Raw genomic sequence first — 143,325 nt, 5'->3', positions numbered from 1 at the left:
TCAGAGCGTGGTCCAGGAAAGGGCTTCCACAAAGGCCTGGGGTGGAGTGAGGGTAGAGGGACAGGAGTCACGGCCTCCCTTTTACCTGGCCTGGTCCTACCCAGACAGCAGGTCTAGCCAAGCAGCCAGCTTTTGGCCCACAGGATGCTGAAGGGGTGCTGGGGAGGGGTGTGTTGGGGAAGATGGGCCTCCGCCTCCCCACCAACACTTCAAATCTTCCCTCTTAGCTTTGCCCCCACCCAACCGCAGAGACCTCCACAAAATCTACTGCGAAAGGCCTCATGCTCTTTTGTGAGGTGGCAATTCATGCCTTCAGGCTTGTGTTTACATCATCTGGGTATTGACCTGTTCACTCGCCCCGAGGACACTCACTCTTGGAGTCGCACAAGTGCCGGACCTGTGTCTGGGTTCCCCACGACGGTGTGAGCCCGTGGGGCTGGGGACAGTGTGTGTGCTGAATGCATCATTAGTGCCAAGGACACTCAAGGTGCTCAATTCAGCGCCAGTTCGTGGAGCTCGTGTTCTTCAAGCGGTTTGTCGACCGTACCTGGCAGAGCAAACACTGAGCAGCGGGGATAAATCAAGTTCTCACAGCCTTGGGGAGCCCCGACAGGCTGGGTTGGGGAGCCGGCAGCAGAGGGCTGAGGGGGTGCCTCAGGCGAACTGTGTTCCTAGCTCAGCAAGCGAGGAGCGGGGCCCGCTTGTGGGAGCCCTTTCTGCCTCGCCCATTTATTCATATTGATTCTGGCTTCGGGGCTCGGGAGTGCGGACTTGAGAGTGCAGATGGCAGGACAGGCTCCCACAGGCCTTGGTGTCCCCAGGAGATCAGGGACCGGCCAGTAGGGAGGGATCGGGGGCCAGGCTACATCTGTCCTGGGCCCGTAGTCCCAGCACAGGGCCAGCCGGGCACACAGAAGGTGCCCCAAATAAATGCATTTGAACTGGCATCAAGAACCTGAGGAAGGGGAGCACGAACGGCAGACAGGAGGCAGGCGATTAACCTTGTCCACGGGGGACAGGACAGGAGATGGTCTGTGGTTAAAAATATATGAAAAGACACCTTTTCCGTTCAAATTCAGAAGCCCAAGCTAAGCTAAAGACGGGGACTTGCTCATAAAGGGCAGTATATGAACGCGAGAAAACAAGATCCAGGAGAGTCAACGACACCGTGCAGGAATAAATTCCTTTTTCAGCACTTCCGTGTTCAGCACGACGAGAATCACACGGGCCAGATGTCTGTCTGTCTGTGAATCCCAAACCGAAACGGTGTCGGGGGATACGGCTTCCTTCTGTTTGGACTGAAACACCAAGTTATGTAGCCCGGAGGACTCCAGGAACCAATGACTCACGGTCACCGAGGAGAGTCAGTGACGCATCTGAGGAGGTTTCCCAAGAAGTGATGGAGGAAATCTCTTTCGTCCTCCACACCTGGAAAGGCCTCTGAAGACAGGGCTCTTTCTCTCTTTCCCTTTGACTGGGTGGTAGATTCGGATCAACGTTGCAGCCCACACAGGGCTGGGGATCACTTTGTGAAAACAAGTTGCCCACTTCCTACAGGTAGAGACGCGAGACGAGGGGGGCCGGGGTGGGGATGAGGAAGGATGAAAGGGAGGGGGTGGCGTAGGAGCCCCCTCCATCCTTTGAACTCGTGCTGCTGGGTGCCACACCTGCAGGCTGGGCACCCAGAATTCTCTACCCTTGCTTCCCACTGAGAGGAAGGCTGGCCAAGGAACCACCACGGTTCCCAGACCCTGCCATCTGCCAGCCTCACAGCAAGACAGACCGACACTATCGTGGCTCCCATTGCAAAGGAGGGAACTGAGGCTCACAGAAGTTACAGGGCTTGTCCAAGTTGGCACAACTGGTAGGCTCAGGCCCCGCTGTCCTGCAGCCCCCACATGCGTCACATGATTCCCATTGCACGGATTTTTAAACACTCTCATTTATGAACAAATCTCTCATTGATGGATATTTAAGCGGATTCCAATTAAAAATTTTTTTTTAAATATTTATTTACTTTTGAGAGAGAGAGAGAGAGCAGTGGAGGGGTAGAGAGAGAGGAAGACACAAAATCCAAAGCTCTGAGCTGTCAGCAGAGAGCCCGATGTGGGGCTCCAACCCATGAACCGAAAAAGATCATGACCTGAGCCGAAGTCAGGCACTTAACCAACTGAGCCACCCAGGTGTCCCTCCAATTTTTTAATAATACAATGATTGGACGGGGCACCTGGGTGGCTCAGTCGGTTGAGCGACCGACATCGGCTCAGGTTATGATCTCATGGTTTGTGAGTTCAAGCCCCTCGTCGGGCTCTGTGCTGACAGCTCAGAGCCTGGAGCCTGCTTTGGTTCTGTGTCTCCCTCTCTCTCTGCCCCTCCCCCTCCCATGCTCTGTCTCTGTCTCAGAAATAAATAAACATTAACAAAAAATAACACGATGATTGGAGTCTCTTTTTAAAAAGAGGATTTTGTTCCCCAAACCTTTTTACCCCCTATTATAAAATTAATACATGATTGCTATAAAAATTTACACAACACAGAAAAGTACAATGCAGAAGTAGAAATTCTTCAGAGTAACTACCATTAACAGCTTGGAGTACATCATTCCAGACCTTTTTCTATGCATATACAAGTATGTCCAGAGGCACTGATGCATATATTAGATGGAAAAAAATCAAATTTGCAGAATAAGATTCGATTTTTTTATATTCTACATCTTATGTGTTACATATTACATTTTATAAGGTTTCAATTTTTTGTTTAAAAAAGTACACACAGGAAACATCTGGGAGAACAAGAAACTTTCAAATACCAATGTTACACATTTTTGCAGTGCTCTGTGCTTAAGTATTTAAAATATCTATTTAAGTATAATCTATTGTCTATTTCCATATGTATATATGAAGCGTTGGCATATCATACGTGTATAGCTCAGTGACTTTCCACGAACTGACCACACCCGTAAGAGCAGCTCCCAGATGGAAAAGCAGAACATGCCAACCCCCAAACCTCATACTCTCTCCTACTGATCACCCCTGCAACCATGGTAAACATATCCTGACTTTAACATATATCTGCTTTGCCTGTTCTTATCTGTGCTTGAATTTTAACAGTGGCCATATGTGGCACTTAAAACAAGGATAAGGGTGCCTGAGTGGCTCAGTTGGTTAAGCGCTGACTTCAGATCAGGTCATGATCTTGCGGTTCGTAGGTTTGACCCACGCATCGGGCTCCGTGCTGTCAACGCGGAGCCTGCCTCGCATCCTCTGTCTCCCTCTCTCTGCCCCTCTCCACCCTCTCTCGCTCAAAAAATAAAATAATAAAAACATAAAATAAAATAAAATAAAACGAGGATAATCAATACAGATGTTGTTAAAATATATGCTGAAGCCGTGGCTGTTTGATGCTAGCATGTGTGAATCCAGTTCATTCCTTAACAGCTGCAGGGAGTCTCTTGTATCACAATTGATCTAACTGGCTTTTTCTTTTTCTTTTTCTCTTGTTTATTTATTTATTTTTGAGAAACAAAGACAGAGAGCAGGAGAGAGAGAGCACGTGTGTAAGCGGGGGAGGGGCAGAGGGAGAGGGAGACGGAGAGAGAGTCCCGAGCAGGCACCTCACTGCGAGTGTGGACCTAGACGTGGGGCTCCAACTCATGAACCGTGAGATCATGACCTGGGCTGAAGTCAAGAGCCATATGCTTAATCCACTGAGCCACCCAAGCGCCCCCTAATTCATTTTTCCTGATGGACACTTGGATTGTTTCCAATTTGGGACTAACAAGCAGGACTACAAAAAAATTTTTTTGATGTGTATTTCTTTGTACATGTAGCTTTGAGACGTGTTTTTTTAAGATGATGCCTAGAGATGGAATTGTTGCCAGTCAAAAGACAGCCAGGTTAAAAACATTTTTTGGTAAATACTTTTGCCGTAATGGCCTTCCCCAAAGTAGTAAATGCTCGGTGCCTTCTTCAAAACAAAAGTCAGGTGCTGGGTGCAGACCTCTTCACCACAGCCCCTGCCCCTGCGGCTGGCAGCCAAGCCTGCTCCAGCTCTCTGGGCGGACCAAGCTGTAGCAGGTGTCTGCCGCACAGAAAACAGACGGAGGTGCACCCCCCTTCACCCTTGGTCCCCCAACCTCACCCCCTGTGACTTTGCAAACAACTAAGCACGACTGCAAAGGCGGCAATGGGGAGATGCTGTTAGTTAGCAGAGCCTGGAGTGGGACAAGGGGGCCTTGAGGCCTGTTCTGACTTCCGCTGCGGACTGGGTGTGAGCCTGCAGGGACGGTAGACTGCATATCTGGGCTTTGGTCGCATATTAAATGGGATGTCTTAGAGCAAGAAGCCCACCTTCAATGTGAACCCTGGAGGAGTCTGGCCCAGGCTACCCTGGCCCTGCCCCCCTCCCCTGGGCCCTGGGAGGCAGCCTGTCCCGTTGTCCTCAGAGCTGATGGGCAGGGAGTGTTCGTTTCTCTCAAGCGCCTTCTGCATGGACACCCTTCTAACTCCCACCCACACCTAGTTCTGTGACCTTCGCTCCACAGGCGGCATCCCTGATGCTGCGAGAGGGCCACGCGGCCCCCTCCCCTCGAGCCATCTTTCCTTTCCTGCTTTCTGTGGCTGCCAGAGGCCTCTGGGCAGAGCCTGGTTCGCCATCTCCCTTCCACAGTTGCACCTCCCAGCTGGCAGGAAAAGCAGCTGGGGCTCTATTCTCCTGTGGCCTGCGCATGATGCTTCAGTGAACGCAGCCTTAGGCCGCATTCGTTTTTGGCTCAGTAGCTCTCATGCTGCTAAGGCCGAGAGTGGGGAGTCAAGATAAGATCCCTGGGCTTTTACGGAAGGCACAAGACCTTCATCTCAACTCCCTCATCCAGCTCAGCCTCTTCTTGCATTTTCTTTCCCCGTCAAAGCTGAGAAACAGTTTAAAAAAAAAAAAAAAAAAAGGAAGGAAGCAAGGACATGAGGACAGAGACACTTCTAGTTTGTTTTTTTTTTTTTTTTTTTTAGAGAGAGAGAGAAAACATGAGCAGGGGAGGGGCAGAAGGAGAAGGAGAGAGAGAATCCCAAGCAGGTTCCACACTCAGCTCAGAGCCTAATGCAGGGCTTGATCCCACGACCCTGGGATCATGACCTGAGCCGAAATCAAGAGTCTAATGCTCAACCGACTGAGCCACACAGGCTCCCCTCACCTTCTTTTTACTATAAGGTCACCAGCCTGTGGCTAGGAGTCTGGGGTTCCACTCTGTACAACTAGTGAAGATGGCTTGGAGTGGCCAGAAGAGTCGGCCCCTCGGGCCCCTGCCGCCTGGCTCTGGGTGCTTCCCAACCTCTCAGACTCTCTCGATGCCTCTGAGACTCTCTCAATGCCTACAATGCAGACGACAGCATGTTGTGGGGGCAGATGAGGACAGGCACATTTTATCTTTGTTACTTCTGTTTTAGCTGAGCATTAACATCTTTGCTGTACAGATGGGCTTTGTGCTTTTACATCACGGGAGCCGTTCGCATCTTTTATTCAGGGTTTTATTTTTACAACCAAGACATTTTCATAAAAAGAACAGTGAGAGAAGAAATATACAAGCCATGGGAGGGCCGAAGTGAAAGTCGAGGAACTTCCTAATGGGAGATTGAGGAACTTCCTAATGGGAGATTAAGTGAACTCCGGCTCCCACACCACAAGTTCCCGCTCCACAGGAGGTCCCTGGAGACTGAACCGACTGAGTCAGCCCTTCACAGAAAGCACGGTTCCAAGCTGGGTGTGGTCTCTGTGGCTCTCAGTGAGGACGGTGACCCCCGCCCCGGGAAGACCAAGGAGGAGCCATCCCAGCACCATCCCACGAGAGACTCAGGACTCCATGCCACTGCCCTATCAGGGCAAAGCAACTTGCGAGAAGGTGGCCGGATGGCCAACACAAGGGTCCCAGCCCAGGGTGAGTACAGGAGCTGGGGAGTGGTGTCATGGCGGCATTTCTTACTCATTTGCAGGAAGTTGCAGGAAGTGCTCCGGGGCTCTGAAGCCTTCTCTCCGTGATTCGCGATGACCAACTAACAAGTTTCTCCCATGCGTGAGGCCCACAGAAAGAACTTGCAGTAGTTAAAAGCAGGCAACTTCAGCAGGTCAGTGAAATTACCACAATTGAGGGAGTTGAGCGTGTCCCTTCTCTCTCATTTTTCCAGATCTTGCTCATTATTGACCAACGTATTTTTGTAGCAGGACACCAAAAGCATATTCTCTGCTCATTTATAAAACCTGAAAACAATAGCAAGTCAAGAAACCACTTATCATTCAGGGAAATGATACGAATTTCCTGTAACAGAGACAAATGACGTGCGGGGATACAGGGCTCCACTCCCAGTAAGGAGCCCGGGGGCCAGGAGTTTTCCACTAGTATGTTTTTAGGGCCCATCTTAGTCATTAAAAAAAAAAATGAAGAAGCTCAAAACAAAAAGCCCAAGGAACTCTAGCTTTGAATAGTGTTACTTCCTGCAGTACCTTCTTAGATAAGCTATTGACAAATGCACACTGAGGGGCCAGAAGTTGGTTGCTGATGGGCAGATTTTCCAGGGTCAGTTATAGGCTGGGGAACATCTTCCCCAAATCACAACTTGAGTTTGGAACAGCTGATCTGTGAGGCCCATGGACTCTTTTGTCCACACCTGCATCATGGCAGCAAAACTAGAGGTGGTTTCGAACTTTTTTGTAGTCACAAACCCTTTTGTTCAAATGATGTCTCACAGGCGAGCCTAAGTACAGGCAGCCGATGACAGCAGAGGGTTAAGAGGGCTCACGGCCCCCCGTGACCAACCCCCAGCTCCTTCCCCATCACGGTGGGTCCTCAGAACCCCTGGGTTTGTCAAAGCATGAGACACTATATCCAGCTCCCCTAAAACTGTCATCAGATCACTTGGGAACAAGTTAAAATGAAGGAGTTGGTGGGGGCAGTACCCTAATGGGGACCCCCCCCCCCAATGGGGTCACCATGGGGAAGATGTTGAATGGAACATTCTGCAGATCTAGGCTCAGACAAATACACTCAGGTTATTGTCTCTTAGGTAGGGGGTAATTTCTAAATCCAGCACCTAAAATTGTGTAAATTGTGCACAATCAAAATGATTGAAAATTGCCAATAAAATACAGCAGGCATGTTTAAGGGACTGTCTATAGTCAAGCAACTATAGCTACAAATATGATGTATTTAATAAGGTAGAGAATACTATATAGAGTTTATATGGAGATTACATTTTCAAGTATTTAGAGATATACTTTGTTCCTTGGCTGTTTGGCTCGTAGAGTTGACTTTTGTAAGGAACATGAGTTTGTGCTTTGACTCCACAGGACCACGGGCTGAGCACTTTATGGGTTTTAACCCAGTAAGTCCTCACAACAGCCATGAGTTTGGTACTGTTATCCCATTTTACATGAGGAATCAGAGGCTCAGAGTGGTGAAGTGACTTGCCTACAGTCACATGGTTGGTGAGTGGCAGACAGGATTCAAACCCTCGTGCTGGAGGCAGAGCTCTTAAGCCAAAGGCCCTGTTGCCCTCTTTAATCTAGAGGCACGATGGGCTTTCTTTTTTTCCGAACACCTCTATATAGAGGGGCTTGTCATTAATGAGATAGGTAGATGGAAAGCAGTATTTTGAGGAAGAAAAAGTAATCCAAGAACGCTGCCCACAGCCCAGCTGAGGTCCCGAAGTCCCTGAGGTTGGGAGTAGCCTCTGGCCCCTCAGGGCCTCTGGGCTTCTGCCCGTGTTTACACAGCTCAGTAGACCTGAAGAGCGAGTGCCTTTTAGCCCCCCTGTATATGTGACTCAACCTTTTGATTTGCCAACCCCTGGGACCCGGGTGGGGTCTAGGGTAGAAGATGGGACCCAGGCAGCCCAATACCGGCAGGGAAGGAAGCAGGGAATGGTTTTCGAATCCAGCTCTGCCGTTTACCATCCCAAATGCTTTGAGCAAGTCTTTCAACTGGTCTATAAAGGTAACCCTCCCATGTCATGAAGGACCAAGTCAAATGAAAAGAGTTTGGGGTATCCTACCGTATCCGATGCTTTCAAGAGTTGACTGTGAACATGGGGAGAGCTAAGCGAAAGCTTTCAGTGCTTGAAATTTGACTTAAACGGCTACCCAGTAGTTTTGTTAGATGCTCTCTGTTCCTGAACTCTATCGCTCCATCTATTTATACAGTCTGAGATTTTTTTGAAGGCTGCGTCTGGCTTTGGCCCCCTGTGGGTGGAGGCTGCAGCAGCAGGGGCTGAGGAAGCCAGGACCACACCCAGGGCCGCGTCATGGGCACTCTTCTGAGGCCCCAAGCACTTACTGTTTCAGGAGGCGAAGCCGGGCTCTCCTCTTCAGGCCTGGAAGAAGCAAACAAGAACATCGGTTGGCATGGGCTGTGGGTGGCTGACACCGAGCCCCAGAGAGCGAGGAAAGAGACCAGAGGGGCAGCCAGCACCTCAGACCACTTCCCTGGTGCCAGGCTCTGCTCCAGCTTTATGTGGTTTAACTCCCTTAAAGCTCGCAGCAAGCCTGTGAGTTGAGTACCACTCTTACTATTTATGCTTCGTATATGGGGAAACAGAGGCACAGAACACGCGTGTTGTGGAATGACTTGCCCAAAGTCACGCAGCTAGTAAGCAGTAAGACCAGAATTCAAACTCAGTTAATCTACTCCAGTCTATGTGCTCTTAAACATGTCAGTCTGCCCTTTGCAGCAGGTCAGGAATGAGAGGTGTACAGACAGGTGGTCGGTGGACTTAAGCTAAAGCGTGTGTGCGCGGGAAATGCACAAGATCTCCCAACGGGATGTAGGAAGGAAGTCTGAGCATGTCTGTTTACATGTCTGTCTCATCCTTTATTTCTTTTCATTTCTGAAGCACATTTCGTAACATACGTAATATATGACATAAATACACCTAATCGCAGTTCGAGTTTGTAATTTAAAAAGTTTTTACTAATAAGATCTACATGCAGTTAGGGTTCATAATTTAAAAATGTTTTTACTAATGAGATCCTTGAACAAAAAAATTTGCAGACCACTGAACTTTAATGGGGTTCTTCCAATGGGGGCAAATGGATCCCTTTGCGGATGGCGATTTTATGCAAAAATGTGCGCATGACACATTTCTTTGTGGAGAGGGTCTCACCCTCTCCCATTTTATAGAAGCCCAGAGAGGGTCAGTACCTTGCTTGAGGTGGCACAGGTGAGCAGAAGGACCAGAAGGAGAGCCCTGGGCTCTTGGGCAGTTGTGAGGGCCTCCCATATAACTCCCCTCTTTCTTATGAACCCTGGGAGCCCAGAGCAGATGATCTCGTCTCCAGAGGGGCTGAGAGAGGCAGTCATCTCTGAATTTCTCTGCAGCCTCACAGAGAAGGAGTTCAAGTTTCTGGGAACATGACCCAAACCCCACTGCAATGTCTTCTGTGTACTGTTTCTGTCCCGAGTGCTCATGGGAGTTCCCGCTTATCTCATGCCAGGCACTTTGGGCAGGACTTTACAAACAGCAACCCTGGGAGGTAGGTAATATTGTTACTCTTGGGTGGGGCAGTTGAGGCTCAGAGAGGCCAGGGCATGTGCCCAAGGTCACTAGATCCAAGAATAGTGGAGTTGGATTCAAACCCAGGTTTGTCTGACTCCAGAGACAGGGTGGTCTCTGACCTCTGCAGGATGGCCTCAGGCCAAGAAGCACCTCTGGAACTACCAGATGGGAAGGTGGGTATAAACTTCCACCAAACTGCCATCTGTCCTGCTTCCCTAGAAGAGGAAGGACCTCGGGGACACGTCCAATGGCAAAAGGAGTCGCCATCGTGGCCCAAGAGGCCACAACTTACGGTATAGGTGGATGGCCACACCCAAGGACACCAGCAGAACAAGGACTCCAGCCACCAACAGGCCGAGGGTGAGGAGGCCACAGGATGGGCCTGGGAAAGACACACGTATGGAACATTTGAGACATGCAGATACATGCAGATAAATTACAGAGGGAAAAATCAACTGATCAACTGGAAGCCCCACCTCCCAGAGAATACCACTGCTGCACATTTTTCTCTCATCGTGTTTTCTAGGCACTTCGAACACGTTGAGATAATTTTACATAGAACATTTTACGTCCAAGGGTGCCCTGGTGGCTCAGTCAGGTAAGTATCTGATGCGCGATGTCAGCTCAGGTCATGATCCCAGGGTCGTGGGATGGAGCCTGCCCCTCCCACCCCACCCAGCGTCAGGCTCCACGCTGAGAGGGCGGAGCCTGCTTAAGATTCTCTCTCTCCCTCTCCCTCTGCCCCTTTACCCTGCTTGTGTGCTCTCTCTCTGTCAAAAAATAAAAATTAAAAAATAAAATAATAAAATAAAAAAATTTTATGTCCCACATCATCATTTTAAAAATTAATTAAACGCAGGAGCTACTTATGTTCTAAAGGAGATAGGTAATTTTCATGCCTGGTAATGAGATTTTTACTATTTATTTTTAAAAATTTATTTTAATTTCACAAGAAATAGCTGAATGTATTTTCCTTGTAAAAGATTCAAGTATATGGTTAGAGTGTTCCTTGGCATGCTAGCTCCTTCACAGAAATAAATGCCATGGTTAACGTGGTACCTTTCTCTTTGTATTTATGCAGACACATACAGGTTTTTTAAAAATGTTTTGTTTAAATTTATTTTTTGAGAGAGGGAGACAGAGCGCGCATAAGTGGGGGGAGGGGCAGCGAGCAAGGGGGACGGAGGATCCAAAGCGGGGCTTTGCATTGACAGGCTGATAGCAGTGAGCCCGATGTAGGGTTCGAACCCATGAACCGTGAGATCATGACCTGAGCCAAAGTCGGACACTCAACCAACTGAGCCACGCAGGCATCCCTACAGTTTTGTTTTTGTTTTTGTTTTGCAGCATACAGTGGCTTATATTGTACAAACTGTTGTGCAAACCATTCTTTCTTTAAATATATCAGCACACTCCTTTTTCTAGTAGAGTAACATTTGAAGTATGAACATAGCATGGATTATTTAGCCATCAGTGGGCTTTTCATTTATTTCCTATGTTTTCCTTTTATAAATAACTCTGCAAAGAACATCCTGGTACATTTTTCCTAATGTGGGAGCCTGCCCGAGGCAGATATTGAAAACAGGAACTGCCAAACCATAGACTATGTCCATTTAATGTTGTACTGTTACAACATACACTGTGAAATACACAGAAGGCATACACTGTGAAATGCCTTCCAAAAAGGCCGCACTGGTTTTCATTCCTAACCACCAACTGTGCACCTTGCCGACCCTTGATATTATCAGAGTGTTTAGTTTTTGGCCAGTCTAGTGGGTGAAAAATGGCGTTTGTCAACTTCAGTCTATTTTCATATATTGGCCACTTGTATGACCTGGCCTGGCCTTCCTTGCCTTACATGGGTTTCGGAGTCTGCTGAAGTCTGAAAGTCACCACGTCGTTCCTGACACAGCAATTTAGAAATTGTCTCAGAATCATCTCAAGGGACAGCCCTAAGCCTTAGGGAGCACATCCTTCCCCAGGGTGGCCACATGGTTTCATTCATGATGACAAGTTTTGAGATCTATCTGGGTGTCCCCCAAGGTAAGTGCTTTGCATATAGCATCTATTTAATCATGCCTTCCCTTTAGCCAGGTAAACATCCCTAGTTTACACATGAGGAAACAGGTTCAGAGAGGCTGAATCACTTGACCAAGGTCACACAGTATAGGCAGTGGTAGGCAGAGTCAGACCTAAACCTGGCTGACTTACCCCTAAGGTACCCTGTCTCATGGCCCCCACCCCCAATGCAACCTCTACTTCTCCCCCCCCAATCCCCACTTGGCCACTTTCACACACAACCTGGTTATTCTTAATAACCTACTAATGTTGGATTTGCATTCTTGCCCTGGGATCTTACTGGGGGTCGACATAAGGAATGATGCAAGAATCTCAAAGACCTTTGTCCACATCTCTTACAAAAGTGTTGCTCCACTGAGTTCACTATTGTTCAGCAGGCCTTATAGAAGGATGAACAGAGCAGACTTTTTCTAGAATTTAACACTGACATGAAGGCTTTGAAGCCGGGAGCTTGGGGTTGTTTCTTTCTATCGCTGTGGGGGGCAGGGTTTGTGTGCCATGTTATTTGGAGTGTTGCCTTTGGTTCAGCTGGTTTTGCCGTTTCTCTAGAGTCACAGCACAGACCCAGTTTTGGCACCTTCAACGTAATGGACCTGTTGCATTTGCCTTTTGTGTTGTTTTGTTATTGTTGTTGTTGTAACTTGCCTAAAATCCTTTAGGCCAAGTTGTGGGGTATAGATACTTTGTAAAATGAGGTCAATCTATCTCTACCTTTATGTTCACCAAGACTTTGCCCTTCTGCACTTGGGTTCCGATTTTTTTTTTTACCGGGACCTCATGGGGTAGCTTCCCGTTCCCATTCTCCCAATCCCATGAGATGCCTGTCCCTCAGCTCTTTCTGTTACTTTATACATTTAAGACAAAGCAAACCCAGCAGCACGAGGCAGCCCTAGTGGGGCAGCTTGTCATTTGTTCCCCGGGTGGGAGCAGATGACACTTTGTTTGTCACCAGTATCTTTTGGGGAGCAGAGGTCAGTATTTTTCCAGAAACACATTTGCACGTTTGGGCTAATGGTTCAAGGAAAGTGCACGTGCGTGTGTGTGTGTGTGTGTGTTCTCCAGCTGCTGTGTCTGGTGTTCATAGCACAGAGAAGCAAGTTAGGTCACTCATTAGCAAACAGATATTAGCACATACTGGGTGTGTTAGGCCCTCTGTTAGGTATTAAAACCGAAAAACTTTAAAGTTCTGGTCCCGTGGGTTGGTTATTTTTGTTTGTAAACAGTCTTACTGAGATATACTTTACATACCAAGTTCACCTGCTCCAGGTGTATAATTTGATGGTCTTCGGTATATTCACAGAATTCTGCACCCATCAAGCACCACGATCTAATTTTAGAACATTTTCATCTCCCCTCCCCCACCAAAAATCCTGTACCCATTTTAGCAGTCTCCTCCATACCTTCCCAACTCCCCAGTCTTAGGCAACCACTAATCTACTTTCTGTCTCTATGAAATGTCATATTGTGGACGTTTCTTATCAATGGGATCACATAATACATGGTTTTGTGTCTGGCTTCTTTTACTGTGTAATATTTTCAAGGTTCATCATGTTGTAGCCTGTATCAGTATTTCACTGTTTGTTATGGTCAAATATTCCATTGTGTGGATAGTCCATATTTGGTTAATCTATTTACCAGTTGTTTCTACTTTTTTGGCGATTATGAATAATGCTGCTAGGAACACTGGTGTGCAAGTTTTGGGGTGGACATATCCTCCATTAAGTTTTGCTCTAGGACAATTTTCAAGCGTGTTCCTCATTAGACTGTGAGCTGTTGGAGGGCAGCACTGTGGTCACACTCAGCTTCCCTTCTGACCCCAGATAGGGTGGGGCCAGAGAAACAGGCTAGAGTCCACACATGGGAAGGGAAGGGAAGGAAGGAAGGAAGGAAGGAAGGAAGAAAGGAAGGAAGGAAAGAAAGAAGGAAAACTTCCTGCTCTGTTTCTGAGGGTCCAGGAGAATGGGAGAACTCACCCTTCGGGGTCACTGGGCTTGGGGGCCGGCACATTTTCTTCCTGGGGGTGGGCTTCTTGGTGGGCTGGGCAGTGGTGGGAAGGACATCAACTACAGAAAGCAAGCAAGACACATGTCTTAGCCAGATAATCAGCAGGTGGACTTGCAGACAAAAGTTAAAACCTCATGTCTTCCATGTAGATACAAAAGCCCTTACGACTGTTCCCTGGGCTGCTGCAGGGCTTCAAGGTGATAGAGTAATCGAGTTTTCTATGTGCTTCCCCAACTCTCAGACCTATCTGAGAGTCGAGGCAGGGGGTCACTTTGGTGTCTGGGGAAGAGAGGGGCTCTGGACCCACATGGACGTGAAGAGAGCCCCAGATGCCCTGATTAACCACTGAGTGACTTGGGGCAAGTCCTATCACTTTTCGGTGCCTCAGTTTTCCCATCTGCTGAAATAAAGATGACTCCCAGTTCTTTCTTGGGGTTGTCGTGAGAATTAAAGGGGACAGCATGCCCAGCAAATGGGGCAGTAGAGATGGCTCCCCCTGGCCAAAGACCCTGAGCAGAAGCTGGAGTCCCCAAGTGCTTGACAAGACCAGCCCCTCAGCCAACCTGCCAATCCCTAACCGGGTGGAGGAGGCTCACAGAAAGGAGGGTGCCCTTTAACACACATACAATACCATGCAGGTTGCATATATGGGGATTTTCTTTCCTTCTCAAGTGTCTTTACAAGTCATATACTATCAGAGCTGGAAGGACCTCTAGTCTCAACCTTTACTTTCAAAGACGAACACCAGTGATGTAAGGCGCCAGCCCTGAAGCCCCACGATGCCAAGCGCCTGCCTGGACCACCCCAACCCCGTCTCCTGACTCGTGGATGGGTCACTCCTCTCTTTTGTTCTACGCCAGTGTTACATGCTGACGTGACGGGGCAGGGCAGTGGGACAGGCACACAGAGTGAAGGGAGACACCTGAGGTTCTGAGATGCTAGGGACAGGGTGGTGAGCACTGGGTGCTGTTGAACCCAGCCCTGGTCTCTGTGGGTTGAGCAAAGACATTTCACAAAAATGATCCTCTGCAAAACAGTAGGAGAGGGAAGATAACACCATCAGTTTAAACTCTAGAATCGGGAGGACAGGGAGGGGCAGCCAACAAAATGGTCACTTCAGGGCTGGCATCTTCCATATAAAGAGTGGACACTTTGGACCCTGGCCGACCCGAGTCTCCTCTGGGAAGCAGAGATGACACGCTCTGCCTGCTTTGTGAGGTTTCTGGGAAGAACCAACCACCAAGAATGAACCCTTGCTAAGTCCCGCCATGTGCTAGCGGCAGAACTAAGCAGCTCAGCTTAAGCGTATTCAACCCAACCACTTTGGCGATGGGAACGAGTATCTCCATATAATCCCTGAGGAAGCCTAGGCGCGGAGAATGGAACTAGCTTGTCTGAAGTTCAAGAAACCCTAACCAGCACAGCTGGGATCTGAGCCAAGAGACCCTGATTCTAGGCTCTCACTAAGCCACACCACCTCAGGTGCACATGCTTTTCGACAAAAAGGCCCGTCGGGTCAAGGGCCTTGGCCGTGGGAATGCTGAGGGAAACTAGCATTAAAGGAAAAAAGGACGCTAGCCATGGTGCTCCCAGAGCATGCGGGAGCCTGGCTCTCTGCTCAGGGTGACCCAGCATGGCTTTCTCCTTTACTCCTTACGGCCCTGGAGGTGTCCACTCCCTTTACTTTGTACACGAGGAGGCACAGATGTCTCTCGGCTGGTTGGTGGGAAGCCTGCAAGGGAGACAGCTCTATAGGACCTCAGGGTCTTGGCTGGGCTCAGTGGTCGGGGTTCGGTGAGGGGTTTGTGGGAAGGCTTGTTCCATTTTAATTTCTTCTTGCCCAGAGCTGGGTCCCCTTGATTCCTCCTGACTCCCCCAGCTCCCCATTCAAATCTACCCGCTTCTCTCCTCGTTGAGCGGGACAGGCCTTTTGAACCCATAGTGTGATTAGCCCCCAAAAGGCCGTTTACCCCCCTCCCCAATACTTTCCTTACTGCCCGAGCTTCCCCTTTCAGTATGCATTGTCTTCCGCAGGAGGGGTGGGGCCTGGCTCTTGATACCCTGACTCTGGGGAGATGTGGCAGTTGCAAGCACATGCTTTGGGGAGGGTCAGCATGAGGGGTTTGGAAATATCAAAGCCAGGAGTGGGTGAGTGGTGGTGGAGGTGGAGGGGGAAACTTCTAGAAACCAGTTTTACTTATTTCATCATCTATCTTTCTCAGACCCCCAAATCTAACGAGTGGGAAAATGCAGGGCTTGTAGAGACAAAAACAATAAACCACACCCAAACCCCACACCCCCCAAAACCCAGTGTTCAATACAGGAATCAGTCAACTCCCTGCTGAGAATGCCTCAGCTTCTTGTCCCAGAGATCTCATCCCCCAACCCCTACCTTCTGACTGAAGACCCAAAGCTGGAGAGATGGGAGAGCAACCTCACTCTGGTTTTTGTCTTCCTAATTGTGCTGCTGTCCTAGCTGTCCCTGCATCTTCCCATGCTGAGTGACCTAATTCCTGGGGGGGGGGGGGCAGTGTGGGGGGGACTTGGCATTCTCGGTGCCCCCAGCCTGAGAAGAAGCCAGGTGAGCGGGAAGCAGGACAGTAGGAGGACCGCAGTGGGGGGTTGGCCGGCCACGGGCTAACCTGGGGAGGGGGCTAAAGCCAGACCAGGCCTTTTGAGAATTTCTGCCACGACTCCTTCGCACCTCTCACAGCTTAATCCTCACTCTCCAATACTGCAGCCACCTGTCGCCTTGGCTACCGGCCAGTCTGACTCGGGGTGTGCTGTATGCGTGAAATGTTAAAAACACATCGAACGTTTAGCATGGAAAGGGAATGTGACACATTCCAGTGATAATTTTTATATTGATTACAAGTTAAAATGATGATACTGCGGGTACACTGGGTTAAAAATATAGTATGTAAACTGATTCCACTCATTTCTTTTTCCTTTGATAAACGTGGTATTCGAAATTTTTACATTTTATCTGTGGCTTTCTATTTCTATTGGGCATGCTGATTCAACTCACAGAACTACAGCTTCTCAGGGTGGCTGGCGGGGGGTGGGGGGGGTCGTGGAGGCCAGCAGCAGCCCCATGATACAGATGGGAAAACTGAGGCCAGGGAGCAGAGGGACTGGTGCAAAGGCACACAGTGAATATGCAGCAGCATGTGCAGCTAGGCCTGGGTGCCAGTCTCCTTACTCCCTGTAACTCCGGGTGTGGGTTTGAGCCATAGGCCCCCGGTTCAGAATGTGAGGGCATCTGCCCCTCCACTGGCCCTAGAAATGCTTTCACTGGGTATGTCCAGGCAATGAGGACTTTCTTTCCTGGGATGCACACTTGGTGGGAATTTCTGAGACCACGGTCAGGTCTGGGGACTGAGGCCAATCTAGGCATAGCCTCAGGTAGGCCTGATGTGGCGGCCAAAGGACAGCACTGCCTTGTCCCCAGAAGAAGTAGCAATGCTTCTAAGCATCCCATCTGGAACAGGACTCAGTTCCCTACTTCCCCGGGTAGATGGCAGCATGAAGTGAAATGACTACATAAAACACTTGCGTGTGCTTGGCCCTGGCTAGGTCTGTTCCTACTAGCCGTAGCTCTATGGCTCACAGCTGGCACCACCCCCCCCCCCCCCGCCTCCTGCAGAGTGGGGCTCGCTGAGAGCGGGGGCAGCTCTAGTGTCTGCCATGCACCCAGAACACAGTAGGCGCTTCATACTCATTGGCAGCACTGAGGTACTTTCTTACCCACACTCAGCCGAGTTCCCTTCCCGAAGGTCAGCTCTGGTGACCCAACGGTCATGCAGAAGTAGATGCCACTGTCTGCAGGCTTCACACTTGTGAGATTGAGAATGGACCGGGTTGCGTCCGGAAACACAGTTAGCTTCTCTGGCTCCACTTCCTGTCCATACACGATCCCTTTTATGGGATCCCAGTAGGCCAGGCACTCGTAGCGACTGTCCGGGCTTGGAGCCTGGCGATGTCTCAGCCAGTAGATGCGCGTGCTAGTGGGCGAGGTTTTGGCTTCGCAGGACATTATCACCATTCCGTTGGTCTGAACCATTACGGACCCAGGAGCCTGCTGGAGTACGGAGCTGCCACGGAGAGCTACGAGAAGCGGAAGGAGCAGACACCATCAGCACATTTTCCCAGCCACTGTTGTGGGTCCTGGGAGTCACACTGAGTCAAGCACTGAAGGAAAGCTGTGGAAGAACCTGCCCAGTTGCGGGGTCCAGGGGCTATACTCAATGCAGCTAGTGGCTCCTGGACTCAGGAGACCATCTGCAAGGCAGGTGTTTCCTATGTCCAGCTTTACAAAGGGGATGGGGAGAGAGCTGCCATTTCTTGATTGCATGCCTATGAGCCTGGCTCTTTGCATAAATTATCTTAACCCAATCTCAAACTCATTTGGGGATTTTTATCCCCATTACACAGACGAGGAAGCTGAGGCATGACGTTACTTGTTCCAAGTCCCATCAATAGCCAGTAAGTGATCTGGGATTCAAACTCAAAGATTCAAAGTCTGAAGTCAAAGCCTTTCACCTTGCCTTGCCGCCACTCTATGTACAGACCTTCAACAGGCTCCAAGCAGGTGTAGGAGACTCAGGTAGCCCAGGGGAACCCAGAATCAGAGGCAGAGCACAGGGCTAGTCTGGCCAACCACCCTTTCTGGACAGTGATGACAACAGCAAGAGGAACTCACTGTTGCTATTGGTGCAACTATAGCCTATCACTCCTTAGCCCAGCAAGCGATGGGTTCCTGGATCCCCATTCTCGAGGGGAAGGACAGATACCCCAGAAGCAGCACTTGGATTTCATTTTAGTCTCAAGATGGGAAGCACCCACAAGTAGGGGATTGCTCATGGAGAACGAACTAGACTGGAACTCAGAGACCCGGCCTTCAACCCAGCTTCTGCCTCATACCAGTGGTGGGACTGCAGGAAGTCAAGGAGCCTGTCTCTATCCTTTAAAATGAGGGCAGCTTGGGGTCATTGTCCTGCTTGCCTGCAAGGGTTAGAGCATTTAAGAAAACACACTGTAAACTCTAAAGCAGTGCACACGGGTAAATCATTTTCTACGTGTCTCATACATCAGAGGTTATTACTGGCAGCAGATGAAATCTTAGGAAAGATTTGACTGGGTCCTTCGCAGCCAAGTCCAACAAACTGAATCTGACCTGGCAAGCCTTCCATTTTAGCTGTGGGGCAGAGAGAGACCCCACAGACCCAGGCAGAGACCCAGGAACAGCGAGGCACAGAAGGACATAGACTTGGGTGGGCAGAGGAGGCCAGAGAGAGAATGTGTGTGTATATATGTGCCCCAGGGGAGCTGGCTTATGAGGTAGTGGCCTAAAGGCACAATCCTGCTGATGTTTGTGTCTCAGACTTCATGGTTCCAGAATGGGCCGTGAACTTGAACTTTTTGACTCTACTCACAGGCCACTCTGAGCTTCTGCTTGTATCAAGAATGAAATGGTAGGGGTGCCTGGTGGCTCAGCTGGTTAAACATCTGATTCTTGATTTCGGCTCAGGTCATCATCTCACAGTTTGTGAGTTCGAGTCCTGCATCGGGCTTTGTGCTGACAGTGTGGAACCTGCTTGGGATTCTCTGTCTCTCCCTCTCTCTCTCTCTCAAAAATAAATAAACATTAAGAAAAAAAAAAAAAAAAAAAGGAAGAATGAAATGGTACCTGGGGCCCAAGTGCCTACTGGCCCTTCTCTTTTCTCCCCAAACACCATACTGCCTTTTCAGCAGAGTAGAGGGTCTTCATTGTTTGGGGTCACTGACATCTTGGGGGAGATAATAAGAATCGATGATGCCAATATTCACGGAACTGTGCCCAGCACGGTGCATGCATTATCTTGCTTAATCCTCACCAGATCCTGTTTTATACCCATACTCATGAGGAAACAGAGGCTCAGGAAAGTGAAGGACGTGCTCAAGGTCACACAGCCTGTATGTGGTGGATCCAGATTCAAACCCAGGTCTGGGACCCCAGAACCGGAACTTTGAGCCACTCCCTGAATCAAGGAGACCTGTGATCCTCTCCTGGATCACTGTCATGTCGTTGCGTGTACACAGTGGGTCTACAAATACACAGATTCCCGAAGTTCTTCCAAGAAAGCCCAGAAGTGACTCCTAAAGGGGTAAAGGGGCCCAAAAGGACCCTGGGTTTTTTGTGTATGTTACCCCTGCTGTGTCCTGACATGCAGACTTCCTGGCTGCAATATACTCTGGTCTCTCTCTTATGTCCCTGGAGACTGAATGTCAAGCTCTATCTACGTGCCAGACACAGAGCCAGGCCTTGCTACCTATGCGGTCTCATTTGATTCATCTGACTCTCTTCAGTGACCCCTTCTCAGAGGGGCCTGCTGTTTCTAAAACGATCAGCATTAACTACTAGTTTTGAATGGCCCCGACTAACTTCTGCTTGAGATGTGGCTGAGCTCATGGGTCAGAGTAGGGGGCTGGCAGGTCTTGTCACCTCTGGCAGGGTGGCCAGCTTTGGGCTTTTGGGTAAGAGAGCAATCAACCACAGGTCAGTGGGCAGTTTGGTGTGTGGAGGGGCCTCTTCCAAAAGGCAGTCTGGCTGGGCTGATGAGAGGGACAGCGGAGACTGCCTGCTACATTCTAGCTCCAGCAGGGCTCCCATTGGAGCCGAGCTCCACAGCACACACAACCCAGGGACAGTTGAGGCGGGGGGTGGGGTTGGAAACAGGGAACCCCAAGGAAGTACTCTGCCATAGCGGTCTGGGATCTGGCAATAGCCTGGTGTTTGGCAGATTGTCCTCCGAATACTTTCCCGGAAGTACTAAAAATGTGTCTACAGAACCCTGGGTGAAGTGCAGAATACCAAAGCCAGAACTGAGCCTCTGGAACCTTCCTGGGGGCACACCCCTGGGAGGGAACCCTAGACAAGAGCATTTTTCCTTTTACTCTGCACTTCCTTCCCCTCTTTTCTTCCTTCTTGACTCCTGCCCTCCTTCCCCTCCGGGCTTTTGGGCAGAGCTGGCCTCAATCCCGGGGCTCCAGGGGCCCCTGGAGTAATGAGCTCTGGGGATGAATTTCCTCACCACCCTTAGGGACTGTACCTGCCATGCCGCCTCCCGAGTGCGCCCCCAGCCCCGGCTTCTGCATTCTGCCGGGACAGCCTTTGTAAACTCTACAGCTCAGGCTCTTCCCGTCCCGGGGAGACCACCCGCTCCAGTCCCGGGCGCCCCACAAATCTCCCGGTCTTACCTGCCAGCTGCGTGGCCAGGAGGAGCCAGAGCCCCGGCTGCATCTTGGCGAGCCCGGGACACCCGGTCCCGGCGGGGCTCTGCGGAGACAGTCCTGGCTAGGGGTGGGTGGGGAGCGGGACTGGGCGGGGCAGTTTGGATGGGGGATGGGGGAGGGGGGACGGGAAGGACGAGACCGGGCGGGGTAGGGGAGGGAGTCCAGTGTGAGGTTAGCAAGGTCTCCGCCCTCATCCTCCCTGCATTTCAAAGGTCTTGAGTGCGTTTCCTAAGAGCCCACTGGGACCCCTTGCTTTCCAGTGAGGGGGTGACACCACTGTGTTGCGTCAAGCAATTGCACGTGTGTGATGGACGCCTGCCCTGGGAGGTGGCCAGGACAGGGTCATGACTCCCTGTGACATTTGAGGCAACTGAGGCTCAGAGAGGTCAGGATATCCAAGGTTCCCACGGAAGTGCAGGGTGGAGCTGGACCGTAATTCGGGATTTTTTTTTTTTTTTAATTTCTTTTCTTTTTGAGAAACTCGGTGGGGCCTAGAGTGACCAAGACCCAGGCCTTGCCCTCAAGGGCACACACTTGTGAGGAATGAAGGGCTGCTCCCACAGCCCAGCCAGAAGCCAGAATCGCTCAACATTTTCATTGTTCCCATGAGCAGTGTGGGGCTGAGCATACACTGGACAGACAACCCTGGGGACACCCCTGGCTGGCGTGAGCTGTTTTCTTTTTTTTTTCTTAATTGAAGTGATATTTACATAACACAAAATTAAACACTGTAGAGGGTGCAATGCAGTGGTATTTAACCACCTCTATCTAGTTCCAAAACATTTTCATCTCCCCGAGAGAAATCCCTGAACCTGTTATGTAGTCATCTTCTATTGCCCCTCCCCTTCTCACTACCCCCCTCCCCCAATTATCCTTTTGTCCCTATGGATGTACCTATTCTGGACATTTCATATAAATGAAATCGTACAATATGTGGCCTTGTGTGTCTAGCTTCCTTGGCTTAGCGTAGCATTTTTGAGGCTCATGCAACGCGATGGCGTGTATAAGTACTTCAATCCTTTTTATAGATGAGGACTATGTCGTTGTACGTGTATGAGACAATTTGTTTAGAGATTCATCTGTTAATGGACATTTGGGTTGTTTCTCCTTTTGGCTATTGTGAATAAAGCTGCTACAAACATTCTTGTACAAATATGTATTTGAGTCCTCGTTTTCAATTCTTTTGGGTATATTCCTAGGAGTCTAATTGGTGGGTCGCTTGGTAATTCTATGTTTAACTTTTGGGGGAACTGCCCAACTGTTTTCCGTAAGAGCTGCACCATTTTACATTCCTGCCAATAATGTATGAGGGTTCTAATGTCCCACATCCTTACCAACACTGGTCACTTTTTTTTTTTTTTTTTTAATATATCCATCCTAGTCGCTGTGTTGTGATATCTCACTGTGGTTTTTATTTGCATTTTCTTAATGATTAACGTTAGACATTTTTTCATGTGCTTATTGGCCATTTGTGTTTCTTCTTTGTATGTCTATTCAAATTCTTTACTCATTTTAAAATTGGGTTGTCTTTTTGTTACTGAGTTATAAGGGCCCTTTGTACATTTTTGGATACTAGACCCTTCTCCGATACATGATTTGCAAATATTTGTACTGTTGCAAATATTTGTACTGTTGGTTGTCTTTTCAATTTTAATGTCCTTTGATGCATAGAACTTTTCAATTTTCATGAAGTTCAATTTATGTATTTTTCTCTTGTTGCTCATGCTTTTGGTGTCATATCTCAGAATCCATTGCCAAATCCAAGGTCATAAATATTTGCCTTGATGTTTTCTCCTAATATTTGTATAATTTTAACTTTTATATCTCAGTTGTTGATCCATTCTGAGTTTGTTTTTGTATATGGTGTGAGGTAGGAATACAACTTCATTGTTTTGCATGTGGATATCAAGTTGTCTTGGCATCATTTATTCAAGAGGCTCTTCCTTGCCCATTGAAGTCTTTGCACTCTTGTTGAAGGTCAATTGAACATAAATGTACGGGCTTATTTCTAGATTCTCAATTCTATTCCACTGATCTATATGTCCGTCCTAATGCCAGTAGCACACCGTTTTCATTGCTGCAGTGGGATGGTAAATTTTATGCCAGCTTGGCTAGGCCATCAATGCCCAGATATCTGATTAAACTTTATTTCTGGGTGTGTCTGTGAGGTTGCTTCTGGAAGAGATTTGAATTGGTGTACCAAGTAACGTAGATGGTCCTTCCCAATATGGATGAGTATCATCCAATTTATTGAGGGCCTGAATAAAACAAAAAGGCAGAGGAAGGTTGGATTTGCCTTCCCTCTGCATGTCTGCCTGAGCTGGGACATTGATCTTCTCTTGCCCTCCACACTTCTGGTTCCTCAGGCCTTCGAACTTGGATTGGAATCTACATCATTGGCCTCCAGGCTCTTAAGCCTTCAAACAACACCATCAGCTTTCCTGGGTCTCCAACTTGCAGATTTGCTGTTCATGGGACTTCTCAGCCTCCACAATTGCATGAGCCAAGACCTTATAATAAATCTCTATATACATCTCCTTTTAATTCTCTCTGGAGAACCCGGACTACTACATGTAGCTTTGTAGTAAGTCTTAAAATCTGGAAGTATGAGTTGTCCAACTTTGCTATTCTTTTTAAATGTTGTTTTAACTATCTGGAGCCCCTTATATTTCCATATGAATTGGAAGATCATCTTTTCCATTTATGCAAAAAAAGGCTGTTGGAGTTTTGATGGGATTGCATTTAATTTGTAGATTGCTTTATGTAGTACTGCCGTCTTAAAAATATTACATTTTCTAACCCATGAACACAGAATGCCTTTCCATTTATTTAAATCTTTAATTTCCTTCAGCAATATTTTTTACTTTGCAGTGTACAAGTCTTTGACCTTCTTGGTTAAATTTACTCTTTGCTCTACAACTGTGGGATGGTACCAACCAGCAAACAATGAATACTCCCACAACCTGCAAGATTCCCAAAGTCCTTCCAGACCTACCGCCAGGTGAGTTATCTACTCATCATGACCTAAGCCAAGAAATGAGCTCCATTTTCTACATCAATAAAGCTTTCCTTTCTTCTTTCCATCTTTGTATTTCATTTATATTTCATCCTCTGCTTTATCTTAGTACCTAGAATAATGACTGGCATTCAATATCTGTTAACTAAGTGGATAGGTAGATGCTTATTTTCCTATTGGGTTGTTTATATTTTCTTATTAATTGATAGATGCTATTTGTCTGGTAGGGCTATATCAGGGCTCAATCAGAAGACAAACCATTCCAGTAACTTAAACAGAGAAAATTAAATATAAAATATTTTAAGCAGATAAATGTTTTTTAACTACGAAAAGTGGTACAAGGAGAGTCTGAGGCAGGAATTGGCAATTTTTTTTCTGTAAAGAGCCAGGTAGCAAATATTTTAGGCTTTGTGGAATATTTATATATCACAATACAGAATGCAAACCTCCACAACCTTTGTCTTGATAAAATTAAAAATATAATAGTAAGTGAGCAAAAACTTTGGAATAAAGTTCTTTAATGAGAAGAATGGGATTCATTTTGTTGGGATAGCATTTTGCTTAGTTGGGGTTCAAATGTAAGAACCAATCTTAGATGGAGGGCAGCACAAAAACAGGCAGGGGGCTGAATCTGGCCTGTGGGCTGCAGTTTGCCCACCCTTGGCCCTTGAGGGAGGTAAACATGGAAGGAAGTGAGAAACTTTGAAGAGGGACGCTCCGCATGACTGAGATTCGGACTCTGCAGGGAGAATCTGCATAGGTCAAGCAGCTCACCAGGGACAAAGAAATATGTCAGAAGTCATGGACTGCACCTAGATCACACCCTTAAAGACAAGGACTCATTGCCAAGGGAAACTGGCAACCTTGGGAAAAGGGACAAAAGTTCCTCCTATTTCCAGTTTACAATGTCCTTCCAGCGCCCTCTATTGGCCGAGACTATAGCATCGAGCTAACTGGCAAAGGAGAGCAGTCTCCACCATCCAGTTTCACAGAGGGGCAAAGAGGCAATTATTTGATAACTGACACAAAAGATATAGAGTGTTACAAATATTTTTCCCACTGTATTTCTTGCCTGTAAAAAAAAATATTTGTTGGGGCGCCTGGGTGGCGCAGTCGGTTAAGCGTCCGACTTCAGCCAGGTCACGATCTCGCGGTCCGTGGGTTCGAGCCCCGCGTCGGGCTCTGGGCTGATGGCTCAGAGCCTGGCGCCTGTTTCCGATTCTGTGTCTCCCTCTCTCTCTGCCCCTCCCCCGTTCATGCTATGTCTCTCTCTGTCCCAAAAATAAATAAAAAACGTTGAAAAAAAAATTAAAAAAAAATATTTGTTTATTTAAAAGGTAACAATCTTGGGGAATCTGGCTGACTCTGTCAGTGGAGCATTCGACTCTTGATCCTTGGGGTTGGGAGTTCCAGTCCCACGTTGGGGGTAGAGATTACTTAAAAATAAAAAAATCTCGAGGGGCGCCTGGGTGGCTCAGCTGGTTAAGTGGCCCGACTTCGGTTCAGGTCATGATCTCACGGCTTGTGGGTTCGAGCCCTGCGTAGGCCTCTGTGCTGACAGCTTGGAGCCTGGAGCCTGCTTCAGATTCTGTGTCTCCCTTTCTCTCTGCCCTTCCCCCGTTCTCTCTCTCTCCCAAAAATAAATAAACATTTATTTTATTTTATTTTATTTTTTAATGTTTATTTATTTTTGAGAGGGACAGAGACAGAGCGCGAACAGGGGAGGGGCAGAGAGAGGGAGACACAGAATCTGAAATAGGCTCCAGGCTCCGAGATGACAGCACAGAGGCCTACGCAGGGCTCGAACCCACAAGCCGTGAGATCATGACCTGAACCAAAGTCGGACGCTTAACCGAGTGAGCCACCAAGGCACCCCATAAACATTTAAAAAATAAAGTAAAAATAAAAATCTTAAAAAAATAATAAAGGTAATAGTCTCAGATATTACAAAATTCAAAATAGAAAGAAATGAACACTTTGAAAAGTTAGCCTACCTGCCTGCCACCTCTGTCCCCTACTCAGTTGGGTTTTGCCCCCAGAGCCAACAGTTCAGCAAATCTTTTTGGAGGTGTTCTATGCATATATACAATATTTATCTTTTTTTTTTTTAATTTGCAAAAAAAAAAAAAAAAACACCCTTCTGTTATACAGATTTTTTTTCATTTAAAAAAAATTTTTTTAATGTTTATTTGTGAGAGAGAGAGGGAGAGTGAGTGAGCAGGGGAGGGGCAGAGGGAAAGGGAGACATAGAATCCGAAGCAGGTTCCAGGCTCTGAGCTGTCAGCACAGAACCCAACATGGGGCTGGAACCAATGGACCTTGAGATCATGACTTGAACTGAAATAGGGCACTTAACTGACAGAGCCATCCAGGTGCCCCTGTTATACAGATTTTAAATATTTCTGCAAACACATTTATTTTTTCTTTTTTATGGACCCTGACTCTTGCGTCTCATTCAGGAAGACCATTCACACTCCAAGATTAAAAATAATTTTCCTATGCTTTCTTCTAATAGTTTAAATTTTTAAATTTATTTCTATTTTAGAGAGAGAGAAAGAGAGAGAGAGAGCAAGCAGGGGAGAGGGGCAGAGGGAGAGGGAGAAAAAATCCCAAGCAGGGTCTAAGTCTAGAGCAGAGCTTGACCCTGGGGCTCGATCCCATGACCCTGGGATCATGACCTGAGCTGAAATCAAGAATCAGATGCTCCACTGACTGAGCCACCCAGGTGCCCCCTAATCGTTTTATATTTTAGCTTTTACATTTACATCATTAAACCATCTGGGTTTTATATTTTAACAGAGTCTGAGGTGGGGATCAAGTTTCATCTTCTTCGAGGTGGTGGCCACTGAATTGCTTCAATGTCATTGAATCCAGCCTTTCTTACAGCTTCAAGTCATTTAATATCGGGGCCCCAAATCCCCAACATCAGTAACAGCTGCCGAGGATAGCTTCATCCCACAAGTCCCTCTCCTGCGTGCTTTCTTTGCCCGGTTGCTTCTTCTCTCTCTGGGACCTCCTTCCCTCCTTTGTGGTGTCCTGGTTGTTCTTCTTTCTGTGTTTGGGCTTCTCTGTGCTGACTGGCTGCACCTTGGCCTTTTTCTTGTTCTTTTTGTGGGAATCTCCATCCTCGCCGTGCTTCGTCTTCCCCTCTACCTGCTTCTCCTTGCTGCGTCCTCCTCTGCCATCCTCCTCCCTGGACCTTCTCTGGCCTCGATCTTGATCTCCAGCCTGATAGGCTCTGGTGTAACCCTCCTCCCACAGGCGGCTGGTATCTTCTCTGCATTGTGCAGCATGGGGGTCGGGGGGCTTTCCTTGCACAGGTGGGCTCGGAAGCCACAGGTTCTTGAACAAATGGTCGTGTTTTTTCTGGTAGTGGTTTAGAGATTCCAGTCTTTGTCTGGGGTGATGTAGGTCAGACCCCGGGGGTAACTGGTTGCCCACTGTTCTCTGCCTTTTGTGGGAACTGGAGAAGGCGCGGGACCTCCTGAAGGGGAGTCTCCACTCCCCTACTAGAGGTTGGGGTGGAGCGTGTCCCCTTTCTCTGCACGCAGAGTTTTCTGTCATCTTTCTAAAGCAAACCTCTGGCTGTAATCCTCTGGCTTTCTGCTTTCTAACATAATCCTCAAGTTCATGTTGAAAGAGTCATAGATCCTAGAATTTTCCGTTCTGTTGACTATGGACGAATCTCTGCTAAGGAAGATAGAGGAATAGCTTTCTGTTAAATGTTAAATGCATTCTTTTGCTACAAATGTGTTCTTTGTCCTTGAAAAGATCGAGCTTTCAAATTTCTAGCGGAGATTATGTTATGCTCATATACTACAAATACCAGGTAGCCATTGATATTGAAAGTGTGTATTTTTGACATAGGCTGAGAATCCTAAAATATAACAGACTAAGGAAATGAGTCTTAAAACACTGTGTAAATTTGAGGATTGGAAATACATAATGAATGTGTAAAATTTATCAGTGGTTATCCTTAGGTTTGAGGATTATGGATAATTTTAGTCTTTCTTACTTAGTTGTATGTTGTGATTTTTTTGTCATAAATACTACTACTTGTGTAATGAAAAAAAGAAAATGGAGTTATTTATGAGAAAACAAAAACGTACCAAGCAACGAATTTAAACTAGAATCACTCAAAAATTCTACAAAACCAGAACTGGCTTGACCCTGTGCTTATGCCCGAAGAAATAATAAGGGTCATCAAATATTCTCTCCCACACACACTATGTGTATGTATATAAACGTGTGTGCGTGCGTGTGTCTGTATTTTAACCTCATAGTTGGCATGAAAGAACACAGGAAGATGCTATTAATTGTGGTAAATGTGGACCTATCATTATTCCTTTTTTTGCAAATGAGGAAACTGAGTTACAGAGAGTTTAAATAACTTAAGGTCACGTGGCTAGAAAGTGGAAGGGCCAAGATTTGAACCCACGTGGAGAGGGTCCAGAGCCTGCTCACTTGACCACTCCAATAGTGGTACCAATCTTACAGGCGTTGTGAGGTTTAAAGCGTGATTACAAATGAAGGGCTTGGAACTGTGCTGGGTACAGAGTGACTGGTCGGTGGCTGTTAGCGATGACACTCTCAGAGGGAGGCTGGAATGACACGGCAGCATCTAATGGGCTACGGGTGGTCTGTTTGGAGACCTTGTATCCATTCTACCTCATTGTGTCTCGTCTTTCCATTTAATCAAAATAAATACCTGTTTGTGCTAAATGTAAACACCCAAAACAAAAAACCAAAAAACCAAATCACAGCGACAGTTATGCACTGCAAAGTCACATTTCCCCGGCTTCCCCCTCCAGAGATAACTACTGGGTATATTACTGTGTTCCTGAAGGCTTCGTATCTAAATTCTAATCCAACAGATGTGAGGTCAGATGGTGCATTCTGGTTCTCAACTCAGCGTTTCTTCCCAAATAATGTATTTAGATCCATCTCCTATTTCAGTGCACAAAGGGTTTACCTCATTTTAAAGAAGACCGCTTGCTGTGACAGAACAGGTGTGGACTGTGATTTAAAAGCAAAATGCGATCCCTGCAAATGTAGGTGCTCCTAGTTTTTAGCTGACCAACAAAGCAGCAATGTTTCGCACACACCCAGTGCTCTGGGCCCACGCGTGGCTGTGCACACCCAGAGGTTGGGCTGTGGGACCAGGACCCTCACTCATCTTTGGGAAGGTCGGGCCGGTCTGGCCCTAAAACGTTACTGGTCGGGAGGGAAACCTCCTTCCCTAAATAGAACCTAAAGCGAGACTGAATTTGCCAGGAGAGGCGTTCAATGACTTCTGGAGGGTGTTTTTTGTTTTTTTGAGAGACAGAGGGCGCGAGTGAGCCAGGGGTAGAGAGAGAAAAAGACAGAATCCCATGCTGACAAAGCGGAGCCCAACTGGGGCTCCTGTTCAGCTGATGCAGGGCTCAACTCACCTCATAGGAGGCTTGAACTCACGAACCCTGAGATCATGACCTTAGGGTAAGCTGGGAGCTTAACTGACTGAGCCACCCGGATGCCCCTTGCGGGGGGGTTTTAAATCAATTCTGGATCTTGGCAAAATGAAATAATTTCAGAGAGGCCTCAGGTCACTTCCTCAAAACGGAAGAATGAGGAGGAGTGAAAATTGGACCGGTGAAGGATTTACTAGTACAGGCTGGCAGTTAAGATCCCAGGCTGGCAGTTAGGTGGCTAGCCCAGCCTAAGAGAGGAAAGTGCCAGAGTGTGTTATAGGGTCCCCATCCCCCCGGGGAGGACTTATCCCACTGGCTAGGGCTGGGGCTGGGTTTCACTTCTGGTAGGAGTGACCTCAGCCAGGTCACAACTGCAGACAGATGTGGATCTGGAGCCAGGCTGGTCGCTTGCTCATGTGTTGACTTGCACGATTGTCTTATTCTATCAGGGTCCCCGGTTCCTCATATGTAGTGTCCCTGTGGTGCGAGGTGCCAACTGGTGTGATATTGTTGTCTGCCCATCCATGACACACGCCCACTTGGGCGTGCACCCTCAGCCAGGTGCTACGCTTGGTATTGGGCAAGTATGAGAACTAAACGGACATGTTCTCTGCCTTGGGGAGGCTTACGGTCATGTGATGGCCGGACAATACCCCTGCCCCCTCAATATGCAAAACAGCCATGACAAGTGCTGGTAAGGAGAGGAGAGGTCCAGGCCGTGTCCTGGGAGGCGGACGGTGGGGGAAGGGATGTTGAGCAGAGCGAAGCAGGCTCTGCTTAAAGAGGACTCAGGTGCTGGCAGAAAATGTCTGTGTCGTGAGACCCATCAAGTCTGGCCTATTTTACCTACTAAACACCCTGGGGAATATACCCCTGCCTTCCGACCTCGCTGCTCCATCCCTTGTCTGAGCCCCGTCTTCTCTCACTTGCGCTACAAATCAGCCTTCATCCACTTGAACACACCCTTGAATCATGCTCCAGGAAGCAGCCAGAGGAATTATTATTTTTTTTTTTCAGAGTAAATTTTTAAAAGTCAGTCTGGTTATGCTCCTCCAGCCAAACCCTCGTGTTTACTATTGTTCTAAAATAGTCCTTAGTAAGTCCCCTAGGCCACCCACGTCTGATCTGTTACCTATTCCTCAAGTACCAGCCACAACAGCTGTCCCCCATTTTCCCCAGCCTCTCTGTAAAAGCTGTGCTCCCTCAGGCCACAGAGCCTCTGTTCAGGCCATTCTTGAGTCCTTACCTTAACTATTACTTTTCTCCATAGCCTGCTAGGTCGTCACGTCCCTGCCTACTTCTTCTCTGCCTCGTTTCTGCCTCTCTGGCTTTGTTTTCTTAGCTGGGGTGCTGTATATTAAGACAAACATGGCTACACTATACAGTAGAAAGCAGAATTTGCAAAATAATGTGCAGGTGAAATCAAATTCTCTAAGGCATTTCCTTCTGCAATAGGCCTCTCACCCCAGACCCAGGAGACTCCGGTCCATGCTTCTCCGAGGAACTTGTGGGAAGTTAGGGGAGCCTGCTCTTCTGGCAGGCTCTTTCTTTGTGTCCTTTATTCCTGTTCCTCCTTCCACTGCTCAGACCAGAGCCACAGGAGACACCGTTGCTCCCTTGCTTTTCTCATGTGGCACACACAGCACGTCAGTTGGTCCCCCGTGTTCTACATTCAAAATACACCCCGAATTGGAGCACTTCTCTTCACTCTAATGGTTCCTTCTCCGGGCCAGACCCCATCTCTGCTGAACCAGGCCTGTCAGCTGCTAACTGGTCTCCCAGCTCCTGCTTACTGAGTCTATTTCCAAACCGGCTGCCAGAATTAATCCTTTAACTATAATGTAATCCTGGCTAAAAGTCACTCCTCTGCTCAAAATCCATCAGAGGCCCTCCCTCACGCAGAAGGGCCTAGAAGTACAGACACTATTGGTTGTCCCACTGCCCTGCGGTCTCAGCTTCCTCTGTGACAGCAACCCCAGTGCTCCTGCCTTCCAGCTACACCGTTCTCCAGGCTGGAGGGGAACAAGCCAGCACTCCCTGACCTCAGGGCCTTTGTCCGTCTCCACCTGAAGCCAACAAAGCTCTTTATTTATCTCCTTCTGAAGACTCTGCCTTCCTAGGCCTAGATGCGGTGTTACCACCCTATGCCCCTTCCCTACTTTGTTGCTCTGTGTGGCATTTTCCATGACCTAACACGGGGCTTTGAGATATTGTTAAAAAGCTGATTCTGAATCACTGGTCTGGAATGGTCCGGCCTGAGATTCTGCATTTCTACCGACGGCCCAGGTGATGCTGGCATTGGCTTGGACCCAGACTACACGTTGAGTAGCAAGGATCTAAATGCAATTTAACTTTTTGAAATTTGATCCATTTTCTATCCCAAACACTCAAATATAAGTTCCTTACCCTCTCGAAGTGTGTGGGGCATAGAGTAGATGCTTCATAAATACTGCTGAATGAATACACAAGCCAAGGAAGGCCCGGACACTTTATCGTCAATGTGCGGGTCCCACTAGGAAGCCCAGAGGCAAGAAGTCCCACTTGCCTCAGCCGGGCCTCCCCGCCCCCTCCTGCAGTTCACACCTCAGCCGTCCTCCCTCTCAACTAGTGCCACATGCCACCCGCATGTTTGGCTCACCTCTTACCTGGAATGCGCTAGCTTACTGAGAGCAATTTCCACAAACGGATGGAACCCTCATCTAGAGCTTCCAAGTCTTTGAGGTCATGGTAAGTAGAAGTCCTGTGGGCCCACAGAGAGCAGAGGCCCCTGGCTAGACACTCGAGGCGAAGTAAGGAGTCTAGGGCGGGGTGCAAATTTCACTCTGAGCTCCAGGAGAAGTCCAACATTCTCACTGCTCAGCCTTCTCAGCCAGGTCCCTGGGAGCCAGGGAAGCAGCAAGCCACGCCCCTTCCTTAGTCTCCAGCTTTTGAGTTTTAGACCTCATCGTCCTACAGATCCAGGCTCTCCCATCACAGTTTTTAAGGCGATTCAGGAACACTTAAGCCACCTTGGAATGCAATCTGTCTCTAACCTAATCGACATCATCATATCCTGTTTCAAGTCTATTTTGAAAAAATTTTAAATAAAATACGCCACTCTTAAATTGCGAAATAAACACATATGCAGAAAATATGCACAAAACAAAAATATAAAGCACAATGATTTATCACAAAGGAAATGTCCAGCCACCTACATTCAGGTCAGTGAACAGAATGCCGCCCACACCTCAGAAGTTTGGCTCCTTTTCCTCCTCATCCCAACTGTGGGGCACTAGCTTGACTTCTGTGGTAATCTCGTCCTTCCGTATAGCTTATCACTTAAGTAGACATCTCAAAAAAATGATAGTTCAGTTTTTGTGTTTGAACTTTACCTAAGCGGAATCGTAGGGCATACTTTAGTTCAACACACTTCTGAATTTCACTATAATGTGTTCCTTTTCATGGTTGTGTGGTATTCCATTCTATTCAAAAATATATATAATCACAGATCATTTATCCATTCATGGGCTTATGCATGTTTCTAGCCTAGGGCCATTTTAAACACCACTGTCATGAATATTCATATTTACATCTTCTGAAGCCCACAAGTCTGCATTTCTAGAGGCTGTTTGCCTCACAGTGGAATTTCTGTGTTAACATGGCATTGTATACTCAGCTTTATCAAACACAACAACACCAAATATTTTTTGAAAGAGGTTTTACCAATTGAACTCTTCCCCCAGAAGTGTTTGGGTGCTTCTGATTCTTTCTAATGCTTGGAATTAAATTCTGTATCTAATTATAATAATTAAAGTGAAATTCAGAATAAACGAAAACAAACCACAAAACAAAAACAGGCATTTCCCTGTTTCCAATGATACTGAGTACCTTTCCTAATATCTCCTGGCCTTGGGGGGTTGCTCTCTTGTTTGTTTGCTTATTTATTCATTTAACTTTAGAGTTGGGGAGAGGGGCAGAGGGAGAGAGAATCTTTTTTAAAAAAATGTTTATTTATTTGAGAGAGAGAGAGAGTGTGTGCACACAAGTTGGGGAGGGGCAGAGAGAGGGAGACAGAATCTCAAGCAGGCCCCATGCTGTCAGCGCAGAGCCCCATGTGGGGTTTAAACTCATGAACTGTGAGATCATGACATAGCCAAAATCAAGAGTCAGTTGGACGCTTAACTGACTGAGCCATCAAGACACCCCAAGAGAGAGAGGATCTGAAGCCGTCTCCACCACACCCAGCATCGAGTCCAACAGGGGGTGCTCAATCCCACAACCCTGGGATCATGACGTAAGCTGAAATCAAGAGTCAGCTACTTAACTGACTGAGCCACTTAGATGGCCGACCCACTCTCTTGCGAAGTTCTGGTTGAGGTCTCTTGAACATTTTTCTGGTGCATAGTTTGCATTTTTTCTATATTCTGCAGATGAGTCCTTTGCTGGTTCTTCTCTCTCTCTCTTTTTTTAATGTTTACTTATTTTTGAGAGAGAGAGAAACAGAACTCAAGCAGGGAAGGAGGAGAGAGAGAGGGAGACACAGAATCCGAAGCAGGCTCTAGGCTCCAGCTGTTAGCACAGAGCCCTATGCAGGGCTCAAACCCATGAACTGTAAGATCATGACCTGAACTGAAGTCAGATGCTTAACTGACTGAACCACCCAGGCGCCCCTCCTTTGCTGGTTCTCTGGGTGTGAGATCTCCACTCTTTGCCTTACATTTTCATCCTCTTGGTGGCATCTCTTGACAGACAGCTCATGATAAAGTGTGAAATTTCATGGTGCGTGGCTCCATTCTCCCCATTTGGAGGGAAATCTTCCAGACCATCTGGTCCAATGTCCCCTTTTTATGCCTAGAAACGGCCCGTTACCCCTTTCCTATAAGACCAAGACTATCATCTTACTTTTCAAGGACTCCAGCACCTTCTGTGCCCTCATATTCTCAGCATATTCCCTCATACATGCTGAGGTGACTTCCTCCTTTCCTTCAAAGTCTATAGTAAAACTGTTTCCTCACTCTTGGCCCCTCCAGGAAGACCCTAGATTCTCTGAAGTCCAGCCAGTACCCATCTGCCAGCTACCCTCGCCCACCACACCTTCTCCTGGATTCTACTGCAGCTCCCTAAAGGGCTGGCGTTCAAACCTCAAATCTGGGAGGAGACAGGCCTGGGCTCCAGGGCAACCCTGGACAAATTACTTTGAGTGGTTCTCAAGAGTCTCGCTTTCTTCCATGTAAAATGGTGGGAGCAATGGAAGTTCCCTTTATGGTAGCTGTGGGGGTGAGATGTACAAGAATGTCAAATGTCTGTTGTGAGTCAGAGCCCAGTCAGCATCAGACTGTTATTAGGGTCTCTGGTCTCCAGGCAATCCACGATACATTTGGATATCCACACTGCCTATGAGAATCGTCCTTTTCTTTGGTTTGATTCTTGTCCATGGAAGTCCATACTTTCTGCTCCTGGAAGAGCCAGCTGAGTCCCCGAGTGCCCTTGCATCCATCATTTCCAGGGCAGATAGCCTGGGGGCAGGTGGCAGGGAAATCCTAGAGTGCACCCTCTTTCCTCCATGATTAATACTGTGACCCAGGGTTGCACCTTCATACCTTGGTCTCAGCTGCCAGCTCTCTCACATGCTTTCCTCTGGCATTCTGGGTATAAGGACTGCCTACAAAGTACTAAAGCAGTGTGCCCAGCCTGAGGACTGCCCCTTTCCAGCCTGCGGAGGTTGTTTGTTTTTATTATGCTGAGTATTTTATGGCGTGTCAGGCACTTCACATATATCTTCTCATTTAATCTTCGGAAGAGCCCTGCAAGGGTACTTGTCTCATCGCCATATTACCGATGAGAGAACTGAGACCCAGAGAGATTAAGAAACTCACCTAAAATCACACAGTATATAAGTTAGTTTTTGCTGCATCACAAACCGCCCAACAGCTCATGATTTCAAACAGCAAGAAGTTTTCTCACAATTTTGTGAGCTGGCTGGCCTGGCTCAGTGGGGGTTGGATGACCAAGGTGTTCTTGTATGTGGGGAAGAGGAGGAGTCAGTTCAATGTCAGCTGAGTGATGGAGACATGGCCATGAGGCTCTCATTATTCAGCAGGGCTTGAGTGGCTGAGTTCCAAAAGTAGCGCGAGTAGCAAGCACAGGCACGTTTCCAAATCCAGCTTGCATCATATTTGTTATTCTCCCGTTGGCCAAGCCAAGTCCCATGGCCAAGCTCAGCAGTACGGGAACGGACTACCTAAGGGGTGGTACAGGGAGGAAGAATTATCGCTGCCATTTGCCCCAACAAAGAATGTGCCATACATAGCTTGTAAGTGTACAACTGGAGTTCAAAACCAAGTATGTCAGATCTGAAAGTTCAAAACTGTCTTGGGAGTTATTGCCCAGGGTCAGAACGCTGCATGCATTGCCTAAATAAGTCAACCACCTTTTGCATGCACACCTGCAACTGTTTTGCAAATGCATATACATATTGCCATTAATAAACACAAATTACACATCAATAAACACAGCTTTAAGTGTCTGTTCTGCTTCACTGATTGTTTTCTTCCTTAGAGACTCCAAGTGTATTTGGGTCTTCTTTGCTTATCTTTTATCCTTAATCACCTTTTTGCAGGTCTTTTGTATTTTTTTCCTTACTTTTGTTGCCTTATCCTCATTATTCTCCTTTCTATGCTTTATTTCCTTTTTCTATGTTGTCTATGCTCACTTCAGCCCTGTTTGAAGTGTTAGGTCAGAGTTTTCATCTGCTTAGTGTCTGAATTCTTCTGGTGTCTTCTTGTCAAAATATGTACAGTTCATTTTTTCTCTTGTAATACCTTATGTGTGGCTAGGTCGCTTTCTCCTCCTCTTTTCCAAGATTGAAATGAAATGTGTTAACCTTGACTACTGGAAGGTTCCTTTCTGAAAAAGGAATGATCTAGGGTACCTTTCACAGCTTCACAGCTCAGGGCTCCCTCTTTTGTTATTGTGAGGGGTGCAAAATACTATTTCTCTGCCTTTCAGGGCTAAGGCTCGTTTCAGAAAAATCTGCTCTATTTCCTATTGGCCTACAGGTCTTACCTGCCAAGGTGAGAACCTTAGATGCTGTATTTTGCTTTTACAGCAGTTTCTGGGTTTTGTTTCATCTGGGACCTTTTCCTGCTCCCTGTTTGAACATTCTCTTCTCCTTACTCCTAGTGTTACTTCCCAGCTCAGTTTGGTTTCTCAACCCAGCAGATTTTTTTGTTTTGTTTCATTTTGAGGCAGGGTTTTGTCCTTCTGAAGGAAATGTTTGCTGGGTATTTCTGAAATCCTCAGGGCTTAGATGGCCATAACAGTCATAGGTTGCTGGGTGCCTCTGGTGCCTGTTTTGCACTCACCAATTCAGAACCCATGATGATTTCTTCCAGTTCTGCAGCTCTTTGCAGACTTACTTGTCCTGTTTAGTGCAAGGATAAACGATGGTTTGGGATAGGATGGCCGTCAACGAAGATGCAGAGAAGTGGACAATAGGAGAGATTATGTGATGGTATAACCAGGGGGAATTACTGATGGGCCTGATGTAGGAGAGGAAAGGTTGAACAATGGAGTTGGTGTTGTTATTCACAGAGATGGGGAAGAGTGGACGGTGAAGAGGCGGGAAGGAATGCCTGGTGATGAGGGAAGCAAGTACTCTTTTGGGTTTCCAAGTGGAAATATCAACAAATGCAGTTGGCTATGAATCTAGAACTCAGGGAGAAGATGTAGCCTAGAAATAGAAATTTAGAGGTATCTTAGATAATTTGTGTTGCTATAACAAATTACCATAGACTAGGTGGCTGATGTAGCTCTGGCCTCTTCTTATAAAGGCACTAATCCCATTCCTAAGGGCTCTACCCTCATGATCTAATACCCTCCCAAAGACCTCACTCACCTCCACACACCATTACACTGGGGATTAGATTTCAACATATGAATTTGGTGGGTGGGGAACATGTAGTCTACAGTATCGATATACAGGTACATTTAAAGCCATGGGCCTGGATCAGATCACTTAGGATGTGTGATTACAGAGTGATGGTCTAGAGCTGGTCTCTGATGCACTATACATGATGATGCATTTCGAGGTAGGTGGAGAAAGAACCAGTAAAGAAGCCCATGAGGAGGAGGAGCTATGGAGGTAAGGAAAATCAGGCAAATGCAGTGCTATGAAGGCTGAGGGAGGGGCATTTCAAGGAAGAGGGGCTGACCAGGTGGAAGTTGCTGAGAGGCTGAACTGAATACAAATAAAAAAATATCCATTGGATTTGACAACATGGAGGTCATTGGAGATTTTGACAAGAACAGCTTCAGCGAAGTGGTAGGGACAGAAACTAGATGGAAGACATGGAGGAGAGAATGAGAGGTGAGAAAGTGTAGACAGCTGGCATAGACAAGTTCTTTTGTGAAAGAGAAAGGAGGTAGCTGAAAGACGATATGGGGGTCAAGGGAGTTGTTTGTTATTGTTTTTTGTAGAGGGGAAACAGAAGCATGTTTGCATTCTAATGGAATAATCCAGTAAAGGTGGAGAGACTCATGGTGCAGGAGAGATGAAGACATTGAGGAGGTGAAAGGGTGTAGGATCCAGTGCATGAGGGGAGACATTGGTCTTTACTAAGAGCAGGGACACCTTAACTGTAACAGGAGGGAAGACAGAGAACAGACTACCTGAGGGAAGTTTATCAGTCTGGTGGTACAATGAGTTATAATCCCCTCTGAAGACTTCTTTTCTCACTGGAGTGTGAGGTGAGGTCATCAGCTGAGAAAGGAGGCCTTATGGGAGGCACTAGGAAGGGAAAGTTTTGAGGGAAGAGAATATAAAAGTGGTGTCTTTGAGAGTGGGAAACTTACTATGGAAACTCAATGGATTGGAGGTTTGTGGTCATTAGTTTAAAATAAAATGGGTCATATACCCTCTCTTCCTTCCTCTTCCCCTTCCAAGTAGCTTCTTTGCTACTTGGGGCCTAGGCAGGTAGGAGGCTAGGTAGGGTGGTGATCCAGAGAAAGGCCAGGGCTGAGTAAGGCAGCAGCCCAGCAAGGGTAGGGAGACTGGTTACATGCAAGAAGATGGCTGTGTGTGTGGGGAATATATGGAGTGATATATATGATACATATATATCTCTCATATAACATATATATATGTATATATATATATATATATATATATATATATATATATACACACACACACACACCTATAAATATTTATATGTATTTTAGCATATAAGCTAAAATCACTTTTAGCAAAATAATTCTAAAGTTAATATTAAAATAGACATGTAAGCCCAGCATTGTGGAAAGCAAAAAGAGTTTTCATATCACGGAATCTTGCTACCCAAGGCATTTTAGGGGCCAATCTTTCTAGTCATATTTGATAATGAGGAAAATGAAGTTAAGTGACTCCCCCAAAGTCACATAACAACTTGATGGCATAGCTGAGACCTGGATTCTGGGACTCAGTTTCCCAGGCCATAATTTTTTTCTACATAAAAAAGGGAATTATCAATTTCAACACTTTGGAAAAATTATGGTCATTAATAGATTTCTATCCTAAAAAGTGGGTTGAAATATGAATAAGCCAGGTAAAGAATTTTTACAACTGTAAAGTGTGACCCACCCAAAAGATCTTCCTCGCAAGTGTAACTACTCCATTATTTCTCTTCCAAAAGAAAATCATCACTGAATGGGAACATATAATTGACACAGAACAACAAAATGCAGAAATTAGAACACTTTATTATAAATATTTCCAGAATATAAACTGATTTTATATCAAGACTCTTTGAAACTTTTAAAACTATATGTAACCTTAGCTTATTATTATTATAATGTATTTCATTTTCCACTTTGCAATCTAGAAAATACACTGCAAGTTAGGTCTAACAAAGGAAAAAAAATCAGTCTAAATTGTGTCAAAGAGAAAACTAGTGAATATAAAAATATCCCACCCAAAACTAAAACAAACCTAATCAAGAAATAGATTCTGCAAAGCCCGTTAATACTTCAATTTAAAATAAGTGACCTCCCAAGGGAAAAATACTTCTACTATCATAGCATTTTGATGAGTAAAAGCAGTGCCACTCTCATTAAGGAAAATTACATTATATAGAAGAAAAATGTAGGGATGCTTTCAGGAAGCGAGGAAAAGTAATTTCCGTGCTGGAGAGTAACCACATTAAATACTTTTGGTTCACTCAGCCTGCTGTTAGAAATTAAAGTAACTGTTCACATGAAAAAATCGATATGAACATGGACATCATAAAACCAAGCTCCTCAACTATTTTTTCAATTTAACCTCAGGAGAACCAACTCAGGATCTTCAAAATCCAAGGATAGACTGGTCCCAAAGCATTTCCTCCTCTGTCCTCTCTTTACCTTGTTCCTTTTTCTCTTTTCTACGCTTACGTTCCTCTTTCTTAGAGGCCACATCTCGGCCTTTTTTCTCCTTTCGATTCTTAAGCTTTTCTGTACTGACCCTGACTGTTTCCATTTGTGTTAGATTTCTTTGGAAGTTCTTGTGTTTGTCTAAATCTATTTCCTCACAACCTTTTTTCCTCCTATGCTTGGGCCGCTCCTCCTCTGCTTTTTCTCTGGCTTCCTCTGGGTGCCTTTTCCCCTGCTGATGTATCTGTTTATGACTGGCTTGATGGGCGCTGGCACTGTTTTCTGAGGAGAGACGCTTGTAAACTCCAGATTCCACACTGTATGGGCGACAGTTATACGCTTGCTGACTAAGGTTCAGGGGTCCTGGTTTTTCTGAGAAACAGTCCCTGGTGAACTGGCAGTAGCTCAGAGAGTCTAGTCTTAGCCTACTGTCATGAGCTGGTAGCCACTGAGGTAACCGGTTTTCCACCTTTGGTGAAATAGGGCATGATCTCGGGTAGGTCTGGACAGTCTCAGATGAGAGTCTGTGATCAAACATTCTATGCCTCGGTCTGTAATCAACCTCTTCTTTGTACCCACAAGTTTCCAAACAATCCTCTCTCATCTTTCTGAAACAAGTCTTTGGCTCTAAGCCTCTGGCTTTCTGCACTTTGATATAATCTTCAAGTTCATCTTGAAAAGAGTCATATGTCTTCTTTGAATGCTTCATTAGGTTGACAACAAGGGGTTCTCTGTAGAGAAGATGGGAAGAAAATTCTTCTTACTAGATTATTGTATTCTGAATATTTCCTTTGCTCTTGAAGAGAGCTTCAAAAAACAAAACAAAGAAGCCCAGACAAATTAAAACCTAATTCAGCAAAGAAGTTAAATATCATGACATTATACGCCAAAATGGTACATTAGGATAGTCAAATATCTCCCAGGCCACTCACAAGTAGGTTTACCATTCTCAGAAGTGGGATGAAGAGGGCAGAGAGCAGATGACACATAGGGTTCTGTTGTATGGCTAAACATGTAAGGCATATAGGGATGTGTGGTTAAGGGCCACACATCCCTGATAGGTGGCTGATAGTTTTCATAGTTTTCCTGAAGTTCTGACTAATCAGTTTCTTGTATATTGTTTTTTAAGAGAAGTAATAGAACCATAGAGAAGTAATTTTTAAAATCTTCAGTTTACTCAAACAAAATAAAATAAATACGCCTACTTACCTGACTGGAGTACCATAAGACTTAATAATAAAAGGATGTTTATAAAATGGTTTGGGAATGCTGGAAATTGGAAATTCTGCTACAAGATGAAACTACTCTTTTGTATAGGGCATGAGGGAAGATGAGGGAACAGAGTTCCGTATCTTCTGTCCAGGGCTTGGATTTCATTCCATTACTTCTGATTGGTAAAAAAAAAAAAGCATTCTAGAATGTCTTCTGGTTTGTTCTCTATTACAGTACTGGTGGGAGGGTTAAGGGAGGAATGGAGATGAAAGCGGAGAGGGGGTCAGACTGATGCAGAGAAAAGTTTCAGAAGAAATTTAAAGTAGAGACACGAATTTTTTGTTGGCTTGTTTGATTCTTTTGGTGGGGGCAGCACTATTTCTGATTTCTTTCTTTCCCCTACCTCAAATCCTGCATTAAGTACAAATGTAGCAGAAAACATCCTTACTACAAGATCATGTCCTATGTAGTTTTGGTGATATACTTTGTCTCTAAAAATTAGGAGGTGGCATACCCACGGAGAACAGAATGTTCTTCCCTTTAACAGAAAGAAAGAAGCACGACATAGCACTCCAGAGTCACTAATGATCAGCTATGTTTTCTGGAAATTTCAGATCAAAAAATAAAGTCTGCATGAAGTCTAATTTGGTGAATCAGAAAATTTAGCTCCTATTCAACTTAAATAGTACAAAAATTCTAACGAGAATAACGCAACAAATATTTGATTATAGGCAAAAGATTTGAACAGACAATTCAGAAAGGAGTATATACAAAGGGCCAATGAACACATGAAAAAATATCAATAGTCATCAGGTCAATGTCAATTAAAACCACAATGCAATTCCACCACGCACTCACTAAATGACTGGGATAAAAAGAATGACACCAGCAGTATAGTTTGTGAGGATACAGAACAACTAGAATTCTCACACACTGCCGGTCAGGGATAGAAAATGGTACAACCACTAGCAAACAGTTTGCTGGTTTCTGAGGAAGTTAAACATACACCTACTGTACGATCTAGTTATTCCATTCCTCAGTATGTCCCCCCAAAGAAAAGGAAATATATGTCCTTACAAAGAATGATACATGAATATTTGTGGTAATTTTATTTGTAATAGCTCCAGAAAGGAAAAAACAGAAATGATGATCAACAGGTGAATGGAACTATCAATAGTGGTACATCCATACAGTGAAATACTATCAGTGGTAACAAGGGAAGAATTATTGGTTATTGATAAAGTCAACAACATCGACGCATCTCAAAATAATTATGCTGAGAGACGCCTGACAAAAGAGTACATAACATATGATTCCGTCTACAGAAAACTCTAGAAAATGCAAACTAATGTACAGTAACAGTGTTTGCTTGGGGATGAGACAGGAAGGGATGGGAGGGATGATTATAAAAGGCACATTATGGAGTCTGGATATTTTCACTGTATTGATCATTTGATGGTATACACATATATCTGTCAAAACTCAAATTTTGTATTTTAAATATGTACAGTTTATTGTATGTTAACTATATCTCAAAAAGCTGCTTTTACAAAGTCACTAGCAAGATGAAAAAGATGGTGATAACTGTTGAAGCTGGATGCTGGTACATGAGGGTTCGTTATACCATTTTGTCTAGTTTTATGTTTAGAAATTGATACTTCATGCCCACAAGGATGGCTATAATAAAAAAGACAGGTGAGATTCAGTATTGGCAAGGATGTGGAAAAATGGGTCATTTCATTCATTGCTTGTGGGGATGTAAAATGTGCAGCTATTTTGAAAAATAGTTTGGACTTCTGGCCCCACGCACACAGGTCTGAGCCTGCCTGGAGCCAGGTAGACCATCACCATGAAGTTCAACCCTTTTGTGACCTCGGACCACAGCAAAAACCCCAAATGCCACTTCAGTGCTCCCTTGCACATGCGCAGGAAGATCATGTCTTCCCCACTCTCCAAGGATTGGTGGCAGAAGTACAAGGTCTGCTCCATGCCCATCCACACAGATGATGAGGTTCAGGAGGTTCAAGGACACTATAAAGGTCAGCAATCAGCAAGGTAGTCCAGGTGTTTAGAAAGAAATAGGTCATCTACATTGAGCAGGTTCAATGTGAGAAAGTAATGCCACAACTGTCCATGCATGCATTTACCCAAACAAGGTGGTTATCAGCAGGATAAAACAGGAAAAGATCAGGAATAAATTCCTTTTTATTTTTTTAAGACTTTGTTTCTTTTTTTGTTTTAAAGTTTATTTACTTAGAGACAGAGACAGAGAGAGGGAGCAGGGGAGGGGCAGAAAGAGAGAGAGGGAGAGAGAGAATCCCAAGCCCTGACACAGGGCTCGAACCCATGAACCGTAAGATCATGACCTGAGCTGAAGTCAAGAGTCGGAGTCAGATGCTTAACCGACTGAGCCACCCAAGCACTCTTGATCAGAAAAAAAATCTTGAATGCAAAGCCAGATCTCAACAAGTTGGAAAAGAGAAAGGCAAATATAAGGAAGAACTTATTGAGAAAATGTAGGAATGAGTATAAACTGTTATGCAACCATAGTTTAACTGCAGATTTTTAGCCTGGTATATACTTCTTTGAAACTTTTCAAGATGTCTCTTGAACGTTTCATTTCTTTCCTGTTTTGTTATTGACATGTGGCTCTGTAAATCAACTTTTGCTGTTTTAATAATTTTATGAATAACCATTGGAAATGTTTCCTAATTAAAAAGAAAAAAAAGAAAAACAGAATGGCAATGCCTCAAAATGTTAACAGTGTTACTGTATGACCCATCAGTTTCACTCCTAAGTATATGCCCAAGAGAACTGAAAACCTATGGTTACACAAAAACTCGCACACAAATGTTCACAGTAGCAATATTCATAACTGCTAAAAAGCAGAAACAAGTCAATGTCCATTAACTGATGAATGGATAAATAAAATGTGGTATATTCACACAATGGAATATTATTCAGCAGTAAAAAGGAATGAAGTACTAATATGTGGTACAACATGGATAAATCCTGAAGGCATGCTAAATGAAAGAAGCCAGTCCCCAAAGCCCACATATCATGCAGAAATCAATGAAGAGGTGAATGGAAACTTACCCTTATCAGGCTGGGAACTTGGTGAAGAAATCTGATCATATTCCCCCATTAATTGCTTCAGTTTTCTAGCATGGACTTTCCCCAAATGGTGAGACCGTGCAACAACCAGGAAGCTAAAAAACATGATGCAGAGATCCCAAAATCTATTTTTGTCTAATATTCCACTCCCAGTCATCTGAAACCAAGTACAATCTTGTTACAAAGATTAAATAGTTCAAAGTTTAGACTCATACCACCAACATAGATCCAGTATCTGAAAATTCACAAATCCATATCCTTTTTTATCATTTTACTTCCTATAAACCTGAAGGTTAGGCTAACTTTTTGAGCATATATTTTACTCCGGAAAAATAAATAATATTTTGTTTTACAACACAGTGACCCCAAACGTCTACCTCTAAATTTGAAAATAGCTTTCATGATTTTTAACACATTTACTCTGAACTAAAAGTTTAAGGACAGAGTTTTGTTTGCATTCAAATCAAAGTATCAGCTTCAAGAGAAATTATCCTATGATTCAGAAGATGTTTATTTTCAACCTCCCTCATAATATGAAATCCTTTGCAATTCAAACTATATCACTACTTCCCATATACCTTTTACAAAGAGTATGTGTAAAAGCTCAATATTTATTCATTCAATGTGGTATCTATGAATAAAATAAAGGGAGGGATGATTGAAGATCATATTAAACATTTAAGGTAATATTTTCAATCTGTAACTAGATATCACTTCACATACCATCTCAAATCTTAATTTCCTGAGTGCTTGCAAGACTATCTACTAACTTTTTGCTAATTAGAATGAAATTTCAGTATGAAAACATTTAGTAAGGCTCTACTATTTAATATGGTAGTATATTCTTATTTAGTCCAGAATATATTCTGAAAGGGAAGTTACTGGGTCACCAGTAGGCGTCTGGACTTTATGGAAATGATCTGTATTGAAAGGCTGGGAGAAGATATCTGGCCTTGGCATTTTTGTGTTTTATAGCAGACAATTTCAAGAAATAGTCTATTTTAAGATAGTTACTGATTCTAGCTGTATCTCTCAGGTCATCTGGGAATCACAGAGAGGAACCACAAACCATCTCTACCTGTGGTGGGCAACAGTCCTCTATAGTTGTACAAAAATGATCACAAGCAAGGCTCCCTAAACAAGGCTCAGATAAGCCGCTCAAAGCTATAGTCATATTCACATATTAACTTCCAGAACTTTTGCTCAAAGTGTTCCTCACCTCAATAAATAATCTACACCAAACTTACCACATGTATATTTGAGGTCTGTACTACTATCTAAAGTTCCTAACAGTTGAAATGTATTTTTATTGAAATTTACTAGTTTATAGCCAAATTATGGGAAGAGCCTAAATGTCCATCAACTGATGAATGGATAAAGAAGTTGTGGTTTATATACACAGTGGAATACTACTTGGCAATGAGAAAGAATGAAATATGGCCTTTTGTAGCAACGTGCATGGAACCGGGAAGTGTTATGCTAAGTGAAATAAGCCATACAGAGAAAGACAGATACCATGTTTTCACTCTTATGTGGATCCTGAGAAACTTAACAGAAGACCATGGGGGAGGGGAAGGGGGAAAAAAAGTTAGAGAGGGAGGGAGGCAAACCACAAGAGACTCTTAAAAACTGAGAACTGAGAATTGATGGGGGGTGGGAGGCAGGGGAAAGTGGGTGATGGGCATTGAGGAGGGCACCTGTTGGGATGAGCACTGGGTGTTGTATGGAAACAAATTTGACAATAAATTTCATATATATATATAAATAAATTTACTAGTTTATAAATATGATACCAATCATGGAATGTCAAAATTGTACTTCCTATGCAGCCACTTAAGTGAATATGAATTGGAACCACATGTACTGTCATGGAGAAAAGTCCATGATATATTAAGGGGAAAAAACAAGATGTAGAACTCTATCTATCTACCTACCTGAGTACCTATCTGTTGATCAATCTCAAATCCAATTTTAGTATAAAAACACAACACAGAACCAAAAAATAAATATATTCACATGTATTTATTGTAAGGAAGGCATTAAAGGAGCTGGGCTGCAATCCATTCACTTCCTTTCTGAGGGTGGGGGGAGAGGGAAGAGGGTAGGTGACTTCTGGACCTCTGAGAAAAGAGACCAATGATACTGGCTAAAAGAATAGGAACTTATCTTTGAAATGCCCTTAGCAAGATGTTCCTGGCTAAGGATGATCTACAGTAAATAAATCAGGACCAATGTGGCATAGCTCTATGAAGAATGTCACATAAGCAAGGGTATATAAAATGATTCATAATTTAAATACCCACACTGTGTGAGGTGATCCTTACTTAGAAACCTCATCTATCTATTATTTTGGGTTAGAGATGCAGGTCTGAGGAGCCATCTTTCATGTCCTAGAGATCTTTGCTTCTTTAGAGTTGCTTGATTGCTTGTATCCTTGAAATACTTAGAAAGACTTGATACTAGGTAATATTACTGATTTGTGTTAGTGTGATTTGACAGTCTGATCTTGTATATCTCAATACCCATAGAAAAAAAAATCTGAAAAGATATACACTTAATGGGGCTTGGGATATGAGTTTAGGAAAGGAGTAAGAGACAATATTTAACATTCTGCTCTCTGCATATGTCTGTACTGTTTTAATTTGTGCAAAAAAAAATACTTTGTAATTAAAAACTCCATAAAAATTGAATTTAAAGGTTCTACAGGTTAATTTTCAGAACAAGTGTATAGATTAAAAAGGTTTGGCTAAAAATATTGAGTTCAAGAACTGTAAATGATAAACTTTTTAGAAAGGATGATGAATATTTAAAAATGTTTCTCTAATATATATAGTATCTCTCTGAATTATTTCTGAGTTGTTTTAATGTATATAATTTACTTATGACTCTAAAATTAAAATGAAAAGCAAGCCATAAGTGGGAGAAAATATTCCCATCTCATATATCAGACAAAGGACTTGTATCTAGAATATATACAGAACTCTTATGACTCAGTAAGATAAACACAAATTAAAATGGATGGGCTAAAGGTTTTAACAGACACCTCAAAGAGTGTGTGTGTGTGTGTGTGTGTGTGTGTGTGTGTGTGTGTATGGCTAAGTAAATGCAAATTAAAACCACAATGAGATACTACTACACTATCACTGGAAATGATTAAAATTAAAAGGACTAAAAATACCAAATGTTGGTAAGGATGTTCAACAACTGTAATTCTCATACGTTACTAGTTAGAATTTAAAATGGTACAACTTTACAAAGCTGTTTGATAATTTCTTTAAACATTCAACATCTATCATATGACCCAGCCATTTCACTTGTATTTGTTCAAGAGAAACAAAAACATATATCCATGCAAAGCCCTGTACATGAATGTTCATAGCAGCTTTATTTGTAATAGCCCCCAACTAAAACAACCCCAATGTCTGTCAATAGGTTAATGGATAAACAAAACCAGGTATATCAATATGGTAGAATTATTCAGCAACAAAAAAGAAACAAAATAGCAATATATACACAACACGGATGAATCTCAGAATCATCATGCTTAGTGCAAGATAGGAGTACCTACTTGTATGATTCCCTATTTGCAAAAAGTTCTGGAAATATAAACTAATCTATAGTGATAGAAAGCAGATTAGTGGTTGCTGGGGACAGGAGTAGAGGGAGGGATGGATTGTAAAGAGGCATGAGCAAACTCTGGGTGTTGATGGAAATATCTGGCATTTTATTTATGATGGTTGCTGAGTATATACCTGACAAAAACACATTGCCTTGTGTACTTTAAATATGTGTGTATTTTAAGTAAAGTATATCTCAATAAAGTGTACTAGAAGAGCTTAAACATCTATTAACAGGTGTTTTTGGAAAATGAAATAATTTTACCTTAATTTGTTAAACTGGACTTTTAAATGTTGGGTTTTTTTTTCCCCCAGAAAGATTATCCACCTAACATAAGGCCAATTCACCTATGCAGAACTACTGCCCATCATATTGTGTCACTTATCTCGTTGCTCTTACGAGCCAGACATAGGGATCCTGGAGCCAGTTATTAGCTGTGTAAGCTTGGTTAAATTTCTCAACCTCTCTGTGCCTTAAGTCCCTCATCTCTAAAATAGCGATGTAACATATACTTCAAAGAGCTGTTGTGAGCCTTAAGGAAATGAATATACATAAAATGCTTAGAACAGTATATGGTACATAGCAAGTACTGAATGAATGAGCTTTTATCGTTACTCAGGATTTCATCCATTTTACTGACCTAGTGAAATGTTCTCCCAGCCAACTTTTCTCGTAACTACAGAAAGCCAAATAAAGGAAAGGTTATGTGTAAACAGAGCAAGAGTGCCTGACAGGAGTACCTAATTCTTTGTATTTCAAGATAACTCATGTTTTAGAGGATCTTTTTAGTACTTACTTTTTGAAATGTTTATTTTTGAGAGAGAGAGCAAGCGGGGAAGGGCAGAGAAAGAGGGAGGGAGAGAAGCCTAAGCAGGCTCCATGCTGTCAGTGCAGAGCCCAATGCGGGGGTCAAACTCACTAAATGTGAGATCATGACCTGAGCTGAAATCACAAGTTGGACACTTAATCGACTGACTTCAGCTCAGGTCATGATCTCACAGTTGGTGGGTTCCAGCCCCACACTGGGTTTTTCGCTGACAGTATAGAACCAGCTTGGGATTCTCTCTCTCTCTCTCTGCCCCTCCCCTGATCACACTCTCTCAAAAATAAACATAGAGGGGCGCCTGGGTGGCGCAGTCGGTTACGCGTCCGACTTCAGCCAGGTCACGATCTCGCGGTCCGTGAGTTCGAGCCCCGCGTCAGGCTCTGGGCTGATGGCTCGGAGCCTGGAGCCTGTTTCCGATTCTGTGTCTCCCTCTCTCTCTGCCCCTCCCCCGTTCATGCTCTGTCTCTCTCTGTCCCAAAAAAAAAAAAAAACGTTGAAAAAAAAAATAAACATAGAAAGAAAGAAAGAAAGAAAAGAAAGAGAAAGAAAGAAAGAAAGAAAGAAAGAAAGAAAGAAAGAAAGAAAGAAAGAAAGAAAGAAAGAAAAATGAAATGAAATGAAATGGAAATGAAATGAAATGAAATGGAATGAAAACTGGGGGCTCCTGGGTGGCTCAGTTGGTTAAACGTCTGACTTTGGCTTAGGCCTTGATCTTGTAAGTTCAAGCCCCGCATCCATCTCTCTACTGTCAGTGTGAAGCCCACTTGCGATCCTCTGTCCCCCTTTCTCTGCCCCTCTCTTGCTCTCACTCTTTCAAAAATAAACATTAAAAAAAGAAAGAAAGAAAGAAAGCTGAAAGTCAGACTTGATCATTATTGTGTCTTCTGGCTGCTCTATTTTGAACCAATTCTTTGAAGATTTCAGTTTATATCCTGTGTTAATTGGTGCCATGTCTACTTTAATACCCAAAAGAGTATGGAATATCAAGCAGAAACCTCTAAGGATACTAGCTAATTTTACTACTTACAGGCTGGTGTTAGGTCCCAAGCAAGAAATAGCTTGTCTTGACTGAAACTCATCTGGAGTATTATTTTAGATTTACCTTCTAATATTTTTTGGAAAAAATCTAGCAAAATTCTGAAAACTTTTCTATTTCTAGAAATAGATCTCATGTCCTGATCTGGTCATAAGATCCAGCCCTGTGTTGGGCTCCAAGCTGAGCAGGGAGTCAGCTTGGGATTCTTTCTCTTGCCCTCTCTCTCTCTGCCTCTCCACTGCTCTTGCAAGCCCGTGTACTCTCTCTCAAAAATAAATATTAAAAAAAAAATTAAAAAATGGAAATTGCAAAGCCTGAGCTTTTGCATTGTATAAAATGTTTTTAGTAAGTCTCAGTTCTGATGAATAAATCAACTGAATTTAAGTGAAAAATCTATTTAAAAAATGTCATGCCCCACCGCACATCATTTCTGTTGTGACACGGCACTTAAACATTATACAGCATCTTTAAAAAAATGTGTATTAAATATCTCTGAAGAAAAAATGAGCAAAATTAGGATGTTAATTTGGTTAGTTTTAGCTCAGTTCTTTCCCTTTAATAAATACACCCCCAAAATGGTATGGTCTTATACTTTGTTTTTGAAGTTTATTTATTTTGAGAGAGGGAGAGAGAGAGAGAGAGAGAGAGAAATGTGAGTGGGGAAGAGAGAGAGAATCCCAAGGAGGCTCCACATTGTTAGCTCAGGGCCCAATGCAGGGCCCAAACTCACCAACTGTGAGATCATGACCTGAACTGAAATCAAGAGTCAGATGCTTAACCGACAACTGAGCCATCCAGGCGCCTTATGGTCTAATACTTTTAAATCTAACTCAGTCAGAAGTATCAGGAGACGTTTTATATTTTCCCATTATTTGCATTTTTCTCTCAGCCATGTTATGTAGCATTCTCTGTATTCCATTAAAGCTATCTAAAAGTATTTTGTTTTTTGATGCAGTAGTAAACAGTATTTTTAAAAATCTGAACTTACTGTTTGTTGCTAATATTGAGCAATACAATTGATTTTGTATATGGAGCTAATATTTTGCCCCCTTGCTAAATTTATTCTAGTAGCTTTTTCTGAGGTTCCTTGGCATTTCCTACATAGATGATCATATCATCTGCAAATAGAGAGTGTTATTTCTCTCCAATCTGAACATCTTTTGTTTTTCTTGTCTGACTGTACTGGCTAGGACCGCCAGTACAATACTGAACAGAAGTGGTGAGAATGTATAGCCTCCCCTCATTCCTGCTCTTGAGTTTTGCAATCTTTTAGCATCATTATAATCTCAGGAAAGGCTAAGCAGAGCATAGCATTACATTTTAGGAGACTAGGTAATTGACTGTTATCTTTGCTATCTTTTGTAACTATTTGTTATCTTTTCAGGTTTTTATTTTTTTATTTTTTACATATTTAAGTATTTTTTAGCGATCTTAATTGTGCTAGACATGCAACCCTGTAGCTGTCAGCCTCGTAAATACTCCTAGCTATGTTGGTTATTAACCCTGTCTTTTCAGGAAAGTAGATTAGTATCTGATTTAGGAGTTTGCCAAGCTCTAGCTATTTCACACTAACACAACAATCACAAAAATAACTAAGGGTTTACTACTATGGCAAATTTCCAATGATAAAATGCAAAAGAATTAACAAAATCATTAATTGGGAGTACTACACATTTAATATAGTTACACATTTAATATAAAATTTATGTCTTTATTTAAACTAAGTCTTTGAACATCAATAATTGTAAGTACTCTGTGGCTAGCTAGCTCAAGGATCATGCTTGTGAAGTTAGTTTTACTTGGACCCAAGGCAGACATCCAACATCAGAATGCCAGCAGATGCATTCCATTCCTTTCAAAGGATTAGTAAATGTGAATGTGAATGGGTCCGTAAGAAGTGGGGGAAAGCCCCAATGCTTTCACATAGATGCCCTAACATATATGTGGTGAATATAGTAGGGGAAATCTTTTTAGCCATTTTAACATGCTTAGTCACTATTTTCACACACTGACATCTAATAAAGTCAGCAGATCTGCAACTAACAAATAATCATCAATGTCTCTCCAGAGATCTTTCTCCCCAACCATTCTACCCATCTGTCAACACTAGATTTACAACATAACGTGCCCTGGTGTGCACGTAGCAAATATGTCTTGGACAGAGCACAGCTTTATACAAAACAATGAACTACTCCTGATTATCCCAGGAGTCCTGGCTAATCCACATTTAAGACTACATTTTCTCTAATGTGTTCATCCTGCTATTTCTTACCAATTTTAGAAGTTGTCAATTAACCTGTTTCCTCCCCACTCCATGGAGAATTTGACTGCCTCACACTACTATCCCACATTTCCTCTGCAGCCATTTCAGGCTAAGAGATAGAAGTTGTGTGTCAGGAAGAAGAAAGCAATCATGCCAGCTCTGGAGCACTCACCATTAACGTAATTTGAGAGATAAATAAACTTTTATTGTGTTTAAAAGAACAAAAAACCCCCAAACTGCATTTTGTTTTGTTTTTTCTTTTTCTAATTTCACAAAAAAACATTAACTACTAAGCTCTTTAAAAGGGCTGTGCCTAATTCATCAGTATATCCTTGGGACTGAGCACAGTACCTGATACATACCAGGAGCTCAAAAAGTGTTTTCTGAATAATACAACAATGGCTATTAGCTAGATTTTTCTGTCATTTGATCCAAATCTCTGCTTACTATCATGAAAACAAAGGAAAACATTTTTAGGTAATGCTATGTAAATGGGTTACTGATTCAATAAGGAGTCAAAAATGTCCTTCATTCTAAAACCAAGTTCATTTAATTTCTTGAAAAGAAGCAAATAAGCTGGAATTGTTTTTTGTGGTTTTGTTTTTACTAATCCTTCAGGAATATGATTACTTAAAAAAAAATTTTAACTGTCAAAAATACTTGAGAAACCAAAAAACTTTTTTTGAGAAACCTCACTGAATGAATTAGAGTGTCCTGGAAAACGTTATGACAACTTCACCATAAATTCTCTATATATGTCTTTTCATAGAAGTCTGGTTATGCGGTATTTCTTTGGGTTTTTGTCAGTGAGTTTAATTTCTCAATTTCCTATTTGTAATCTGACACTTTCTACATATTCTCTGCTTGCCAATATTTAATCCTTACCGACATCTGTTCATTATCGAGCCCATACAAAGGAGCTCCTCTCAGTGTTACAGCTATAGGTGAAAATGGTTTAGCAGATGTTCTTCAAATCAGTTTGAATGGTCCTATCAGGATCTTGACAGTGACTGGGATTTTAGTAACTGGAAGCACAATAATTCATACATTTAAGGTAAATCTCCTAACCAAGTCTTTTAAGGAAAAAAAAAATACTGGGTCAGTAACAAGCAACATTTTCCTCTTGTTTATGTACTGTCTTACCTGGCAATTATTTAAGGCTTTTACAAATATCTCAAGTAAAAATATATGACTTCTACTAGTGTTTTAAATAGTATAATATGCCACATATTTACCATTTGTTAGGTAGCAGTTAACTGAACAGTTAATGAAGGATATTTACCCAAAATAATGTGACAAGAGGTAATTTTTAGGTAGCGAATTATATTTTGTTTTTCATATCCTCATGAATAGTCTCAATCTTAACTCAGAGATTTCATCACTCTTTGAATGCCACCTGACGGCCATTATAGGTCAAGGTTTCGTGTTTTATGAACTGCTATTCCAGTACACAGCCAGCTCATGGAAAGAATATCAATACCGAACTGTAAAGCCAGTTAACAATTTTAAGGACCTCAGAGTTTGGTTGGTGCAGAGGTCCTCAACCTCGACACTACTGACATTTTGGGTAGGAGAATCCTTTGTTAGGGTGGGTGTGGGACTGCCCTGTGCATTTTATTTCTATCAAATAGATGCCACGTAGCACCTGTGCTCACCCTGTCCTTCCTTGCCCAGTGGTGGAAACCAAAAATGTCTGCCAAATGTCCTCTGGGGTAGGAATGCAAAATAACCCCTGGCTGAGAACCACTCAATTGGGCTAATCCCATTCCCCCTCCCCACAGATGACAAAACTCAAAACGGAAGTTTGGGACTTTGAAAGTTTGAAAAGAAAAGTTTGGGACTTACTCAAGTCATACAACTAGTGGACAAACTAGCACTAGAACCTAGTACTAGTCAAGATCCCTATTCCAGTATTCTCAGTATACCACCTTGAAGTCGTATAGAAAGGTTACTGATAGCACTGTGTGAACTGACATTGTACAAAGTCTTAAGAAATTGCACATATTTAAAGTCATCACACACACACGAAAAACAAAAAATGCCATCTGGCAAAAAACTTGTTTTTCCATGAGAAACTGTTTCCAAATCTTCCTGTGATCTGGCTGAGAGCCAAACTGAATTGTATAAACTATAAACCGTATAAAAATGATAAACTGTATTACAAATTGCATAATCTATAAACTGCTCAGGCTTACTTGTTGGTGAGAGGCAGTAAGTCTGGTATGAAAACTAAATCCAGAGTTTATTTTTGACCTCAGAACAATGATAACTAACCTAGGCTGACTCAAGACGTTAAATCTAGTCTTCCGAAGGCTGCCTTCATTCAGAGATTTACTAGAACATCACTTGGTTGCAATGACTTCCTCATTCCATTTTTACTGCATGGAATTTATATAAAGTGCTTATAAAAATGTTTTAAGAAACGTATACTTTTTTTTTTTTTACTTTGCCGTTCCACCAAAGTGAAATACGTAAAAGATTATGGAATAGCACAGAAAAATAGAATATATCACGAAAAAGGGTAAAAACAAAATTATTTTCATGAGGTTAGTATATTGATGCCTCTCCAGAAAAAAGGAATCTAAATTATTCTACAATATTTTGGCTTCCACTGTCTTTTCCCTCTGGGGACAAAAAGCAACATAAGTCAACACGGTAAGTACTAAAAATGATGAGACTGAAGATGGTGAAATGTTTTACTGACACCTGCAACGCGATCAAGCTCCACCATCTAAAATCCTTTCCTATGGGGCACCTGGGTGGCTCAGTCGGTTAAGTGGCTGACTTTGGCTCAGGTCATGATCTCACGGTCCGTGAGTTCGAGCCTCACGTCGGGCTCTGTGCTGACCGCTCAGAGCCTGGAACCTGTTTCAGATTCTGTGTCTCCCTGTCTCTCTGCCCCTCCCCTGTTCATGCTCTGTCTCTCTCTGTCTCAAAAATAAATAAATGTTAAAAAAAAAAATTAAAAAAAAAAATAAAATCCTTTCCTAAACTGCCTTACAGTCTTACCTCATAGTTTGGGACAAATAGGGTGTTCACAGGCATATAGTACTTGTAGGAACTTAAACATCTGTTAGATCGAGATGATGAGGAAATAGCTTTTTGTGTTAGGGGAAATGTGTTGGTGAGAACTGTGAAAACTTGGGCAGAAACACTCCTTCCAAACTCCTGCAGGGAGACTTGACCAAATTTTAACATGGCCTCTAGCAGCTTAAGGCTGAATCCCAGCGATGACCCAGCCCCCTTTGGAGCTCCTGCAAGAAAAACCTCAGGGCTGTCAAAAAGAAATCTGCTGTTTTTAGAGCCAACACCTGATAACAGGTCCCCATCTCTCTTTTTAAGAGTACTTACTGAATTTGGATTGTGAATCCTTCCTGTCTCTGAGAAGGATGTGTCCCTCCTACAACTCAGGAGTGTCCTTCTCAAAGACCTGAAAGCCATTCCATTGAAGTGTAATCATCGGGAAGGAGACGCCTAGGTCTCCCAGTGGCTGTGGGAGGATAGAATCCTAAGGTCCCTCCCTACTTGCCAGCAGCGAGACACAGCTGGCCTAACAACATCCCCTTTGTAATTCCTCACTTCCCTGACTCTTCTGGAACCCCCACCTCTCCTCCAGTCCCTCATTTTCCCTTTGAAACTCCCAGTCACCTCTGCGCAAATGCAAATGGAGCTCAGCTCTTTCCCCTACAGTCGGGAGTGTCTGGATGAATTGTTTTTCACCGCTCTCACTACTGTCCACTTTGCTACCTTTGACACTGATCTGTAGATCCCTATTGAACTCAGACCACTATCAAAACAGGCCTATAAATCTCAGAAGCTTGCTTTATAGGGTGTTATCCTCAAAAAGCCCCGGAAAACTCTCCAAAGGGACCTCTCAGCGCCCTCGACCCTCCGCTCTTCCCCCAGGGCCCCGACAGTTTTAAGCTCCGGAGCTACTTCCTGCGGTGGGCAGAGTCTTAACTCCACTTCGGCCCAAGTGTCTACTTCCCCGGATGTTCAAGTTCACCCCGCCGAGGTTTCCTCGCTTCCACGTCTCAGGCCGTTTCTCTCCTTATCCTCGGAGCTGCCTCATCCATCCTCCTTCGCTTTCCCTGCCACTCCAGTCAAGACTTCTCCCTGGACATCTCTCTGCCCCCTCAATCCTCAGCTTCCTGAGTTTGCTGGGGTGTCCCTCTCCCCTCCACGCTCCACCGGGGGGCCGTGGCGCCCCTTTCCCCGGGCGGCGGATGGTGAGGAGGGCGGACGGACTCCGGCCCCGACCCGGTCGGCCATGGCGCACGCTAGGGGCGCGCCCAGCCTTCACTGGGCCGCGGAGGGAGCTGAGGGGCTGAAGACCGGGACGCCCCCGCCGCCGGGGCGGGAACTCACCTTCTCTGAGGCAGGGGCGGGCGTCTACAACTACTGTCCCCCTCCCCGCCAACGCCGCCGGCCGGGGGATAGGCCGGGGTGGAGGTGGCGGAGAGGCAGGGACAGGCGCTGCCGCCACCGCCGCCTCCGCCGCCGAGCAGGCGGGGTGAGAGGAGGAGGCGGAGACCAGGCTTCCTGAGGGGAAGTCTCCGCCACCACCGGCGGCTTACTGGACGGCGCCAACGCCATGGCGGCAAGGCGCGCTACTGCGCTTGCGCGGGTGCCTCCCTTCCAGGGAGGCCCTTTAGCCCCGCCCCCTTTAGCCCGGCCCCTTTCGCTGGGGTTTTTTTTTTGCGGGGGGTGGGGGGGTGTCTCGGCTCTAACTGTGGCTGTGTCCCCTCCGTCTCGTGTACTTTCCCCGGGGACTTTCCCCTCGTTGTCGGAGGGAAGGGAGAGCGCGTGGGGCCGCTCGCCTGGGGTGAGTGAATCTAAAACCGACTAAGAAAGAAAAAGTCTGGGAACCTCCGGATTCTTCTTCCAAAGTATCTGAGAAATACGTCATCTCCTTTATCTGTTTGTCTTTCCTTTGTTAGGCCTTTATTGCACAGAGTTAGAGTAAGCAGAAGACTTGGTCCTGATACGTTGTCGTCACTGGTCCGTAAATGACTTTTGTCGCCCTCCGTCAATATATGCCTATATGCGCGCACTCACACGCACAGCCAAACTCACCTCATCTCATTCCCCATCCCCCAGAGAAATCACTACCCTCCTTTGTAGTTTCTTTTCATATCTATATCTTTATTCCATACGTATGCGGCCAAAAACAGTTTGGATGATTCTTGAATTTCCTAAGATTTGTATCTTTCTCTGTGCAGTATTCTGGAACTTGTTTTCACTCAACATTTTGAGGTTCATCCAAGCTGTTGCCTGTAGGTGTTTGTTTCACCGCTGCACAGTATTCCACCCATTTTCCTGTTGAGGGGCATGACTCCTGGTGCAGGGTGCCAAAGTTTCTCTTGAATGGCTTCTCCCTCCCTGTCACACTGCCATTGCCTAATTTCAGGTGCCCATCATCTCCTGTTAGAACCATGGCAAGAGATGCCTAACTTATCCTTCCAACTTGACCAGCCCAGTGTCCTCTCCATACTACTGCCAAAGCCTTCTATGTAGAAGTCATTTTGGCTCTCCGTTGTCTGTTGGAGAAAGTCAAACAGGAGTACTACTGGGCTTCTGTGCACCCTGATCTCTGTCTTTCTACTGCTCACTTCCCCACCCTGCTTTTTCACTTTATGATTTAGCAACGTTAAACCTTTACTGATTCCTATAAATACCAAATTACTGCGTAACTCAGTTTATTGTATATGCTGCTCCCTCTTCTGGAATGCCTTCTCCCTACTTCCTAATGAACTCCTCCTCCCTTCAGAAGTAAATTCTGTCCTGAATGCAGCCTTTCTCATTCCTATTCATTTCTTAATACTTTTGCTACATATGTATGTGTCCCCAAGGAACATGAAATATTGCTTTGCATGATTTAAAACTTTACATAAATGTTATTATACATACTGTTTATTCCCTTGCAACTTTTTTCACTTACTATATTTTGATATTGAGGTATGCTGAGATGTGAGGTTCTAATTCATTTACCTTCACAGCTTTAGAGCATTCTGTTGCATGAAAACACCATGAACTAGCCATTTGACAGACATTGAGCCTGTTGTTCATTTTTGCTTTTATAGACAGTGCTGTTCTAATGTACTTGTGCAGTCTCCCTGTGCATACATGTGAGAGTTTCTCTGGGGTTTATACTTAGGAGATGCTGCTGCTTTTTAAATAGAGGCTTTGATAATACCCACTTCGAAGGGTATTATGAAAAACATACGAGGTAATGTTAATAAAACACAATTTCAGACATTCATACATTTATGTTACAAAACTTGCAAACGTATATGAAACAGTGGGTCACAAGGGCAATAGTCTGGTGCTAGAATGGTGAACAGAAGTATAATATGCGTGCTTCTGTAGCTCCAAGGTACCCAACCTATTGTAGGTGTCTGTATGTCTGCCATTTCTTTACCTCCACACCTCTGCTTGTGCTGATGTGTCCTTGGGGCTGAAATGGTCTCCTCCAGTTCTGGTTGTCTCACTCCCTTCTTATCTTTGTTGGCTACTTTTCTGAAGCCTTTCCTGACTCCTCAGGCTGCCCTGGATATCCTTTCCCCTCCCTTCCTGTATCTCTCTCACCATCTTTACGTGCTCTTCCATAATCCTTTCTAAATGGTCAGTATCTTAAAGACAGGGGCTGCGTGTTACTCGTCTTTTATCCAGGCACTGAGCACAGTGCTGATAAATGTGCTGATAACTACACAGGAGTGGACTTAGGAATTCTTGGGAAGAAAGCAATTTGCAGCCAAAGATTTCTTGGAGCCAAAAGAAGAGAGATGGAAGCAAGCATGCTCTTTTGTTAGGAACACAGAGACCGGAGAATTTGAAGGGGTTTTTTGGAGGCTTTTTTTTTTTTTTAATTTTAGAGAGAGAGGGAGGGAGACAGTGGGGGAGGGGGCAAAGGGCGAGGGGTAGAGGGAGAGAGAGAATCTTAAGCAGGCTGCACACTCAGCATAGAGCCCAATGTGAGGCTCGATCCCATGACCCTGGAATCGTGACCTGAGTCAAAATCAAGAGTCAGATGCTCCACCAACCAAACCACCCAAGTGCCGCGAGGGTTTGAAGTTTTGCCAATGATGTAGTTATATAGGATATAATGGACTGTTAAGGAGGAGACCTGCGCCTGTCATTCTGGAATGTGAGAGCTAGATGTACGCAAGAGCTTTTTCTTTGAATCTGTCACTCCTAGGGATTATAAAATGAATGAATGAATCAGCCAGTGAATTCACTTGAAGGCAGTGAGCAGCCCCTTGCTTATTTAACATTGCCAGGCTTTAAACTGTTATTAGTTTAAAGCAGGCGTTGGCAAACATTGTCTGTAAAAGGCCAGATCGTAAGTATTTTCAGCTTTGTGGGCCATATGGTCTTTGTTGCAAGTATTCAACTCTGCTGTTACAGTGTGAAAGCAACCGTAGAAAATATGTAAACAGAATAGTATAGCTGTTTTTTTTTTTTTTTAAAGTAGGCTCTGTGCTCAATGTGGAGCTCAAACTCACTACCCCGAGATCAAGAGTCCCATGGTCCACCAACTGAGCCAACCAGGCGCCCCTAGAATAGCTGTTTTTTAATAAATTTTATTTATGGTCACTGAAACTTAACTTTCATATAATTTTCATGTATCACAACATATTCTTTTGACTTTCCCCCCCAACTATTAAGGAAGGTACAAACCATGCTTATTTCACGGTTTCAAAAAAAACTTGTTGACCCCAGGTGGAAATGAACCTTATTTCCAGGTACAAAGGGGGTGAAATCCAGTGATAAAGGACTGTTCTTTTACTAAACAAATCTTGCAGTTCTCTTGATTTACCACTAGATGGTGGTCCCTTGTAGGTGTGTGGCCCAGCCAGTGAGTCTTTCCAATAGAAGGGATGAAGTTTTTCCAAGTATAATAGATCAGCCACTGCTTTGTTAACGCAGGCATACAAACTGTCCCAGGCTTTCAAAAACCATTCTTCTGGGTTTCATTTATGTCTCCACCTTCACACTTATTTGTACAAATTCCTTCCATTGCAGCATATCAAATTGAAGGGAATGCAATCGCTCTCAAATCCTCTGAGATTATTTGCTCGAAGGCTCAGGAGGACAATAATTGAATACAGGCTATGGCTGAAGATTTGGGAGCTGCAACTTGGATCTGGGAACAGATGTTACCTGAGATACAGATTAATAAGTGGAGCTTATATTGAGACGATACTTGAAGCCCAAGTGTTGATACTTAAAACTCCAAAAACAGCCCCCATTCTTGGCCTCTTCATGTCACCTTTTTCTACCCTTAAGGTGCCCAACTGGGGACCGAACATAGCCCTGGCTTAGCATCTTCTGCAACAATTTTCTCACACCTTTCTTAGGGTATGGAAGTATTTGGTAGCCATAGTGACGTTCTTGGCATGTATGTGTGGCCTGAGGTGCAAGGGAAGTTCAGCCGAAATAGAGGTGCATAGAACCATTGTGGTTATTCCTGTCATCCTCTTGTCTGAAATCTCCCAGCTTAGATCTCTCTTCCAGACTAGGAGTCCCCTGGCTTGAGCTGTCCCATTTGTCTCCCTTTCTCACCACCCTTCTTTATCCAGACACATGAAAGAAAGAGACTGGATGGCTATTAAAATTGTTAACAACGGGAAAAGTTTCCATCTTCCTGGAGCAGAAAAGGGCTTGACGGAAATTTGACTCTGAAGGTCCTTGAAGCTCAAGTCTGTGACCCTAGCCACCACACCACACTGTCACATGGTTATGTCCACTCTGCCCCCTAGTTGGATCTTTCAGCAAACATGGAATAAATCCGTTTCTTTCACACCTCGATATATGTTGAAGAGAGCTCTCAGGTTCTTCCTGAGTCTTTTCAGCTGAGCATCTCCAGTAGAGCAGTAAGATATCCTTCCAAAACTCTAGGTGGATTTTTCCTGGTCATGAAGACCAGCAGTTCTCATGAAGGCCGTTCCACTACTTAGGGGCCATTTTAGAAATGTCACGGGGCAACTCTTGGTTGTGCAGTGGTGCATGTTGTGCGCAGGACCAGGGTCACAAAGAAGGTTTTGGGTCCCAGTGGAAAACAAAACGGGAGGGGGGCAGATGGGAAAAAACTATTATAGAGGATTTATGTTGATAAGCAGTATAGCAGGGACATGTACCAGGACATGTCCTTGTCACCAGCCTAATAACTGGAGCCAACATCCCCTGTCTCATTGATCCTGGCCACAGATGCAGGATATCTTGGGAAGAAAGGAACAGTCACACATTGAAGATTCTTTGCCTGTCCTACACAGCCTCAAACATACAGATGTACATTTTAGGTATATGAAACTTTGTTTATAATTATCAGAGTCTGGAATTCTGTTTTATATATAATCACAGAATCATTTTTAATATATCCTAAATTTTCCAAGGCAACCTCTTGTTAACTGAAGGATTATGCTTTCTTTCATTCAGAACTTGACTAAGTAAGAGTCATTCACCATTTCAGAAAATCATGTCACAGACAACCGTGCCCTGTGTGATATTTGTGTCCCCAGAATCAATCTACATTTTCGGCTCTCACTCTCACAGCCATTCTACTTGAAGGTGCAAACATATGACCACTGTATCATGTTTTCTACTGTAGTTGTGCCCAAGCATATGCATAGTGAGTTCATTGACATATTTAATTTAGCATGATTATATATTATTTTATCATAGGCTAACTTTCACTTTATCTCTCCCTTATTAGGTTAGGTAAATGTTTTAGTCTGTACGGGCTACAATAACAAAATACCACAGACTGGGTAGCTTATAAACAATAGAAATTTATGCCTTACAGTTTTGGAAGCTGGAAGTTAGAGATCAGGGCATCAGCATGGTTGGGTGAGGATTCTCTTCTAGATCGTTCACAGCCTTCATATAACAGAAAGACCTAGGGACCTCTCTGGAGCCTCTTCTTCACGAAGGCTCCACATTCATAATTTTTAAGCACCTCCTAAAGGCCATACCTACTAATACCATTCATTACCTTAGACGGTGAGGACTTCCATATTTTGAAATTTGGGCTGGGGGCTGAGGAGAGTGAGATACACAAACATTCAGACTACAAGATATAGTAATTTATATTTTTTAGGTATAAGAGCTGGTAAATTATGTATGCCATTTCATTTCAGAGTAGCAAAAGGGATGTTATAAAATATATACTAGAATGAAAAACTATAATATTTTATATATTTGTTTCCTGGTTTTGCCATAACAAATTACTTAGTGATTTAACATAAATTTACTATCTTACCGTTTGGTGGTCAAAAGCCAGAAATTGGGTTCACTGGGCTTAAATCAAGATGTCACCATGGCTGTTTTCCCTCTGGGGGTCCAAGGGGGTGAAGCTGCTCCCTTGCCTTTTCTAGTTTCTAGAGACCACCTGCATTTCTTGTCTCATGACCCATCCCTCCATCTTCAAAGCCATCAATATAGTATCTTCAAATGTCTCTCTGACTCTGACCCTCTGCCATCGTCTTATAAGGATTCTTGTGATTCCATTGGGCCCTACTGGACAATCCAGGATAATCTCTCTCTCTCAAGATCCTTAACTTAATCACACTTACAAAGTTTCTTTTGTCGTGTAAGGTAACATATTCCCAGGTCTGGGGAGCAGGGCCTGGACATCTTTGTGGGGGGTGGGCCTTTATTCTATTGACCACACTTTATTTTTTTTCATTTTTCAAGGTTTTTAAAAAATGCTTATTTATTTATTTTGAGAGAGAGAGAGAGAGAGAGAGAGAGAGAGAGAGAGAGAATCCCAAGCAGGCTCCATGCTCAGCATGGAGCCCCACGCAGGGCTTGAACTCATGACCTGAGTTGAAGTCAAGAGTCAGATGCTTAACTGACTGAGCTACCCAGGTGCCCCCTATTGACCACACTTTAATATAATACTTGTTCTGATAAGGTCAAGACCCACAGATACATAACTAAAGCATTGGGCTTGATGTTCCCTCTCTTTCTGTCTTGGAGCAGCAAGATTTCTTTCTTGACCTTGGCTTGGGCTGAACCTGTTCCAGGGGTATAGTGTTTAGAGAACAGTCTACTCCCTTCCTGAGGGGAGCTCTGAGTTGCCAGGCAATGGGGGTCCAGGTATTCATTTGAAGTCAACCTGGATTGAAGAGCTCTTTTTCAATCTTTTTTTTTTTTTTTTTTTAACCATTGGGAGCATGTGATGTTTACTCTTTGGGGCATCCAGTCTTGTTTTATTTATTTATGATTTAAAAAAAATTATTTTTATTTTATTTCTTTTTATTGAAGTATCATTGACATACAATGTTAGTATTAGCTTCAGGCGTACAACATAGTGATTTGACAACTCTGTACGTTACGCTGTGCTCACAAGTGTCACTACCGTCTGTCACCATACAAGGCTATTACAGACTATTACTATATTCCCTATGCTGTGCCTTTCATCCCTGTGACTCATTCATTCCATACTGGAAGACTGTATCTCCCTCTCCCCTTTTGCCCATGCCCCCACCCCTCTTTCCTCTGGCAGCCACTAGTTTGTATTTGTGAGTTTTTTTCCGCTTTGTTGGTTTTGTTTTTTAGATTCCACATATAAGTGAAATCACGTGGTATTTGTCTTTTCAACCTTGGGAAGAGCTGTCTGGCAATCAAGAAGAGTGGCATTTAGAGGCACCTGGCTGGCTCAGTCTGTAGAGTTTGTGACTCTTGATCTAGGGGTTGTGAGTTCGAGCCCTACATTGGGTGTAGAGTTTACTTTAAAAAAAAAAAAAAAAAAGAAGAGTGGCATTTAGGTCAATGGACACTTAGAATTTTCCCTCCAATGTCCTTATTCCTGGGAAAGAAGAAAGACAGAGCATGTTGGTGTTCTCCTGGCAACAGACACGGTTTAAGGGAGATTTGATAAAAAGACAGAAATGAGGGTTTTCATTTTCAAGGCCTATCTCCTCTCCTAGCCTGCATCCAGCACCCCTGTATCATCAGGGGGCTCCCAGACCTCTGAGCCCTGCGTGGGGGTGCTGTGGGAGTCCCAGGTAATACTGGAGAAGAGGGATGTCACTTGGAGCCTAAATAGTACTGTTCCGTATGTGCGAAGGGGGTCAGTTGGGCATCTGCTGTATTCTGCAAGCAATCCACCTATGGGGGAGGGGAGAGGGGAACAAGGGGCCCATCTCACTTGAGAAAGTATGAGCCTGACAGCTGAAGGTTCCCAGAGCAGCAAGCATCACCTCTTCTCTTGGACCATTTCAGCTGTCTGCTTGGGATTGACAGAGGCATCTGGCTGCTAAAAATACCCCACTGACCAAGTGTTCCCTATTCCAACTGAAGCTGAGCACAACCGCCATCCAGGACTGAGCTGCTTCTTGCAAAGGAATTTTGCAAAAATTTCAGGTCCAGTTCGAGAGGTGCACCAGCCCGTGGTCATTTCTGCTTTGCCAGCTTTGCTGGTGATGAACGTGACCCTTCTCGGATCACCATTCTCTTGCCTGCCCCATTCCCACCTCCAGGAAGCGTGGCAGAGGGGGAGGTGAGGGCCCCATTGCTGAGAGGGGGTAGGGAAGGGGAGGTGCTTGTCCATTTATAGGCTTGCTCTTTGGGATGCTGAAGGTGCTGAAATAGCAATGACAGGGGACTTGGCTCCGTGTTAAATATCTGCCGAGCTGCCTGAAAGACTCTGAAATGACAATAGGGAGAATGGAGAACGTGGAGGTCTTCACTTCTGAGGGTAAAGGCAGGGGTCTGAAGGCCACTAAGGAGTTCTGGGCTGCGGATGTCATCTTCGCCGAGCGGGCTTATTCCGCAGTGGTTTTTGACAGGTATGAAATGTGGGGTGTTGCCTTCTTTTCTCTGTTGGTTTGGCCGGTGCCAAACTCTAAAACACTTTGCTCTCAAAATCTTCAGGGAAAGGGATAGAAGCCATTTGATCATTTTTAACAAAATGGCACTTCTGACAGCTGTTTTCTGGAATAACTTTTTCTGAAAAGAGTCATCACTAATGTGATTTGTTCTGGTCCCTAGGAGGGTTGTAAAGGTGAGCCAAGGCGCTGGGGTACTTTCTCACAATACCGTTGAACTTGGCTGAGTGGGTGTGCTGGAGCCCACTGGAGAGGTGGGTGTGGTACTATAGGAAACATTCTTTCTTTCTTTCTTTCTTTCTTTCTTTCTTTCTTTCTTTCTTTCTTTCTTTCTTTCTTTCTTTCTTTCTTTCTTCTTTCTTTCTTTTCTTTCTTTTGTTCGTTCGTTCTTTTTTTTTTTTTAAGTTTATTTATTTACTTAGAAGGGGAGAGGCAGAGAGAGAGGGAGAGAAAGGATCCCAAGCAGTCTCCATACTACCAGCACAGAGCCTGACACAGGGCTCGAACACATGACCTGTGAGATAGACCAGAGCTGAAACCAAGAGTCAGATGCTCAACCGACTGAGCCACCCAGGCGCCCCATAGGAAACATTTTCTTACAAAAGGCTCCATGTTTTTAGCTTCTTGAGTATAATAAATATATTACAGCGTAAAGTAATTGCTGAGACTTTTAAAAAGTAATTGTAAACATTACAATCCATTTACATTTGGAACATTAGAATATCACCATGAAGCCGAAATCCCTTTTTACCATTACTACTCCCAATCCCAATCTCCTGTCTTTCCTCAGAGGTAATACTTGTTATGATTTTAATGTGCTTCCTTCTAGAATGTTCTTGTACTAGTACATACATATATCTTCATTTATCAAGAATGTAGCACTGTAGTTTGTCTTTTTCTTTTTTTTAATAGAAGCAGTATCATACTTCAGATGTCATTCTAGAACTTGCTGTCTTCACTGAACATGTTTTTGATATCGACCCTCATGGGAACTATAGGTCTATAGATAATTCTTTTAAATCCTCAAAGATCTGTTTCTTTTACCCCCATGTAGATCTATCCGTGTTGATCCATATGCTATGTGGATCGCCAATTACAACTGCTGTGGATATTCTACCCAATAAATATATGAAAACTTATTTATCCACTTCCCTAATGAGAGACCTTCAGTGGTTTCTAGCTTTTCACAAAAACAAACATTTCTGCAAATAAAATCCTAGACCATGTCCACTTGCACACATGTGTGATTATTCTCAAGGATATATGGCTAGAAGGGGAATTGTTCCAGAGTGTGCTGTTTCTATTTTAATAGGCCCTCCAAAGTGGCTCTATTAAATTTACATTCCCATTTCCCCACAACCATGTCTATACTTGACCAAACTTTTAAATTAGTATTAAATCTTTATTTCAAAACAAAACAAAACCAAATCTGCCTAGTGATTAAACTATGACAATGTTCCCTCCACCTAAAGCTGGGTGACCTGCCTGACATTGATGTGATCTGAATCAAGATGGCCTCTGATATCTAGGCTTTGTGGTTGGCTCGCTGTATAGACCATCCTGGGAACGGGCACTGCTTTTCAGAGATAATTTGATTAGCATTCAGATCTTCGTTTCTTCCTGCCTACCAGGACCCGCAGGGAGAGGGCAGTGAATGGAGTATGTGGCTGACTGCCACCTGCGGAAGGAGACAGTTATACCTCTTCAACAGGAGTCTGTCTGGCTTTATTAATTTACTTGTATGTGTGTCGTGCATGGAGGTGAGTGTGGTAAAGGAGTCAGTTGGGTTCAGAATAAAGACAAAAAAGTTAGAAAACAGAAACTCGGAACACTAATCTTGATGCCGCCACTGAGTCGCCACACTGCCTTGTATTGAATACCTCCATTGGTGCCTCTAGTTCCCTAAAACCTAATATAGCCAATTAGTGTCCCTTTTAAGAGTGGAGTTGAGTGGGTTTTCCTTCCATTATAAAAAGAAAACTAAGGAAGAAAAAAATCTTTAGTATCTTCACACAAAGATACTAACTCTAAACACTGTTGTCTGTTTCCTTACCATTTATTTTAAAAGGTAGGTTTCATTTGTACTGCACAGCTGGGATCTTATTACAGAAACTATGATGTTTTACGTTTCATAGTTTAAGTACTTCTGGGTGACTGTATTCTCTTCATAAACATAGTATTTAATGGCTGCGTGTTCTCCTACCACTTTTTTCCTGATTGATGTTTACATGGTTTTCTTGGTATAAATAAGTCATCATTCATTAGAAGTAATAATTACAAAACAACTTTAGTGAACATTGCAGATAGAATGCTAGCAAAATGTTATGTTATTATTACAATAATAAAAATTGGGGTGATTGGAGTAAATGATCTTTATGATGATTGAAAAAAAATCTAAAAGAGATACTTTTAAAAAGTTATTTTTCCCAAGTGTGTCACTGCAAACATGAAGGGGCTGCACTTTGGGTATACCAAAGATAGCCTGGAAAGGCATGGGAGGAAAGCTTTGCCCATTCTGCCCTCCCATTGTGGCCTCCTGGGGAGACTCAGCCACTGTAGATGAGAAACCTGAGGGGGGAGGTAGGACTGAGAGTGACCCACAAAAGAGGCACATTTTAATCATTCTATAGAAGAGACACATCCTAATCCATGTTATTGCAAGCCAGGCTTCCTGCCCTACCCTCCAAACACAAATATGAGGAAAGATTTTATTTTTAGTTGAGCACAACGTTTAAATGAAAATTCTTTCAAACAACATATGACTTGTATGTACCTGTGTATGTTATGAAGCATAACAAGAAATGAACACCCATAAAACCATCATCCTGTTTAGCTAGAGTATGTGATTCTATTGTGTCTTCTCTATCTTCCCCTATCCTGTCCCCAACTTGTCCCAAAGGTAACTAGTAGCCTGAATTTTATGTTATTTATTCCTTTGCCTTTTGAGGAATAGTCTTACCACATGTGTACATATTCTTAAACAATATATAATTTACTTTTTTAAAGTTTATTTATTTTGAGAGAGTGCAAGTACATGAGCAGGGGAGGGACAGAGAGAGCGGGGAGAGAGAGAATCCCAAGCAGGCTCCATGCTGTTAGTGCAGAGCCCAACATGGGGCTCAAACCCACAGACTGTGAGGTCATGACCTGAGCAGAAATCAAGAATCAGATGCTTAACTGACCGAGCCAAATATTTTAGCATTTAAAAATTCTAAGGAATTTTTAATGACTGCGTAGTATTTCTTTTGACTGTTATATATCAGATTAGCAAGTGCCATATTTTGAATGTCAAAGTTGTTTCAGTTTTCCTAATAGATCTCTCTGTACATCTCTGATTATTTATTAAAGATAAACTCCTAGAAGTGTATATTTTGGATTGAAAAGACAGTTTTGAGTCTTTTACTATAGATTTCCAAATCACCCCCCCCCCCCAAAGAGGAGTATACTAGTTTATTCCATGAGGGTTATAGCATTTGCCTCCTTATCCAAGCACTAGCTAACAGAAAACTAACTTTTACTTTCGTATTTTCCAACTTCACCTATAAAAACTTAGTACTATTTTGTTTTGAATTTTTTGATTAAGGAAGTGAGATATTTTTTAAAAAAATCTGTTTTTTGATCATTACATCCTTCTTTTGTGATTTGTCTATTTTCTTTTTTTTTTTTTTTTTTCAACGTTTTTTATTTATTTTTGGGACAGAGAGAGACAGAGCATGAACGGGGGAGGGGCAGAGAGAGAGGGAGACACACAGAATTGGAAACAGGCTCCAGGCTCCGAGCCATCAGCCCAGAGCCTGACGCGGGGCTCGAACTCACAGACCGCAAGATCGTGACCTGGCTGAAGTCGGACGCTTAACCGACTGCGCCACCCAGGCGCCCCTGATTTGTCTATTTTCTATTGATGCCCTCATTTTAAAACTTTGTTTTATTTGTTTTATTACTCCTCATTTGTTTTATTACTCTTTAATAAAACAAAGCTTATTTGTTTTATTATTCCTTAATGTTCAGAACTTCTAAATTGTTTGAATTCTTATGAATCATTTTGGTTTATTAGCCCTTTTGATTTTAACTCTTTTCTAGTCCTCAGTTACTTTTGACTTTCTTTATTTTTCATGTCTTTTATTTTAAAACCTATTCATTTTTCTATCATATGTGCATATATATTATATATATATAATATATATATTAAAATTATGCCTAAGCTTTAAGTTTCTTTTTTTTAGTTTATTTTTATGCGGTTACTTATTGTCCTTGAATTTATTCACTTTCATTTTTTAGCTTATTTAGTTCATTTTCTGTCAAGGGGAATGAGAAGATAAATGGTTTTAGCCGTAAGACTGACTCAGGCCTTCAGCAAGATTCAATCCTTATCTTTTCGCTGTTTGGTCTTGAAAGGACCCTTCCAGTTCTCTGAAGTAGAACCTTCATCTTTTCCAAACTATAAAATCAGTTCGTTAGCCCAGTGGACCTACAGACTGAGGTCCATGGGGCGCCATTTATCACACTGAGTACAATCCCATTGCCACCATCACCATCACCGTCTTCAAACAAAACCCACAAACAAATAGATTCATGGCCAATGTGGAATAGAATCAGATTTGACCAGGATAGGAATTTGAAGCATATTTTACAATAACATTGGAGAACTTCTTCTCCTAAAAGCCATCTACAAATAACAAACTGTCATTTGCAAGACAGAGGGTTCTTTATTTTTGTACTTGACAGAAGGGTGAGAACCAAGCACCTTGAGCAAAAGTTATTTCTGGTCAAAATGGGATGTGTGGTGGGGAAAGTGCTAGTTAGAGCTCAAGACATTTAAGAATGAAGTAGGCCCTGGACACCTTTACCTTTAGAGGTTCTATCTCACAATATGTCAAAAGGTAGTTTTTGCTTACCACTTCTGAATGGGTTTTTATAACTTTGCTATTACAATTGTTATTAATTTCCATTTTGCATTTTTTTTTTGTTTTAAGAAAATTTGGGGACTATTCAAAGGTGTGATGAATTCCAAACCTTTTCCTGGGTCACCTGTAAACTTTTAGGCCCTTGACACTGAACCTCTATTGCCTAATGGGAGACCAGGGCTACCAGTGCTGTCTGGAGATGGGAAGCTATTTCCAAGGTTTTGTAGTTTCTGGTGGCAACCTGGCAGAGATGATGTCCTTGGGGAGTTGGGCAGTAGAGGGGAATTGGGTCATTTGACCCTGAAGATCTCTTCTAGCGTGAGATTCTATGGGTTTCATGATTTCATCAGTACATGTGAAGGACTCCGGTGCAGCAACAGATTGTTCTGGTTATTTTTTATTTTAGCATTAAACACAAGACATGGCATGGGAATGGTGCTCATGAGCAGTTCCGGAAGCCCAAAATGCTATTTGATGGTTCCTTTTTAACAGTCCCAGACGTTATGAATTTAGAGTGCATCTAGGCTTTGGGTCCATGGATCCTTAGCTAAGGAGAGAACTATATTTGAAAGATCAAAGCTTATGTGGATGTGAATCTGTGCTTTTTATTTCTGGGGAGAAAGTCTATAGCTTTCATCACTTTCAAAATCACTTTGAACCCAAAAGAAGGTTGAGACCCATTGGATATATTCAGTCCTCTCTTATAGATCAGGAAGCTGAGGCTTATTGAGGAGACAGGCAGGCCATCCCAGGTCATACATGGATGGACAAGCCATAGGGAAGGACTAAGATTCCTGAGATCTTGTCCATTTATCACTGCCCCCCACCCCAAGTGGGTCCGGCATCGCTGACTTAATTTCTTCTTTCCTTGTCAGTCCAGTTAATAATATTTAGTCTTAATAAAGAAAACGATACTCATCCATCAATTTCAGAACAATCAAAATCTGATTCTGGGACCTGAGAATGGTTAGATTCAGAGACTCCTAGGTAAAAAACAGGAATATACATGTGATTACACAGGAGACTTCCTGCCTCCTTCCTATAAGGACCCTTGCAATTGCATTAGACCCACCGGGATGTTTCAGGATTATCTCCCCTTCTCAAGGTCTTTAACCTTAATTACATCTGTAAAGTCCCTTTTGCCATGTAGTGTAACATATTCACAGGTTCCAGGGATTAGGACCTTGACATTTTGAGGGCACTATTATTCAACCTACCACAACCAGTAAGATGAATTTCCTATTAATCCAATTCATCACAAAAAAAAATGTTAAGAAGGAACAAGGATAGTGGATTTTTACAAAAATTTCTTTAAGTAAAGACTGGTTCCTAAGTGATTCTGTATAAGCAGTTGAAAGTGTCTAGGAGATTATGCACACATATGTAGGAATAAACAATGATAAGAACATAAGAAAAAGTAGAGTACTTTAAGAGAAATTAATGCCAGCCAGGCTTTTTTGAAAATTGGACCAGTTATGAGCTTCAGGTCCACTGGAGACAGCTGGGCTTTTAGCCAGTGTAATTCTATATGGGCTTGTGGGAACAGGAGGATTAGTGTGGCATACACAACCAACACACTGTGGCCTTTAATCTGATAACAGCTGGTGGGGGGCGTGGGGGGAGCAAATGATGCTATAAATGGAAATCATTTAATAGAAGGATTAGGGAAATTCCTGAACAGTTAGTTCAGAAATGAATGAATCACTGTTTATTGTTCAATTTACAGTGTTAAACATTTACACTCGATGTTGCGGATAACCATAGCAGATTTAAAACTATGTCTTTATTTTATTTTAAGTAAGCTCTATACCCAACGTGGGGCTTGAACTCACAACCCTGAGCTCAAAAGTCACATGCTATACCAACTGAGCCAACCAGGTTCGCAATGTCTTTAGTTTGACACTTTTGCAGGTGCAAGATGTGGTGACGTGTCACGTGCCCCATTACAGGTTGTATTGCTACATTTTATGAAACGCATTTAATCCTTAAATGCAGAAGTTTGCAAATAATTGCTTTTTAAATATAAATGAGATCAAATGCCAGGTTGTCCCCACAGTGATTTCATCTTCAGTCATGTGCATCTGAAGATGTGTTTTAAGCATGGGAAATGAGGTGTGGTCACAGCTACAGTGTTGGAAATGCAGACAGGTCTGAGTTGGGAGTGTGAACTTCTTCGTGTGAGTTGTGGCAGAGGAAAGCTGGAGAATTGCTACGTGAATATAGAAGAGATGTTAAAAAATAGGCAATACCTAGATCTGACCTAAGGAAGCAGTATCACCTAACTTCTTTTTTTTTTTAATTTTTTTTAATGTTTATTTATTTTTGAGACAGAGAGACAGAGCATGAATGGGGGAGGGTCAGAGAGAGGGAGACACAGAATCTGAAACAGGCTCCAGGCTCTGAGCTATCAGCACAGAGCCTGACGCGGGACTCGAACTCACAGACCGCAAGATCATGACCTGAGCCGAAGTTGGCCGCTTAACCGACTAAGCCACCCAAGCGCCCCTTAACTTCTTAAGCTAAGGCCTGTATAGTGCAAACATGAATCCAGCGATGCCCCTCAGGGGTTGACATGGGCCATTTCAAAACAACATTAAGTAGATGCCATGGGGAAAAGAAAATGAGCCTTCCAACTCTGGGTGGGTGTCTCTTCTCTGCGGGAGCCTTCAGTGGTTCCCCCTTTGCCTGCAGAATAAGGACATACTACTGAGAGTAGCATTCCAGGTCACCTCACCTCCGGTCATTGTTCCAGCATCATTTCCCAGTGTGGTGCATCCTATGATCTTGTCAGATAGCTTACTCCCGTCTCTCCTGTATGTACCTGTGCCCCTATATGGATGCCTTTGACTCAAGCCAGTGCCTCTCCATGGAAGAACTGACGGTCTCTGAGTACAAACTCGGCCCATCTTTAGAGGGTCAGAACAGTGCCTCCTCCCTTCACAGATGATTGCCTTCCCAGATTCCTCGCCTCCCCCACCTCAGTGGGAGTTAGGCTTCCCTCGAACCCTGCAGGAGTTACCTGCACTCCTAGATGGCATGCCTCACCTTGCTTATATGTGTTAATGCCCCAGCTCAGCCTAGGGACCGCTCAAAGGCAAGGTTTGTGTCTTGTTTATCTTTAAGGCCCTGTATTACCAAGTTCAACGCACAGCACATAATGGATGCCCAGTAAATACTTGTGAAAGGAAAGTAGAGTGGAAGGGACGAGGAAGGAAGGAGAGAGGAATTTAAAATATTGTAAAATCCTCTGGGTACTTGAGGAATGTGGGATGTTCTTTAGGATGTGCCCCCTTCCCCCTTGGTTTTTGAGGGAACAGCTCCTGGCAGGCTGAGAGTCTTTAAGCAGTACAGAAAGCGAGAGCTGTTGGTTCAGTCCTTTCTGGCTGTGTTTTTAGGCGGCTTGTCCACCTTGCAGGCGCCTTCTCTTGGCATTTATCTGTCCAGCAACTGGTTATTTCCATATAAGGAGTTGAGCAGCAGCTGCCCTTCTAGCCCTCTTGATTCTGACAGGTGACATGACCCAGGGCAGGGCTGCAGAGCAAGGAGTGAGTGGGGACCCGCTGGCCAGGGCAAAGAACACTCAGGGCTGCAGACAGAGCCCAAAAGTGGGCTCTGGGGACTTCCTCTGTCCTCTGTGCTGGGCGCAGTGGCAGACATGAGGAACCCCTATAAGGATCCTCGTATCCCCAGGAGGGTAGTAATCACTACTTCTAAGGGTTGTTGTGAAGGTTTAACAAAGGAGAATTGCTTACAACATCTCTTTGAAAATTGCAGGGGGTTGTGTAGGTGGGAATTAACATCCTCTGTGGGCACTGGGGAAAGAGACTAGGAGGAAAAATGGGACTTCCTGAAGGCTGCCTGGCTAAGCCTGGCTAGAAGAAGCATCTTTCTCCTGCAACCCAAAAAGTGGTTTTAGGACTTCCTGTCTTCTGGATTTTCTCTCTCTCTCTCTCTCTCTCTCTCTCTCTCTCTCTCTCTTTCTCTCTCCCTCTCCCTCTCATTAGGGTTAGTAAGAATGAGGGGAGGTATTTCTGTCAGAGAATTACCTGCCCCTCCTACAGGGGTTCTCTGCTAGCCTGGAGGTCTTTCTCGCTGGTGGCTGCCTGAGAATTAGTGGATGCTGGAGGACAGCAGGAGCTCTGAGATCACCTGGCCCAACCTCCCCATGTGACAGATGGGTGGATGGACCCGGTTGTCGTCTACTGAGCACTATCTTGTGCCAGGCTCAGAGCTGGCTAACTTTACATTTAATCTGATAGTGGTGGGATTTGGGAACTTCTTTATAATCTTCTTCTTGCTTGAATTTTTAAAAATAGTAAGCATGTTTCATTAAAAAGTAACATTTGTCTAAAAGATATCAAGATCTAGGTGTTGTTATGGGGCGCCTGGGTGGCTCTGTCAGTTAAGCGTCTGACTTTGGCTCAGGTCATGATCTCACGGTTCATGGATTGGAGCCCCAAGTAGGGCTCTGTGCTGACAGCTCAGAGTCTGGAACCTGCTTTGGATTCTGTTCTCCCTCTCTCTCTGCCCCTCCCCCATGCATGCTCTGTCTCTGTCTCTCAAAAATGAATAAATGTTAAAAAATTTTTTTAAAAAGGCATCAAGATCTAGGTATTATTATTCCCATTTTCACGTATGGAAATGAAGGCCCAGAGAGGTTAGGGTACTTGCTTGAGGTAGATACTGGAATCCGGAGTTGAACCCAGCTCTGACCGGCTCCAGGTCTGACCTTCCGTAATACCCATCCCACCACCATTAAAGGAGATGGAGACCAGAGAGATGGGCTTTTCTTTTTTTTAATTAAGCTTCCCCTTTCTGCCCGCCTGACACTTCCTTGCACACCCCACCAGAAGGAGCAGGTTTTCTCTCATCTCTACATTCTTGCTACTCAAAGTTACAGCTCAGCATCACCTAGGAGCTTGTTAGAAATGCAGAATCCTGGGCCCCACTCCAGACCTACTGAATTGGAACCTGAATTTTGACAAGATCTCTTGTGATGTGTGTGCACACAGAAGTTCGAGAAACCCAGCTCTGCTTCAAACCTACCCCCCTCGTCCTTCCTGGTTCCAGCCTCATGGCTAAGCTTTACTGGCAGGTGAGGTAATGGAGAGAAAGGTCAGCCTCATCCTAAGGAGATCTAAGTTAGGGGATAACTCCCGATGCTTTTTCACTAGCCTTTAAAACTTGACTCCATGCCCTAGCAAAATTGTAGGATGGGTTATAAAACAGGTGTGTAAGCCTTTGGAAGTAGTTTGCATAGTTGGGTGGCTAACATTTGGAACCCACTATGTGTTCACTATAAGAAAAAGAACCATTCCAAATTGACCACATTTTCTTTCTATGAAAAGTAATTAAAAGTTTATTATAGAAAAGTGTAAAGACTCTGATGAGACAAGATGATGTGAAATGCTGAACTGATGAATTGAATTGATGGTAGCTGAATTGATTCAAGGACTATAATTGATTGTATAGTGACTGGAGAGGTCTCTCTATCATCCAGTCTGGGGTGAAGTCTTTACACTGTTAGACTGCATTTGTGAGAAATGCAGAATCCTGGGCCCCACTCCAGACCTACTGAATTGGAACCTGAATTTTAACAAGATCTCTGGTGATGTGTGTACACACGGAAGTTCGAGAAACCCAGCTCTGCTTCAAACCTACCCTCATCGTCCTTCTAGTCTCCAGCCTTCTCCTTGTCAAAATGGTTGTTAGTGACTTGGGAGATGTAAGGGGCTTTCCACTAGAATTTCTTATGGACATATTATAGCTGTAGTTCACGGCAGATAGATTATTCTATAATCAGGCTCCATTAAGAAGTGTGTTAGGTCAGTTTATGGGGGCCTGGATGCAGGCTCCAGGACAGATGTATTGTCTTTCTATGAGCCAGACTAAGAAAATTTGAGCCTCACAGGCAGTGTGGACGAAGGGAAGGGCAATGCCAGAGGTCCAACTATGGGGCAGACAGTAAGGGGGCATTGTCTGCACAGAATTTAAAAACAATAACAGAACTGACTTTTAAAAACCTGACTAAAAGATTCTGTTTTTATTTTTTTTTTCAACGTTTTTATTTATTTTTGGGACAGAGAGAGACAGAGCATGAACGGGGGAGGGGCAGAGAGAGAGGGAGACACAGAATCGGAAACAGGCTCCAGGCTCCGAGCCATCAGCCCAGAGCCTGACGCGGGGCTCGAACTCACGGAGTGCGAGATCGTGACCTGGCTGAAGTCGGACGCTTAACCGACTGCGCCACCCAGGCGCCCCGATTCTGTTTTGATTATCACCATGCACCAGTAATTCTAAACAATGTCAGGGATAAAATACTCTTCTTGGGAAAAAAGAAAAACTGTGTTTATCTAAGTTCTAAACAATTGCTGTTGCATAAACTTCAAACTGGCACATTTTAAAACCACATAACCCTTAATAAACATTGTATTCTTCCTGGGAGCTAATCCGGGAGACTCTCAGTTGGCCCCTAACACATGTTCCCAAACACTACATGTTTGTTGCAAGAACAACTTCTTAAGGTTCACAATTGCTTGAGCTTATGAAGGCCACAGCTCATGTCTCCAACCCCTATGCTATTATCTCTTCCTGAAGTTTAAGTGTATTAGAAATAAGCAGACCCCAGGGGTACCTAGATGGCTCAGTTGGTTAAGCGTCTGACTTCAGCTCAGGTTATAATCTCATGGTTCATAGGTTCAAGCCCTACATCAGGCTCTGTGCTGACAGCTCAGAGCCGGGAGCCTGCTTCGGATTCTGTGTCTGCCCCCCGCCCCCACTCATGCTCTGTCCCTCTCTCTCTCTCTCTCTCTCAAAAATAAATATTAATTTTTTTTAATTTTAAAAAAGAAAGAAATAAGTGGAGCTCATAAAGATAAAGCAGAACTTTTGTCATTCTAGGTGACCACCTGGAGTTTGTGGTCCTTTTTAAAATGTGAAACAGTGAAATGGTGTGAGAACTGCAATGCATAATATTTGGTAGGTGTAAATTCCAGTTTCAGCATGGAATATGTATACGAATGTGAATATATGTGTACAAATAAAAATATGAGGATATAATGCTTGAATGTTCTAAAAATATCAGTTTGGGTATAAAATGTTAGGGCAATCCAGTGCGGGTTTGTTCCCTGATGGACATCCCTAGGGCAGATAGGCATGGAGTTCCAAGTGACAAGTCACAAATGGCAGCCTGCATGATCATACTTGCTTCTAACTCTCCCCTCTCCAGACCATTTCCCTTTCTTTCCTGCCTTGGGTTTGTATTCCTGGTCTGAGTCCTGATACCCTAGAGGTGAGAATCTGCTCCTCCTTCCCCATCCCAAACTAAGAGATGCTCTCAGACTTGGAGATGACTCATGGCTTAGCATACTGTTATAAGTGATGAAAAACTGAAAGCTCAAAATGATTTTGACCGTTTGGAATACCATAAAGTTGAAGACCCCACTTCAGGTTAAAAAATTCAATGTCAGGAGGAAATTTGGGGGAATGTGGATAGGTTCACTGTCTTGGTCATGTTGATGGTTTCACAAGTATATGCACATGTCAGAGTCTACCAAATTAAAGATTTTGGATATGTATGTCAGTCATACGTCAAGCTATTTAAAAGAGGTAGCATCATATGGACAAATGGAGGGAAGCTCTGATTTGGCTGTGTGCCTTTGAGAAAACCTGGGACGTACCAGTGACTAGATTTTTAATTTTATCTCAAATAACTGAGTTTTGTTTTTTTTTGCAGGAAAGCATTTATAGCACCACACCTGGATACCATACTCTGTTCTTGGCCCTGTAATTATAAAACTCTGTGACCCAGTATCCACCCTTGAGTGGCCAGGAGACAGGATTTGGAGCCTCATTGGGATCCAAATTACTTGGGTTCTTCAGCAATTCAGTCTCTGCTGAAGAACTTCACATTTCTGCCAGAGAATGCCATCTTGACTTGAGGCAGATACGAGAAATTCATAGCTCCCCATTTCTAGGGGTTTGAAGGTTCCACTAAATGGTCAGGGTCCTGCATGAGCCTATCTGCTCTGTTCTGCTGGAGCGCTCATGACATATGACCTTCTCAAGCAGGGAATACCCTCTGTGGTATAGCTACGATGGGCTGCAGATTCTGTGCAAATATAGCATATTCTAAATATGCTAGTGTAATTCTACTCTTCCTCTCCCATTGGGAAAGCTTAAGGGATTGCATGGGAGTGAGGAAGACATTATTAGGGGGATAACTTTGAACCTGCTCTAAACTTATAACCACTAACCTTCCATGCCCATGAGTATTTCATGATTAGTAACAAGTTATAAGCAACATACCTCACAGCAGATGGGGACACAGCAGTGTGTTGAGTTGGCCACCCAGTGGCTGAAAACTGGACTCCAGGAAGCCCAGGACCTAGCTTACAGCAATAGCCTGAGCAGTGCCCTCAGTTTGGCTCTCTACCTCTCTCCATTTCTTGATGCCCTCCTGGGGCCACAGGGCCTGACCTTTGGTCTCCTTGAGCCCAGCGCCCTAGCATTGGTCACTGAATCTTGCTTGATTGCTCTGCTGCACCCACTTTCCTTTGGCTACAGGGACCCACTGTGGGCGCATCAGACACCAGAATAGGACTGTTGAAGGAGCTGGGAATGAGAGGGCGAATGAAAGGGAGTCACAGCAGCGGTCTTCAGATTCTTGCGTCACTGACCTACCTAGGCCTGTTCCACTGGACAAGGATCCAGAGAGCCGAATTCGATGATAGGAGTATGTTTCTCAGGAAGGCAAATTCAGGCTGAACTCAAGGAGGAAATCTGCAACAATTAGGACTGGCCAACAATGGATTAACTGTTCTTGGAAACAGTGTACTCTATTTCACTATGGGAACTTAAAAAGTGCAAGGTCGGGGCGCCTGGGTGGCGCAGTCGGTTAAGCGTCCGACTTCAGCCAGGTCACGATCTCGCGGACCGTGAGTTCGAGCCCCGCGTCAGGCTCTGGGCCGATGGCTCGGAGCCTGGAGCCTGCTTCCGATTCTGTGTCTCCCTCTCTCTCTGTCCCTCCCCCGTTCATGCTCTGTCTCTCTCTCTGTCTCAAAAATAAATAAAAACGTTAAAAAAAAAAAAGTGCAAGGTCAAGGATGGACACAGGGATTTCTGTGTTTGTATGTTCTATTGAAGGTTCTTTCTTCAGGCCCTAGCCTTCTGTGATTCCAAAAGCTCCTGTTTTCCTATACTTTTGAGATGCCTCTTTAGACCGTAAACTCCAGTCTGAGTTCACATACCCATTTTTTCCCAGGGAGCTCAGCGTTTCTGCGCATACTGCTGAGCTTGTTTTCATCATTTTTCTGCTTCAGTGGCCAGGGTTTCTTTTCTCCACATTGCAGAGATATTGAGATATTGCGCATCATGCCAGATTTCACTCACTCTTGGTATTAGGTTTCCATCATACTAGCCTGTGCTGTTTTCTGCCTGAAAGACGGCTCTAACCTGGGAGACATGAAGCTCTCTCTTGGGAACACTGGGGGGTGGGAAATAAGGGGTAAGGAACCTCATCTGCCTATTCATCTCTCCCTCTCCCACTGAGTGGGCAGGCATGACCTTCCATGTCACTTCCACTCTCTCTCTCCGAGTCAGGAGAATACAGCGGGTGACCTCCGTGACATCAGTAACCTTGTAATTGTTACTCTTGCAAAACACACGGAACTGGGGTGCCTGGGTGGCGCAGTCGGTTAAGCGTCCGACTTCAGCCAGGTCACGATCTCGCGGTCCGTGAGTTCGAGCCCCGCATCAGGCTCTGGGCTGATGGCTCGGAGCCTGGAGCCTGTTTCCGATTCTGTGTCTCCCTCTCTCTCTGCCCCTCCCCCGTTCATGCTATGTCTCTCTCTGTCCCAAAAATAAATAAAAAACGTTGAAAAAAAAATTAAAAAAAAAAAACAACACACGGAACTGTGACATACATCAGAATGCGCAGACCCCATTTTGCAAAAAATACATCATGTTTCACGTCCCATCATATTGCAGGTAGTTATGAGTTTTATTCTTCAAGGGAAAGGGGCATTGCCTTTCAAGAACAAGAGGGTCATGTCACACAGAGTGCTATGGTACCAGTGACCTGTGGCTTTTGGCGAGGGAACCATGAGGAATTTCCACCTAGTCCTTTGGCTTGGAAGACTTCCTGGGCTCCTCAAGTGTCTGTTCCAGTGTGTTCCAGGAACACCCCATGGGGCCGCTATCATAGCTTTCTCATGCAGTTTATGTATTCCCAGTGCCTACCGCATATGGGTCTAAATCTACACTTGCAGAATTAAATTGAAAGGCTTATATGCAGCGTGCAGTAGTGTCCCCACGTTGGGGTCCAATGTCCAGTGCAGTCCCTGTTTGCTGTGCCACCCCCAATCACTTGTTTCTCCCTTCATTCCCAGCCTTGTTAACTTTGTGTGCCATACCTGCTTCAAGAGGCAGGAGAAGCTTCATCGCTGTGGACAGTGCAAGTTCGCCCACTATTGTGACCGCACCTGCCAGAAGGATGCTTGGCTGAACCACAAGAACGAGTGTTCGGCCATCAAGAGATATGGGAAGGTGCCCAATGAGAACATCAGGTCAGAGCTGGGCCCCGGGGCTAGTGTTTGGGATTCCCAAGTGTCAGGTGGGGAAGGCATTAATGACAAGCATTCCCAGGCCCAAGGAAGCCAGGCTGAGTGCAGGTCACGGTAGAGCCTCAGAGAGACTGGATAGGGGCATCTCTGTGCACTCCCTTTAGGTGTGGGAGCCCATTTAGAACTGGGTGTCTGTGGCCATGGTTTTAGTCCACAACCCATCTAGACTTGACTGCAGACCTGTTCTCAATGGCTCCCTAGTGTTTAACTTTAAAAAAAATTTTTTTTTGATCTGCCAATGTTTAAAAAAATTGGAAAATTCCACATTAAAAAAAATTAGGATTTCTGGTTTCTCTTGAAAGAAAAAAATCTGAAGATTTGGCAAAATGAGCTAGAGCTCAACAGCAGCTGAGCTATTTAATTCCAGCAGAATTAAACACACAAAAAAGCAGAGCTTTTTTTTTTAAAGGTTTTATTTAAATTCTAATTAGTTAACATACAGTGTAATATTATTTTCAGGTGTCCAGTGTAGTGATTCAACATTCCCATACATCACCCGGCACTCATCACAAGTGTGCCTCTTGATCCCATCACCTATTTCATGCACCCACCACTCTGGTAACCATCACTTTGTTCTCTGTGGTTATATAGCAGCATATCTGCAATAGTCAAATTACAGAAACAGCTCAAGTGTCCATCGACTGATGGATGGACAAGGAAGATGTGGTATATATACACAATGGAATATTACTCAGCCATCAAAAAGTGAAATCTTGCCATTTCCAATAAAATGGATGGAGCTAGAGAGGATTATGCTAAGTGGAATAAGTCAGATTTCGCTCATATGTGGAATTTAAGAAACAAAACAAATAAACAAAGGGAAAAAACAGACAGGTAAACCAAGATAAAATGCAGAGCTTTTCAAGTAACCATAGACCACTAGTCCCTTGCCTTGTGCACACAGCCCTCTGCACTCATTATACGCGAAAGACATTCACAACAGTTAGTGGCATCCCCAGGGCGGCTGCGGCCAGGAATCTCAGGGCCAACACCGCAAGATAGGGCTGCAGTTGAGTGCTTGGGAGGTGGTGTTGGAGAGCAGAAGAGATGGGGAAGGTGAAGTTGGGACCATTTTCAGTGGGTAGGGTGGGAAGTTCAAGTACAGAATGGAATCATCATATCCTAGTAATTTTTAGGAAACTACAAAATGAAATGGCTCAGTCAGCCTCCCCATCCCCTTAGTTCCATCTGTTGAAATCCTGCTTCTTTAAAAACATGTTCTTTTGCAATTTTATTTTATTTTCATGTTTTAAAAATTTCAGCTTTATTGAGGTATAATTGGCATATAAGATCGTAAGATATTTAAGGTGTACATAATGATGATTTGATGTGTGTATACAATGTGAAAGGACACCTCCCATCTAGTTAATTAACATACCTATCACCTGACATATTTATCCTTTTTTTCCCCAAGTGAGAACCTTTATGTTCTACTTTCTCAGCAAATTATAATTATACAGTACAGTGTTGTCAACTGTAGTCACTATGTTTTACATTAGATCCTCAGACCTTATTTATCTCCTAGCTGAAAGTTTGTGCTTTAACTAGCCTCTCCCTGTTTCCCCCACTACCCAGACCCTGGAAACCACTTTCCTCTGTTTCTATGAGTTTGACTTTTTTCTTTTCTTTTTTAAGATGCCATACATAACTGATACCATGCAGTTTTTGTCTGTGTCTGGTTTGTTTCACTTAGCATAATGCCCTCAAAGTCCATCCATGCTGTCTTAAATGGAAAGATTTCCTCCTTTCTCATGACTGAATAGTATTCCATTATATATATATATATACATATATATATATATATATACACATGTATATATGTTATATATACATGTATATTATATATATTTATATTATATAATTATATATTATATTTGTATATTATATATACAGTATATATATATATCTACACACACACACACACACACACACACACACACACACACCACATTTTATTTATCCATTCATCCATTGATGGACACTTAGGGACCATTTCCCTAATATTTGGAGGCAACAGACGCCCTACTGGAGCCTTATTTTCTACAGTGCTGTACTGAGCTCCATGTGGGAATACCTCAGTTCCCAGGCACCTGGGATTGCCAGCAGGGCATCTTTTCAGAAATAACTCTGTGACCCAAACGAGAGGAGAAATGGGCCTATTCTTTGCCAAGGAGGTCCCTCAGGGACAAGATCTGCCTTAGGCCCCCACCCCCTTGCAGGTGCTTGGCCAGCATGCATTCAGTGAGTAGCCGAGAGTTGCCAAAATGCCTCTCAGTCATAGGCTTCATCTAGTGGGCATAGGCTACCAAATAGGTAACCCTCACTGTCCTCAAGATGAACTGCACCCTTCTGTCTCACACTCCACACCCTGTGCTCTCCAGGGCTCCCTCCTATTCCACCTTGCCTCCCCTCCTCCTTCAGAGCCCTCTGCCTCAGCCAGGCCAGCCCCCTCCCCTCCTTGCTCCCTGCATATGCCAAGCCTGTAGCTGCCTCCGAGCCTTTTCTTATACTGTTTCCCCACCCAGATTGTCTTTCCCACCTCTTCCTTTAATCACTAAGACTACAGATAAGTTCACACACATGTAGACATCTGTTACACCACTTTGTCTTCCAAATATTATGTCAGGGGATATGTATTATCATCTTTTACTGGCCCTTAGATAGGTCCAGGGAATTGCCCAAGGTCACATAGTAAGTGGAAATGGATATGAACCCAGGTTGTTAGGCTCCTTCTCTAGTGCTCATCTCAGTTAGCCACATATTATCAGGAGAGACCCAGGCTGCCATACCTCAGTGTCCCCAGATGCCTTTTTCATGGTCTCATAGACCCCACATGACCTGGCTCCTGCCCACCTCTTTATTTGCTCTCCACTCCCTACTCACTATGCTCCATCCACCTTGGATTTCCTGCTGTTTCTCCATCATTCCAAGCCCATTCCTTCTTCAAGGTCTATGTACTCACTGCTCCTTCCCATCTGCACGGAACCAGCTCCTAGTCATTCCATTTTCAGCTTGAGTATCATCCTCAGTATCACCTCCCCTAATCACCTTGGCATCCCTTCCCCCAGTCACCCTCTACTATGTTTTTATTCTACCCTAGTTTATTCTTTGCGTTGCACTTAATGCTAGTTTAAATTATTATTTTTTAAACTTAGGTCTCCCCACTATAAAAGGGATAGTGAGGGATGGGCATTGAGGAGAGCACCTGTTGGGATGAGCACTGGGTGTTGTATGGAAACCAATTTGACAGTAAATTTCATATTAAAAAATTAATAAAAAAATAAAATAAAATAAAGGCTCCACGATAAAAAGAAATTCCATATATGTAGGTCAGCCCTGTGCCTGACATGCATTAGGCGCTCAGTAAGTGTTTGTTGAATGAATGACTGTGCTGGGGCATCCCTAACCCTGCCCCTCTCCACAGGCTGGCGGCCCGCATCATGTGGCGGGTGGAGAGAGAGGGCACTGGGCTCACAGAGGGCTGCCTGGTGGCTGTGGATGACCTGCAGAACCACGTGGAGCACTTCGGGGAGGAGGAGCAAAAGGAGCTGCGGGTGGACGTGGACACTTTCTTACAGTACTGGCCGCCCCAGAGCCAGCAGTTCAGCATGCAGTACATCTCACACATCTTTGGTGTGGTATGATCCCCCATAAGGTGGCGGGGGTGGGAGGTGGCAGCTGGGATTGGTCAACCAAGAAGTATTCAGAAGCTACCAGGCTGGAGCGGGGGAGGGGAGGCCGAGAGAAGGACCAGAGGGGACAGAGGCCCAAAGTGAAGAACTTTCATCCCATTTCTGTTGTTCTGGCCTTGCTTACCAGAAAGTCATTCCCACCCTATCAGAAGCAGGCATCCCACACACAAACTGTTGGTTATCCCTGCATGGTAGATAAGGATAGGAATTGACCTTCTTATTTATCTCTGCTTTCTACTTTCTCTTGTTTATACTGAGAGCAAAGACCCAATCACCATCCCTTGTTGCCCAAGTCACTCTGGAAATGAGATCCTTCCTTTTCCCAGGTATGGTAGGCAGGATAATGGAGAGCCTGGAGTCGTGTGTTATGGACATTAGGGAGACGAGAAGAAGGACTTTTGGAGAGAGCTGCCTTGGAGCAGCAAAACCAGAGCTCTTGTAGCCATAAGAGGCCAAAGCATGGGGGTAGGAGCTTCATGGATTAGCAGGTTCAGGCCTTGGGTTCTGGGGGTAGATGTCTTCCAACAGGCGCGTCTTCCTTCTGTGGTGCTGATGAGTGGGCTGAGGGGGGAGGTTACTGTAATAACAACAACAGCATGATCATACTGTACATCTCCTGTCCTCACCATGTGCCAGAACTTCTGTGATAGAGTGCTCTAGAGAAACAGAACCAATAGTGCGCGCGCGCGTGTGTGTGTGTGGAGAGAGAGGGAGAGAGGGAGGCAGGGAGGGAGGAAGAAGAGATTTATTTTAATGAATTGGCTCTTGTGATAGTGGAGACTTAGTAAATACAAAACCTGCTGGTAAGCTGGCAGGCAGGGGGCCCGAGAAGAGTTGCAGTTCAAGTCCAAAGGCAGTCTGCTAGCAGAATCCTTTCTTGTTTGGGGGAGGTCAGTCTTTGTTCAGTTATAGACTTCAAAAAGGAAAAGAACCATATCATCTTGTCAATAGATGCAGAAAAAGTATTTGACAAAATACAGCATCCTTTCTTAATAAAAACCCTCAAAGAAATTGGGATAGGAGTAACATACCTTAACCTCATAAAGGCCATATATGAAAAGCCCACAACTAAAATCATCCTCAATGGGGAAAAACTGAGAGCTTTGCCCCTGAGATCAGACAGGGATGTCCACTCTCACCACTGTTGTTTAACATAGTGTTGGAAGTCCTAGCCTCAACAATCAGACAACAAAGTGAAGTAAAAGGCATCCAGATTGGCAAAGAAGAAGTCAAACTTTCACTTTTTGCAGATGACATGATACTCTACATGGAAAACCTGAAAGACTCCACCAAAAACTGCTAGAACTGATGCATGAATTCAGCAAAGTTGCAGGATACAAAATCACTGTACAGAAATCGGTTGCATTGCTATACATCAATAATGAAGCAACAGAAAGAGAAATCAAGAAATCGATCCCATTTACAATTGCACTGAGAACCATAAAATACCTAGGAATAAACCTAACCAAAGATGTAAAAGATCTGTATGCTGAAAACTATAGAAAACTTATGAAGGAAATTGAAGAAGATACAAAGAAATGGAAAAACATTCCGTGCTCATGGATTGGAAGAATAAATATTGTTAAAATGTCAATACTACCCAAAGCAGTCTACACATTCAATGCAATCCCAATCAAAATTGCACTGGCATTCTTCTCAAAGCTAGAACAAACAATCCTAAAATTTGTATGGAACCACAAAAGGCCCTGAATAGCCAAAGTAATGTTGAAAAAAAAAAACAAAACTCAAAGCGTGGGGCATCACAATCCTGGACTTTAGCCTCTATTAGAAAGCTGTAATCATCAAGACAGTATGGTATTGGCATAAAAACAGATACTACAGACCAATGGAATAGAATAGAGAACCCAGAACTGGACCCAAATATATGGCCAACTAATCTTTGAGAAAGCAGGAAAGAATATCCAATGGAAAAACGTCTCTTTAGCTAATGGCGCTGAGAGAACTGGACAGCAACCTGCAGAAGAATGAAACTGGACCACTTTCTTACACCATTCACAAAAATAAACTCAAAATGGATGAAAGACCTAAATGTGAGACAGGAAACCATCTCCTCCTAGAGGAGAAAACAAACAACTTCTTTGACCTCAGCCACAGCAACTTCTTCCTCGACACGTCTCCAAAGACAAGGGGAATAAAAGCAAAAATGAACTATTGGGACCTCATCAAGACAAAAACTTCGGCACAGTGAAGGAACCAATCAACAAAACTAAAAGGGAACCGACAGAATGGGAGAAGATATTTGCACATGACATATTGGATAAAGGGTTAGTATCCAAATTCTATAAAAAGCTTACTAAACTCAACACACGAAAAACAAATAATCCAATGAAGAAATGGGCAGAAGACATGAATAGACACTTTTCCAAAGAAGACATCCAGATGGCCAGCAGACACATGAAAATATGCTCAACATCACTCATCATCAGGGAAATACTTCACACCAGTCAGAGTGGCTAAAATTAACAACTCAAGAAACAACAGGTGCTGGTGAGATTGTGGAGAAATGGGAACCCTCTTGCACTGTTGGTGGGAATGCAAACTGGTGCAGCCGCTCTGGAAAACAGTGTAGAGGTACCTCAAAAAATTAAAAATAGATCTACCCTATGACCCAGCAACAGCACTACTAGGAATTTATCCAAAGGATACAGGAGTGCTGTTTCATAGGGGCACATGCACCCCAATGTTTATAGCAGCACTTTCAACAATAGCCAAATCATGGAAAGAGTCCAAATGTCCATCAACTTATGAATGGATAAAGAAGATGTGGTTTTGGGGCACCTGGGTGGTTCAGTCGGTTAAGCGTCCAACTTTGGCTCAGGTCATGATCTCATGGTTCGTGAGTTCGAGCCCCATGTCGGGCTCTGGGCTGACAGCTCAGAGCCTGGAACCTGCTTCAGATTCTGTGTCTCCCTCTGTCTGCCCCTCCGCTGCTTGCACTCTGTCTCTCACATTGTCTCAAAAATAAATAAACATTAAAAAATATTTTTTAAAAAAGCTGTGGTTTATATATACAATGGAATACTACTTGGCAATGAGAAAGAATGAAATCTGGCCATTTGCAGCAATGTGGATGGAACTGGAGGGTATTATGCTAAGTGAAATAAGTCAGAGAAAGACAGATATCGTATGTTTTTACTCATATGTGGAACTTGAGAAACTTAATAGAAGACTATGGGGGAAGGGAAGGGGAAAAATAGTTTTAAACAGAGAGGGAGGTAAACCCATGAGAGACTCTTAAATACAGAAACAAACTGAGGATTGATGGGGCAGTTGGGGAGAGGGTAAAATGGGTGATGGGCACTGAGGAGGGCACTTGTTGGGATGAGCACTGGGTGTTGTATGTAAACGATGAATCATGACAATCTACCCCCGAAACCAAGAGCACACTGTATACAATGTATGTTAGCTAACTTGACAATAAATTATATTTTTTAAAAATGTAAAAAAAAATACGGGCTTCAGCTGATGGCATAAGGCCCACCTATACATTATTATGCAGGCTAGTTTGCTTCACTCAGAGTCTACTGATTGATTGATTGATTGATTGATTGATTTTAACTTTTTAATGCTTATTTATTTTTGAGAGAGAGAGAAAGAGAGAGAGACAGCTAGCATGGGAGGGGCAGAGAGAGATGAGACACAGAATCCAAAGCAGGCTCCAGGCTCTGAACTGTCAGCACAGAGTCTGATGTGGGGCTCGAACTCACGAGCTGTGAGATCATGACCTGAGACGAAGTTGGACACTTAACTGACTGAGCCACCCAGGCACCCCTAGTCTACCGATTTAAATGTTATATACAGAATACTGTTTAACTAAATATCTGGGCACTACAGCCCAGATTAACCATAAAATTAACCATCATATCTTTCCATATATTTATTTTATGCAATCTTTAAATACAAGATGAAATCATTGCTTTTAGCACTCCAATTTTATAGAATAGGAAGCCTAGGCCTGGAGAGGCTATGTTATCTCCAAAGCCCACATAGTGATAATGGGCTGGTATCCAAGAAAGGACTAGAAGCAGTCTGGCAGGTGATTCTAGATTTTTTACTCTTAGCAGTTATGCTCTATAGCCTTGGGGTGAATGGGTGTCACAGACCGATCCTGGGTATCACTAAAGTGGTCCAGGGACTAGAGTCACAGGACCACATAATCACCAAGGTGCAGAGCTGAAAGAACTCTTAGAGATCATCTAGTCCAACCTACAGATGGGAAAACTGAGGCTCAGGGAAGAAGGAAATTTGCCCGAGGTAACGGCTTGTTAGTGGTACTGACAGGCTTGACTTCATGTATTTGCTGAATGACTGACGAGACTGAATGGAGAAAGGGACATTCCTGCAATATCTATGACACATAGCCATGTGAGTGCGTGCATGCATATGCATGAGCACAGTGTAGCACATGTTTACATACGTATTTATGCAGACAGCAGACGTTTGTGTGAGTGGTTAATGTATTCTAGGTTGTATTTATTCTTATGCATTTTTTCGGAAAATGTATTTGGAATCTGTTTCCATAAAGAATAAGTGATTTGGGGGGAAAGGAAATCAATAGAGTGCCACATAAGTAGTAACCAACTTGATTTGTCTTGCATTCAAAGATATATGTTAGGTGTTACACTCAACAGATTTTAAAATTGTGAACAGGAGTAAAAAATATCCATCCACCAGACCCAAAACAATCAAAAAGAGATGTCAATTTTATGAGCAGCTATAGGAGTTGAGGGTGGGTAGGCAAAGGAAGCAGGGGAGGCACACAGCCCTCTGTATCTACGCGTGCACACACACACACACACACACACACACACGTGTGCATGTGCATGCACACACATACACAGAGTAAGGCAGAGCAGGTCACGGAGAAAAACCAAAATAGATACTGGGGAAAACTCATGTGAGACCCAGAAACAGGAAAAGAGGGAGACTTCTCAGAACTAACGTTTCCATCTTTGGCCTTTTTAGAATACAGCTACCAAAAGCTTCCAAGGTGGCTTTGTTTTTTGGCAAGTACAGTACTCTCCCAGGGTGCTCACCTTGAGGGTCCTTTGGAGTAACCTAGAGAACAAGAGATTAATTGTTTTGTTGCAGACTCTCTAAGCATCTCCAGGATTAGACTGAGTCTTCTATTTTCTTGAACTTTGGACAGCCAAGATGGTGTTCTGTCCTTGGTCTATGTCTGTTAATCGACTCTTTTATCTTTTCCTCTGAGTAGATTAGCTGCAATGGCTTCACACTCAGTGACCAGAGAGGCCTGCAGGCAGTGGGTGTGGGCATCTTCCCCAACCTGGGCTTGGTGAACCATGACTGTTGGCCCAACTGCACCGTTATATTTAACAATGGCAAGTGAGTATGTCTTTAACTGGGGATGGTATCATGGGGATGTGGACCCTATTGTGTTTTCTCTACTTGACCTAAACCAAACCGTGGAACCTGAACTAGCATGGATTTTGACTGGGCAGCAAATAGAAATTTTGTTCTAGGGGCACCTGGCTGGCTCAATTGGATGAGCAAGCGACTCTTGATCTTGGGGTCATTAGTTCAAGCCCCACATTGGGTGTAGAGATAACAAAAAAAAAAAGTTAAAAAAAATTAAAAAACATTTCATTCTAGAATAATTGTGGATAAGAGAAAGGTAATGAGAAAGCAAAGAATTCCACATGGGTAATAACTGAGTCTTTGCATGTTTCTTGAGGCTGTCTAGATGTGTTAGGTAATTTATTTATTTTGAGAGGGAGAAAGGGAGAGAGAGAGAGAGAGAGAGAGAGAGAGAGAGAGAGAGAGAGAGAGAGAGAATCCCAAGTAGACTCCATGCTGTCAGCATGGATGTGGGGCTCTGTCCCATGAACCATGAAATCATGACCTGAGCTGAAATATAGAGTCAGATGCTTAGCTGACTGAGCCATCCAGGCGCTCCAAACCTCTACTATTTTAAAGCTCAAAGCCTGGGATTATCTATCAGGCAGTCATTGCAGAACAACATCAACTGAGAAGGTGCTTGGCAGAAGCATATATTAGTCAAGGTCCCAGTAGAAATCAGAAGGTACACTCAGTGTTTACCCAAAGATAATTTAATAACAGGAAAATTTACAGAAGTAGGGGTAAAGTTTAAGAAACTAACAAGGAATGGTGAGGTGTGCAGGGTCTAGCAATAGTATGAAATCATTACCACCTCCAGACCTGGAGGGGCAGGTGGAGGAAGTACTGTTCCTGCATCTGGTGAGAGCTGTAGCATGGGAGAGTTCCGTTTCTCCACTCCCCACCCAGTGGCTTGGCTGTACTGGTAGAGAAAACTGGCACTGCTGGAACCATGGCCAGGCAGAGAGGGAGCCAGGAGAATTAAATACACCAGCCTCCCTCTCCTCCCATCTTCTGATCCCCTCCCACTGGCCAAACTCCAACCAGAAGCCAGAGAGCAAAGGACTCTGGGTGATGAGGCTCCCAGAGGTCATCCCCCCTCACCCCCAACTCCCAAGGCACAGATCAGGGGACAGAAGGACAAAGAATGGATCTTGGGATGGGCATAAATGGAGAAGTCAGCAAACAGAATGAGAGCCTGGCTGTCCATGACTCAGGGCTGGGGGAATTTGGAGGACGAGGCCTAAGCAATATTACTTATTTTGCTCTTAGAGATGAGACAAGATTTTATGACAGGTGTAAGTCAACTCTGAGCCATCAACAATGAGCTGCTTTGCCCCCAAACTTCCTGGAAACCAGAGACAATGGTTTCTGGTTCTCAGTCAAGAATCAAGCCTAAACCCCAAGGACTCTGATTTCCCTTTTCCTTCCTATTTCTGGAGACAAAGGCCTGCATGACACCAGGCTCTAAGCAAGTGAGAAAGTTACTCAAGACAGAGAAGTTTATTTGGGACCCAGATCATTTTTCCCCGGAATTTGCATTTCCCTTGCTAAGCCTCTTGGGGTCACTGATGTGGACCTCATAGAATACTCCTCAGAGGGGCTGTTGTCCCAGGTTAGCCTGCTTGGCTGAGGATCAAATTCAGCCATTTATGGGGCTGGTCTTGTGGGACACCACTCCCCTAAGCAGTGATGACCCAGGGCTCCCCTTGTCACTACATGTAACAGCTGTAGGAGCCCAGGAACCCTTTCTTCAGACCAAATCTGATGTCTGCTCTGGCTTCTTTGCATCCACTAATTTTGAGCAGCCATATTTACCTGGCTTCTTGGCTGTTGTGCAAAAGAAGGTGATTTTGCAGTCATAGTCTAGCTGCCTGCCATAGTGGAAAGAACCCAATTCTAACCCAATGGAATTTTACATACTATCTATGTGACCTAACCAACCTCCATTTGCAGTTCACACAGTCCCCAAGATAGACATCAAAGAGGCCACAATGCTTGTGAGTGAGATAACAGCACCCATACAGGGTTTAGCACCTATTATTAAATGCACTGTCTCATGGTAGTCCCATTACCAGGTTGCAGTTGAGGACAGTGAGCCCAGGAAAGGGAAATAACTTGTCCAGAGCTGAGGACCTTTGAACCCAGAACTTCTCATTCTAAATCCAGTGCACTTTCCACTATAGCAGTCTGCTTCTTGTCAAGTGAGCCCCCACTGGAAGGGGCTGGGATAAAGGTGGTGGTGATGGCCAAAGCTTTCATTGCATAAGCTGGAATGCTGTGCTCCCTTGCTAGCTGTACTGGACCAGCCAATGGTAATGATTTCCATTCGGGTGTCTGTTTTGTCTTTCAGTCATGAGGCAGTGAAATCCATGTTTCACACCCAGATGAGGTGGGTCAGTCCTTGCAAGCATCCCTGCCCCTCTGACCCATCTCCCTCACTTGCCTGGTTTGCTGGGGCCGCCCCCTCCCGAGACTCCGAAGCTGCTCTCTGGCTGTAATATCCTTCCACAGCCCAGAGTCTGGTCTTTGCTGAATGCTATATTTTAAATGCATATATATTAATCGTTTTGTTCCTCACCCACCCACTCCCCACCATGCCTTTGCTTCTTTTCTTTCCTGTCTTTCACTCCTTGCTTCTCTCACTACCCCAATCCCAAAGCATGCCAGTCCCTTCTAGTCCACATCACCTTAGCAAAACCCACGCTGTCCGTCGAAGTCCTGCTTATATAAAATGAGGATGCTGATATTACTGACGTACTAAAGGGACTGTGTTTATGTATAACCCCCAATTTCTCACCCAGACTGTCTTCTGAAAATAGCACCCATAGCTGCAATCTTTTTGACAAATATTTATTTACGCTATTTGTTCAATGTTTCTGGCCAACTATGAATTAGTGGTTTAGGTAAGATTTTGCTTTGACTTTTCTTAGTGACAAATAAATGGCCCCAGGTGGATCTATTTCTCAGGCTGGGTTTGAAAGTACTTGAAATGCTCTTTAGATTAAGAACAAAACTCTGCATGGGAGTTTGGGCTCTGGGAAGGCAGGGGTAGGAGTGGTTGCTGCATTGGAGTGTGTGTTGGTCTGCATTACATGTGACTTTGGAAGATTCCCATCATCCCTTGGGCATTTGGTCCCACATCTATAGAGCAAAGGTCAAGATGAGCACATCTCTAGGGACCTTCCTAGTTTTAAGTCTCTGGGGCTCTGCACTGCATTTCTAATCTCTTCAAGAAATAAATACGTTAAATAAGTTATAAATACGTTAAATACGTTAAATATGTGTGCCTCAATTAGCTGAACTCCAGAATTGCAGGCATTAAAGATGGAAAAGGGAGAATGGACTGATGGTTGCTATTCATCCCCTGACCCCGAATCCCAAGTAAGGTGAAATGGGGCATGCTTATTTTCATATTTAAGGGACACTAAGTTCATTTGGTTTTGAAAATTCTCTACATAATTGAGATAATTTGAGATACTCTGAGACCTTGCAAGAACTGACTGAGCCGTGATAGGAAGAAAGGCTATTGGGAATCCTCACTCAGTTGGCATTGAATCACTGTTGAATGGGAATATGTCACAATGGAGCCGCGTGGGGTTGGTGGGGGCAGAATTACTTACCTCACCTGGACCAGATGCCAGAGATCCACACTCAACACTGGCCCAGGAGTTGTTCGCATGGAACGATTTAGAACATTGGCAGAGCTCTGAAGTCAAAGGCTTTGGTGCGTTTCTTTCCCTGTGCATGGCAGACCTGGGAGGCAGACTGAGGGTACTCTAGGGAGAAGATTATATTGAGGTGAAGTGTGAATGGCACTCGATTTTTCATCTTGACTGTTGCCAAAGTGCTGTGGGACCTCATGGGGGGAGTTCCTTCCCCTCTCTGGGTGGCGGTGCCCTCCCTTGTGAAATGGGGACGTTGATCCCCTGCAGCTGAGACTATTAGGATTCTAAGCTGGGCTGTGAGGAGAATCACACAACTCACCTCTCCCTCTTGCCTTTCACCATGGCAGGAACAGCTGCTGCCAAAAATTGGGGTGGGGGAGAAAAGAAAGGGGTCCCATGGGCACGTGAACAGGCACTGAGACTTTGCCAGGCTCCCTCTGAATTGTTTGTATATATTATCACGTTTATTTAGCATGTCAGGGTACCCTGATTTGGGAGAAGGCTTTTTTACTTTAAGTGGTCACCTAAGATACTTGGACATGCCTGTCACTTCCAGTCAGTGGTTGTTACTCACCTGGTTGTCACCTCAGAGTGTGTGGAAGGGGCTGCCGGTCACATGGTGTCTGACTCAGCCTCTCTGGGAGGTAGCGGAAATAAACACAGACCTGTCTGCAGATGTTCTCCCCAGCCCTCTGTGTCTTGCCACCCACTCTCTGGGTGATGGCTTCCCACTGGGCAGTGAGAAGATCCTGGGGGGACACAAGAGCACAGCTAGGCAGCCAGGTTGCGGGGTCCCCGATTGTTCTCTGTAGTTCCTGGCCTTGTGGTGGAGGGTGCATGATTGAGAGGCCCACGAGCTGCTCTGCTTGTTTGGCTTAGCTGGATGTCAGCTGTGCAGTGAGTGGGCTTTTGTCCTCAGCACCTTCTGTATCTGTTACCTGGTAAGGTGGTAGTGCTGTAGGTAATGAGAGGGTCAGGTCTAGGCTGGAAGGGGATTGAAATGCCATCTGCTGTTGCTACCTACCTTCAACCAAAACCCGCGTCCCCCGGTAAATACAAAATGAACAATGCAGCAGGCTAACAGAGCCAGCCTTTGTTTATTCGTCATCAGCGATCTCCAGGCCTGTCTCTTTCCATAACGTAGACCAGAACCAGTGGACTGAGGGGTAGGTGTGGGAGGGCTTAATGTTGAACCCAGAACGGGCCACAATTGTGGGTAACTGAATGTACGTACTTTCAAAAGAGTAGTCTCTAAACTAAGCAGAGGCAACTGTTGAGTCTTCTCCTATCTGGAATGTTTACCTTATTATTTCTCCCTTCCTTTGTTGCAGGCAGCCAGTAGCTAAATGTACAGGGATAATTGCAGGCGGGGAAGCTACGTATGGCTTTGTGACCATGCCCAGCCCTCTCCTGGGAATCCATTTAATTGGATTTCAGAGCAATTAACTGAATGGAGCAGATTTGATTGTTATAATGTGTAGAGCAGAATTATCCAGAAAATTGTCCTTTGGGTCCTTTGGGTGGGGGGGCGGGGTGGGATTGGGAGTTTTCTTGGAGTGCTAGTGGGAGTTGTCTTTAAGACTCAACTCCCTGAGACCTTGGAGAGCAGAGACCCCACTCTGAGAGCCCTGGATTTGATTTACTCTTTCCTCTACCTTGTCCAGAATTGAGCTCCGGGCCCTGGGCAAGATCTCAGAAGGAGAGGAGCTGACTGTATCCTATATCGACTTCCTTAACGTCAGTGAGGAGCGCAAGAGGCAGCTGAAGAAGCAGTACTACTTTGACTGCACGTGTGAGCACTGCCAAAAAAAGCTGAAGGATGACCTCTTTCTGGGGGTGAAAGATGACCCGAAGGTACTTGTAGTCCTGCTCCTGGGGTGTCTGCGACCATCTTCTCTGGGAGCCAGCAAGGGTGGATTTCACAGCTCATCCGTGCAGAGAACCAGCCTGTGACTATTAGAAAGGTGCTGTGGGGTGGTGGACAGGGCATAGAGGAAAGGTCTCAGCTAGCGTCCTGGGGCCACCGCTTGCCAGGTGTTTGCGTTGGTGAAGTTGCTCAGTGTTCTAATCTGTAAAATAGGAATGATGGCACCCACCAGAAGGGGTTGCTGTGGGGACTGAACAAAGTGATAAATGTAAAGGGAGTGGCATACAGAGTGGACACTGAGTAAATTTTAGTTCTCCTCTGTGCCCTTTTGCTGGTTAAGTAATGCTGAGAGTTTCATATATTGAGACCAGATGGGCAAAGAGATTATTTGCCTGGTTATCACAAAGATATTCCTAGTCCCATGGAAATGGGCAATGTAGGGATTGGGTAATGTGCTTAAATCCTGAATAGCTTGCTGCCTGGTTGCTGGTGAGACCACCAAGCAGCTAAAGGATTCCTGAGGGGGATTTCAGGAGCTTGGCTGAGCTGGGAGAGAGCCCAGCAATGGTATAAACAAAAGGCTAAAACTGGACTCCTCTTGTTCCATTTTCCCCCATGGAAAAGTGCACAGGTGGAGGGTCAGGTGGGGGTCTTCTCCCTGCTGAGGGGCTCAGCCAAAGGGGTTCAGCAGTTTTATGGACCTGAGATGGGGAGAGGATGGAAGAAGCTGTGGGGGAAGGGCTAAGAGTAGAAAAGTACTGGGTACCAAGTTGGAGTGGGGGAGAGAATCTTCAAGGTTCCCTCCTCCTCCTCTGGAAGGAGGCCTCCAGAGGTCAAGACCTCAGATAAAGAGACCTAGGAATGAAGGATCCTGGCTAGGAATACAACCACGCAATATGTGGCTCTTGGTTCTCCTCTCTTTACTTGAGATACGCTGCTACCAGCTGGTGACGATATGCCCACGTCTTCCAGTGTGGAATTGCAGAGTTGGCGTCTCTCTTGATATAAAAGATTGATGATTTCTGCTTGAACCTACCTGGATTCAAAGCAAAAGCTTTCTATTGTTTTTATGTAAAATTTGGTTTCTCTATGAAAATAAATAAACAAAATAAAAGTAACCCAAACGAAAATTAGTCAACCAAAAAAATTCATTAGAAAAAAATTGAGTTTAACTTATTTTTATTTTTTTAAATGCTTATTTATTTTGAGAGAGAGAGAGAGAGAGAGCAGGGGAGAGGCAGAGAGAAAGGGAGAGAGAGAATCCCAAGCAGGCTCTGCACTGTCAGCAAGTGTAGGGCTCGATCTCACGAGTCATGAGATCATGACCTGAGCCAAAATCAAGAGTCGGACGCTTAAGCAACTGAGCCACCCAAGTGCCCCAAATATTGAGTATAATTTTTTAAAAAGCAATGCATCCTAAGGCAAATTCAAGGCCATTATAATGTAGTAGAAAGAATACGGGAAAATGAGCCAGGAGGCCAGTGTTAAGAGTTCGGGCTATGATACTGAATATTTCTGAGTGTGGGCAAGCATCTTCCTTTTGAGCCAGTGTCCTCATCTGTAAAAAGGGAGTTGCACTGTTAGCAGTTTTTTTCAAGCTTATCCTATCTATGTGGTTGTCAAAGCTGCTTTTCTTTAAATGCGTTTATAATGTGTTATCTCAGCCTGATAAGCCCTATCCAGTAATCCAGGCTTTGTGACTCCTCCTCAAACTTTTGATTGGCATCAGAATCCCTCCTGACTCCTTAATATATGGATGTGTTAACTCGTTAATATATGTGTGTATGTTAACCTGGATAAAAGTCAAAACCAAATATTTACAAAATGCGAAAATAACACCAAAATGTTTAACATTCCCCTCAACTATAGCTTTGGGCCCTCCTTGTTTGGATTGCTTAGGTTTCTCTTTTTCTGTCTCCTCAGTTCTCACCCTTGGTTTTCACGATAGGAATATGCCAGTTTTTCAACGTTGGGGAACCAGTATCCCTCTTTCCCTCTTCTCTTCTACTTCTGGCTCCTCCCTCTCCAGTGGGTCCTTCCCTTCTGATGATTCCTCCCCATCTGCTGACTTCTCCCCTTCCTCCTAGTCTTCCTCCTCCTCTTCCTCTGGCTCCTCTTCCACTGACGTTTCCCTCTGCTCCAGCTCCTTACTCTTGTCCTCCTGGTTTTCTATTTATTTTGTATTTCTGGGGAGGAGAGTCTCTCTCTGCAGGGTTCCTAAAATCCTATCTGCAGATCATGCGTTCCTGCCTTTACTCTGAAAAGCGGAGCCAAATGGAACAGCCCTATTTCCTTTCTCAGAATAGCTTTATCACATGTTGCACATGCAATTAACAACCTACTAGCCAGGTTGTTTTGAGAATCTTGGCAGCTGCCTCCTTGAGCAAATTTGATTCACTTCCCAAGCTTGAAGTAACACTCTTCCTTACAACATCAAATTGAACAAGAATTTTATTAATACCTGACCACTTGGTATTCTCCAGCTCTACCCTGATTTCTCCAGAAGATTCCCTACGAATTTTGAGTTTTAAAGATGATGGGACTTACTATAGATTAGAGATTAGTGCTCATAAACTAGAAGTGCTTCAATGAGCCATTATTTGAGCAACAAGCTATGGATGAAAGGAAAAATCTAGGTTTGACAGATTGGTGGTACACCTCTGGACTACCAGTTATAGAACTCTGCCCAACCAGATGAGACATAGACCCCCTCTTATTTATGTGCTTGATTCAAATGAGTTTAGGAAAGCAGATATGCACTTAAATGACCTGTCTGGAACCAAGACACGATCCGAGTTAACAGAAGGTGAAGAAGTACTCTGGGGCTAGAGGGTAGCCAGAAACCAGAAATCTGAGCCACATCAAAGATCAAGACAAAGGTTGGGTCAGGAGTGAGGCCTGTGAGCAGAAATCACAGCACTGGTGGATGCAACACTTGTTGGCGTCAGGCCACGCAAGACCCCAGAGATGCAGAAGGATTCCAGGGAGGCCAGATGCAGAAGGAAATGAGGGTAGTCAAAACCGTAGTGTTAGTTAACTAACACTTTAGTTAGTTAAGAACTCTGCGGAAGCCGAAGTGCAGTGCATAGAAGAATAAATACAAAGGCCGTTCCTTAGAATATCCTGACCCTGAAGCAAGCTGTCCTGGCCAGGGCCTCTCATACTGCAAGGTGGATACTCAGCATAGAACTGGCTCAGGACAGCTGGGAGACCAAGGGAAGATCCTGATCTCCATCTATTAAGGGACTGTGTTTTTATGGGAACAGATGCCCATCCTCTTGTTACTTTTTGGTGGTTTGGTGAAGGTGATGATTTCACAAAACAACGTAAGCAGCAAATCGAAATGGAGCCATTGGACCCAATTCCTTACAGTGAAAAAATTGGAAAACTGGTTGAATAAATTATTCTGGTTTTATATAGTGGAAAAGTCTATAATTATTAAGCGTGGTGCTGTATTTTTATATTGACAGGGGAAAATATCCATAACGTACTGAGTGAAAGAAACAGACTATAGATGGAAATCTGATACTATTCCAATTAGAAGAAATATTTGGTGCTGTTGGCATATACACACACGCATATGCACATGTACAGGCAGTTCAGCCAGGACATACTGCTAAGGCCATATAAACGTATGGCTGCTTATGGTCAGTGTCAGCTCTGATTGGTCAGTGCCTTTCCTGTACCAGTTGTTAAATATTTTAAATATTATTCCTGTATATATGCATTGGAAAGTGTTCCTCAAAATGCTATGGTCATCTTTGGGTGGATTCCAAGGATTTCTGTTTTTTCTCCATGCTTTTTTCACGTGTTTTAGTTTAGTTTTTTTTTTTTTTTTTTTTTACAACTTCTACATGTCATTTTTATGGTCGGAATAAATAACAAAGTTTTTTTCATTTTGGAAACAAGTTTTATCAGATTTGTGTAGGCAAAAAAAAAAAAAAAAAAAAAGAAAAAGAAAAAAATTCTTATTTTTGTATTCCGGAAAAGAGTTTCTGATATGGATGAGCCCAGCAAGTAAACTTTTTCTTTGGACACTGAGAAGTTTTGGCACTTCTTATTCAAAATTATGATGCCCTCATGGGCTTTCAATTATGGTGCCTCCTTGCCTGAAATATCAAAGCTTGGTTTTTGAAAAATAAGATCACTGGACCATGTAGGCAAATGCAGGAAACCTGGTGAGTCTAGATTTCACAGAGACAGCTGACAGATTCTCTCATGATATAATTTGGTCAAGACAAAGAAATATGAACTGGGTGCAAAGATACTTTGGAAGGGTTTGAATGCCCACAACCACAAGTCCCTTCTATAATGAGCTCAATGGCAAACTGGAGCACGGTTTTTTGGTTAAACCGTAAGTTTCTGTCCTCAGTCCTGTGCCAGTCAGTATTTAAATCCATGACTTGTGTGAAGACTAAAATGCGAGGGCATTACCTGTAGAACATGTGGTTGACTTGAAGTAAAGACAAATAATGGAAGATATTTTGGGTGATAGAATGAGAATGTCAGATTCTGCACTGGGGTTCCAAAACCCAGGCATGAGCACCAGGTGGGGAACAATTGGCTGGCAGCAAGGTGCTGGGGCTTGGTCAGTAGAAAGTGCATGTGAGTCAGAAGCATGATGAGGGAGCTGGAAAAGCTATAGGGATCTTGAGCAGCATTTATGGAAATGAAGCGTTCAGAATGAGGAAAGCGTTAATCTTGTCCTACATTGAATGTCAAAGATGGCAGCTATTCAAAGATGCAATGGGTTGCTTCGTGAGGGGGTCTCTAACTCAATGTTCCTTTTTTCCCAGCCCTCTCAGGAAGCGGTAAAGGAAATGATACAGTTGTCCAAGGATACACTGGAAAAAATTGACAAGGCTCGCTCGGAGGGTTTATACCATGAGGTAAGAATTTATTTTTATAGGGATGGGGTGGGGAAGAGGGCAGAAAGATTCTCTAGTATGGGAGGGACATGGGGAGGGGTGGAGATGAGGAGGCTACCCAGCAGGTTGTTTTTCTGGAGGATAGCCCTTGGTTTGGACCATGACTCTTCTTGCCCTTAAGCCTTTAGCATCTCTTGGGGATATGTTCTCAGTGATTGCTCAACCGACTGAAACTGGGTCTGAGGAGAGCACAGGCAGCCTGGCAAATGTCCCTGGGGGGTCTGTGATATCTCAGGTTGGCATCAGAGGTGGAGAAATGGAAATGGCAGTGGGTCGCCTGCTTTTTCGTAATTGAATGCATGTCCTGGCTACAGTTTCCAGTCTCTACCAACTGAGCATTCAGCCCTGGCTCTCGAAGCAGCAGGAATTGTGAACTGGATGTACACTAGAATCGTGGAAAACTCCTGATGCTCAGGCTCCGACCCAGGACATTTTCACCCAAATCTCTTGGGGGTAAAACCCAGATGTCAGGATTTTTAAAACTCTCAAGTGATTCCAATGTGCACCCAAATTGGAGACCCACTGCCACACACTGACCTGCAGAGTACTTGCATCAGATTTACCTGGGCAGCTTGTTGGAAATGCAGATTCCCGTGTCTCGCCCCCTAAGATATGATTCGTCAAATCTGCAACAGAACACAGCGACTGTGAATCAGTGTTTTTCCCCCAGGCTCTTTCAACAACCCAGGCATGTAGCTGGGTTTGGAAGCCACCAAGGCATGGCAGTGAGAGATGAATTTGTTTTCATTTCCACCTGCTTCTCCTTTATTTTCATCCTCTTCATTTACTCATTCATTGCACATTTGTGAGCCCTTACTGGTGGGGTGACCAACGCGAGACATGCTCCTTGTCTCCCAGGAGTTCTCATGGGTGGGGAGACAGGCACGCCAGCAGGGTGTTACTGTACAATGTGGAAAACCTACGTCAGAGGCACGATGTAGGAGCTGAAGCAATCAGGAGGGCTCCGCTGGTTCCATTCTTTTGACTTCTCATTTCTCCCCTTCCATTCAAACCTAACAGGACCAGGTGTAGACCTGGACACTGGCCCCGTGGGGTTAAGAGGATTGTCTTCAGGATGGATTGATGGTCAGTCCACAGTTGGTCACACCCCCACCCGTGGGACTCTGGGAGAGTCTCAGAGCAAAATTAGTTTCCGCTCGTTTGAAATGGAAGGAATTGTGTGACATTTCTCCCATGAAAGCGGCAAGCGAAGGGGGAACAATGAACAACTAAAATCTGGAGACCGTCTGACTTTGTAGGGTGCAACCCAAGCCCATGTGGACACAGGAATCAGTGAGGAAAACCTGACTCCAAGCTCACTGGGGTCAGGCCCATCTTATTCCTTACCAGAACCAAGGTGACATCCTCCTGGTGGGTCTCCCAGCCTCCTGGGAGCCTCCCTTTCTGCCATCTTATCTTGTATGCTTCCATTGGGAATGATTGTCCAAACTCTCTGTGCATAAGGACCACCTAGGAGCTTATATACCCTACAGTTGCCAGGGTCCGTCCCCCAGATATTTGCTTTCTACTGGTCTGGGGTAGGGTCCAGACACTGCTGTTTTTAAAAATGTCTCCAGGTAATTCCAGAGCCCAACCAGGGTGGAGAGTCACAGGATTGGTGGTTCAGATAAAGCCCGGCTGCTTAGTTTGAATTCTTGCTCCATGTTTTACCACCTGCGTGACTTCGGCAAAGCACTTAACCCTTTCTGTGCTTCAGTTTCCTCATCTGGTAAAACGGGAATGTTAGTAGTACCTATCTCATTGCATTATTGTAAGAGTCAGTCAATCAATCAATCAGTCAATCTCTCTCTTTCTCCCTTTCATAACTCTCTGCTACCTACTGATTATGAAAACTCATTTTTGTCATATGTCAGCCATATCTCCCACTGTCATCCTTTCCATCCCTGCATCATAGCCAAATAGGGCCATTTTGCTATTCAGATCACAGACTGGTGCTCCTGCACCTCTGTCAGCCATTTCCTCGGACTTAAAAGAATGAATGTCTAGTGTCATCGTGATGCCCCCATATGTGAGCTAAGTGCATGCTGCGGTGCCGTGGTCACGGACAGGTCCTGTGTCTCCTCCAGGTTGTGAAATTGTGCCGGGAGTGCCTGCAGAAGCAGGAGCCGGTGTTTGCCGACACCAACCTCTACACGCTGCGGATGCTGAGCACTGTTTCGGAGGTCCTCTCCTACCTCCAGGCCTTTGAGGAGGCCTCGCACTACGCCAGGAGGATGGTGGATGGCTATATGTAGGTAACAATGCTGGGTCTCAGAAAGTCTCCTGGAAAAGTGTCTATTCCAGGGATGGCAAAGATGGCGCCCATATTGCTGTCTCTCCCTCCTGCACCCACGGGAGGCATCAGTAATCGATCATGGTCCTCTTTATCTTTAAGTTTATTTATCTTATTTTGAGAGAGAGAGAGAGAGAGAGAAAACATGTGTGTTCGCATGAATTGGGGAGGGGCAGAGAGAGAGAGGGAGAGAGGGAGAGAGAATCCCAAGCAGGCTCTGCACTGTCAGCGCAGAGCTTGATGCGGGGCTCGAACTTACAAACTGTGAGATTATGACCTGAACCGAGATCAAGAGTTGGCTGCTTAACTGACTGAGCCACCCAGGTGGCCCAGTCCTTTTTATCTTTACAACTGAGTCTTTTTACCATGGTGCTCTGAGTGGTACCGACCGAATGATCAGAGTTAGTACCTGAGATGATACCTATGGGTCATCCCTGGTCTTTCCCAAATCCTCTAGCACATTTACCACTTGGGTGGCCCCTTCTGCATTTGGTTTTCTTAAGGCTAAGTTCAGCTTGCTTTTAAGTGCTTCGAAAGGATTTCCCCCTGGCAGTCAGCACAGGCAACCCTGTGACCTTTCTTTTATTAAAAAAAAAAAAAAAGGTGTTAGCCATCCTTGCTTATAAATTAGAAAATGCAGGGGCGCCTGGGTGGCTCAGTCGGTTGGGCATCCGACTTCAGCTCAGGTCACGATCTCGCGGTCCGTGAGTTCGAGCCCCGCGTCGGGCTCTGGGCTGATGGCTCAGAGCCTGGAGCCTGTTTCCGATTCTGTGTCTCCCTCTCTCTCTGCCCCTCCCCCGTTCATGCTCTGTCTCTCTCTGTCTCAAAAATAAATAAACGTTAAAAAAATTTTTTTTTAATAAAAAAAATAAAAATAAAAATAAAAAAAAAAGAAAATGCACAGTTCCTGCCTTCCCTCTGCCAATGTCTTTCTCTTGCCTTCCATGTCCACGTTGGCATGTGAATTTGTATCTTTGACCAAATGAGTATGTTGGCACAAGAAGGTAGATTTCTTTTGGAGAGAATGTTCCTCATAAACAAAAGCCAGGAAGACTGTACAATATGCTAAAAGGAAGCTCTGTTAGGACCGTGCCAAGGAGGTGAGAATACAGTTCTGTCCCAAAAAGGACATTCAAGTTATTTTTATTCCCCTGAACGTCTACTTTGCAGGGAGAAGGCTGGGGTGCTCCTGAGAGCTCCCAGCCTCCTGCCCTCTAGTTCAGAGTCCAATCCTGGCCCCATTTCCCCATGAGGACTTGCCTTGGTGGCCCAGGTCAGAGTCTCAGCTCTCACAGCCTCACCATTCGGTGTTTTTGGTCACTGCCCACCGTCTCTGTGGCTCAGGCCCTGCCCAATGGGCTGTAGATGCCTCATGGTGCTGATGGGAGAGCAGATGGACTGAATCAATGAGGGTACATGGTGAGCTGTCAAATACCGTGCACCTCTCAGGAAGGTTGGGATGATTTGTACAATTATTTGCTATGCCCCCACAGGAAGCTCTACCACCCCAACAATGCCCAGCTGGGCATGGCCGTGATGCGGGCAGGGCTGACCAACTGGCATGCTGGGAACATTGAGGTGGGGCACGGGATGATCTGCAAAGCCTATGCCATTCTCCTGGTGACACATGGACCCTCCCACCCAATCACCAAGGACTTAGAGGCAAGTAGCATCTCAGGGATGGGCGTCCTTGTCTGGTCTGAGCTCTCTAAGGATGGGAGCTGCAGACCCCAGAGTTCTGGACTCTGCATTTGGGGAGTCCATAGATTGCAGAAGGGAATTCAGAACTGCTTTAGTTCACCATCCCCCTTATTTTACATCTGAGCAAACTGAAGCCCCAGAAAGGGGATTAACCTGTCTCTGGTCACGTAGTGAGTGGATGGCAAAGCTGAGGTTTGAACACTGAGATGCTCCAAGCGTGGACTGGGAAAGCCTAACCAGCAGTATGCGTGCAGCCAGGTACATTAGAATTTGTGCCGCATAGAGCAGAGCTGGGGAGCATAGGCCCTGGAATCAGGCTGCTGAGACTGAACTCCAGCTTTACCACTTTCTAGCTGTGTGAGTGCAAACGTGGAATGTGTGGGCCCCAGTCTCCTCATCAGTAAAATGGAGAAAAAGGATAGGGTTGTGATAAGGGTTCAGTGAGTTAATGTGTAAAAAGCACTCAGAACAGTGCCTAGCAAATGGCCTGGGCTTAATAGCTGGGGTTTCCTTTGTGTTTGGAAGAGCTGGTTTATTTGAGGGGGACAGGGTTCAAAGGACGGTCCTCATTCAGTATGGTACAGGGAAAGAGGACAGACTTCAGTGTCATAAAATGCCTGAGAAGACTAACTTTATGTATAGTATATTAAGTTTGCCAAAGGCTCTGCCTTCTTTACTGCTGTATCCTTAGTGCCTCAATGATGCCTGGCCCTTGGTAAATGTTTCTTGCATGGAAATATGGGAGCATAGGGGCTTTTCTATGCATCACAAACTGTAATCTTCTTGGTCCATTGTGACGTATGAAGGAATCTCACCCACTTTATGTGTGAGGAAACTGAGGTCTGAAAGGAGGTGTCATTTGCCTAAGGTCCCATAGTGTTAGTTGGGACCTATGTGCAGGATCCAGGGTTCAAACCCAATCCCCACTTGTCAGTTCCTGTGAACAAGCATTCTCTGCTGTGAACAATCCCTCAAGCTACTTTCTCAGGGGTCTGCCTCCTTCTCCCTAGCAAACCGAGCCCACTCCCAGGACTTTAAGCCCCCAGAGGATGTGTGTGTATGTGTGTGTGTGTGTGTGTGTGTGTGTGTGTGAGTGTGTATATCTGTGTGTCCTCTGAGTGGGAACAGCTGAATCTCAGTGTCTGGGAGTCATTTACCCCATTGTCTGCCCTTTCCAAAAGGGCGAAGGTAGGTCAGAGGCCAATACGTCCTGGTGACCTGTCATCACCGTTTATCGTGTATTTATGTCCCACAGGCCATGCGGATGCAGACGGAGATGGAGCTGCGCATGTTCCGCCAGAACGAGTTCATGTACCACAAGATGCGTGAGGCCGCCCTGAACAACCAGCCCATGCAGGTCATGGCAGAGCCCAGCAATGAGCCAGCCCCGGCTCTGTTCCATAAGAAGCAATGAGGACCGGTCTGGTGGGGGAGGGGCACCGTGGCTGGGGACCTGGGGAGACGTTCTGGAGGTGGTAGGTTTCTGGGAAGACCCTTGATGAGGAAGTCGGGGTCATGTTCACGCTTGTTGCTGTGGGAGTATACTGCTGTATGTTCCTAAGTTCATTTTGGTCCGTTTACACTCAGTTCGATTCAGTTGAACTCTACCCCAGCCCAGCCTAGCCTAGCCCAATTTATCCTGTAAATATTTATTGGGTGGTAGACCCAAGGGATAAAGAGGCTTCAAATGTAGCTGGGCAGCCAAAATGTAAACAATTAAAGCACAGTATAATAATAAATGCAATGGTAAACTATATGGGGGGGTGCAGTGCAGGGCATGTGGCTGGTGTGCGTGTGTGTGTGTGTGTGTGTGCATGCGTGTGTGCGTGTGTGTGCGCACACGCATTTGGAGGAGTGTCATGGAGGAGATGATATTTGAGCTAAGAGGGTGGCAGGTGCAAAGAGTCTCAGGTGACTGCTGACCCACCTGTGCATGTATCTCAGGGACTGCTGGTCTTACTCATGGTCTGGAATACTCAGGTTTTGTCCGACTAGGATGGATGATGTCTAGTTTCCTCAGATTAGTGTGGGATTATAAAGAAGGGGTGATGTTTGGGCCATTTGAGTTCTACTCAGAGAACCAAAACCTCTTAGTAAATATGAGAATGAGATGAATGTGCAGAAATAGGTGGGGCTTTGCCCAAACCACTCAAGGCCTCAGTTTAGAGTCTGGATTCCAAGTATTATTCTGAAACTATTTCTAAAACACACAGAGGGAGTGTCTCCCCCCACCCATCCTCACTGTCAAGCCTTGATTCCCTGTGATGTGGGTGCTACTTGAACAATATCTGAGATTTTATTGGCCACTGGTCAACCAGGACTGAAGTCTTAGCAGGGTGAAGCTGAAGGAGAAACTTGGAAACACACATACCTGATGGTCATGGGTTCAGCAGAATTGGTTTGGGGAGGTTTTATTTGGTTACATGTGCCTGGATAGTCTTTACTGACTTAGGCGTCATCATAGGCCCCGAGCAAATTTCTATTCCTAGTAAGGAATAATTATGATTTCTCTTGCTTAATTTCTCTCACTGCCCATCCCCCGAGGCCTCTGCAAGTCTCACCAGGGGGAAAGTCTAATCCGGACTCTGCATGCCTAGGTTAGGATCTCCTTGGGGACGTGACTGACTTGTCATCATTTCCTGGGAGGTTGCTATGGTTTCCAGCCAAGAGTTAGGGTCTTGGGATCAGCCAAATCTAGTTGTCCCATTACCTTCTGGGGTCCTAAACTTCTCACCAATGTTTTGGGGGAATCCTGGAGCAAAGCTATCCATTTGGGGAGTGTCACCAACTCTTCTATACCACCTGGGGCCACCCTTGACCCCAGAGCTCTAACCATCTGGAAGCGGTGCCACCAGGCCCCATATTTGTCATCTCTGCCTAAAGTGTTGGTTCCTCCGTTCCTACTTTTTCATCCTCAAAACCACCCACTGCCTCCCTCTTAGCCTTTCCAGTGGCTCTGCAAATATGCCAAAAAACTGTCCAAAAGCTCTGTGAATGTGCTACGTCTTTGCACAATATTCATGTCTGGCATTTGGCTCTTCTTCAAGGATACCCCCTTCTCTAGAAGCTTTCACAGGAAGATTGGCCATTCTTCCAAGCCTTCATACCAACAGACCTACAGATGGCACCAGCATTCTTCCAGGGGCCCAACTGCACATTGAAATAATCGCTTTTCTGCCTCCTATAAAACCTGCCCCCCACCCACTACCCTTCTCTGTCACTGTCGTCTGCCATTCCGCCGGTCATGCTCCCATGTTCATGGTCTTATTTTCCACCCCCTCTGCCTCAAATTTGGTGTCTTCAATGTCCTCTCACAAAAATCATCTAATCCTCTTGCTTCACAGATTCTTTATTTACTCAATTACAGATATCTTTCCAGTTTTTCCATTAGCACCCTCTCCTGACCATAGTTTCTCCATTTTTATTTTATTTTATTTTTAAGTAAACTCTATATGCAGTGTGGGGCTTGAACTCACAACTCTGAGCTCAAGAGTCACATGCTCTACTGACTGAGCCAGCCAGGCGCCTCAATTTCTCCATTTTTGATGTTTAACTTTCTGGTCATTGCTTCCTACCTTTTCGCCTCTCTTTTTTCTCCACCCCAGATTACTATATGACATGTATACTGGAGTGTTTCACCCTGCTACTTTCTTTGCTTCCTTCCAAATAAGCTTCTGCCCGTTGTCCCTTTCTGCCTGGCAGAGTCTCAACCCTGGATTAATTTGGCTGTCTTGTTTTCTGTCTGCTGCTCCTGGAGATGCTAAGAACAGTCAGGGAGAACAGTGGCTCTCTGAAAACATGCACTTCTACAGACTCCTTGCCAACCTCAGCTGGCCTTTGGGCACAGCCCAGAAGTCTTTCATGTGCTCTTCATTGGCTGTCTCTCCCTTTTGCCCAGTAGCTATTTGAGGCCTTCGCTCCTGTCCTCGAGTCCTCTGCTTTCAGCAGAACCTCATCTCCTGCTTCATGGAGAAACAGAGGCCAGAAGATGGGACTCCCTCAATCCTCTTCCCACATTCATGCACGTCTTGTCTGTGCTTGACCTTCTTTTCCTCCTTCCCACATTCGTGGAATGGGAGCCCCTCTCCTCCCACAAAGCTAACTCTCCACCTGTGCTGTGGACTTCTTCTCCTCTGATGTCCTCAGGGCCTTGCTTCACCTTTCATTCCCTCACCACCATGGGTCCTTGACATTCCTCTGTCCATTGCCTTCTTCAATGCCGTCAACAAACGTGCTGAGGGCTCTTTGATCATAATCTTCACAGCCGAGTATTTTTTTTAATGTTTATTTATTTTGAGAGAGAGCGCGCAAGCAAGGGAAGGGCAGAGACAGAGGGAGAGAGAGAGAATCCCAAGCAGGTTCCATGCTCAGTGCAGACAGAGCCCAACATGGGGCTCAATCTCACGATCATATCATGACCTGAGCAGAAATCAAGAGTCAGACACTTAACTCAGGAGCCCACTGAGTACTTTTTTTTAAAGGACTTATCTCTCAGGGCACATGTGTGTCTCAGTCAGTTAAGTGTCCTACCCTTGATTTTGACTCAGGTCATGATCTCATGGTTTGTGAGATCGAGCCCCGCATCAGGCTCTATGCTGACAGCGTGGAGCCTGCTTGGGATTCTCTCTCTTCCTCTCTCTCTGCCCCTGCTCCCACTTGTATGCTCTCTCTCTCAAAATAAATAAGTAACCATTAAAAAAAATAAAAGACTTGTCTCTCATAGTTCTTCTCTGCCTTTCTTGACTTCTCATTTGTTCCTGAACCCACTGCAGGCTGGCTTCCCGAACTCCACTGAAATGGCTCATACCAAGCTCGACTCTGGGGGGGCGGGTACCTTAGTCTGTATATTATTTGGTCTCTCTACACCAGTTGACATTCCCAGCCCTTGATATCTGGATACCACTTCTTGTGATGATCCTCTGGTGTGGTTTCTCTTCTTCCCTGACCCCATTTCTCTACCTGCCCCGGAAACATTGACGTATTTCCTGGGATTGGGTTTGTTCCTTCTGGTCGTTCTTGGTCCGTGCTCATCTTGCTTTGCGCACTCCCTGCATGAGCCCAGCCAGGCCTTTTGTTTAATCACCACCTTGAGGCTGAGAGTGTTAAATCTGTATTCCCAGACCTTGCTCTTGAGCTCCAGCCCCACATACCCCCTCGAATGTTGTCCAGGCACACCACCCTCGGCACATCCAAAACGAAACTCTTTCTCTTTCCTTTCTCCCCTCCCCCACATCTGCCCCTCAGACTGACTTCTGCTCTAGCTACTTGCTTCCACTGCATCCTAGACTCCAGTCAAACCCACTCACTCCTGGGTCCCTGAGTGACCCATGTTCTCCTGGGCCTCTCTTTGAATTTTGAAACATTCTATCTAAAATATCTGAAACCTGCCAACTCCTATTCATCTTTCAACATCCGGTTAGGAAATCACCCCTTCTGTGAAGCCTTCCCTGAGTGCCTTGGATTCTGCTGGCTGCCTATCTCAGTCTCTCACATCACCCTCGAATCCCCCACCATCGCACTGTCCTCATGACTAATAATTGCCTTTTTCCTTGTCTGCCTCCTCCATCAGATTGTGAGCTCCTGGAGGGCAGGAGCTGTGTCCCTTTCTTTGTCTTTCAATCCCCAGAACCTGGCACAGGCCCTGGGACTAGGTGCTCAGTTAATAGGTGTTGAATGAATGAATAAGTGAATGACTTTGCTCATCTCAGAGCAGAAGAGACAAGTAACACTGCGTGTTTTTGAGTTTTTATGTCATAGCAGTCAACAAAGGCCATTAAATTGTCCATATTTCCAAGCAAATATGTGTGGCTTCTTTCTTTCTGATAGTCTGTTTAGAGCAGCACTCTCTGATAGAACTTTCTGTAATGATGAAAATATACCGTATCTGTGTTGTGCAGTACCGTAGCCCCTAGCCCCTACACCTTTCAAGCTCTAGCAATGTGTCTAGTATGAGTGAGGAGCTGAATTTTAAATTTTATTTAATTTCAACTAATTTCAGTTTTAAAAGCCAACGTGGTTACTGGCTGCTGTATTAGACAATGCAGTTTTAGGGAATAGTGTGGTTTTTAAGATTATGGATGCAGAGACAAGTGACGTTCCTTTCTCAGCTCTCCTAATGTTAGCATGACCTTGGACTGGTGATTTCACCCATGCCTCAGTTTCCTCATTTCTACCTACCACACAGAGTTGATGTGAGAATTAAACTTTTAAAATGTGAAAGCCCTCTGAATGGTGCCTGGCTCATCCTAAGTCCTTCGTGGGCACTCTGGCCATGGTGCTGTCCAGGGTCCCTTCCCCTAAGAGGAAAGTGAAGGTCGAGGGTAGATGCAAGCAGCAGTATGTGGGAACCAGCTCTTCCCGGCCTGTGAGAGCGGACTGTGCACATCTCTTCCAAACTCTGCATTCATCAACATCACGTCGATAGCTTGGTATTGGCCATGGTGGGAATATTTATACCGGGGCAATTGGCTTAACTTTAAAAGAACACATTCATTTGTAGTGTTGTTAATCTATAAAAACGCGGTCTGCTACATACGAGTAGCAGAACGAGTAGTTAAAAACGCCATTAAAGAAATCTTTCCTGGGGCACCTGGGTGTCTCCGTTGGTTAAGCGTCAGACTTTGTTCGGCTCAGGTCGTGATCTCAGGGCTTGTGGGTTCAAGCCCCATGTCGGACTCCGTGCTGACAGCTCAGAGCCTGGAGTCTGCTTCAGATTCTCTGTCTCCCTCTCTCTCTCTGCCCCTCCCCTGCCCATGCTCTCTCTCTCTCTCTCTCAAAAATAGATAAACATTAAAAAAGAAAAAAAAAAGAATGCAGGAGGGAATCAGCATAGTTGGGGCATGCAGCAGAGAGAAGAGGAACATATGTGAGGGCAGTCAGAGGTGCAAGCTCTTGGACTGAGGTGTGCACAGTGCTGATGATAACATCCAGTGCGTGAGGGTTAACAGCACCTCTGGAAGCTGCCTTGCCCGCTCCCTGCCCAGCACTACATACAAACCCCCCAATCTCACGTTGCCCAGGAGTACCTCATCAGTCTCAGAGAAGCACAACACGCAGCCTGACCATGGGCCACCACATGGGTTCAATAACTCAGAGTATGGCTATGCAACAGTTTATCTAGCCCTTTCTTACTTGTGGGCATTTTTATATATGTGTTCAAACACTTCTCTAGGAAGACATACAAGAGTGGCATTGCTAGGTGTTAGGGAACTTAGAAAATATTAGTAGATACTGTTACACAATTTATATCTCTACCAATGATGGGAGAGCCATTCTTGACTCATATCCTTGCAAACGCTCCTTATTATCAATCCTTTTACTTTTTACTAATTTAATTTGTAATATGGTATCTCATCTTAAAACCCTCCTCCCTGATTACTTTGAGACTAAGCATGTTTCACACTGTGAATTGCCCATTAATGTGCTCACCCCACCTTCCCATTGACTTGTTGGGCTTCTTACTGATTTGGAAGAGGTTTTTATATTGTGTCAACCTCTGTTATGTAAGTCACAAATAATTTCTCCCACGTGGTTACTTGTTTTGGAAACTGTGTTTATAGTCTCTTTTCATACAAACCTTTGTAATATGGATTAATCTTTTTCTTCATGGTTTTTGCACCTATACGTCAATATATACTGATTTATCTGCTATGTCTATTTTTAATGTTTCACATTTATTCATTTAGCTCTTTAGTTCGTCTAGAACTTATTTTTGTGAATGGCATATTGTAGTGTGCTTTAGGGTTTTTTATTTTTCTTGTATCTTCTACCTCTGAATTCTTACTGAAGCTCTGAAGCTCTTTCCTTAAGTGTGCCTCAGTTCCCCAAATTATGGGCTCCCTCTTTTTCTGAGACCCCACTCCACATATGTCAAATACTGTAGTGCAAAGCAGGAAGAATTTCATCCAATAAACTGGTGTAGATAAAATGCCAGAGGGAGGGAAAGAGTACTTTCAGCTGTGCAATTCAGGAAGTCTTCTTGAAGGAGGCGGCACTTAAATTGCTAGGGCAATGAGAGATTGTTTAGCTTGATTGGAATGTATATTATAGGAAAGGGTTGAAGCTAGATAAGGCAGGGCAGGCTATAATCAAGCAAGGGTCAGCAACCTACAGTCCATGGGTCAGATCCAGCTGCCACTTGTTTCTATATGGTGTGCAAGCTAAGAATGGTATTCTGTGTTTAAATGGTTGAGAAAAAAATCAAGAGAAGAATGCTATTTTATGTCACATGGAAATGATATGAGATTAAAATTTTTTAAATGTTTATTTTTGAGAGAGAGAGACAGAGAGTCAGAGTGAGAAAGACGGAGTAGGGGAGGGGCAGAGAGAGAGGGAAACACAGAATCTGAAGCAGCTCCAGGCTCTGAGCTGTCAGCACAGAGCCTGACGCGGGGCTCAAGCCCACAGACTGCAAAATCATGACCTGAGCTGAAGTGGGACACTTAACTGACTGAGCCACCCAGGCACCCGGAAATGATATGAAAGTTAAATGTCAGTGTCCATAAAGTTTTGTTGGAACACAGCCATGCCCATTTGTTGGTGTATTGCCTGGGCCTGCTTTGTGCTATAGGAGCAGAACTGGGCAGCTGTGATGGGGACTGGATGGCCCATAATGCTGAAAATATTTACTCTCTGGCTTTTTATAGAAAAGGTTTCCTGCCTCCTGATATAGAGACATGAATGCAGGTTGAGGAGTTTGACTCTTATGTGAGAGGCAATGAATTAGGAAGCTTTATGATCAGTGCTATTTTTACGGAAGAGGACTATTAGTAGGGTGGAGATTTGTAGCTGAGGGGGGGTGGGTGGGGAGATGCCATAGGGCCTGTGCAACCATCCCCATTACAAGTTACGGGGTTTCAACTCTGGAAGTGGGAAGAGAGGAGGTGGGAAATGTGACAGGTTCATTCATATTTAAGGCAACTTTGTTGAGAGTGCTCTGTGGGCTGGTGCCATTCTGAGGCTGAAAGACATGATGAAGGTAGACGTGTCTGGGCTTGGCAGTTCTTTGGATGTGGGGGATGAGCACCGTGTCAGCTTGCTAGGGGTGCCATTTCAAAGTACCCCGGACTGCGCAGCGTAAACAACAGAAGTGTATTATCTCACAGTTCTGGAGGCCAGAAGTCTGAGATCATGGTGAAGACAGGGTCATGCTCCCTCTGAAGGAGGTAGGGAAGGATCTGTTCCAGGTCTCTCTCCTAGATTCTGGTACATCCTTGGCTTGTGGCTGCATAACTCTGATCTCCGTGTGGCATCCTCCTCGCGTGGATGTCTCTGTCTGCAAATGTCTCCCTTTCATAAGGACACCAGCCATAATGGATTAGGGGTCCCCCTTACTCCAGCATGACTTCCTTTTAACTTAACCAATTATATTTGCAATGTCTGTATTTCAAAATAAGGTCACAATCTGCCGTCCTGGGGGTTAGGACTTCAACATGTGAATTTTAGGGGGGCGAGGTGCAACTCAACCTGTAACAGCTACCAGAGCCTGATACAAAGTGCTGTTCAGAGAAATCCTTTTTCCACATTCTGCCTTTGCCCATAGCACAGAGGGAATGTCCACCTGACCTTCCTCTGTCCACTTCTGGTGCCTCCTGCTAAGCTCCTCCGTCAGCCCTTCTCCAGGAGAGTGAATTGTTCATTTGGTGGGTCAGAGCCTGGTCTTTTGGTTCATGTCCCTTGGTGGGCGGGGACACCGTGACCATACTGACAGACATAGCTCCCCTTTGCCTGCGCAGCATTCCTGTTCTCTGTCCCCACAGGCAGCCAGCACACCCTCTTACTCCAGCTCCTTGCCTGTCTGGATGACCAGGAACGTCATTCCAGGGCTGCCATACACATCCAGCCACATCTTGGGTTCCCTGTAGGGTCACTTGAGTGGGCAGCCTAGGGTCTGCTTTCAGGGTGAGAATCACCCTTCAGACTTGACCCAGCAGGATGGAACATGCAGATGATCAAGGTTTACAAAGATATAGGTGGTCAGTGGACACTGATACTCAGCACCATCAATGACAGGCTATCAAGAAGAAAAGACTTCTTTTTTTAAAACAAAGTTCGCTTTATTACATTAATTTTACACAGTAAAAGAATATGAAATGCAGACTTGTCTAAATTCTCTTGCTGATTCTCTTGAAGACAATGTTATTCAGTGTCATGGTCTGAAAGTCAAAAAAAAAGAAAAAGAAAAAATCACAAAATGTTCATCTGATGTGGAGTTGCAAAAGGTAATTAAGGCTACAAAATCATCCCAAATATGCTAGCATGAGAAACAACCCGAAGTTTTCTATAGGACCAGAGGAAGGGTTGGCAGTCTTTTCTAAAATCCTTTGCCAGATCTTAGCCACTTCACTTCCTCATGTGGAGAGTTGTCCTGCCTTTCAGTGAATTCCTTTCTATATCAATGGCAGTTAGGGCAAGACCATCCAAATGGGTCCAGTCCAGTCCAATTTCTCAGTTTCATTGAGTGCCTGCTTACTACGTACCAAACACATGTAGAGGACCAAGAGCACATGTGCATGGAAACACACGTAAGCACGTAGCCTGGAACATAGTAGGTATTGCAAAATTTTCCTCCCAAAGAGCTATGAAGCATATAAAAGCATTGGACCATTGGATTAACCAGTTTTTGAATTTTTGGGGGACGTTCCTATCTCCCACACGACCCCACCACCACTGCCCACTGGTTCTCTTGAACAGGTCTGTGACAATGACACAGGGTAATGTCATCAGGGTTACAGAGGAGCCCCTTAGCTTCAGCAGCAATGGAATAGAATGGAAAGAAATAGGTTTGAACCATGGTTCTATAGCTCATTAGCTGGGTGACCTTGGACAGGTCAGCCTGTCTATTAAGTCCCTCAGCCTACCTCCCTCGTGGCAGAGGGAAAGATTAGGGGAGCTATCAAATGCATATCAAAGTACAAAAAAAGCCTATCAAAGGACTTTGGCCAGAACTGAGTCTAGGCTCATCTCCCTTCCTCCTTCTGGCACCTTCCTGATGTGCTGTGAATGTGTCCAATAGGGGTGGGGCCACATGTTTCCTGGCTGACTCTCACACCCTCCCTAGTTGAGGGATTTTTCCCACTTGAACAGGGGTGCAACAGACTCCCTGGGTAGTGTTCTGCCTTCTGTTACTCCCCAAAGCAAAGAAGAGCCATGGGAATATAACTGCAGGAGAAACACTGTACTATTCACCCCCAAATCAGCGATAAGACATGGTTGACAGTCAGGCACCAAGGAGGATTGCACAACTGGTGTGTGCCACTCTGATAAGCTGCCACAAAGCTGCTATGAATATGATTCTCCTCGTAAATGCCTGTGAGCAAGTCTTATGGCCACATCCCAGTGGAGACTGAGAAAGGTGGGCCACGCACGAACAGTGGCTCGTCCTACCAAGCACCTCTTGTTCCCCCATCCCATTTGGGTGTGGGTAGAAGAAAGAAGACAGCAATGAGGAGAGAAGGAAGAGCAGGAGGTTGACCCCAACCTGGAAAGTGGGGACAGAAGGGCAGACTGAAGGAACTCAGGAGAGGTGGAGAAGCACCAGCTGGGGCCCACCTCCAACACATGGGGGGTCTTGGGTGAATTAAAAAAGGACGCCCCTTCCTCAAGATACTATACTTCTATCTGCTGGGAAACTATCCAAATACACTGCATTAGTTTTGTCAGAACAAGACGGTTAACTGACATGCACTTCAAGATGGTAATAAGAATACAAGTCTACACCATCTAAAATGGGAGTGGCTCCCTGTAGGGTTGTTCAGGGTACAGCTGTGGAGGACGGCCCTGTGTGACAGGCCCCAATAAGAGGAACCCTAGTTCTGCCATTCCCTGGCTATGTGTTGCCTCAGTTTCCCCACTTAGAAAACTTAGGGTTGTTGGGTAAGATAGAACGTGTGTAAAGTGCCGAGCATAACGGGTCCTCAGTAAGTGGTAGCAGAGACTGACAACAGGAAAGGTGATAGAGCTCCTCCCCACTCTACCTCTCCCCTCCCCTCAAGCACTGGGAACCATAAGCTCAGAGGGCCAACTTACATTGGTGATTGTGTCGCCATTGAGTTCGGTCACAGACTTGATGCCTTTGAAAGTTGTCACCAGCTTATTGTCACCTTCCATCTGAACCACTGCCTGCAGGAGACAGAAGAGATGACCTGTGAGGAACGTCTCGCTAATGAGGCTGGCTCCCCTGCAGGGGTCTCTGCTTACGGCAACCTCAGCCTAGCATACCCCCTTGTTCTCCGGCTCTAAAGATGGGAGGTTCATTTAAAAGCTAAAGAAGGGGAGCCTGGGTGGCTCAGTTGGTTAAGCGTCTGACTTTGTCTCAGGTCATGATCTCCCGTGGGTTCAAGCCCTGCATTGGGCTCTGTGCTGACAGCTTGCGGAGCCTGGAGCCTGCTTCAGATTCTGTGTCTCTGTCTCTCTCTCTCTGCCCCTCCCCTGCTCACACTCTGTCTCTTTCTGTCTCTCAAAAATAAATAAAAATTAGAAAAAAATTTAAAACCTAAAGAAAATGTCAGGGCTCCTTTTGTCAAACTTTTATTTTTTTTAATTTTTTTTAGTGTTTTTAATTTTATTTTTGAGAGAGACAGAGACAGATTGCGTGCTGAGGAGGGGGCAGAGAGAGGGGGAGACACAGAATCCGAAGCAGGCTCCAGGCTCCGAGCTGTCAGCACAGAGCCCGACGTGGGGCTCGAACCCACGAACCGTGAGATCATGACCTGAGCTGAAGTCGGCCTCTTAACCGAAGGAGCCATCCAGGGGCCCCAAAAACTTTTAATTTATGATATGTGAACTAGAAATGAGCATAGGACACCGAAGTGGTGTCGACTACAAGCACTAAAATAAAATCAGTAAAATCTTAATTGTCCAAGCTGATGGAAAGAGGTAGTAGCAAAATTCCAACTACTGGCCAGTTGGGAAAACACATATTTAGCTTTGGTATGTATTCCTTCTGGCACGTTTATGTGTTCTATTGTGGTCTCTGTTTCAAGCCTTATGTGTCCAGGAAGAAGCAACAGAAACCCAGCAAGTAACAGAACACCCTGGCCAAAGTTAGAAATTTGCCTCCAGGATGGACAATTGGAAAAAGACACTGTGGGGGCGCCTGGGTGGCTCAGTCGGTTAAGCGGCCAACTTCAGCTCAGATCATGATCTCGCTGTCCGTGAGCTCGAGCCCCGCGTCGGGCTCTGTGCTGACAGCTCAGAGCCTGGAGCCTGTTTCAGATTCCGTGTCTCCCTCTCTCTGACCCTCCCCCGTTTGTGCTCTGTCTCTCTCTGTCTCAAAAATAAATAAACGTTAAAAAGAAAGAAAGAAAGAAAGAAAGAAAGAAAGAAAGAAAGAAAGAAAGAAAGAAAGAAAGAAAGAAAGAAAGAAAGAAAAAGACACTGTGGTAAAACCCATAAGGGCTTGCCCCTTACTATGGGCCTCTCAAGAAAATTTCCTATTACAGATTTCCTGACCTGTGATGTTATATCTGGAGAAGCGGAAATAAGAGGCCATCAGAAGAGGTAAAAAGGCCAGCATGCTGAGGCCGATGCATAAATTGTCTGGAGGGGAAGGGTGAAGATGGCTGCTCTGTGGCGTTGGCTGTGCTGGGGTGTGTGGATTTTCCCAGGGAGGAAGAGAGGTCTCTAGTGAGGAGCCTCCTGCCCCCTGGATTTCTCTGCCATCTCCTTCTGACCACTCCCATAGTCTACACCCAGGGTACTGCACACCCTGAGCCACAGCCCAGCGGAATGATGGTGCCCTGCCCACTGCCTTCAGTCGGGGAAGGGTGTCTGTGCCCATTTTACAGATGAGGTAGCTGAGGCCAGGGGCTCGGACTCAGTCTGAGGGCCTGCCTGGGGTCTTGGTATTCTGGTATTCTTGATATTGCCAGCCCCTCCTCCAGGAAGTCTCTCCCCATGACCAGCAGCTCTAGGCTCAGCAAGGCCAGTTTCCTTTGGGCTCAGGGATGACATCACAGCTCTGCTTAGGGTTTTTTGCTGACTCCTGCTTGTCTGGGCCTGGGAGAACTTGTGACTGGTCCCCCCATATCCTCCACATGGGAGAGCTCGGGTTCTTGGGTCAGAGCACCCACACAGTCACAGGAAAACAGGAAGGGTTTCCTTAGAGCTTCTTCCCTAGAGCTGTCTTGTCTTTCTGCCTCCCAGCCCAGAAGTGGGTTCAGAGATAAGGTATCCATGGTGGGGACTGTGAGGTGAGAGCCTGGTGGGATGAAGCTCTGCAGCCAGGTTCCAAGGAAAGTTCCAGAACCAGAAGGTGGCTCGAGGGGGCACCTCCTACCTTGACCTTCTCCCCAGTCATGGTCTCCAGCTCACACTCCTCCCCCAAAGTGAACTCATTTTGGATCACTTTGGACCCCGTGGTGATGGTGAGCTTGAAGTGCTTCCCGTTCTGCACGATCTCCGACACCCCCTTGATGTCCTTCCCCTTCTGGATGAGTTCGTCAGGCAGACCTGGTGGAAACCATGTGAGGTTCAGAGATGAGCAGAGGTGGGGATTGCCAGGCGACGGTCACAGAGAAACTTTGTGGCACGGGGCAGGGAGGGAGGCGCCGTGCCCCCCCCCGAGACCGCAGGCACGAACCAAGTCCTGTGAGCAACATGGGCTGACCTCTGAAGGGAAAGGTTAGTGGCCTGCCTCGGTCTGACCTGGCGGTCTGCTGTTTTGCCAGGAGGGTTGTAAAGAGGACACTCCTGGGTCCCGCAGAACCTGTCCTCTGGTGAGCACCCTGGTTCTCGCTCGCTCTCCCTCCTCACGCCAGACTTTGCTCTCTGAGTGTCAGCGTGCCATTCTCCACACCCAGACTGACCGCACGGTTCGTTTTCTGAGCCAGGTCCCTACTGAGAGTGAGAGGAGCAGCTACGAATAAGGTGCCGGGGCAACACTCACAAGCTGGGGTTGTGTCCACAAAGCCTCCTTCCCCTACCCCTGCCTCAGCCTCTGCTGTCGAGGCTCTTGAGGAAGGCACAGTGGGAGTCCCTCACCCTGGGACAGAGCTTCACAAATTTCAGGCCATATCTATACTGTTAAACAAATTGAGGTCCACGTGCAGTGTCAGTGGGGGTGGAGTGTCCTATGGCCCAGGTAAAGGATTCAAAATAGAGATGATATGACACCCTATAGGAGAAGAGCCTAGTCCTTGCCTATCCCTGACGGTCCTCCTCTCCTGCCTTCTGTCTTCCCCACCCTGTCCCTCCTGGGCACCCTTCTTTGGCACATCGACCCTTTATTCAGAAGGTTCCCGCTACCTGGAGCACGTTCCCCTCTCCCTGTCCCCTAGGGGACATTCGCTCATCTTCCAAGGCCCAGCCTAGGCTCACCTTCACCACCACCAAGACTTCCATCCATGCCCTCCCGCGAGCACCTCATCCTCCTGCACATGACTCTGGGAGTCACGGGGGATTAGAGTTGGGTCTCTGGAAACAGCCTCTACTTCAAATCCCAAGGCAGACACTCCTGCCTGTGTGAACTTGGTCAGGATCACTTAACCTTCTCAGGCCTCAGTTGTCTTGATTGTGAAATGGGAAAAATACTAGTACCCAACTTAGAGATTTGTGGTGAGGATTTATTACATGTGAAGGGCCTAGCACAGTGCCTGGCAGTGAGTCAGTGCTCAGTACACATCAGGGGATACTTTGTTGCATCTATCTCGTCTCTTTGTCTGTCTGTAAACTGTGACTTGGAAATGTGGCTCATTGTTATCTGTCTCCCTGGTATCCATCCAACACGGCATATGATTGGAGTTGAATCAATGTTAGAAGAATGAATGAATGAATGAATGAATGAGTAGGCTCACACAGTGAGGTACCAGCAGAGATTGGTTCGATCCAGATCAGCCCCTAGCGTGGTGCTTTCCACTTGCCTACGAAGTAGTCTCGTCCAGTGAGTGATACTAGCACAAGCCGCAAATATCTGCAGAGGATGCACCACATGGCCTCTGGCCTGTGCAGAGCCTGAAACTTTCCTCCCATCCCAGCATCGAGACTCTGATTCGCTACCCCTGGCAGGGCCAGACCCTCATCGCCATGACCCCCCGCCTTGGCGTCCAGCCCAGCACTTACCGACTGCCTTCATGAAGGCCTCAAAGTTTTCCTGGCTCTGTAGTTGGTACTTGCCGGAGAAGTTCATGGTGGCAATGAGGCTCCCTCCACAGCTGATGTGCAGCTCTGTGGGCTGCGATGTCCAGTGTGGGCTGATTTATAGGGGGCTCCTTCCGCTTAGAATGTTGGCCATAGGTCAGCAGCTGTCGACTCCTTTATGGCCAGGTTCAAACATTAACTGCTAGGAGCAATGGTCAACGATAAAAAAACCAGGATGGGCACAGCAGTGGTTTGCTCTAATTCAGCAAACATTAGTGGAGGTCAGTCAAGTGCAAAGCCCTAAGTCCCTGCGACATTAATGTGCTAATCCTCCATGAAATGTAAATTTGTGTGTATATGTATGCTTACATATATGTACACACATATATGTTCCTGCATGAACAGGTATGTGTGCATATGTATGTAAGTGTGTGCATATACATGCGTGTGTGTTGAGATGTAGATACACAGAAAAATACCAAAGAACCCCTTTAAACTCAGAACTTCACCTTATTGGGCGTCTGGGTGGCTCAGTCATTAAGCATCTGACTTTGGTTCAGGTCACGATCTCAGGGTTTGTGAGCTTGAGTCTCACCTCTGGCCTCACTTCTCTTGGTCCCTCTCTCCGCCCTCACTCACTTGTGCCCCCCCTCTCTCTAATAATAATAAAAAAGGAACAAAAAACCTTCATCTTATTTACATAACCTTATGATCTCTTCCATTTTTATCATTACGCAAACTTAATTTTTACAAAGTTGTCATAAGCCCCTAGAGCTATTTTGTATTCTGGTAATCCTCTTGATAATTGTAAGTTCTGCACAGTCCACGCCAGTCTTCGTTTAAAGATGTCAAAGTACTGGGGCGCCTGGGTGGCTCAGTCGGTTAAGTGGCCGACTTCGGCTCAGGTCATGATCTCGCGGTCCGTGAGTTCGAGCCCCGCGTCGGGCTCTGTGCTGACAGCTCAGAGCCTGGAGCCTGTTTCGGATTCTGTGTCTCCCTCTCTCTGACCCTCTCCCATTCATGCTCTGTCTCTCTCTCTCTCAAAAATAAATAAACGTTAAAAAAAATTAAAAAAAAAAGATGTCAAAGTACTACGTACTGAAGGGCAGATGGGAACCATTGAAATGGGGTGTATGGAAGTTGAGATGCACTTTATTAGGCAGAGACGAGGTAGGAGAAAGAAAGCAGGTAGTACGTGCTGGGCTGTACATATTGACAGCTGAAGGTGTCAGGGGCGCCCATGCCTGGGTTTGCTTTCCCGATGAGGCTCTGCCCATCCTTCACCTCCACCTGTTCACCTCCTCTATAAACCATCTGGGCTCCTGGAGCACTTCACAAATACCTATCATCCAAATCCTACTGGGATTATTTCTCTATGTATTCTTTTTCATTTCTTCCTTGGTATTCCCAATACCCGGCACATAGCAATTGTCCAATTCATGATGAGTCAGCAAATAAAAACCATCAAAGGATAATGAGGCCATGGATCTTCTTGTTAAAGGAAAATAAGAAACATGGAGTAGTCGGGTTGGCCCATTATCCCCTCAAATCACTGAAACCCTGGGGCTGGGCAGCCAGGATCAGGGTGTGTGTGTGTGTGTGTGTGCGTGTCTAACCGGGCATGTATGCCTAGATGAATCTCCAGTGTGAGAGGAGGTGAACAGGGCTGGCAACATGTGACCCCAGACCCCAGGGCCAGCCACTGTCTTCCCATCCCTGCCCATTCTTTCTCCTTCTCCTGCACCAGGAGAGATCTGCTCTGCCATTCCAGCCTGCACCAGGGAGATCACAGCCAGAGTCCTCTGTTTCCTGGAAGTGCTCTCCCCTACCAGGAGATCCTGTCTGTTCTCGTCTGCAGCACGATCCCCAGGAAGCCTACATGCTCACTTACCCACCTGCCAACTCTGGGTTCCTGGGGGTCTGCTCTGGAGACCCAGCAGCCCTCAGGTTCTGGTTGTAGATGAGTCAGGGGATAGGTGAGTGGATGAAGGTTCGTGCCAAGGACACAGGAAGACAAACCTAAGGAGGAGCACGGCACTCATGTAAGTGCGTCAGCCCGCAGTAGAGGCGTCTCTGTTATTTCCAACTCCCTCACCCATCCTCTCCCAAAACTCCAGAATCTGAGACATGGTGATCCGGCAAAGTACCTGAGAAGTCCTCTCATCCACCCATGTGCTCAATGTCAAAGTCCTCCTCCTTTCTGTGGAGACATCACTCCCTTCTGAGCGGCATGTGCAGAGGGCACTGGTTGCCTGCCATCATGTGGATCCTAAGACCAGTCAACCTTTCCCTCCAGCGCAGAGAGGTGCTCAACTCTGCCCTCTCTGCTCGGCCCTCCTCCTCTAACAGTGCCCAGGACACAAAGTGCTTTCCAGGCCACAGGTCAGGATGGTCCTTGGCGAACACTAAGCAGGCGTGTATGTCCAGAACTCACAGGCATTTTTAGCTAACTCAAATGCCCTTGCACCTAGCTGGCAGTGAGAGAGTGGCTCACGGGATGACAGGCACATCCTCTCATCTTGTTCTGAACCTTGATTATGTACCTTTATATATGTCTGATTGTATTGAGGGTGCCCATAGTAGACCCTAATCTCTTCCGTGTGGGACAATGATTTTTTATTTTATGTATGTATATGTAAGGAAGTCAAAAATCCGGTGTCTTAAGAATTAGCATCAGAATTCCTCTCTGATATGAACTGTGTGTGTGTGTGTGTGTGTGTGTGTGTGTGTGTGTGTATGAATGGCTAAAGAAGCTGCTTGGGAGAGAGTGAGTGAAACCTACGGTCTGTGGTCAACCAGGGCTAAGGTAGTGATGGGGAAGGACTTCTGGGTTGTGCAGGACCCAGGGAGAGGCTTGGTTGTGTCTTCTTTCTCCACCTGGACATCAGGGAAAGGAAAGAACAGTGCAGCAGGCAAAAAGGAGGGGGAACCACTGAGTGGGTATGGGGTGATGGGTCACAAAGACACCCCCAGTAACAGTGAGGCACTAAGGGCTTCCAGGAAAGCTAATGTTGAATTTGAAGCTGCTCATTGGCCACAAAGTGAATCTTTATCCATTTTTTTAAATTCTCTCCCCAGCTATCTCAAATGCTTCAGTAAATTACAATTCATAAATCAATACATGTGCAAATAGAAAATGATGAAGGGCTGAGCTTCATTTCCAGATTGATGTCCTGGAGTTGAAACAGTATAGAACTTCCTCAACTTACGATGGTGTCACATCCCAACAAACCCATTGTGAGCTAAAAATGTGTCTAATCCACCTGACCTACTGAACATCGTAGCTTAGCCCAGCCCACCTTACATGTACTCAGGATACTTACATTAGCCTACAGCTGGGCAAAATCATCTAACACAAAGCCTATTATATAATATAGTATTGAATATCTCATGTATTTTATTGACTACTGTACTGAAAGTGAAAAACAGAAAAGTTTGCCTGGGTACAGAATGGCTGTTAGTGTATGGATTGTTTTACTCTTGCGATCCCATGGCTGATGGAGCCAAGGCTATTTGTTGCAGCCCAGCATCACAAGAGACGATCGTACTGCATATCACCAGCCTGGGAAAGCATCAAAAGTCACAAAGTACGGGTTCTATTGAATGAGTATCACTTTCACACCATCGTAAACTCAAAAACTCCCAAGATGAACATAGGTCAGGGACTGTCTGTATCAGAGAGTAGAGTGTCTATGGGAGTACAGTCCCTCCAAGGATCCCCAGAAATCTTAGCAAGGGGTTTGGGGGAAATTAATCTAATTTTATCCAAATCCCAGAGTGCCATGTGGTCTGAGATGGCATCTGGGTGACGTAGGCTAATAGCAACTGGCTAACAGCTAGTGTGTGTCTGTCTAATGGCCATAGTGACTGAGTGCTGGACTAAATTCAAGTCATGCTTGAGACCCCACCCACACCACCTCACCTGCCACCTGCCCAAAGAACTTTTCAAACACTTATCAAGGAGTAAATCAGTAAAAATTTGCACCAGTGGGGAGCATAGGAGCTCTGTAGTCTAAAGCCAATGAAATAACCACTAAGAAAATGGCAATAATGAGACCATTTAAACCCCCATCTCCCAGCCATTAAGTGTTCCATCTGGGAGGATCTCCTGGCAGTGCCTTGGCTACACCATGGTCTCTTGTGCCACCACTGGCTGCCCAACATCTATCCTCAGATGAAGGGTACCTGGGTCTACATCTAGACCCTCTCCCCTTAACCACAGATGTCAAATGACACACCCCATAGTGCTGTTCTCTGGGCTCCAAGGTGGAGAGCAGGAAGGAAGGTCATGAATTTTTCTCCTTAGAGGAAGTTAGCACCCATCCCAGAGCCCTGTCAGGAAGCCTGGGATAGGAACTCCTTTTCTGGTATCTGAGAGCTGACTCTTTCCAGACCCTTCTGCCTGCCTCTGTACTTCTTGCCTACCCAGTCCAGGCAGCACCTGGGCATGATTCACTCAGAGGCTGGTCAATGGACTGGCACAACAGTGAAGACCCACCAGCTTTTGGAGCAAAGAGCCTGACAGACATGAGGCAAGGGCCTCCTCTCTCCCCAAGATCCCAGAGAGGGCCTTCTCAGGTAATCGGCAACGGCCTCTTTTGACCCCTACCCCCCATTTTTTTTTAGTGAGTCTTGGGGCCAAGAAAGTTAGTGGCCATTTAAAAATCTAACACTTGTAAGTAGCTTTCCATAAAATTAGGAGAGAGTTATGATATCCCCTGCCCACAAGCTAAGCAAACACAAGAAGAGATAAGCTTAACTGCAATGACAAAGTTCAAGTGGCTTTCAAGAAGAAAAAAAAAAAAAAAGACTCTCACTTCATGGGAGCAATGTGTGATTTCTCAGCCCCCAAACAATAATGCCTTCCCACTTCCCACTAGACATCCCTTCTCATGCTCCCTCTTCGGATGAGCAGTGTGGAGGCATGGGAGAAGGGGAGACGTGCTCTTGGTGGTCAGAATATGACTGGCATTCATTTTAAGCCAGGTACCTCTACAGTTGTATCTGATCCCAGGGTGTCCGCAGTGCCAGCGTGCCCATTCCAGGGTGTTACAGGAGGTGCCCTGAGCTGCCCATACTTCTGCAAGAGGCAGGTCTGCGGAGGGGAAGGACTTGGGTTTGGGCCCGGATTTCTCTCCCTGATGTGTGATCCTGGACAAATCACTCAGCCTTATGGAGCCTCTACTTCCTTTTCTGTGAAATGGTCATGGCATTCTCTGCCTTGTGAAAACACTGTGTAAACTGTCAAGTCCTTCAGGACCGTGAAGCTCCTATCAGAGGGGGCCAGAGCACTTTGCATTGGCTTTTCCAGGTGTCTCAGAGGTATCTCCAGCCCAGGACCAATTTTTATGTGTACCTCTTGGCTTGGGGACAAGCTCCTTCACATCTCTCTGGGCTGGTGGGTAGTGCCTTCCAACCCTGCCGGCCATCTCTCCCACTTTGTGTATTTTACAAGCCCGAGGCCCCATCTCCTGCTCCTGAGGGCATGGAAACCCATATTCTTGGCCAACAGGACTTATTTCCAGGTCTGGCCACCCCTCCCCTGCAGGCACCCCAGCCTCATCAAACTGCTTACTGTTCTTTCAGTTTCCTCTGTGCTTGTGGAACTTGGGGATTTTTCTTTCTTTTCTTCTTGTGACCTCAGATGTATATCTGAAAGACTGTTAGGGTTCAGCCTGCACATTTTTGCCATGCTGAGGGAAGAGCTTACATCAGCTCAGTTGGCCATGTCATGGGACCTGGAAGACTTGTGATTTTATCATGTGCTGTCTTAAATCCTTTTGGTGGGATTTCGGGATGCACATTTTTCAACAAAAAATTTTTGAAAGACATTATTTTTATTTATTTATTTACTTTTAGAGACAGAGCGAGCAAGGAAGAGGCAGAGAGAGGGAGAGAGAGAATCCTGAGGAGGCTCCAATGCTGGCAGCACAGAGACCTTAACCAAAATCAAGAGTCAGGTGCTTAACCCTTAACCCACTAGCTGAGGTGGCCCTAAAAGACATTCCTTAAGCTTTGCTTTTCATATGCTTATTCTATCTCGAGCATTGCATTTCCTTAAAGAGCCCTCTGTAAATGACTGTCCAGTATTTAGAATGGAATCTGCCTTAAAACCATCCAATATCCTTGGCATTTTTAGATGTCTGCCTGCTTGAAGAACCCAATGGGGCCCAAAAGTGCAAATATGATAAACAAACTTTGTGTGTGGTGGTTTGCACTGTGAAAAGAATCACACTACACAGACTGCACTGAAAAGTCCACTTAACAAAATTTCCCTTTATAACTTTTAGGACTATCCTTGTTGTAGAAAGGGAAACCTTCCTGTGATTTATTTAAGCCACCCCTCCACCCCTGCCCCACGAGTTCTCCTTTACTGTGACACAGTGGAGTGAAAAATCCTGTGGATTCTGTGGCAGGCAATGGGGATGATTTGTGAGCTGATGTAATCAAGAGACAACTCAAAACTTATCTGTAAGTCTTGTTTATTAGGCTTCTATTTTGGCTGTGAAGCTAATAGTGTTTGCTTGTCCTATGTCCCTGTGTCCTTGTGTCCCTTGCTCTCTGAGGGTTGAAAGCTAGTCCAGTTGGCCTCAAAGTCAGCCTGACACTTCAAAGAGAAATCTCACCAGCCTGTCACCTCTGCCCTGCAACTCTGCCTTCTCTCTGCTTTAGAGCCATGAGTCACCAGCCCTTCAGAGCTGGGACAGCCACTCCACTGACATCTCTCAAGGTTCAGCTCCATGTTCCCTCACCATACAGCCCTCCTGAGGTCTCTGCTTTCTCTACTCCCCTAGACCAAAGTACCCAATGGCAATTTCTAATATGTTCCCTTAATTCTATTGTATTCATAGTGATAAAATAGCAGCTTCTATTAACTGAACACTAAGTAGATAGTCTTTCTGTGCCATCTCATCAAATTCTCAGAACAATACTATAAGGTAAGTGTTATATTCCCATTTTTCAGATGAGAAAGCTAAAGTACAAAGAGGTTAGTAACTGCTTCTACGTACCAAATAAGAAGTTGGTAAAAAGGAACATGAACCCAGTCTGTTGGACCCCAAAGCTTATATTTTTTACCTTTATTATTTCCATATTATAATTTTTAAAGGTATACCTTGCTTACTTTCCTGAAAATTCTTCTACACCAGAGCTTAGCTTGCACTTTCCATAGAGTGTGTGTCTAGAAAATGTTGGTAGGACAATAGTCCAGATGCCATTGACCTCTTGAGTCATTCATGGTTGACTTACTGTTGGCTCAGAAGTGTCCTATTAGTCTAGATCAAGTAACCTGACGGTCCATATGTATGAAGACAAAACTCAAAGAAATGAAAGATCCAGAGGTAGCTGCTGGGCCCTTGTGTTCAGGAGAGGTACAGTGCAAAGCATATTTCACTAAATTCTAATTCTTTAATGGTATGATCTAAAGTTCTTCCTATATTGGTTTTCCTGGAATATCCCATATGGGTCACTCTGTAAGCACACCCCTGTGCTCTATGGTGATCATGCACATCATTCTGTTCCCTCCTCCAGGGTTTCCTGGGAAGCATTTCCCCAGCTTCAATCCCAACAAAGCCACAGGCATCCAATGATTCACCTACTTGTCAAGTATTCACTCAGCAAGCATACACTGACCTACTATGTGAAACTGTTGAAGGGAGAGCTACGTTTTGAATCCACAAAGGAACTCACTGTGTAGTAGGGAGCACAATGAGAATTTAAGCTGCCTTTTGACTAGGATGAAGTTTGAATAAAATTTCAAAATAGGGGTGTCTGGGTGGCTCAGTCGGTTAAGCATCCAACTCCTGGTTTTGGCTCAGGTCATGATCTCACAGTTTCTGGGTTTGGGCCCCATGTCGGACTCCATGCTGACAGCATGGAGACTGCTTGGGATTCTCTCTCTCCCTCTCTGTCTGTCCCTCCCCTGCTTTCTCTCTCTCAAAATAAATAAAATAAACTAAAAAAAAAAACAAAACTTCAAAATGTAGGGAATGATTGAATTAATAAATGAAGGAATATTCTGGTCAGGGAAGGAGTCAAAATACTTTCACGAATAGAGAACAAAGCATGCAAAGACATGGAAAAATAGGCTGCTGTTGAACAAAGCGGGAGGTTCAGGGAAAAAGAGTAGAGAGGAAAAGGGAAGAGTCTCTTTAGGCGTACTGGGGATGGAGGCCAGAAAGGGAGGCCACAGCCAGACAGTGAGGGAGAGATTGGATTGGATCCCCAGACGAGAGTCTGTATATACCCAGAATGGAGTATGTATCAGCACAGGAGATGATTTTTAGATGGTACATGGATGAACACTTTTATGTTGATATATTAATAGTTATGCGTGGAGTCTAATATAGATTTGGAAAATATACACCAACTTATGACCTCATAGATGTTATTGCTTAGGACAAGGGAAAGTTGTTTTTTAAGGAGCAACTTAGAGAAAAATAGTACATCACTAATAGTACGGAAAACAGAAAGTGCCCTAGGCATTTCAAATGAGGAAATTTAATACAGGGGATTAGTCACCAAGGTTTTAGAAGAGCTGGAACAACCAAAGAAAGGAGGTTCAAGGATATTTATGCCCCTGGGCTGGGCTCCAGAGGCCTACACTTGCTTCTACAGTGTTGGAGGTTGCTGGTGCCTTCAGTGCTGGATTCGGTAAACGGCTGCCACCTTGGCTCAGGCATGAGTGACTGACAGGGGGCCACCCCCAGCCAGGCTGCTGGAATCTAGAGCCCCTGCATTCCTGCTGCCACACCAGCAACCACTAGAATGTCCAGCAACTGCTGCTAAGCTAGATTGCCTCCTCCTTCTGATTTCCACTTTCCTTCTGATTGGGTGATCGCCATGCCTGAGATCCTAACGGGAGGCAGCTGGCAAAGGAGTTCAGAAAATGTAGTTTGTAGACTCCAAGTCCCTAAAATACAGAGCATAGTGGTGAGTGAGGGTAAGGGACTGAGAGACATGGTCAAAAAACTGGCACAAAGGTACCTAAAGATATGACAAAAAGAGATAGTGAAGGTGATGTGCTAGTGACAGCATTTTGGATACTGCTATGCTAGGTGATGGACAGCCAACAAAAGTTTTAAGCAGAGGAGAGGTGTGATTGTGGTTTTAGAAGATTACTCTGTGGAGGCAGCAGGAAAGACTGGCTTGATGGGGAGACATCTGGAGGTGGAGAAATGAGTTCGGAAACTTCTACCAAAATTCTGGCAAGAGAAGAGGGGGCCTGATCTCGGGAGGAGGTGGGTGGGTGGGACTTGGAACGCTATTGTGTAATTAAATGTAACACTACAGTGTTCGGGAGTCTACTGTAGGTGCATGGATGGGGAAGGGGCTATAGATGCTCCCGGAAGCTCCAGCCCCGGTGACCATGGGGGTGTCAGTGCCATCCAGTGGGTAATAGCGGGAGATCATCCTCACCTCTTCCCTCTCCTCCTTCTCCCAGCTGGAAGTATGTCCTCCTCACTCTGAACTCTCCTGACTTTCTATGCCTCTCTCACTGTTTGTACCACTCTATCTTCTAATCTCACCTAGCTTTATGTCTTCCTTTCCCTCTGGATGGTAAGGTGCTAGGTAGCAGGGTGCAGTCATTCACCCTTGTCTCCCTGACTGGACTTTCATTGTCCCTGGCACAAAGAAGGATCAATGTATGCCCGAGGAACAAGGTGGCTGTAATGATGTAATGATGTTATTTGTGTATGTTCATGCTGTACAATCTCCTCTCCTCTCCACCCCTCTTCTGTTCCTAGTAGATTGTTTGTGCACTGTCATATGTCCATGGTCCCTTAAAATCCTGAGGGCAAAATCCAGCATCCACATCGACAGCTCAACAGAAACAGCCAAAGCTTGGTGAACATCGTTTAGAGGAATTCATTCAGGCTGCCTTGTCACTCAACCTCTTACCTGATGGGATTCCCATATACATAGTACAGCTCAGTAAACACTAAACTATTTATTTATTTATTTATTTATTTGTTTATAGGCTTTGCACCCAGTGTGGTGCCCAATGCGGGACTTAAACTCATACCCTGAGATCAAGATCTGAGCTGAGATCAAGAGTTGGTCGTTTAATCAACTGAGCCACCCAGACATCCCTAAATACCAAATTTAAAGTGTAGCACCTTCTCATTTCAAGGGTCTGTGGTCTCGAATATCCTTAGTCTGGAAGTTGTGTGAAGGAGGGTTCATGAAGGAATAGCCTCCATATTGGTACTTTCTTTGTAGTACCCAGAAAAAGGGGGTGTCTTGAGAGGGATTATCAGAATATCTGCCCATACAGGATTGCCTACATTGATTATGGTCCATCTGTGACTTGAATTACTGTATAGCCATTGACAAGCATGAGTGACTTGGAAATATTTCCAGAGATGGACTGTTAAGGTAATAAAAAGTGGTTACAGTAAAATATAGAACGATTTCATTTGAATTTTAAAAGCCCAATAGCCATGATTATGTATGCACATACACCCACACACATGCAGAGAAAGTCTGGAAGGGCACACCCCACGGTTCACAGTGGTTACCTGAGAAGAGAGCAGCGGGAAGGGAAGGAGTAGCAGAAAGGTACTTTTTACCTGTGTTCATTTGATTTTTTCACAGTGGATTGCTTGTATGATTAGATTTCTGACAATGGGGCCATCATTGCCACGTGAGAAATACTCAGGCAGTGTCTCTCTCCACTACAGAAGGATGGGTCCTGGCTCCTCCTGTAGCTGTGGGAAAAGCCAGTCACTTCCAGCTCTAGACCTCAGTGGGAGGTCTCACCCGGACTCACAATGGTACCGCTTCATGGCCCTCTGGCACGTCGTTGCTGTTACAGCTAATGCTTCCTGACACTCACTGGTACCAGGCACATTTATATGAATTATCGTATTTCACAACACATTAAAACCCACTTTAGAGATGAGGCACAGAGAAGTTAGGAAGTTTAAGCTCCACACAGATGAGAAGCAGAGGAAGGAGCCAGGATTCAAACCCACGGACTCTGGCTACACTGCCCAGACCATTGATTCCATTGCAAGGTGAGAAGTCAGATTCTGTCATATTTCTTGGTGCATCCTGATTCACAGGGATCTAACTACACTCACCAACTTCATAGGAACCTTGAATGGAAATCAGGACAGAAGGATCTATTAATGTCAAAACCATCCTGATCCTCCCTTTGTTGATACTGGACCTGGGAGTGAGCCCACTTAGGAGGAACCATGCTAAATCCTTCATCAGGATGTTTCCCACAAACGTTCTCCAAACATGTGCGATTGCCTCACATGTGCGACTTTGGTACCTCACCAAATGCTCTGCAGGATTTTTGAGACTGCCAAGGTCTCAAAGGGTGGTAGGTTTCAAAGTGTAACCCTGAGCTATTCTGCAGCACTGTCGACAAGCACGGGGATACCCATGCTTAGCCATTTGGTCTGAGGCTAAACGGAAAATCTTGGGGACCCCTGAACTGTCATCTCTCCCTTTGTACCTCAAGCTTCTATCGAACTATTACATTGTAAACTTTGTGGAAATTTGATTAAGAAGCAAAGTTCCTGGGGTGACGGGGTGACTTAGTCAGTTAAGCGTCCGACTTGATTTTGGCTCAGGTCATGATCTCAATGTTCATGAGTTCGAGCCCTAAATCAGGTTCTGTGCTGTCATCACAGAGCCTGCTTGGGATTCTCTCTATCTCTCTATCTCTCTCTCTGTCTCTCTCTCTCTCTGTCTCTCAAAATAAATAAATAAACTTTTAAAAAAAGAAGTAAAGTTCTCAAAAAACACACACACACAAAATTTCTACTGCTTACTTTCAGTTTATCAATCTATGACTGGGAGGATTTCAACTGTTAGGGAATGATCATCATAATATTAACTCAGGAGTAAAATGGTACAGTTGGAGAGTTAGGGTTTGTAACCCCATTTTCTATTTCTGTTTTGTTTATTACTTGTAACTTTCTTGAGGGCAGGGACTGTGTTGTTATGTGTATCTTTAGAGCTTAGCAAAATCCCTTAGAGTAGAAGGCACTCCGGACATGCCTGGTGTGTCTGTGGAATAGCCGAGTGAACGGATAAGAATAAAACAAATGTCACAAACTTGGCCTACAAGTGACAAGTCTTCTGGCTTTTGCCTCCTGGCAGGATCTTCCGTTACCCAGGGAAACAAACGCCTTGCACGGAGTGAAGATGTAATTAGAGATCTATGAGAAAGGGCCTTGGGTCTGTTTAAGCAACATCCTTATAAACATTTCATAGAAACACTAGAGCCCCCTGCTCTTGGAAAGTAACATGGAGAAGTACAGGATTCCATGATGTGGGCAGAGCTCATGACATGCACATGGTCCACTGAGAGGAGGGATTGCCCCATCTGCTGAAGGTATGTGTGTCAGGGGTAGGGACACTTGTAATCACATGTCCATCTCTGGCCCAAGTCCCTGCTTTGACCAAAGCTTTTGACAATATGGTTAAATTTCAACTAAATATTATTTGACTAAACTACCCCCCTTGTAACTTAGGCCCCTGGAGTCTGTCAGCTTTCTTTGCTGTCTTTGCTGAAAATAGCCTTGAAAGAAGTTGTTTCCAAGGTCAGGGCAAAGTTTCCCAAGGAGAGTCTGGTGTCTCGAGAAAGGGCAGGATTAACTGAGTTAAGTGGGATTCAAAGTTTATTACAAAAGTGTGTGGGCCAGGAGAGCCTGCACGGCTTAGTCGGGTGAGTGTCCAACTCTTGGTTTCAGCTCAGGTCATGATCCCAGGGTCGTGAGACTGAACCCTGCATCAGGTTCTGCACTGAGCGTGGAGCCTGCTTAAGGTTCTCTCTCGCTGCCCCTCTCCCCCACTTGTGCACGCTTTCTCCCTTTCTCTCTCTAAAAAATAAAATAATAATAATAATAATAATAATAAAAACCAAAGATGTGTGGGCCTGAGTGGGAACAGTCAGGTGTCTCCAACCATTTGCTTGACTCCCAAGTGGACAAACTCTTGACCCTGGGTTGGGTTGATATTTTTGACTCTAGTTGGGGAGACTGATTCAAAGAGAATCCAAATCGCCAAAGGTTAGAATAAATTGCTGAACCATAATCTGCACAGCACAGCTCAGCAGGACTTATGCATTCCCAATGCCCCGTCGGGCAGGCATGATGCACGCTACAACTCCTATTTCACCCAGAGAAAACTGAGATCCAGAGACGGAAAGCATCTTGTCTGAGGCTGCACAGCTAGGAAACAGCAGAGAAGGCAGCCCTTCTGGGAGCAAGGTCAGAACTGTCTCCTCCATGCCAGAAGTATCTCCTCTTCACATTTTCATTCTAAATGCAAAACAACTTTGTATTTTAACGAAGTATATATACTCAGAGTTGGGGAGTTTCTCTTCTAGTGCATTACCAGTGAGTTTGGCTACTAAACCAGAAAATCAGAGACATCAGTGCCTGGCACATTGCAGGTGTTACATAACCATTTATTGAATGAATGAATGAATGAATGAATGAACGAACAAACGAACAGTGCCTCTGGCCTTTCCTATTTGTTCACCTCAGGCCCAGGCTGAGCCCAGGCAGGAGCTGTCCAGGAAAGAGCAGACTCCCTGGTTCTTGGGGTCCAGTCTGTCCCAGTCACAATTGCTTGCCAGCCACTGAAGCCCACTTGGCTGGCGCTCTCAGAGCTGTGCTGAGTGCCAGGCCCCTGCCCACTCCCAGCACCGAACCTCTAAGGCAGCAAGTGGTTTTGACCTTGCCTTCTGCTTCCACACCCGAGTGGCGGACATTGCCCTGTCCTGTTTCTAGTGTAAGCCATTTCTTTCTCTCACCCTCAGGGGTGAGGGTGATGATCAGGACCAAGTGATGGGAGTCACATCATCACAGAACGAAGCTTGAGAAAAGAGGGGCACCTGAGTGGCTCTGTCGGTTAAGTGTCTGACTTCGGCTCAGGTCATGGTCTCATAGTTCGTGAGTTTGAGCCTTGCATCGGGCCTCGTGCTGACGGTGCAGAGCTTTCTTGGGAAACTCTCTCTCTCTCTCTGTCCCTCCCCTGCTTGCTCTCTCTGTCTAAAATAAAATAAAATAAAATTTAAAAAGAAAAGAAAAGAAAAAAAACAAGGAAAATTCTGTATTTCATTAGTAAAGCATGGCCCTTAATGCTGCCGGGGAAGGCTCTGCTGATGAGGTTGAATGCATTGCTGGAGGCCTCCCTGAGCATCCTGGAATCTCCCCCACTGGCCCTGCAAGTTAACTACCATTCTCTCTGTTCAAATCTCCACCGGAGATCATGGCACGCTGGCCTAAGGACACCACTCTGGCCCTCAAGTGAGCGTAACAGGACAGCCCCAAATTGTACCTTGAACCATTCACAGACTCAGACTGCAGCCTTTACAGTTTATTGCTGCCAAATCATCTTCAGTGGCCCGTGAGGAGGGTCCCTGCTTCTGACTCCTACCTCTGCTCCCAATCTTCAATGGACATGAGAAATAGGCATTCCCATCTACTGAAAAGATTGTAGGATTTGTGGCCAGGTATCGTGGATTCCTGGCCCCGCCACCCTGGGGGTACATCAGCTTCCCTGACCACAGTTTTCCCATTTGTAGAATAAGAAGCAATTTAATTACTCACTCATTCAACAAATATTTATTGAGCATTTACCTCAAGCCAGGACCTTGCTCATCCAACATATTAACAAGTTGTGGCCATTATCCGTGGGACGTCTGCAGAGCTTTGATCCTCCCAGATGTCAGTGCTGGCTGTCCCTTGGCTTTGCTGAGAGGATTGATGGAGATCAATCATGTGGATATCTTCATAAAGGACAAGGGCTGAGGATCCAGAGGACTGGAGGTACTTCCTTACTCCCTGGGTGGCTATGCATGAGTTGAAGGTGTAGGAACAGGAGGGCTGAGGAGGAATCAACTCACTTAACCTTCCCAAAGCCTGTTAGTTCAGCAGTAAAATGTGGAACTACATATACTATAGAGATCAAATGGTGTAGACTTTGCTTTTATAAATGATGGTGAGAGGCCAAAAACGTTAAGATATTGACCCAAAGTTCCAGTGCTCTAGTGTGGGGGCTGGTATTCGAACCCTAGGCGCTTGACTCCCGGTCAGAAACTTTTCCCTGCACCATGCTTAGTGATGCAGCAGACCCTTTTGATTGTTTCCTGACATCTTCCTTGCTAATAAAACCCCCACTGTGCTCAGATGGTGCTATACTTTCTCTTACTTGGAGCTCTGGGCATTTCTGATAAATCAAGTACTTTCCATACTTATGTCTGTGTCTACATCAATCTACAGACACTTGTCATCCTTATAATATTGAGTCATCCCATCAAGTGCATATCCTCTTGGATTCTTTCATGGAGTTTAAAATTTTCCCCACGGAGGTGTCACATGTTTTAAAAAGTCAGTGCCTAGATGTTTTGTGATTTGTGCTGATATTGTAGATGCTATTATATTTTCGAACTGATTAGTCCTGGTATAGGAAGGTGCCTCTTTTCTTTTCTTTTCTTTTTCTTTCTTTTCTTTCTTTCTTTCTTTCTTTCTTTCTTTCTTTCTTTCTTTCTTTCTTTCTTTTTTTGTTAACAGAAATCTGGCCACCTTGTTGAACTATTTTATACTAGGAGATTAATTTTTTAACAGCTTTATTGAGGTCTAGTCGACATATAATAAACTACACATATTTCCAATGAGAAATTTGAGGGGCACTGGGGTGGCTCAGTCAGTTAAGTGTCTGACTCTTGATTTCGGCTCAGGTCTGATCTCATGGTTTGTGAGATGGACGTTGGTGTCAGTTTCTGTGCTGTCAGCACGGAGCCTGCTTGGAATTCTCTCTCACCATCTCTCTCTGCCTTCCTCTCTCTTCCTTTCTTTCTCTCAACACAAATAAATAAGCATTAAAAATAAAATAAAATAAAATGTAGAATTTGATAAGTCTGACATATGTATGAATCCCTAGAACCATTACTACAATCAACATAATGAAATATTCATCACAGTCTAGAGTTTCCTTGTGCCCCATTATAATTCCTCCCTCTCACTCCCTGTCACCCACATGCCCCCATTCCTAAGCAACCACTGATCTGTTTTCTGTCACTGGGTTAGTTTGAATTTTCTAGAATTTTGTGTAAGTGCAATCATACCATATATACTCTTTTCTGCATGACACTTAATTTAGTGTAATCATGCCATATCATAAATAACAAAAACAAAACAAAACAAAAAGACAAAGAAGGCACAATCTCAGACAGAACAGTCGACAACCTTATTCTGCCATGTTATATAATGCGTCATGATGTAGTAGTGGGATACTGAGACTGGGAATGAGAGAGCAGGACGGTGGGCTGTTGGGGGATGTAAATATCTTGGGGAGGCCAGTCCCACCAGCCTCCCACGGACGGCCATTCCTCCAGGCTGGGATGGTGATAGGCTTGTGGTCAGGAGTCCTGTGCCAGCACACATGTCCCAATGGGTGGCTCACAACTTCAGTGGCCCTGAGTTTGCTCTTCCTATCTAAGAACTTGGCACTGTGACCATTGACCAGCTGGCCATGTGCCACAGATTCAGTTAATCTCATTGAGATTAGGGAAGCAGCAGGAGCCAATGGTTCCTTCGATTAGACCCGAAATGGTCTGAACTCAGCACTCAATCTCGGCCTCTGATGGCCCTAGATAATAGGCTTCCGTCTGGATGAAAGGTCTTCTCAGGCTTGACAAAGATGACTAAAGACCTTTGGGCCTCACAACTGTACAGGTTGTCCCTTCCCAGGGCATCTGAGCCCATGAACCAGATGAGGAATGAGCACCATGGCCATTATCAAAATCGTTACTTATCTAGAAAGACCATTTTCTCCAGGATCTGAAGGACAAGGGTAGAGCTGGGCCCACTTCCCCAGCTGACCTGTCTTTCTTAGAATCAGCTTTTGATTAAATGCAACTCTTTGAGATGTTCTGATTTCTTATAGCCCTGGATGTCCTTGGTCCCTCATCATTCCCAGCAGGAGACTTAGCCACTAGTGTCTTGGTCAAGGTGGAGGAGATTTATATTTGCCAAGTTAGTGATCAGCTCTTTGAGCCCATAACAGGCAGTGTGAGGTGCCCGTTCAGTGCATGAGACCACCTATGGGCCGTGACTATTAAGTAGCTGTCCAGATGGGAGTCCTGCCCTCTCTCCCCAGCCAGCCTGCCCACAGCCTCCAGAATCCATATCAGCCTTGAACATCAGAGCTAAAAGGGACATGTTCTTGGAGAACATTCTTTCCAAAAGATTGTAACCAAAAACCTAAGGGACCCCGAAATTGTGTGCAAAGTATATTGCATTTCTCTGATAAGACTTACATTAGATCCTCAACTTGAACCTCTCAAAAATCTCGAGAAGCTCTGACCTAATTCGATCCCTTGCTAAGACGGGGAAACAGAGAAACAAAGTGGTTGGCGCAAAAACTCACAGCGAGGGGGATGTGACCTGGAAGACAATTTGAGGCTTAGCTCTATCCTGCCCTCTACCCCTCTCAGAATCTAGAGCAGAAGTGCCCAAGTGGTCCTCTGAATCCCTGTGGCAGGTTAAGCACTCAGACACCTGGGCCTGCAGTAGACCTACTCAGAGTCAGAGGGTGGGGCCAGAGTTTAGTAAGCTCCCTCCGGGTTTTAGGGCACACTAAAGTTTGAGAATCAGGACCGCCCGAGAATCAAAAAATACACACAGAACACACATAAATGGTAATGTAATGAGGCGATCGCAACCATGTTCAACTCTTTTAGCTTTATTCCCCCCTAGTACTTTTCTCCACATTTCTAAATAGCACTGTTTTATGATCTTTCCTTCCTTCTTTTGTCCTTTTCTCCTCTCCTTACTTTTGTAGCTGTAGACAGTCTCAGCTAAGTTTTTATCATGGGCGATTAGGGTCATGAGACTCGTTTAGGGGTTTCCAGGTGCCCAGCTGGGCTCACGTCTCTCATCTTTCTTGTCAGGGAATGTTCTAGACTCTAGATGTGCTATTGACATACCCATTTCACCTGCCACAGTAAGTCCAACCTCCCCTCCCCTCGGGGGTGCTGGAGAGCAGGCCATGGTCTGTGCGCCCTGTTCCCCTCTGCCTTCACTGCTGATCCCAGCCCCCAAGACACCTGGGAATCTGTCCTAAACCTTCCCTGCAGGCCTTTGTGGGTAAGAAAGAGGATCCTTGGCCTTCTCCTGATTTATAGTGCCAACCCGCGTCCTCTTTGCCACTAGCTTCTAAACCCCAATGCCGGTTTCATTCCTTTGCCTCCATCCTTTTCCCTCTGTATCATCTTCCCCACGCGTGAGAAGTTGACAGAACTGTGCATAAGTTTCTATTTGTTGTTCTTACATCTGTTTATTTTTTTAAAGGTCATTCGTCTATCAAGGCACTTGGTTGTGTAACATCCTCGGCATCCCCCCCCTTGACGGGAAATGTCTGCGAGGCTCACACAACCATAGTCAGCGAGGCTCACACCACCATAGTCAGCTTCGACTCTCCAGCCTCATGCGGTGCTTTGCATCTAGGAAATGCCTAATGCCTGTTTGTTGAATGAATAACTTTGTCTTGCAAAGTATCTGTTGGTATTCTTTAAGAGATCGTTTCCTGGGAGACCTAGGTAGCTCAGTAGGTTGAGGGGCTGCCTCTTGGTTTCGGCTCAGGTCATGATCTCACCGCACCTGAGATCAAGCCCCTGGAGATCCAACCCCACATCCAACTCTGGGCTGATAGCCTGGAGCCTGCTTTGGATTCTCTCTCTTCCTGTCTCTCTGTCCCTCAGGGCGCTCTGTCTCTCTCTCCTCTCTCAAAAATCAGTAATCAAACATTTTATTTTTGAGAGAGGAGAGAGAGACCGAGCCTGAGCAGGGGAGGGACATAGAAAAAATTAAAAAAAAATTTTTTTTTAAATGTCTGATTATTTACTTTTGAGAGAGAGAGAGAGAGCATGCACAAGCAGGGGAGGGGCATAGAGAGAGGGAGACACAGAATCCAAAGCAGGCTCCAGGCTCTGAGCTGTCAGTACAGACTTGGACTCAGGAACCTTGAGATCATGACCTAAACCCGAAGTCGACACTTAACTGAGTGAACCACCCAGGCACCCTAAATAAACACTTTAAAAAAAAAAATCATTTCCCTAAAGTTAAGAAAAACAGAGACCATACTGTCTTAGTTAATAAGGAATGAGAATTTTAATCCCATCGAAAGGGGATTACTGAGAAATGAACCAGGTGACTTTGGAGATGAGACTCCCAACTCTGGTTTCCATCTGTAAATTATCAGGGAAGGTCCAAACTATCTTCTGATTCTAACATATCATAAACATTTTAGACAATAGCTGCTTTCCAACCATCATCTACTTAGAGAAAGAAGCTGGGGGAACAGGCAAAAGTGTTAGGAGATGGTGTCAACAGAAGATCATGAAAAAAATGAAGTATAACATCACCAATGTGTACACTTGGTACCTGGCCAGAAGGTAAGGAGGACGTGGTAAGAAAAGATCATTCCCATGCCAAAATTCCAGTTTGCCAATTTTCTAGGAAAACATGGAGCAGTGATTTCAATCTACTCTGGAGAGCAATACTCTATTTGCTTGCTGTTTTAATCCTTTGGGGCACATAAATATATATGCCATATACAATTTGATGAATTAAAGTAAAAAAAATTCTTTTTGAAAATACTATCACCACTCCCAGGAACTCACCACCACTCCCACCCAGCTCACCCCCAGGATAAACCAAAACCCAAACTGGGGGTGGTTTTGTGAGAGGGCCGGTGTAGCAGCTCTTTTGACCCAATACTGCCATCTAGTGGCACTGAATGTAAACACTATGTTTTATGACGGATCCAGGAACCAGAGGTGGAGCTCAGGATGTTGGTACCAGGTAAGAGAGAAGGGAGCCAAATGCCCTGTATCTACTTCCTGCCTGGCGTGAGTGGGTGAAAAGAAGCCCTCTTCTGTTGTACGTATAGCTGCAAACCCAAGTCACAGAAGCTGGACCAGGGGCCACCTCCTCCACGAGGTGTTGGGTTTGACTCCTGAGCCCCAACAATCTGGGCCGAGCCACGCTTGCTTGGGCTTGCTCCCTTAGAGCGCTTCTCATTTGGGCTGTGCGTGTCCCTCTCCCTCTGCTCCCCACACTGCGGGGTCCTGAAGGGCAGAGGTCTTGTTTTATGTCTAGAGCCTGGCCCAGTGCCTAGAACTTTGTAGGTGTGCAATATATATGGAGTATAATTACACATCATACACCATATGTATAATTATGTATCAGCATTAAAATAAAAAATGAGTGAATGGCAGAGTAAATGTCTATCACCTTCATTAAGTCAGTCCCAAGAGAATGAAACATCTACCCCTCTTAAGTCATTTTCTAAATGGAGTGGATGCGTGACGCTCGGCCCATCTCCTCTTTCAGGAAGAAAGAGCTGCTTCCCCAGTTGATGGGAACTGCTGGGACAAGGCCTTCAGGCCACAGCCTTCTTTGGGGATTTGTATCAGCTGGAGATACAACTGTGGGCACTGACTGTACCATTCTGGCCCAAGGTCACACCTCCTTCCGGGGCAGCCGTATCCAATGCTTAACCTATGTGGGAGTATAAAGGCCCACATTTGTAGAATCACATGTGATTCCTGAAGATGCTGTGGTGTTCCTAAGGTTTGCCCCCAGGAGCCTCCGTCTCTTTCAAGGCCTGACTTACTTGCCCCATTTCTACACTGGGGGGGAGCATGCCGCTCTCTCCTCCCCTCCCACAGCTTGGGGTACACGTTGTCAAGTGTCCCCAGTCCTCCTACTCCTTTCAGGCAAGCTCAGCTCGGTATCTATGTTTTTTAAATGTAGCCTGCGCTTTAAAGTGTTCTCCTTGGGTCGCCTGGGTGGCTCAGTCGGTTAAGTGTCCGACTTCGGCTCAGGTCATGATCTGATGGTTTGTGAGTTCAAGCCCCGCATCTGGCTCTGTGCTGACAGCTTGGAGCCTGGAGCCTGCTTCGGATTCTGTGTCTCCCTCTCTCTCTGCCCTACCTCTGCTTGTGCTCTCTCTCTCTCTCTCTCAAAAATATAATAAATAAACATTAAAGAAATTTTTTTTTTAAATGAAGTGTTCCTCTTGCCTCTGTGTCCCTATGTGACTTGCATTGTTTCCTGGTCCCAGCGCCTGCCTGCCTTCCCCTTAGCAGGTGATTTCCTGACTCTTCTTGTGAAGTCCTGTCGTGAGACACAGAGGCAACAAGTTCTGAGTCTCCTCCGGAGTGTTCACATAAAGACTGCCCACCTTTGCCTCCATGACTGTAATTCTACATAGGAAAAATCTTTTTTTTTTTAATGTTTTTATTCATTTTTGAGAGAGAGAAACAGGGTGTGAGCAGGGGAGGGGCAGAGAAAGAGGGAGACACAGAATCCGAAGCAGGCTCCAGGCTCCGAGCTGTCAGCACAGAGCCCGATGTGGGGCTCGAACCCACGAACCGTGAGATCATGACCTGAGCCGAAGTCGGACGCTTAACTGAGCCACTTAGGAAAAATCTTTTAAACCAGGGCAGGCAACCTTTTTCTGTAAAGGGACAGGTTTTAGGCTCTGCCAGCCATATGGTCTATGTTGCAGCCTCCACAGTGCAAAAGCAGCCATCTGCAATACTCAGATGAATGGGCACAGCTGGGTTCCAGTAAAACTTTATCTACAAAAACAGGCAATGGACCAGATTTGGCCCATGGGCCATACTTTGTGGACTCCTGTTCTAGAAAGTCGGCATCTGCTCCCAGCCTAGGCTTAATCTACCGCTGGCCTACCCGACTCATGTTTTCTTAACTTCCTCTCCTATGTTGTCTCAGGCTTGTTCTGTGTGACCCAGACCTATGCCATCCAAATGGCCTGTGTGACACCTGTGTCAAATTGAAGTTCACCTATAGTTTTCTATTCCCCTGAAGGAATAAATTCTGTGCTGACCTTGCCCTATTTTGTCTCTCTCAGATTTGTCAAAAACCACACGTAGCCACACTCAGAGTAGCATTCGTCATTAAAGACTGTTAACCGCTTTTTTTGTATCCACATCAGGGTGGTGGTAAGGACTTTTGGGTCTGGAGGCACCAGGAGGAATTAAAGGTATTGGGGTACAGACAGGGGCCAAGATCTCCAATATGCAGCCGTGGCTTCCTTGACCCTGAAGCAAATATTTTATTGAGCATGTATCATATGACAGGCACTGTTCTAAGCACTGGTGATAAATCAAGGGAATGGAACAGAGCTATTCCCTGCTTTTCTGGAAGCTTTTCTTACGGTGAGGAGAAACCAATGGCCCTCTACAGTGTCTAGTGGTGATAAGTTTCTGCAGAAGAGTAAAGCCAAGCAGGAGGATAATGAACCATTGCTTTAGACCAAGGGATTACGGAAGCCCTTTGTAATTAGGACATCTGACTGCACCAAGAGGGAAGGACTCTCTGGAAAGAGCATTCTGGGCAGAAGAAGCAAGTGCAAAGGTCCAAGCACGAGGTCATGCCATGTCTAATGCATGGAGGAGCTGTCGGGTGCCACGGTGGCCAGAGCAGAGAGAGCAAAAGGGAGTGTGTAGGGGAGGGAGTTAGGACTGGACTGAATACTCCGATATTTCTCACTGTCTGTGATAAAGAACTGTAGATCAGTTTTTTCCCGCAGTACAAACCCAGGCCCATTGTCATGAATGATGCCATGCCCGGTATCAAGATTTCACTAACCCATTCCTGAACTTCAGTTAGACATTTTCAGGTGCTCAACAAGGACCATCGGCAAAGACTATATTGTGAGCGTTATATTCCGTCACTCTTCCTCACCACCCGTGACAGGGTATCCATAAAGAGCCCCCTCTCTACCCTTGCCCAAAGCCTTTTCCTATTTCTCCAGCTGCCATTGGCTACTTTTCTTGAAGGCAGCTTGTTAGCTCATCACTCTTCTTGAGTTTTTTTCTTACAATGGTCAAATGCAAACTTTCTCTAAATATATCAACAGACAATTTGAACCAGAATCACCTGAGCCACTTGTTAAAAGCAAAGATTCCTGGGGGGAGCCTGCGGGGCTCAGTCGGTTAAGTGTCTGACTTCGGCTCAGGTCATGATCTCATGACTCGTGAGTTCAAGCCCCGCGTCGAGCTCTGTGCTGACAGTTCAGAGCCTAGAGCCTGTTTCGGATTCTGTGTCCCTCTCTCGCTCTGCCCCTCCCCTGCTCATGCTCTGTCTCTCTCAAGAACAAATAAACATTAAAAAATTTTTTTTAAATAAAATAAAGATTCCTGGGCCCCTCCTACTGACCTTGGGAATCAGGATCTTGGAGATTGAGCCCAGGAATCTGCATTTTAAACAAACTTTCTAGGTACCTGCTATCCAAAGTGTGGTCCTCAGACCTGCAACATTGGTCTCACCTGGGAATCTCAGCCCCATCCCAGATCTACTGAGTTAGAATCCACATTTTAAAAATCCTCAGGTGAAGCTTTTGCATGTTCAAGTTTGAAAAGCATAGGCCTAGATGATATTTATACACCCGGGAGTGTAAGAACCACTGATCTAACACTATCAACAGGTGACAGTATGTATTCTTAGAATAGGGTCTACACTCGGATTGGGGCCACAGGAAATGGTTGTTTGGTTCACCCAGAG

At 44.9% G+C, this 143,325-nt stretch overlaps 5 protein-coding genes across 6 annotated transcripts; 1 reads left to right on the top strand and 4 right to left on the bottom strand.

The window, feature by feature from the left end:
* Positions 1-5,504: 5,504 nt before the first annotated feature.
* Positions 5,505-20,995, bottom strand: CD8B (CD8 subunit beta). Its single transcript, XM_058683396.1, has 6 exons — positions 20,862-20,995; positions 17,370-17,729; positions 13,592-13,681; positions 9,832-9,921; positions 8,321-8,357; positions 5,505-6,249 (listed from the first exon to the last, which is right to left on the bottom strand). Exons 1-6 carry the CDS (start codon positions 20,902-20,904, stop codon positions 6,237-6,239), a joined length of 633 nt encoding a protein of 210 aa, XP_058539379.1. The 5' UTR covers positions 20,905-20,995; the 3' UTR covers positions 5,505-6,236.
* A 5,843-nt stretch (positions 20,996-26,838) lies between these two features.
* LOC131486304 (lysine-rich coiled-coil protein 1-like) lies at positions 26,839-27,477 on the bottom strand. Its single transcript, XM_058686388.1, has one exon. The coding sequence runs from the start codon at positions 27,475-27,477 to the stop codon at positions 26,839-26,841; it is 639 nt and encodes a 212-aa protein (XP_058542371.1).
* An 11,583-nt stretch (positions 27,478-39,060) lies between these two features.
* Positions 39,061-56,393, bottom strand: KRCC1 (lysine rich coiled-coil 1). Its single transcript, XM_058686387.1, is given in 6 exon segments — positions 39,061-40,473; positions 40,504-40,535; positions 44,037-44,149; positions 56,166-56,271; positions 56,274-56,333; positions 56,336-56,393. Coding segments are annotated over 6 exon segments (1,179 nt in total). The 3' UTR covers positions 39,061-39,663.
* A 7,987-nt stretch (positions 56,394-64,380) lies between these two features.
* On the top strand, positions 64,381-109,483 carry SMYD1 (SET and MYND domain containing 1). Of its 2 annotated transcripts, XM_058683394.1 has the most exons (10): positions 64,381-64,591; positions 79,923-80,099; positions 83,581-83,794; positions 89,085-89,215; positions 91,581-91,619; positions 94,560-94,749; positions 99,559-99,651; positions 101,778-101,941; positions 103,477-103,645; positions 104,940-109,483. In XM_058683394.1, exons 1-10 carry the CDS (start codon positions 64,455-64,457, stop codon positions 105,096-105,098), a joined length of 1,473 nt encoding a protein of 490 aa, XP_058539377.1. In that variant the 5' UTR covers positions 64,381-64,454; the 3' UTR covers positions 105,099-109,483. The 2 variants fall into 2 exon arrangements, with proteins under 2 accessions (XP_058539377.1, XP_058539378.1); XM_058683395.1 differs by lacking the exon at positions 91,581-91,619.
* A 4,229-nt stretch (positions 109,484-113,712) lies between these two features.
* Positions 113,713-119,877, bottom strand: FABP1 (fatty acid binding protein 1). Its single transcript, XM_058683393.1, has 4 exons — positions 119,744-119,877; positions 117,963-118,135; positions 115,712-115,804; positions 113,713-113,838 (listed from the first exon to the last, which is right to left on the bottom strand). Exons 1-4 carry the CDS (start codon positions 119,808-119,810, stop codon positions 113,788-113,790), a joined length of 384 nt encoding a protein of 127 aa, XP_058539376.1. The 5' UTR covers positions 119,811-119,877; the 3' UTR covers positions 113,713-113,787.
* Positions 119,878-143,325: the final 23,448 nt, after the last annotated feature.

This window comes from Neofelis nebulosa, chromosome 9 (assembly GCF_028018385.1).
Source record: "Neofelis nebulosa isolate mNeoNeb1 chromosome 9, mNeoNeb1.pri, whole genome shotgun sequence".
In the NCBI taxonomy this organism is placed as follows: Eukaryota; Metazoa; Chordata; class Mammalia; order Carnivora; family Felidae; genus Neofelis; species Neofelis nebulosa.
This window is presented reverse-complemented; position numbering and strand designations above follow the sequence as displayed.

Coding starts and splice junctions, on each gene's coding strand:
- CD8B (XM_058683396.1), bottom strand. CDS start 20,904: ATGCAGCCGGGGCTCTGGCTCCTCCTGGCCACGCAGCTGGCAG. Junction 13,682..17,369: donor GGGAACTCGGCTGAGTGTGG/GTAAGAAAGTAC, acceptor TGCTTTCTGTAG/TTGATGTCCTTCCCACCACT. Junction 8,358..9,831: donor TGTGGCCATCCACCTATACC/GTAAGTTGTGGC, acceptor TGCTTCTTCCAG/GCCTGAAGAGGAGAGCCCGG.
- LOC131486304 (XM_058686388.1), bottom strand. CDS start 27,477: ATGACAGAAAACTCTGCGTGCAGAGAAAGGGGACACGCTCCACCCCAA.
- SMYD1 (XM_058683394.1), top strand. CDS start 64,455: ATGACAATAGGGAGAATGGAGAACGTGGAGGTCTTCACTTCTGAGGGT. Junction 83,795..89,084: donor TCTCACACATCTTTGGTGTG/GTATGATCCCCC, acceptor TCCTCTGAGTAG/ATTAGCTGCAATGGCTTCAC. Junction 89,216..91,580: donor GTTATATTTAACAATGGCAA/GTGAGTATGTCT, acceptor TTTGTCTTTCAG/TCATGAGGCAGTGAAATCCA.
- FABP1 (XM_058683393.1), bottom strand. CDS start 119,810: ATGAACTTCTCCGGCAAGTACCAACTACAGAGCCAGGAAAACTTTGAG. Junction 115,805..117,962: donor TGACTGGGGAGAAGGTCAAG/GTAGGAGGTGCC, acceptor TGTCTCCTGCAG/GCAGTGGTTCAGATGGAAGG. Junction 113,839..115,711: donor ATGGCGACACAATCACCAAT/GTAAGTTGGCCC, acceptor TTTGACTTTCAG/ACCATGACACTGAATAACAT.